General features: G+C 40.3%; 1 protein-coding gene across 2 annotated transcripts; it reads right to left on the bottom strand.

The window, feature by feature from the left end:
- Positions 1-36431: 36431 nt before the first annotated feature.
- Positions 36432-106389, bottom strand: LOC148032396 (transcription factor MYB114-like). 2 transcript variants are annotated; one of them, XM_087684086.1, is made up of 3 exons: positions 106157-106389; positions 105665-105794; positions 36432-36804 (listed from the first exon to the last, which is right to left on the bottom strand). In XM_087684086.1, exons 1-3 carry the CDS (start codon positions 106311-106313, stop codon positions 36552-36554), a joined length of 540 nt encoding a protein of 179 aa, XP_087540212.1. In that variant the 5' UTR covers positions 106314-106389; the 3' UTR covers positions 36432-36551. The 2 variants fall into 2 exon arrangements, with proteins under 2 accessions (XP_087540212.1, XP_087540214.1); XM_087684088.1 differs by lacking the exon at positions 36432-36804 and adding an exon at positions 104101-104447.
- Positions 106390-144179: the final 37790 nt, after the last annotated feature.

Raw genomic sequence — 144179 nt, 5'->3', positions numbered from 1 at the left:
TTATGCACGATGTACATCATGTACTTACATGAACATGCAGTCTCATGTCCGCTTGGATAGCTTGATGACGTAGGATATCATATAACTTTTGGAGACTCTGCATGGAAGATTAATCGTGGCAGGCTTGTGCTTGCAAGAGGTGCCAAGGCTGGTAGCCTCTACCCCTTAGTTGTTTCTGGATCTACAGTTGATCATGCTTTGTCTGTGGGGTCTTTACCACATGTATCTCTTTGGCATGCTTGTTTAGGTCACATGTTCGTCAAGGGAATGAAAATGCATTCTAGTTTGTAGTACTTACTGCCCCTTGACTATTCTCATTTTGATTCTTGTGATCATTGTCTTTATGGCAGGCAGACTAGGTCTATGCACAAGAAGTCTGGTACGCCACGCATGAGTGAGCCCTTGCCTTTGGTTCATTCTAATGTCTGTGGACCCATGCCCTATCAGTTTATGGGTGGTGCGAAGTATTTTGTTACTTTCATAGATGGTTTTTTACGTAAAGTATGGGCTTATCCCATAAAGCAGAAGTCCAATGCATTGGCAATTTTTTAGAGATGGCTTGCTTTGGTAGAAAACCAGTCTAGGAATAGGCTAAAATGCCTAAGGACATATAATGGAGATGAGTATGTCTCATGTTCTTTTGAGCAATTATGTGATGAGAGGGGTATTAAGCATCAATTTACCACCTCCTACACCCCTCCCCAGAATGGTAGGGCTAAGTGGATGAATAAAACATCTAGGAGAGGGTTCACAGTATGCTTCGCCATGCAAGCCTACCTTAGCACTTTTGGGCTAAGGCAGTTACAACTATCGTGTATATCATTAATTGATCGCCATATAGTGCCATTGATTTCCATGTTTTAGAGGAGATATGGATAGGAAAGCCTCCCTCTTATGCACATTTACGTGTCTTTGGATGTGAGGCATTTTGCCATGTGCCCAAGGACAAGCAAAACAAGTTGGATCCTAAGAGTGTTAAATGCATATTCCTTGGCTACAGAGATATAAGAGAGATGGGGTTACCATGTATGGGACCCAAAAGCGCAAAAAGTCATCGACAGCCATGATGTAGTCTTCCATGAAGACAAGATGCATAGCCAGCTTGAGAAGATAGTGGAGATACACATGGTTATATTTTAGGAGGAGTAGCATGGACTCATAGCTAGGGTATTGGACAAAATGTTGGGCTCGCAGTAGAGCTTGCAGTGTAGTGTTCTAGTAGAGATAGATGCCCCCTGATAGATTTCAGCCCTCGATGCATTATGTCTTGGTTACAGATGCAAGAGAGCCTTTCACTTATGATGATGCTATGCACAGGGGTGACAATCACTCCTGGGAGAGGGCTATGTAGTCTGAGATAGAATCCTTGCATAAGAATGAGACTTGGAATTTGGTTTCCTTGCCTAGTGGCAAGAAGGCTCTGCCATGCAAATGGGTGTACAAGTTGAATAATACCCCTAGACACCCCAAGCCGGCTTATAAGGAAAGACTTGTTGCTAAGGGTTTTAAATAGGAGCATGGAGTGGACTTTGATGAAGTTTTTTATCCTGTGGTTAAGATGACCACCTTCCACTTGGTTTTGGCCTTAGTTTGCAGCTTGACTTGGACTTGTATCAGATGGATGTCAAGACAACATTTTTACATGGGGATTTTCATGATGAGATGTACATAGAGCAGCCTAAGGTCTTTGCTGAGCATGGCAGGGAGCACCTAGTGTGCAAGTTGAAGAAAAGTCATTATGCCTTGAAGCAAGCACCTAGGGAATGGTACCATAAGTTCGATGCTTTATACAGTCACAGGGCTACAACCATAGTGCTATGGATCCATGCTTGTACATGAAGAAAGCCCATGATGGATCTTTGCTTATTTTGGTACTCTACGTGGATGACATGGTATTAGTAGGGAAAGCTCATGATGATCTAGATGCTCTTAAGGCTCAACTCAAGAAGAGCTTTGAGATGAAGGATCTGGGACATGCCTCTCACATACTTGGTATGTGCATTAGACGTAATAGACATTGGGGACTTTTCTACTTTTCACAGAGGGAGTACATTCATAAAGTCCTTGAACACTTCCGCATGCAGAACATGAAGCCTAGTGGCTGTCCATTGCCTTCTTATGTGAAGATATCATAGGCAATTGTCTGCAAATAGATGAGCAGAGGGCCGAGATGGCCAAGATTCCCTATGCATCCATATTGGTGGGCAGTCTTATGTATGCCATGATAGCCACTTGTCCAGATATTGCCTTAAGGAAAGTTACTATATGTATATCCTCTACATTATGTGCGTTCAAGGCCTATTTATAAAAATCCTTATCTGTGAATTTTTCTTGAATAAAACATAAACCTTTTCTATTCAATCTATAAATAATCCATTTATATTACACCTTTCTACATATTAAAAATATATAAAAATAATATTTTAAAAATACCTTATTTTGAACCCACGTGATGCACACATATATTCATGAGTAAGTTACTCGAGATATTGCCTTTGTAGTTGGTGTTGTGACATGCTATACGGCTACACCTAGCAAGAAACATTGGGATGCCGTGAAGGGTATCATGAGGTACCTAAAGGGAACTGTAGATATGTACATATGCTACGACAGTCATGATATAGGAGTCATGGGGTACATTGACTCTGATTATGTAGGACATGCAGATAGTAGGAAGTCTACTTTTGGCTATGTGTTTACCTATGCTGCTGGAGGTGTTGTCTCTTGGATGTCTAGGGTGTAGAAGTATACGGTTCTTTTCAACACTGAAGCCAATTATGTTGCAATCATTGAGGCTTGCAAGGAGGCCATATAGCTAGGCCATTTGGTTCATGACCTTGGTATTGATGTTATCCCTACATTGCATTAGGATTTTATGAGTGCCATTCAATCATCCAAGAATCCGGTCTTCCATGCGAAGACGAAACGAATTGAGGTGAGGTATCATTTCCTATGTGGGGTCATTGAGGACAAGTCTGTTAACCTTGTCAAGATCTCGACTGACCAGAACCAAGTAGATTTTCTCACCAAAATCCGCTCTACAGGAGCGCTTTGCCTTCCTCAGGAGATTGATGGGCATGGGATGAGATGACGTCTTTCCTCATCTTGTTGTACATGTGTACATGTTATACTATCTTTTCTTTTTCTTTTTCACTCCTCACTTGGGCAGATTTGCCTTTAAATGGGAGGTTTTTGGGATAAAGGCGCCTCCGCCTAGCCGCATGTGTATTACTACACTGACAGTACCCACACCTGCACACTGCAGGTAGTGGGCGCCCATCACCATCACTTTATTCTTTATTCTTTTAGTGATCGATGAATAAAGGAAAGGTTGGTCACACATTGTGAGTATTGGAGTTCCCACATTGTGACTCTCTCTCTCTCTCTCTCTCTCTCTCTCTCTCTCTCTCTCTCTCTCGCTTTTGCTCTTGCTCTCCTGCCATAGCTCTCCCGTGCAAGCTTCGATCCTTCTCACCTTTCAGCAGGCATCCTTTATGTCTGTGTGTGTGGTGTGTGTGTTTCATTCTTATCTGAATGGCACCTTGAACTCCTCCCCCAATCCAATATACTCCTTTGGTTAATCGTGACTATTCTCGATTGTCTGATTTGGACGTGATTACTAAGGCTGTCCAATCCAATATACTCCTTTGGTTAATTGTGACTATTCTCGATTGTCTGATTTGGATGTGATTACTAAGGCTGTCCTATCCCATTTTGTGGGTCTCTCGTTGCCACTCATTCTTGATGATCCTACCCTATGTGATGAATTCTTAACCTCTTATAGCAAGCAAACTGTTTCTATTTGTGATACCACTATCTTGATGACACCTCGAGCCTTGGGGGGAAGGCTTTGTCTCTTCACTACTATGGGGAGACCTTTCAGTGGTGGCCAACCAACTCTTTTCCAATGTAGACATAAGGAAGTTCTTGCAGAGATAGACTAAGGAATTATTGGATGCTAAACGGTCATCACTACATCGAGTGTTTATGTTTCCATGATCCCTGATCCCTTTTGGAAACAATTGTGTCAGTTCATTTAGGACATGCTTATGCTTGCCAAGACTCCATCTAATTATATGTTCAAGGATTTATTAATTTCTTCCAAAAGAATGGTGCTCAAGGACATCACCATTGATTGGAGTTCTTATCTCCTTGCTAAAATGGATCAACACTTTATGAGGATTACTAGGGGTAATGTGACTAATGTCACTTATGGTTCTTACTTGTATGTTTTTCTGACATACTCTACCCTTGCAAAGGAAATTCCACCATCTCCTGAAAACCCTCTAGTGGTTCCCCCTCCGATTGAAGATTCTAAACCTGTTCCTAAAGATCGTAACTACTCTCCTCCTTTGGTCATTTAGAGAAAGTGCTTAAAGCGTGTGGCTGAAACAATTCTTGCCTCAGTTCCTCTAGTGTCAATCTTTGCTACATCGGGCAGTACACTTCCTGCATTCCTAATATCTATATATTTATTTAGGGCACACAGATATGGTAGTTTGGACATATCAATTTTTTCTATGCATTGCCTAGTGGTAGGAGATGCCATTCATTTCTTGTATAAGGACATTCATAGTTCCATAGAAATATATGTTACAGCTTGTATTCAATAGTTGTTCTCTTCTTTCTATGAGGATCTTCAGCAATCCAAGGAGGAGCTACATAAGGCTAATACCGAGCTTGCCTCCACTAAGGAAACTCGTTTTTATATAATCAAACAAATGGAGTCATAGACTAAATTGCTAGAAGCCCAAAAAGTGAAAATATCCTCTTTGTAGGCTCAATTGACTGAAACAAAGGCTCAAGTAGCTACTATCAATGAGGATAAAGGTCATCTTTTTAAGGAAACCCAAGAACTTAAAGCTTTAATTGTTGCCAAACAGTTGAGTTACAATCAACAAATTGCATAATTGAGCATCAAAATGCCAAAATTGAGGAGTTAAAAGAAAAATTAGCTCAATCACACTCCACTCCTCCATGTCCTAACATACCATCAATTTCTTATTTAGGACTTGGTTGTTCTCCAGTGTAATGCAACCTTGTATCCTTTATTCCAAGCTAAGGTGGAAAGGCTTCAATATATAATGGACCTTTTGTGGTCTTGTTTTGAGCAATTTATGGAATACATCCCGTTAGATCATTCTTTCTTTATGCATTATCAACAACAAAAGCTTTCCTTTTATATGAAGTTGTCAACCATAGATTTGCATCCTCCAAAGGATGGATGCTCGGTCCTTAGATCTTCTAGTAGAGGTTGCCCAAATGGTCTTTGTGGATTCAGTTATATTGACACCATATTGATGTCGTATATGTATCTTAGAGGTGATCTTCTTATTCCAAATGATAAGGATATGTCTTGGTATGTGGGGGATGTTATCTTGCAAGGTGTTTTTTATGTCTGACATTTTGAGCTACAGATGGATGAGATTTTCCGAGCCTATTCCTCCAAAGTGGATACATGTATTGAAGTTATTGTATTGAATCAATAACAATTGAAAGCCCCTGCACATTTACAAAATACTAACCAACCGAGGGAGGATCCTTTAGCTCATGTTTCTAAAAAACCCCCTTTTGACGCCATCTTTTTTGAAGCTTACAATCGTTGATCTATTCTAGGTCCACATCAGTGCCTTCCTTGACTTATAATCAACAAATGGCCATTCTTATTTAACCATACTTCAATTGACTTCCCATGTTATTTGTTAACCCCAACATGAAGAAAGCAAAATGCATAAAAAAAGACGCAGGGCAAAGGTGGAAAAAAGGTAGCCCCGACTGAAGAAAGAAGAGGAGAAAATGCCAAAAGCGCAAGGGAAACCTTAAAAAGTCCAAGGTAAATGAAAAAGGGGAAAGGTGCATTTTAAAATACAAAGGCGCACCCTGAAATCTTGTAAAAGTGTGCCAGGCGGTGGAAAATCCGGAAAGCTAAAACACAAGACAAGGAGAAACGGAAGACAAAGGTGCACAAGAAAAAGCACAAGTCAAAACTTTTGTGAAAGAGTGCAAGTGCATCATGGTTTAATTCAAGGAGCACCAGGCTCTCACCCGTGCAATTTGTAAATATAGACGGGTGGTGGAAAGGAAGCTAGGAAGACAGAAGAACAATGGGAAAAAGGGCCTAGGCTACGACCATGTAAAAAAGGGGAAAAGGTAATGACCGCCCAAAAAGGGATTTAGGGTTTTGTATTTAAAGTTGAAAAGTGAATGAGAAGCTCATTCTTGTGTGTGGCAAAAAGTGGCTCTCCTCTTCTTTTTCTTCTTCTTGTCCTTGCTTGCTTGAGCTTGTGCTTGAGAGAGAGTGTGTGAGAGTGTGAGGGAGTGAGTATGTGAGGGTGAGGGACCGTGGGGTGGAGAAGCTCTCCATCTTCTCCTCTCTTCTTCTCTCCTCTTCTCTTCTCTTCTCTTGCTCGCGGTGATGGAGCTTGGAGCGTGGAGCTTGAGGATGGAGCTTGCTTGAAGCTTGCACTTGGATCGTGGAGCTACCGGAGTGTGCGGGAGAGGAGGTAACTCGAACGGCATGGAGGTAAGCTCACTACACCCGTAGATATGGATGGCACGTCAGCTATGTGAGAGGTAGCCATTAGTGCTCGGCTCGGAACGCTTGAAATAATAAGCGGTCCGTGGGTCTTGGCAGTTGAGCGAAAGCTCCCACATTTTGGTTCCATTGCCAGGACCAACGGATTCAAGCTTGAGCACTTGCGCGCCTCATATCGAGCATCAAAGTAAGAGATTCGTCCCCGAACCGCGGTGCTTGAGATAGGTAGGAAGTGAGGGGGTTGAAGATGGTATTCGATCTCCTTGGCAAGTAGGTTTTTTGGCTTTTTTGAGATTTATGTTGTGAGATGGAGTAGTGTAGGTATTTACTTTGTGAATTGGATGCATTAGAGTAGGAGAAAACAAAGAAAATAAGCATTAGGGTTTACTACTGCAAAACATGGTAAAAATTATGCAAAAATTTGTAAAAAGCTCGCTTGTGATACCTAAGGTCGGCAAGTGAGTGATTGGGGGCATCAACACCATACCGGCAAAGGGGCATAAGAGCCAAGAGGCCAAGGGAGAGCTCATTTGTGACCATTTCAGTGAGAGAGAGAGAGGGAGAGAGGGAGAGAGTCATCGCATGATTCACTCCGATCTTGCCATCGATGAACCAATTGCTCTACTCAGGTATATGAATCCCTTCCCCTATCCCCCTAGATAGAATCTAGAGGTTTATGCTTGCTATGATTGGGTCTCGGCCTGTCCGAGCAGCCGCTTTTGGGCGAGTTCGGCCCGTCCGAGGACTCGGCCCTCGGCCCTCTTCCGCTCGGCCCACTCGGCCCGAAACCCTAATCCACTCTCGACCTAGACCCAATCGGCCCGTTCGAGTCGACCATTCGGACCATTGACCAATTCAACCCTCTGCCATGTGTCAAATTTGGCCCTTGGCCCAAGTGCCTCAACTCGTCCGAGTGACCCTGTCTGAGCCATAGAATTCGGCCCTTGGCCCATGTACCTCGGCCCGTCCGAGTGATCCACTTGGACCCTACAATTTGGACCAGCTGGGCCGAGTGTAAATTGCTATCAACTTCTCAGAAATTTGACCTCACCGAGCTGAAGCTCAGTAGTGCAAGTTGTCAAAAGTCCTTCTGACGGCTTAGAACTCGACTCCGGCACTTGGAATGCATGAAATCGTAGGGAGCAGCCGCTTGGCAGCTTAAAGTAGGCAATATGAGACCCAAAGACCTAGACGCAAAACACTGAGTAGCTAAAATTTGATTGGTAAAAAACAAACGAGGCAACATATTAGAAAAACCCTGAACCTCGAAATTGACCCCAAAGGCTACATAGAGCTAAAGGCACATCACAGACCCATCACCGGACTAAAACTTAGAACATTAGTTCAAAATTTGGCTAAACAATCCTCAAAATTGCGCATGGTGTTTTTCGTAACGGCTCCCCCAAATTAGGCCTTAGTGTAGTAGTGGCTCTACACGAACGTGGATCCTCATTGACAAAAGAGCAACCAAAAGCCCATACCCGAAATGAGAGAAACAAAGACCCTAGAACCTCAATGGGCCAATCTTGCCAACAAGGGAAAGAAGGCCACACTACAAAAACACACACGTGTTGCACTCGGACTACATCTAGTCAAAGCGGAAGGCAACAACCTCAGGCTACAGTAGTGAGAATAACTAGATATGACAGTCCTGACAATAAATGCTCCTTGGATAGCCTTGCACTAACGAGCCAAGACATCAGTAGAGAATCCACATCTAGTCGTGCAGTTGGGGACTCAAGGGCATTTGTCAAAAGGCTTAAATTTACAAGCCAAGACCCGGAAGATGAAGACATAGTACCACCTGCTTATCTTAGGGTCAAACTCACCGCGAAAAGAGAGCATACTATCGATGCTCTGATTGATGAAGGAGCATATTTTAATGTCTTGACCTATGAGGCATGGACCCTACTAGGCCAACCAGAGCTGACACCGACTAATGCAACTCTTAGCCCTTATGGAGGACCTTCACAAGCACTCATAGGGAAGTGTAATATCCTTGCAACAATTGAAACAGAAATCTTGCCTATCCTATTTCATGTGCCTCCAAATAGTGCTAAATATGGTAAGGAAACCCTCCTGGGAAGACCCTTCAAAAGGTCGACCAAATGTGAGGCTGACTATGTAGCACAGAGGATACACCTGCCACTACTGGGTGTGAGGATAGTCACAACCTTCAGTAAGGGCGACCTCATCAAAACTCGAGGGAAAGGCAAGGAAGGTGCTGATGTAACAGTCAAGCCTACCATCGAGAGCAAGGACTTGTTGGAAGAGCTGATACAAATGCAGGTCGAACAGCGAGAACCAGTGAGTGAGGCCACGCTTGAAACAAGAAGGTCAAGTGACAATGCCAAGGAAGGGCTTGGGACTTACAAATATCATAGAAGCCCCCAAAAGAAGCCCAGGCCTTATAGATGAAGGCATTGATGGAAGGTCAACACAACGCCGCGATGGATATCCAAAGCGTTGCTATATGCTCAAGGGTATTACGCAGGTAACCGATGGATGTGGGTACCAAAATCCCCTTCTAAACCATCTATATCAACTGAAGGCACGATCACATCAAAAGCAACGAAGCATAGGAGGAAATCTAAGAGAAACTCTAGGTCTCGAGGCAAGGGACCGGACATGAGTGTTTGAAAGAAAGAGCCTCAGCTTAGCATGCTTACTAAGCAAATGCCATATGTAGGCATTGAGCGTGCACAAAAGCCATTAGTGCCAAAGAGCCTTTGATTCTCCAAGAGGATAACAGGCATCATAGACACAGCATTGCTCATGGCAAGGCTGATCGCTCAACAAAGCAAATGGCACAATTGTCTAATAGCCTCGAGCAAATCATTCAGCCACCAGTGCCAAGTCCACCTAAGAGTCCTAGATCTCCTACATCCTCTTTTTCCAAACGGACACAGGAAGCACAACAGCGGTCGTCAATGGCGGCTGTTCACTCCCAAACTCTATCTCCATCAGAGGCGCAGGACACAACACCACCCTTAGCTCTCAACCTAAGGATATGCCTGTGCAATCCACTGTGGCTAGCTCAACTGATACTCGATCTATGCAAGTGAATGCTCTAAGGGCAACAAAAGACATGGCCACTTCCAATTGCCCTAAGGACTTGACACCGCAATCCGCCAATAGTAGCAAGTCCACTGAACTAGCTGCTAGTACTTCAAATCAGCTATCACAGCAGTCATAGCCCTTGGCCATGAAAATGCCCCTCGCAGAACGTGTCCTTAGTAGTTTACCTGTGGAGGAGGTGTCGCAACCATCTTCATTAACAACTCTAGCACTTCCAAAGCGCCCAAAGCCTAGGTTGGAGGAGTTAAACACATGGGAATTGGCTGAAGAGCTAGAATCTTCCACAAGGGAGACATTTGTACCCTTACAACCTGATGAGGCTAATCAACAAGCCACGGCTATGTCCCATGAGGACACACTAGAGAAAGGAAATGCTAAGGCCCAACCAAGCACAACAATGGTTGACCTAGTCCAGGGTCCTGAGTCATTGAGAGATACACCTTCACTGACCAAGAAAAAGAGGAGAAAATAGTGAAAACAACAACAGTTGCAGGTGGTCGTGGACCCCAAGAACATTGAGACGAAGAGCACTGGAGAGCTGATAAATATATACCGGTCACATCCAAGGAGAACCATGATGCAATAACGAAGCCTCAGGAAAAACATGTAAACCCCAAGAGCGTAAGAAATCCCAACATTGGCCAAACTTGCGCATCTAGGCCTAAGCCCGCAGCTATGCTAAAGCCCAGGCAAACCCCTAGAACCTTGCATGAGATAGCAACCGAGCAAGCCCTCATTGAACATAGAAGTGTCACAGAGTGCTTGACTGAGTTGGATACTAATCTCAAAGTGTTCGCACGTGTCTATGTCCTAGCAGACATGCGCGCATTTCCTAAAGAGCAGCTCAAAGAATACTTGCCATTTCCCTTATCTTGGGAAGAGCAAGAACATCTTGACGAGCACTATAACAGGCTCCTGTATGAATGCATGCACCTCATCTCTGGCGAGGAAGCCGAAGAACTGCGCTTAACTGTCACATTCAATGATGTGCCCAACCAATCAAATCTCTTAGAGATAGAGCAACTAAAGCGACTATCATAGGGCCAAAGTCAATTTGAATAGCGTTGGTGTGAAAACCATGTTGCAATGGCCAAACTAGGAGCCCATATCATGATAGTCTCAGAGGAGCGATTGGCCAAATGGCAGTCTCAAAGAGACCCAACCTATGTGGCACCAACTTCCCTTCGAGTGCTGACTGCCATTCAGGGTACGGACTTGTTGAACCTAGTCAAGAGACCTCGCTGTTTGATAAGGTTCTTACTGAGGAGGAGTTACATGTTGCCAGTAGACTCGGACAAGGTTCCATGCTACTCGATGTTGCAAAATATCTATCGGTATTGAGTAAGCTCCCACGAGTACTAGATGCGTGTGCCACGCTCCAGTACAATCCAGAGTTCTATAATTGGTATTTATCCTCATGAAGCGACATGGATTCATGGATATGTATATGAATAAACAATGACTTTTGTGACTCTGTATAGACACAATCAACATACGCAAGCAATAATAGTCAAGCGCTGGCAGAAGAGTTGGGATCAACAAGCTAAGCTCTTCAGGTCCTCCTCTCACCACACATTTAGAAGTTGTGTGACCATTTCCACCTCTAGGTGGATGGCATGCAACCCTCATCACCACCATAGGAAGCTCTTTCCAATATCTCTGAAGGTAGGGACAGGGTACCATCGCTTCCTATACACCCTTCCCCTTATGGTCTATCCCTCTGGGGATGAGCCCTGGCCCCCTCCCTGACAATCGACCTACGCAACTTAGCATAAGCCAGGATCTGCTAGTGGATGGAGGTCGATTGAACATCATCATGGGGGCCATCCCTCTACAACAAGCACTGCACGTCTCGCCCCTCCCCTTCTTGTCATATGCACTTGATAACCCACACTATAATCCCTCCCATGCGAACGATTTTATTATGTATCAAGGCCTAATCCTTGGTTCGCATCTTGTAGGTCCCCCTACGAGAAAAACATGGAAAGCCTAGGGCAGCTGGCTTGCAAAGATGCCCTTCGCGGATGACGGGAACATGTAGCACATGCCCCTCCACCGGTGCACTACATGTCCACCCTCAAAAGGTATGCAAAGAAACGAGGTCCCAAGAGACACCGCCCCGGACGAAGGCCGAAGAATCCCCAAGCCAGGGGAGTCGAAGCTGAAAGAAGTACATAAGATGTGGCAACACCAGTGGTACAAACCCCCAACGGACGCTCGGGCCAACCTCATAGGAGCCCAACTCACAGGAGCCCCGCACTAGCAAAGCCTTAGTCGCCTAACCACCCGGACTCACCCCACCTTGTGCAAATCGAGTAGCCCCTACGATATGCAAGCAGCTTAACAAGCCACCCTGCCCTAATTTTTTGTCTTTTATGATTTAAGGGGCAGGCTCCCCACTTGTATACACTTCCTTTGCTTATCATTAATATATGCTGCACCTTCAACAAGCACTGAAATAGGCATTGCAATCAGCATCACATCATTTTTAAAAGTTATATCTTGACATGATTGCATTTGTTCGTTGTACTTGACGCATGCGACTTGCATATACTCTGATGAAGTGACAAGTGGATGCAGGATGGCATAGGTCTTCGTGTGAACGTGTTCAACGCCCAAGTCACCGCAAGACCACCAACCGCACAAAGAACCACAACGAAGCCACACTGCCGAATGCGGAAAATCACCCTTGCGAGTGCCCACATCGCACGACCCAAAGCATAGTCATGGGCTAGGCCCTCTTCTTGGGTCGAGACGGTTGTTACCTCAATCATACCAACAATGCAACCACGGCTTCTCTAACAACGGGGCTAGGCCACAATCATCACTATCATGTCCATTTCCTAAGCCCTCGAAGCTTGACATTTCCCATAGCCTCAACAGATTGCAATCATTGTACTCAAGCAAGTCAAAAAAAAAAAAGAGAGAAAAGAAAAGAAAAGAATGAAAAAGAATGAAAAGATAAGCAGCACCCACGATCATAGCACTGCACCTAGAGGTCCTCAAATTAGGTGTGTCCAGTGACCTTGGTCGGCTGGCTCCGCCCCCAGCCCCCTAGCATCCCCCACAATAGATCAGAGCACATCAAGGGCAGGACAAACCTAAGGATCTTGTCTCACCTAAGGTTAGACCTGTTACCCCGACCCATTCACACAATTCCCTCTTGCACTCTGCCTTAATACCATTGCAATCAATTGGAATAAGCACTGCACGAATGGCCATGAACAGTACACTGTCCTCATCGCACAAGCCTAATGTCTACCAGCTACCAATAGTGCAGTATCACTATGTTCTATTTTGTTACGTCGTGCAATCACAATGCATAGAATCTCGCATACACCTCTGCGTGTACTTCTTCCCACCATGGATGGCTTTGCTTCATCCACATGCCTTTAAGGAAAACCAGCCCGCGGTCTTCTATCTACGTAATATTTAAGTATGCATGAGCACTCACATAATATCTGCACTGAAGTATATACACAGTTTGGGTCCTCAAGTGCAGGACAATACTCTCAACTTGCTTAGATTTCGACTTGTCTCCCAAACTAATTGAACTATGTCTTGTGCACGATAAAGAAGACTAGCACTTCCCCTAGGGAGGAATCACCTATGAGAGGTTTTCAATTGCAGGTATAGAAGACTTCAACGAGGGGGTCGTTCGCTCTTTATCAACACTCCACTCTGAATTCCTATTCGTATCACCCTGTAAGCCTGTCGTTATACTCCAGTGTAACCCCCCCAAAGCACAGCCCTACCGCCTACCACCTAACCCACCAACGTGCCCCCAACGACCTTCCTCCTCACCACTACCAACACTCAGCCATGGCAACCACAGATGTCCTTGCCACCCACGTCTTTGGTGCATGCTAAACGCCTGCTACCTACGACGGTGAGTGCCATGGGACTGGCACTCGTCTAGGAGGGGGGTAATGTTAATCCCAACACGAAGAAAGCAAAATGAAATAAAAAAGGTGCAGGGCAAAGGCGGAAAAAAGGTAGCCCCGACTGAAGAAAGAAGAGGAGAAAAGGCCAAAAGCACAAGGGCAACCTTAAAAAGTCTAAGGTAAATGCAAAAGGGAAAAGGTGCATTTTAAAATACAAAGGCGCACACTGAAATCTTGTAAAAGTGTGCCAGGCAGTGGAAAATCCGGAAAGCTAAAACACAAGACAAAGAGAAACGGAAGACAAAGGCGCACAAGAAAAAGCGCAAGTCAAAACTTTTGTAAAAGAGCGCAAGTGCATCATGGTTTAATTCAAGGAGCGCTGGGCTCTCACTCGTGCAATTTGTAAATATAGACGGGTGGCAGAAAGGAAGCTAGGAAGATAGAAGGACAATGGGAAAAATGGCTGGCTATGGCCGGCCATGTAAAAAAGGGGAAAAGGGGATGACCGCCCAAAAAGGGATTTAGGGTTTTGTATATAAAGTTGAAAAGTGAATGAGAAGCTCATTCTTGTGTGTGGCAAAAAGTGGCTCTCCTCTTCTTCTTCTTCTTGTCCTTGCTTGCTTGAGCTTGTGCTTGAGAGAGGGAGTGTGAGAGTGTGAGGGAGTGAGTATGTGAGGGTGAGGGACCGTGGGGTGGAGAAGCTCTCCATCTTCTCCTCTCTTCTTCTCTCCTCTTCTCTTCTCTTCTCTTGCTCGCAGTGATGGAGCTTGGAGCGTGGAGCTTGAGGATGGAGCTTGCTTGAAGCATGCACTTGGATTGTGGAGCTATCGGAGTGTGCAGGAGAGGAGGTAACTTGAACGGCATGGAAGTAAGCTCACTACACCCGTAGATATGGATGGCGCGTCGACTATGTGAGAGGTAGCCATTAGTGCTCGGCTTGGAACGCTTGAAACAATAAGTGGTCCGTGGGTCTTGGCGGTTGAGTGAAAGCTCCCACATTATTTCTCCTCTCATTTTTAAACCACAAGGTGCTTCCAAAATTTCTATCTTTACTCATTGCCCATTCATTATGGATCATGTTTTTCCCCCTGCTCCTCCTTGTCCTCCACCATCTATCACACTCCTTTTCACTTTTCCAACATACTTTTTAACTCTTCTCTTATCCAATTTAGTTAAATTACTTGAGTCTCCATCTTGAACCCTTTCTTCTTTTTATGATTTTGCTTATCCCTCACTTCATCCCTTGATACTTGTTCCTCTTCCTCCATCCACATCTTTTATTCCTAGTCCCCCTCAGCTAGTTATTAGCCACTTTGGTTTTGATTTGTAGATACCTAGACGCAGAGGGTGGTGTTAAACTGATTCATTGATAGGTTCTCAAATTAACTAGCATGTGATTCCAAGGGATTGGTTGACTCCTATACAAGCTTATTAGAATTATGTGCAATTTTCCCAGATCTATCATCAATCTATTGATCCTTCAGTTAGATTAACATCTCATTTTTCTTGATACTTAGCGTACATACATCGTCATTCTCATAATGATCAAAAGCTAGTACTAAAGTTTTGCATTAATGGCAATGTGGATATTGATCCGTGTCCATTGATATCTTGTATTTCCATACTCTTTGTCTTCCCAGTAGATATCTTGTCCTTGTGGAGAGGATCCGTTGTTTGCAATTCTTTTAAAATCCTCCCAAGATATTTATGGATGAATCCCTTTCCATGGATAGATTCCAAAATCATAAGGCCTTTAAAAGAGAACATCTTCATTGATGGTTTCTTTTTTGATGTAATTGGTGGTTAGGCTCTAATGGAATCTCTTTTCATCCTCCCTTATTGGGGTGTCATTCAAAATTCTATGTGCTATGTGTTTGTGTGTGGGTGTGTTTAATTTGTGTCCATTTGGAGATATGGTTCGAGAAATGTGAAAAGGTTTGAAGATGCTGATTTATTGATATGGCTAAAGTTTTGAAAACTTGCGAAGGAATGGAAGAACCTATTATATCCTTTACTAGTTTATTTGATTGTATTTTTAAGCTAAGAATTGGTTCACGCTTCAAGGTTTTTTCCTTTAGTCAAATTTTTTATAGATCCAAGTTATTTTTAGATCTTGATGGGGTCAAGGTTGAATCGTGGATACTAATTGATTGAATTTTGAGATAGAAATGTTAAGCTAATTTTTGAGCTTTGTATTCTTATCTTTTTCCAAGTTGTGAGGACGCTCCCTATTGAGTGTGGGGATATGTTGAGGGTTAAATTGACTTATTTTTTGAGCTAATTTTTGTGTTTTTGTGAGTTGAATGGTTGATTTTTTGATGGACTGATTGATTTTTATTGAGCTTGGAAGTTTTTTGGAGTGTATTAGGATGGCTTGAGTAGGTTTGAGAAGCTCATGTTGGTTTTTGGTTGAGATATGATGTTATGTTAGATTTTGTGATATATCTGTTTGGTTCTGATAGGGTCTGTTTTGCCTCTATTTATTCTGGTTTGTTTTCTTTCTATTTGTGAGGTTGAGATTGTGAATGATAATTTTGAGGAATTAATGAGAGCATGTTAGGGGGTTTTAAATGGTTTTAAGTGGCTTTGATTTGAGATTTATGGTTTTTATGCCTTCTATAGATCTTTTGTATGTGATCTGTAAGCCTATGTTTGCTTCTATATGTGTTATGATGGATGGATGTTCAGCATGGGAATGTTTTGTAATCTTGAAGGCGGAAGAATATAAGCTCAAAATAGCTCAAAGAAGTAGAAGAAGTAGCTAAAGAAGATTGGAAGTGGAGACTAAAGTGATAGTGACACTGATGAGCTCCCAAGGGACACTATAGTGGCTCTAGTGACTCTTCATATGAGACATACCTCTTGGGAGGGGTATCCATGACCAAGAGAGGGCTATTGAGAGTTATTCTTTGTTATTCCAACGTACTATTGAGTGAGAGAATATGTGAGAGAGATAGAGTATGAGAGTATATAATTTTCTATGAGAAACACTATATCTATGAGAGAGATTGAGAGAAAGTCTATGAAGATGATGAAATATAAATACTACGTGATGAATTTCATTCAAAATTGATCATTCCTTTGTGTTATTTTGATTCTTAAGATGGTTTCTATGAAGAATATGTTGAATTCTTGTTGTGATAAATCCATCGGAGGCTCTTTCTATGATGTTGCGTGAAGATTTGTGGTTTTTGGTATCCATTTTCTTCTTGTGGTTGATTAAAGTATGAAGAACATGCTTATTAATGTAACAAGATAGATTTTCTTGTAGTAGTTTCTCTGTTTTCTTGGTGTTCCATATTCTACTAAGATTTACAATATATTTCATGTCAGCTAGCTCATTTGGTACCAAGGTTGACACAGTGGATGAGTTATCTCTTATTGATGAAGGTCTTATACATAGATGTCCTTGAAGAGATCATAAGACATCGTGAAAAGAAGCTTTGCTCCATGTCCATTACTAAGTATCTGATTAAGTGGAGAGGATTATCACTTGAAGAAGCTTCTTAGAGGCATGCATTTATCATGGATGAGTTTCCATATATTTGGGATGCTTAATTGGCTAAAGCATATTCATAGTTGTGGGTCACATTTGTTGTATATAGCATTCAAACACCAATCTGCTATGGACCAAATTTTATTTTGTCTAATTTTTAGTAACTAGAGTTAAAGTACTATTTGAGATCTTTTTTTGAGTATGTGGTATGCCTAGTTTGGACTAGCCCTTAGAAAGTTATGGTAGATTTTGTCTAGTAGAATTTTATATTATAGTAAGCTACCTATTGATTGCAGATAGCTTTCCAAGAAGATTTTATGGCTCAAAATCTTTATTGAAGACATCTAGATTTTTTACATTATAGAGACTCTACCCTAGTCTTCATCTCAACCAAAGGCTTCATTTTTCTCACATACTTTGTATCATTTGTATGGCTCTAAAACATAGTAGTACTCTATCATGTCCATATTTTCAGCCTTTGTATGGCTCTAAAACATAGTAGCACTCTATCATGTCCATATTTTTAGCCTTTGTAATAACTTTTCAATTTTGTTTTTATGGGTAGAAACCTCAAGGGAGGATGGAATGTAAGAAAGTAGGAATATATATATATATATATATTTAACAAGTTTAAGAAATAATGTCATGTCACACATTCATAGGTATTAAGATATAAGAAACTTGTAACTTTTCTATTGTTAATCAACTTGGGGAAGTTACTATATGTATATCCTCTACATCACATGCATTCAAGGCCTATTTATAAATATCCTTATCTATGAATTTTTCTTGAATAAAGCATAACCCTTTTCTATTCAATCTGTAAATAACCCCTTTATATTACACCCTTCTGTATGTAAAAAATGTATAAAAATAATATTTTAAAAATACCTTATTTTGAACTCACATGATGATGCACACATATATTCATGAGTAACTTACCCGAATTAAGCAATAATCAAAACAATCTCTTCATCTCTGCAACTTCTCCAAGCTTTCATGCTTCTCTCACCTCTTTTCTCTCATTCTAGTCTCACTCTCCTCTTTTCTCTCTCATCTACACTCTTCCCTCTCCTCCCTAGTCTTCTCCTTGACCTAAGTCATGGACAAACTTCTTGAGCTACTTCTGCAACATGTCCTTGAAGATAGTGCACATGAGCCTTTGGAAGATTATTGATGCATTAGTCAACCCAAAAAAAGGCATCATAATGCAAGTGAATACCCTCAGTCAATAGTAAAGGTAGTTTTTGGTCTATTGTTTGGGTGGAGTTGTACTGATTATATTCTAAAAACCTATCTAAAAAGGTATAAGCTTTTTTTCTTACTACCCATTTGATCATATGATCAGTGTATGGTAGTGGATAGTGATCTCTCTTGGTTGCAACATTCAATTTATTATAGTTGATGCATACACAAATTTTCCATTTTTCTCGAGTACCACAATGATTGGTGATCCCAAGTTGGTGTGCTTGATTTCATAGATGAATCCCACTTTTAGTAACTTGTCGATCTTCTCCTTGATGTGGTGGGCATATTGAGGACTCATTGGATAAGGTCAATGCTTGACTAGCTTGGCATTATCCTTAAGGGGAATTGTATGGGTGAGGACTTACAATGGGATACTCTTGATGTGGTGTTCATATTGAAGACTCATTGGATAGGGTCAATGCTTGACTAGCTTGGCATTATCCTTAAGGGGAATTGTATGGGTGAGGACTTACAGTGGGATACTCTTGATGTGGTGGGCATATTGAGGACTCATTGGATAGGGTCAATGCTTGACTAGCTTGGCATTATCCTTAAGGGGAATTGTATTGGTGGGCATATTGAGGACTCATTGGATAGGGTCAATGCTTGACTAGCTTGGCATTATCCTTAAGGGGAATTGTATTGGTGGGCATATTGAGGACTCATTGGATAGGGTCAATGCTTGACTAGCTTGGCATTATCCTTAAGGGGAATTGTATGGGTGAGGACTTACAGTGGGATACTCTTAAGATCATCATAGCTCCATGCAAAGACATCTTGGTATTACTTCAACAAGCTGACCAATTGTTTCTTATCCTTTGCATTAGGGTCCTCACAGCAACGTTTACTTCTTTGACCTTTGTCAGTCCCTCAGTGGTTCCCCAAGTGTTGCAATGTTTACTTCTTAGATCTTTATTAGTCCCTCAATGGGTTTGTTAGATATGTCTTTTCACTTTCACTCAACAAGATAACTTCTTGATCACTCTTTTTGAACTTTGTGAATCTTGGTTGGAGGTCTTGTGGTTTCATTTGACTTCAAGTTTCTAACTCGCTATTATGAGTATTGTGTTTTGGCCTCAAATGGACTTGAAGTTTGGTCTTAGACTTGGTAGATAGGGTTGGTTGCGGAATTTATGGGTCAAAGCCATTGCTATCCATGTGAGAGTCAAAACTCAATTGTGTTATTCTTCAAGACTTTAAGTAGGTGTCTTTGATTATGAATACTTCAAGATCTATATTGTGATCATTGAGATGGTACTCCATTCATAGTCTATAACCTTAAGGTATTTGAGTCATTCCAAATTTGAGCATAGTCTTATGTTAATGAGGAAGCCCTCAATGTGAGAGGTTTTGGGGTCTATATAGTTTTTCTCAATGGTGCAGCCATTTGTGTCATAATCGATCAAATCAAAGTAAAAAGTCATTGTCAACTTGAATTGACTAGTTGTCCTCAAAGTCACTTCCTCAGCATATATGCCGTATTCCTTCATCAATGAAGCAAGTAGATTGTTGTAAAAATAAAAAAGGACAGTGCACGTAGGTGGCCCTATTTAACTAACAACTTGTCAAAGATGGTCTAATTGGTGTTTGCACAATTATGAAAACATAACTACCATTGTTTGAAGATATTAGTACCATAAGCTTATCTATTGGGGTAGGATAGCCCTCAAAAGTTATGGCCATTGAGTCAAGGGCATCATAAAGAGTAGAATTGAGGTTGATCTTATGTGAGGATCTAATATGAGAGTTGGAGTATCTCATGCATTATTCTAACTCAAGTGTTCATAGGCAAATCAATATTCGAGCTCTTCTATGAATGAAAGTTCCAAGGTGGGAAGAATGTGAATCCAATTCTACTCATTGTTAGGAGAGGAAATGTATCTAACCAATGGTTGGGAGGTTGGAGGGTCATTCTAATTTCCATGTAAGAGTGTTGATGGTGAGGTTTTTCAAGATTCCATCTTGATGTGAAGTACCTCCTTTCTATTTCCTACGAAGACAAACTGTCACCTTGATGAGACATGCAAAGTGCATCCATGGTTGACTGAGAAATAGACCATAGTCCATGCATTTCATGTGATGACAAAGTTAACCTTGAATTATACTCCAGCAATCTTGACCAACCAATCTCTCAAAAGTCCCATTGGTCTAACTTTAAATCCATTGATGATGGTTAGATTAAAGTGCATTGGTTTAATTAGGATTTTCCCAAGCTTGGAGTAGTACATCTTGGTTAGCTATGCTCACAAAGCTCTAGTATCTCTAATTCCATGGAGAATAATATCTCCAAGGGTCTCCACAAGAAGAATAGCATGCCACTCAACTCCTTCCTAGAATGTGTTAAGTGCTAAGGGTTAGGGGTGCACTGATGAAGCTAGATTATGGAATATAGTACTTAGTAGGGTTAGCTCCTTTGACCTAATATTTTAATCTTTGCCAAATCAATAGCCAACCTTTAAGTAGCGTTTTGTGTGGAATGGTAACTTTAGTGGATGAAAGGGTGACAATAATGGTTAGTTCAAAGGTCTCGTATAGGTATAATGTGGCCTACTTGTATCAAGAACTAGAGAAGTATCTTGTTCTATAGATTGTGATTTAGGTAGGGGCTCGGTTGTAATTTTGTCAAGTTATTAGGGCTTCTCATGACACACCACCATTGGAATTTCAATGTGGATTGGAGCCCCAATTCTAATTAATCACTTTTGATTTTCCCTTCTTGGACTAGGCTTCCCACAAGGTATCTCATCTTCAAGCTATGCTTTCTCCAAACTTGTTAAGTGTATTTGTTGTGCTTAAGGGCATAGCCCTTAGGAATTTATCCTTTGAGAGACCTTTAAGTCAAAGAAAATGACTAAATCTTCTCATCTCTCTCAATAACTTCTCACTATTCCCTCAAGATCTTCATGTTGCCCTTCATTCACTCGGTAGTTGAGTGGATAGTCACACACCTTTCGTGTAGTGTCTTGTAGATCTTGGATCATTCTATTGCAATATTCCTAGAATTCTAATGAGGCTTGTCAAACTCTAGGGGATCTATATAATTTTTGATTACTGTTAGGACTTCTAGTGGCTTCACTAATCTAGGTTGCACTTCTTTAGGAGGCTAGAATTCCGATGTTGAACATACTACTCATGATTTATAGGACCTCTCCTATATCTTCTCTAGGCTTGTCAAACTCAAGGGGATTTGTATAATTTGTGATTGCTACTAGGACTTCCGGTGGCTGCATTGATTGCTACTAGGAAATCTAGTGGCTCCACTGATGTAGGTTGCACTTCTTTAGGATGCTCTAGCTGACACAACCTAACTATTTACAACTCTTGGTTACCATAGCCAATACTTTGTAAATGGTATATTAGGTCTTATCTTGTTGGTTTGGGAGTTAAGATACTAAGCTCTCTGACATCATCTATATTTTCCAATGTAGTGTGGTAACCTGAGCCTTGAGTTTTACTATGTCCTTTATACTAAGAAGTTGCTAGGATGGCCTTTTGGTCGAGTTCTTACTATCAAGAAATCACATACTTATAAATACTTGTATGAGCCTTGAATTGGCTCTCTATAGAGAGATTCCACTAAGACCTTGGCCAGCTTCATAAGTGTTGGACCAAGAATCCTTTCAAAGTGCACCTTTCATCAAGATGATGGATTTTGTTATATTTTCTATGATAGTTTGTTGTAGGCCTGTGCAAGCTACCCTTCTATCCTTAAACTTGCTAGCTTTCTTAAAATCCCCTTACTTGGGAGGGTTTTTTTGGCTCTTTCCTACTCTTACTAAATCATGAATTGTGTTAGTTGAGCTTTAATTTCCTCCTATTTTTTTGCATTTCCTCCACTCTTTACTCCTAGATTTTACTTCTAGATTATATTTTCTTAGTTGCATCCAGAGGTTTGGTATTTGCTAGTTAGACTAGATTATGACCCTTTGGTAGGCCTCTAGGTTTTCATCAAATCTTTCATTGAGTTCTATCTTACCTTAAACAAATTTTTCTTTATCTCTATAGAGCTTTGCACACAATTGTCCTAGGGTTCTCAAGCCACCTCTTACCCTTGGCACTAAGCTACTCTCTTATGTACTTGGCACTAGTATGCTATGTGTTTGTGAGCTCATGGTAGACTTTATAGGCTATTGCTTTTCTTCTTGAGATGTTTTTACCAACTCAATTATCTCGGCTTGCATATTTCCAATGGTTGCCAATTGCCAGAAGCTTGCTAGGTTGACAGGTGGTGGACTCTCAACTACCTTCTCTTTTCCCTTTGCTAGAGCTTCATGCCCCTCTCTTGGTTATCATCTCCTTCATCTATTGTGTAAGAGATTGATCCCTTCTTTGCTATCCTCTTCACAACATTCCTAGATTTCTTTTTTGGGGTCTTTCTATGCTTATATGATTTTATCTTCTAGTTTTTGTAAGTCCTTTTTAAACCTTTTTTGGGTATCTTCTTTGCTATCCTCTTCACAACATTCCTAGATTTCTTTTTTTGGGTCTTTCTATGCTTATATGATTTTAGCTTCTAGTTTTTGTAAGTCCTTTTTAAACCTTTTTTGGGTATGTAGATAGCTACTCTTTGTTCTTTATTCATCCCTTCACTATATATATATATTAGATATGCTCAATGCCCCACCTTTCTAAGGTGCCATGAATGATCCATGGTGCTCAAAGTTATGATAAGAAGCCATGTGTGAGCCTAGATATTGGTTGGGTCATGAGTTGTATATGAGATGAGGTATATGTGATAGATGGCAAAAAGATAACCTTTTTATCTTTAGTATTTGGGTTAGATAGAGTCGTTAAGTGTAGGATACCTAATTTTCCTAGCCCACGATATACAAATTGGCCCTATTTTCAACCCCTAGTCACTTGTCTAGTGACTTGTTGTGTCTATTTATACTCATGTATCCTCATAGTAACTTGAATTATTTTTAACTTTATTTAATTATTTTAACATGATTTGATAAATATTTTTCTAAATTTAATTATATTATTTCTAATTTTTCAATATTTACCTTGAACTATGATAATTTATTACCAAATTTTCCTCATTTATCTTAATTTATTATTACCTTTTTTGAATTATGGAGATTTTTTTCTTAATTTTTTATATATCTCATAAATTTTCTTAATGCTCATGAGTCATTAATATATCATGGATTTATCTTAATTTATTGTAAATTTAACAAAAAATTTCAACTTTTAACAAAAAATTTTGATTTGTTTATATAAAGTGACAAAAAACAAAAAGAAGAGAAGCCTTAAGGGATGCTAAGGATCGGAGGGTGATGTGACACCCTAGTGAATGTAAGGGCTTTGTAGGTATACTATGGCATTACCTACGGATGCAACTATATAGGGAGTAGTAGTGATTCTAAGCCCTACTCGATTTCCACTCTACATGTGATACCTTATACCTAGTGGTGAACCCCCATTTGTGTGGCGTCATGAGAGTCTAGCCTTGGAGTGTGCCTATGTTTTACCATTTCTTTCATTGAATCATACAAGAGTATACCTTGCTCTCACACATATTATGTTACTTGTATGTGTTGTATTGAGTGAGTGATTGAGTGTAGGTGCATTACACTTGGTACCATAGCGACTCTTGCTCAAAGTTTAGGAGTACTCACATGAAAGTAGGATAGAATATCAAATTCTTAAAAATCGTGTCATATCCATGTCTCAACGCCCCACGTCACATCAACTCGGTGTGATACCCCATGGCACGATGACCTTGGTGTGACATACCATTTGAAGGGAAGATGTGAGTTCATTCCATCTAGAGGAGCATGCAGCAGAAGGAAGAAGAGGAGGAATGGAGAAGAAAGGTTGAATAAGAGCAACGATTTAATGAGTGGATGAAACCATTAGAAGAGGAGGAGAAGAGACGAGAACTACAAGAGGAGATAGATAGGTTGGCATATAAATTAGCTTTAGAAAGAAGCAGCTAGGAAGTACCAAGAGGGGGGAGAAGGAAGTTGAAGTAGGAGGCAAGATAGATGAGAAGGAGGAGACAACCATAGTATCCCACAAGAAGCAGGACAAGAGACAAGGCACAAATGATTATGAGGAGAGTGAGAGTTCAGGAGATGACTATGGAAAGTTCAAGATGCCACAACCTACCAAGTACAAGTGAGAGAGAGATGGGTTGATTTTAAAGAAGTGCAAGAGCAGGGTTATATCATCCTCTCATTGGAGGAACTACAATAGGATCTTAAGGACTACTTCATCCCAAAGATGGAAAAATTCAAGGTTAGGGACGAGTGGAGAAACATCAAGAAAGCATAAGGAAAGATATTCTTCAACTCCCAAACATGGACATAGATACCAACTTGCATGGATTCCTATTTGGCATACAAGAGTGGACTAGAAGGGATGTAGAGAGACAAGAATTGAAGAGTCTCTAGCTGAGGCCGTGAGAATGGTCAAGAGACTAGCAGACTTGGAAGGAAGGAGAACTACTCAAGGAAGCTAGACCAGATTCAACACAACTCTCACAACCAACTCTTGGAACATGAGAACCAACCCCCCAATAGGACTTGTCCCTAAAGTTAGAGGTTAGGTGTTAGAAGTAACTCCAACCACATCACAATCTACCATGATGCCAATGGGAGCATTTAGAAGGTGGAGGAAAAATCACTATAGACCAACTCCAAGTACATTTTATGGGTAAGCAAGGTTGAATACATCATGGTGGAGACCGTAAGCTTTAGCCACCATGAGAGTTAGATATGGCAAGTGTGGTGGTCCACACTATTAGAATAGATGTCCAATGGAAGACATATAATCAACAAGTGGATCTAGAGTAACAACCACAAGTGCTTATGGAGGAGATAAGCCACAACCCCACACATTCAAAAAATCCCAATGGGAGTGAGGAGAGCCCAGATCACCCATGAGTAGGAACAATGAGTGCATGTCCGCAATGCATGGTGGCATGAGTAGAAGTAGTGCACCACTTGTACTAAAGGGAAGAGTTAGTGAGGGGGATCAATCAATCATGGTGGATATAGGAGTGACTCACAATTTAATCATGCTAGAGTGTGCAACGAAACATGGATTGAGACTATCCAAGGCACTAGAAGGATTAATAATGACCTTTGCATGCCAAGGAGAAGCAAAGGTGGTGACATAGGGTCTGTAGTGCAAGTGGAAGCAAGAAAATGGAAGGCCAAGCTCAATTTTCTAGTGATACTACCTATGGATGACTTTGAAGCTCAATTTGCAATGTTTGGGAGAGAAGTCAATGAGATGCTACTAGATATAAAAGGAGAAGATGTATAAGTTCCATGTGAAAGAATGCAGCTCTTCAATAGAGCACCAATCAAAGTACAAATGAAGGATAGCAAACTAGGAGCCTCTTTGCCAAGCCACAAAGTCAAGACCTAATTACCCAAAAGCTCCAAAATAATCAACCCAAGCATATGTCATAAGCATCACACCTCACATCATGGCATGTAGTGCCAAGCAAGTGGAGGTGTCAATGAAGCAAGGGAATATGGTATATCTTTGCATTATAAGGCCTATGGAGTAGGAAGCAACACCAAAACTCCAAATTGGCAACAAATAAGTGGAATAAGTGCTCAAAAAATATGTAGATGTGATGCCCTCAGAACTACCTAAAGGATTATCCCCAAAGAGAGATGTGGACTGCAAGATTGAGTTGATCTAAGGGGCCCTACCACTAGTTAAGGCCCCATACCGCTTGAATCACCTTGAGTAGATTGAGTTAAAGAAGTAATTGCATGAGTTGGAAGAGCAGGACTTCATCCAGCCAAGCAAGTCACCATTTGGAGCCCTAGTGCTATTTGTCAAGAAGAAGGATGGAGGACTTAGATTGTGCATAGACTATAGGGCACTCAACCAAATCATCATAAAATATAAATACCCCATGCCCTTAATGGATGATCTATTAGATAGATTACATGGAGCCAAGTATTTTAGCCACATAGATCTTAATAGATTAGGCTACCATTGAATCTACATAGCTGAAGAAGATATCCCAAAGACCACCTTTTACACTATATATGAAAATTTTGAATGGCTAGCCCTAAGATTTGGGCTTGGCAATGGGGTGGGAATATTTTTTGGGTTGATGGATGGAGTATTCATCCTCAAGATAGATGTGTTCATCATATTTTACATATATGATTTGTTAGTCAATAGCAAAATTTTAGAAGAGCACAAAGAACACTTAAAGTTGGTCTTTGAGAAACTGCAGTAGCATAAGCTATATGTCAAGCTAGATAAGTGTGAGTTTACAATAAAGGAGCTAGATCTACTAGGGTTTATCATAGGGGAGGAAGGAATCAAAGTAGATCCAATAAAGGAGCTAGAGCCGCTAGGGTTTATCATAGGGGAAGAAGGAATCAAAGTATATCCAAATAAAGTAGTAGTGAAGAAGTGGCGAGTCCTAAAAATAATTTAGGAAGTTATAGAATTTCTAGGCTTCACTGTATTCTATAGAAGGTTTGTGAAAGGATATAGCATGCCACTATCTCAATTGACCAAAGAAGAAGGAATTTCATGTGGGGGAGTGACCAAGAAGTAGCTTTTATCTTGATGAAGAAACACATGAGCAAGACCCATGTACTTAAAGTGCCAGACTTTACTAGGCCCTTCAAGATCTCACTATGCTCTTCAAGATCTCACCATGCTCTTCAAGTTTCCAATTATGACATTGGGAGAGTGTTGATGCAAGATGGCTATCCAATTGCCTATGAATCCAAAAATTTCACAGAAACAAAAAATAGGTGGAGTACCCACATGAGAAGGAGATGCTAGGAGTAATACACTACCTTAGAAAGTAGAAGCACTATGTGCCAGACAAATACACAATCGTCTTCATGGACAATATATCTCTCAAACTCTTCCACTCACAACCTAAGTTGTCTATCAAACAAGCAAGATGGCTAGACTTACTAGCAAAATTTGACATGGAGATCAAGCTAGGTTCCACAAACAAAATAGGAGATGCATTAGTCAAAAAGCAAACTTGAAAGCAGTGAGCATAGCCAACAACAACTTCTTAGAGTTAGTGAAGGAGGCCTTAGAGCATGATTAAGAGATGCAAAAGTTTATAGAAGAAGTGAAATCTAAGAAAACACGACAGGAATGTATACACTTGAAGAGGAGATCATTTTTATAGGCAAGAGGTTATACATCCCCAATAATGTGGATTTGAAGAGGATAATCTTGCATGAAGTACATAATGGAAAACTTGAGGGTTGGGGATAAGAAAAAACCCTAGGGGCCTTGAGGAGATAGTCCTTTTGGCCAAAACATGAAGAACTTATTGACTATGTGAAAACATGCCCAACCTGCCAACTAGTGAAAGCTCCCTACACAAAGGAAGCTAACTTGCTTTAACCCATGCCAGTACCAAGTCACCCATGAGATTATATAAGCATGGATTTTATTGTGGAACTCCCAAAATCTTATGGCTATACCATCATCTTTGTAGTGGTATACTATTTCTCCAAGCAAGCACACTTCATACCAACCAAGCCACCATTGAATGCCACGGACGTAGTCTGCATTTTCACTCATGTCATTAAGTTACATGGATTACTCTTAGCCATTGTATTAGATCGGAATGGACACTTCATGAGTGACATATACCAACTTAGATTTTCCTCATCCCTCTATCTAGAGAGGGATGGGCAAACAAAATGAGTAAACTTGGGAATCCAAGACTATTTGAGAAGCTATGCTTCAATGGACCAAAACGTTTGGGCCCTATACCTTGATGTACTGGAGTTCCACTACAATAGCTCAATCCACTTAGCAATAGGTTACAACCTCTTTGAGTTAGCCACAAGGAAAGAGGTCATCACCCCTCTGGCCTTAGCCTCTAAGGCTGCCAAAGTATAGGATTATGATGTAGAAGATTTCTCAAGGAAATGGAGAGAGAGAAATGTAATAGCTAAGTAGAGTCTAGAAAATACCAAAATCACCATGACTAGACAAGCCAACAAGAAGTGCAAAGCAATCCTCTTTACGAAGGGCGATATATTCCTTATCACCTCCAAGCATATGTTCTTACCCAAGAAGTTAAAAAGCTTCTTTCCCCCTCGTCCCATGCACAAGAGTGGAGTGGGGTAAAGAAATTTGTGACACTAAGAACAATGCAAAGGGAGGAGCACAAGCAAGTCAGCCACAAGAGACTCAATGACAATGCACTTCGATGAAAGCTAGGCATTCATGCAAACACGCAAAGGCAATGATATGAAAAATTCACGAAAAATTTAATTCCAAAAGATCTAGGCCTCAAATTGACGTGTTACAAAAGCAGGATGATATGGGGAATAGGATGGACAACACAAATGATACATGAAAAAAGGCATTCACATGGAAAAAACATTTATTGAGTGTGAGAAATGTATGTTTGCATGGAAACATGTTCGATTTGTAGAAAATTATTCAAAAATTAATAATTTAGGAATCATTGCCCAAAAGGGAGGGCACTAAAAAGAAAAAGTGTTGAGTTTGAAGGGACAAACAAGACTATAAGGTCAAATTTCAATTTTGGTGAACATAAGGTGCGTTCACACAGAAGAACAACAAAATAAGAAAAAAGGCTAAAGGGGCAAGGAAAGACCCTAGGAATGGGGTAGAACAGGATGGTTGGGTGGGGAAGGGGGCCCAACAGGACATTGATAAGACATCACATGATTTAAAGATCATATAGCAACATGTTCATGAATATATATAGACAAGATGTGCAGGGATGCGTTCCCACACTTAAAACCTTAATGGACTAGTTTGTCTAATTAGCAGGGCCTAGCACTTAACCATGAATTAAACCCTTGTGTCTCCACACTTAAGACACGGCATACATATATAAACACAAGAGGTAGGGTTAGAAACACTTGGCCTATTCAAATGATCAAGGTGGATTGTTGTCAACACATTGGGGATTGGAGTCATCCACAAGAGGTACCACAGCTTGCCACAGCATGCATCTAGCATGGCAAGGACCATGGAATAGCACGTAGGGATGTAGCATAGTTGATGAAGACTTGTTAAGTTATCGATGACAAAGAATTTAGCACTTATCTCAATAATCACTCATGCTAGGATTATAGATTAGTCTCTCATCCCATGGCTTATGTCACTTGAAGAGGAAGAAAAAGAACCCATATCTTACATGTGATTGAGAAATCAACTAGAGAAATGATGCAAAGGGAATATGCTAATGTGCACAATTTATGGTACATCAGTGCATCCCAACCCATATGACATAGGTCTGAGAAGGCACGTGAGGGATCCTTATACTATAGTATACACAGTAGAGTGATGTTTTTGGTGGTGATGGGGCAGAGGCTCGTCCTATGCATACATACAAAAATGAAAATGCACTTGGCAATAGTGTCATAATGTCCCTCAATCCTCACATATCAGAGTTTATCAAAGGAAAAACTAGTCACGCTTGGTCCCCCCTCTATCTCACACTCTGTTGATAGATATAGGAGGGAAACCCATACTCATATCTCCATCCAGTTAGAATGAAACCGCACATCACTTAGGGTTTTTTGATGAAGAGTGGCTACATCTCGTCGATGATATAAAATAGTATTTGTTGATGAAGGGGCGCACCTAGCGAGGTAGCCAACAGATCAAGAACTTGAATTGCATGTAGGAGCGGTCTCGTCTGCTATTGTAGGGGTCAAATGAAACTATTGAAGCACAGGATGCAATACACCAAAGGAGGAAACTTTGAAACTACATCCTGGGGATTCCCACTAAGGAGTCAACTATTCTGGACTGTGGGATGTTGTTACCTTTTCAATAGCTAGCTTCATGTCTAAGGGTGTTTGTCACTTTTTCTTGGAATGAGGCTTATTATGATAGAAAATTTCTTCTTTTTCTCCCATAATAGTTTTCATTATTCTTTTATTTTTAAAAAATATTTTTCTACTCCTGAGGGTGTTTCTATCTTTTTGCAAAGAGGAGGTGGGCATGACAAGGACCGAAGTTCTTTTCTCTCATGACCTTTTTTTTCTCTTTTTTTAAAATTTATTTCAAGTAAATGGCAGAACAACATAGATCAGAACCAACCTCACCATGTTAGTTGGATTGAATAGGAGGGTAACCGAATAGAGGCAAGAGATGGAGATGAGGGGCTAAAAGAATGAGGCCACATTGTTAGAATGAGAATAATGGATATTAGCAACAACATGAGAAGTAGTAAGGAGCGACACCCAAAAGGGAGATGGGTTATCAGTTATGATTATTAGGATCCCCTAGGAGGGTAATACTTCTTCAAGTGGTAACCATTAATCAATAAGGGATCATTAGAGGCGTCAAGAGCTTGCACTTGGATAGAGTTGTTAGTGTTGGTAGCGAGTACCTTGTAGGGGCCCATCCAACATAGTTGGAGCATCTCTAGAAACTTGCCAAAGCATGCATCATAGGCAAGGATTAGGTCACCTTCCTTGAATTCTTTGTGCTTGATGAAGCTATCATGGTAAGCCTTTGGCCAAGTTTGTGTGGCGTCCATACACCTGTAAGGCCATCCACCATATTTCATCCAAACATTTCAAGTGTAGGAGGCAGTGCTGTAGGGACTCAGCATCTCCTCAGCACTGTGTGATAGCCACTCATAAAGAGGGTAGTTCCAATTTAGCAGGGAAGAAAAATTTTGTATTGTATACTAGTTGGAAAGGTGTCTATTCTATAGCAGCCTTATGAGAGGTTTTGTATGCTCAAACGGCCTCTATAAGTTGATCGTCCTAGTTGCAATGATGTGTAGCAATTGTCCTCGTGAGGATAGAACAAATGATGTGGTTGGTAACTTTGACTTGGCCATTGGCTCTAGGGTAGTAGGGTGTGGACTTGTCGTGGCAAATCTTGTAAAGTTTTGTCAGCTCTTCCATGATCTTATTTGAAAAGTGAGTGCCTCTATTTTTTTGACCAGCTCTAAGGGACTACCAAAATAGGTGATGACATTCTCTTACAGGATATGGCCAAGTTATCATCATCTTGTTTGAGAGCTTTGGTTTCACACCGCTTTGTCACATAGTCTATACATCCAAGATGTACCAATTTTTCTTCCTTCTAGTTGGAGGATCAATGGGGCCATGATGTTACCATCATCTTGTTTGAGAGCTTTGGCTTCATATCACTTCATCACATAGTCTGTACATACCAAGATGTACTAGTTCTGCTTCCTTCTGGTTAGAGGATCAATGGAGCCCACAAAATTGATGCCTCACTTCTCAAATGGCTTCAAGGGAAGGAAGGATTGTAGTGGCGTGGCACTAGATTTGACACGCTTTCCCATCCCATTGACAAGCATCACAACGCTTAAAGAAATCATAGGCATCTTTATGGAAAGTTGGCCAATAGTAATCTGTGAGACGAGCAGAGCCTTTTTGATTATCATTTCTCCTGCAAAGTGTCCATCGCATATGGCTCATCATGGCATGCTTTTAGCACAATCCCGATCTCATCTCCCACAACACTTCATCTTTGCCTCTCTTGTACAAAGTGCTGCCTAACAGAGTGTAGAGGACTAATTCCAACATAAGCTTCTTCTTCTCTCTATTAGAGATGCCAAGGAGGTACTATTGTGTGGCCAAGAGGTTGGTGATGTTTGCATACCATGGGGTTATTGTTTTGACAAAAAATAGAGAAGCATTAGGGAGATCTGGATCATCCTACTCCTATTCTTCAGTTTGAGGGATCCACGATAGATGATCCACCAAAACATGGGAGTGATCAGATTTGTAACCACTTCAAAAACAAACTCTTGGAACTAAAGGATCCATCTCATCATTCGACCTTTAGCATTTGCCTTATTCACCAAGAAGGACAACACCTCATGATCCACATAAAAATTGATGTGCATCGACAACAGGTAGTATTGAAACTTCTCCAAGGCAAACACCATCGCTAAGCACTCAAGCTCTATCACTGTATAGTTCCTTTCCTAATCAATGACCTTACGACTTACATAGTAGATAAGTTGATCCAGCTTTGAGGAGCCTTTCTGGCAAGGATTGTATCAAAGTCTTCAACAAATGCATCAATATTATATACATGGAATTCCTTCATCCAATCAAGAGGTTGCAAGATGGGTGGATCAACCAAATACTACTTTAGGGTATTAAAGGCTTCTTTGCAATCAACTGCCCAAATGAACTCTACATCTTCCCTTAGGAACTTATGCATGGGCGATGCCTATGTTGCAAAATGGGTGATGAACCTCCTGTAGTAGCCCACATGGCCACGAAATCCCCTCAATTGGTGTTGTTAGAGATGCAATCTTCTTAATATTGGTAGGGTCTATTGCTATCCCTTGTGCAGAGACAATGTGATCTAGTAGAATGCCTGAACAGACTCCAAAGTTACATTTGTCAGGGTTGAGGGAGATCCCATACTCCTAGCATCGATCAAAAGTACTACTTCAAGTGTCCCCAATACTCACGGATTAGGCTATAAACACAAAAGTCATCTAGGTATACCTCAATAAAATCATGCATGTGATTTTGGAATGCGGCCATCATCACTCTTTGAAAGGTAGCAGGGATGTTATAGAGCCCAAATGGTATCACTCTATAAGCATAGGTTTCCCATTTTATAGTAAGATTGTCTTGGATTGGTCCTATTTTGCTATCTGGACTTGGTTTTACCCGTTGAATCCATCTAGTAGGGAATAGAGCTCATGTTCAACCACTATGTCCAACAATTGGTTTGTGAAAGGAATAGGGAAATGATCCTTCTTTGTCTTGGAATTCAGCTTCTAAAAGTCCACACAAATCTGCAAATTCCCATTCTTCTTAGATACTACAACGATGAGTGAAACCCATTTACTATTGGCCATTGGATAAATGAACTCAACTTTAATAGCTTCAGCAACTCCACTTTCACTAGGGTTGAGTAATTTAGATTCATGCACCTCTATTGTTGCCTTACGGGCTTGGCATCGGGCTTAAGATCGACGTGATAGTGACACACCGTGGGATCAATCCCCTGTAGATCTTTATACAACCATGCAAATATGTCCAAGTTCTCCTTCAGTAGGTCATGCAAGACCAACAACTCCTCTTCTGGGAGATTGCTACCCAGCTTTAGGTGACATTCAGCGCCATCTGCATTCACAAAAGTTAATTTCTTTTCACCTTCCACTTTCTAGATGAATATCCCGTAGATTGCTTTTGGGTATAGATCTAACTCCTTCAAGGGAGTGGCCTCCTTGTCTGATTCTTCGTTGGCAACGACTTCTTTCTTCAATGGGGAGTTGAGTGGCTCTTGGGAGTGGTGAATTGGTATCATGGCTATTTTTTATTTTGTTTGAGAGTTAATTACCTCTTGACTCTAGGACTCATCTTCTAAGGATGCCTCCAAAAACATTACATAACAAAAACCATTTAAGTTTTGTTTGGGCTATAGGACTGGTGCTTCTTGGCAAGGTGCATCATCATCATACTTTCTTGAAAAGGGTCAATTAGGGTGACAAGAGCCATTGCTAAAGAAATGCTTATTTTACTGAATCCATTTCTTATAAATTCTTTGTTTATGATAAGATCCATTTACCAGTCCAAAGGATACTAGAGTCATTCTATTCCACAACATGGGATCTTCAGCTTTGGAAGCTTCTAGGACTTTCTCCTCATTTTCCTATCCTCTTTTGGTTGGATAGTTTCTTTCACGCCACTTTTATTATCTTCATCTTGACTTTCATCACATCATCCTCTTTGTAGGAGAAGAGCATGCTCTCTATTACATCTTCTACTTCTGCTTGTGCTTGTGCTTGTGCTTCCGACTCTGGATCCGTTGTGGCCATGTAACAAGGAGAGCAATACATCCATGCTTCTATCTCACTGTCAGAGGTAATTTCAAAAGTCATTCTTGGTTCTTCAAGGTAGGAAGTATTCACCTATCAACAAGAACTTTGCTTCTTTTGCAAGTTGGTCTATAGTTCCCATTGTGAGGGACTATGTCTCTATTTTCTTAGGAAAGATCACTTTGATAGCCTCTTCATTTGTTGGTGTACCATCTATAAATTCATTGGGGGAGTCTGATAAGACTTCAATAGAGGTGAATGCATTATCTTTTTGTGAGCCATACAACTTTACTACCACCTTGTTGGGTCTTTTGCCTAGGGTCAAGATTCCCTTGAACCAATCCATTCATGCTCTTGCTTCAAAAAGACATGGTCTTCCCAGTAGCAGAGGATATGAGGTCCAATAGAAATTTGGTTTTACCACTAGATATGTGAGTCAATAGTGTCATCTGCAGGAGTTTTCTTTACATATGTGAGAATGCCCAAAGGCTTAATCATGTTGTGGTCTGCTAGTCTAACAAGCCATTATGTAGACTGCATGACTTGTAGGCCTAGATTCTTCATTGTCACATCCATCGTTATGCAAAATTTACTATTAAGTGGTCTATCTGAATAGGAAAGGGTTAGCTTCCATTTGAATGAAGAAGTTTGTTGATCAGAGGCTTCAGTCAAAATTTACGGTCGATTTAGTAATTGCAAGTACTGCAAGATTGCACTCTCCATAGGCAGGGAAACAAAGTATTATGAGTCTTATCAGAGATATTGGTTTTAATAGGATGGATATTCCTTTATAAGCAATTTTGGGTACTTTGGCAAATGCTTTCATGACTTATGATGACCTTAAGATGGCATTGAAGTGATAGATGTGAGTTTGATTGAGAAAGCACTTATCCATCAATTTAAACCTCATAATTCTCAATTGGTTCAGCAAGGTGGTGTAATGCAAGCTCTTATCAATCTTTATGATAACAATGTCTTACAAGGTTGTATATGTAATGTGGAAGATAAAAAATCATTGTTGGGATCACTAATCATGGACAAATTGGACATTCAAGGTGAGCAAGGTGTAATGCATGCTCTTATCAATCTTTATTATAATAATGTATGACAAGAATGTATATGTAATGTGGAAGCTAAAAGAATGTTGTTGGGATTACTAACTATGGACAAACTAGAGGTTCAAGCTGATTTGTGGGTACCAATAAAATATTTTTGCAACTGTGATACTACTCTTTTATAATCTCTTCAAGAGAGACTAATAAGAAAAATGAAGAAGATGAAGACCAACCATATGAAGAAGACCAAGATGAGAAACAAGAGGATCATGTAGAATAAGACAATGCATATGAGGATCATCTAGAAGAGGGAAATGTATATGAAGATCACTTACTAAGTGAGCAATCTTATGAACCATTTGTGGAAGGATATGAATATGCTTAAAATAAAGAATCTAAAGTTCTTAATCATGCTTATGATGGATTAGTTGAGAATACGTATCAGCTCACACTCAATCAGGGTCTACACCAACTAGAAGATGAGCAATATGCATATAATTATGGCTATGAAGACTTTGGTATTGACTATGATGATGGCTATGATGATAATGAAAATGTACATGAGATCCATGAAGGTTATGATCTGATGGATTATGGATATGATTATAGGGATCTTTCTTCCTACCCATTTGACCCGGGTAGTCAAGATTATGAGTTTGATGATAGTTTTCTTAATCTTGATCATTATTATGATGATATACCTTTTCATCAAGGAGGTTATGGGATGGCATTTACAGCCTCATTAGAGTAGCATCAATATTGTGGTTCGAATCTTTATCTTTTAGAGGTTTATTTGGCTGAAAACTAGTCATTTTATCTCGTTCTATTGCAGACAATTTTTGGACAACATACTTTTATGGCTCAATTTAAATTCGGATTTGATTAATAGAGGAGAACCACCTATATGGGCTGAAAGTACACCCAATTAGCTTTCTTTTGACTTATAGTACACTTGATTTGGATATGCCCATCAAAAGATATACTAGTTTTACTATAGCAAGGTCTATAGTAGATAACAAGTTGCCTCTTGTTTGTAGGTGTCTTTTCTTGGAGTTATGGTGGTCACATGCATTTAAAGGGTATTAAAAACATTCCTTCACTCACATGTTATAAGGTAATTTGATGACCTATTTTTTCTTAATGAACTTATAGGTTTCCTTTCAGATTGTAATAACAAAGCTCTATTGGTTGATATAATCTTGTAGATTTATCTAAATTGCATTAAAAATAACATACTTCTTGATTGGTACACTTAACATTTTTTTACATGCATCCCTGGAGGGAAAAGTACACCATGATATTTCAGCATCTTTACATTGGAATGAGAATCATTATATCGTTAGGGAAAGCCTTCGAGTGTGCCTAACTATATTGTGACCATCCATCATACTAAGGTACATTTCATTAAGGTATTTGGCAACATGTCCATAAAGACATATTCTCGAGATCCATACATTGGTGCAACCTAACAAGTCTACACATTTATGTTCACATTGTCACTATTGAAAAGAAAATCATCATTGTTGAAAAATTCACTGAATGTAGTTCTAAGCATTGGGATGTGTGAGTGTGATGCCATAGTTTCTGCTGAAATTGTAGGGGTTTTTTGGTATTTTTGTTGATATTGTCTATGTAGCATCCTTTGTTTTCTCATAGTAGCACCAAACCATAGGTTTTTGATATCATTATCTGTCCTACCTTGCATTTGTGCAGCTATCCTTGCCCATCTGCCAAGTTAGTACATAATTGTTAAGGGAACTCTCTCTCTCTCTCTCTCTCTCTCTCTCTCTCATGCATATTCACCCATGTACCTTAACCCAAAGTAGTACATCAAATGCTCACACTTTCATGTATACAAATATGCACACATACCTTTATTTAGGAAATAATTGGTTAGAACCAAATTCTATTTCTACCCCATAAATTGTAAATAATATTCACTACTTTTCAATACATGCTTTGATAAATTTTGAGTGCCACTGATTGCTCATTTTAGATCATCATAACAGGTCATATATCCAAGAGGGGAGGCTACCAAGAGTTGGGCTTCAAATCTCTAAATGGAGTGAATATCACTCGAATGAATCCTCATATGGATTTAGATACATATGCATGTATGCATTCTACATATGTTATGAACTTATAAACACACACATGCACATGCATTCACACTCTTCAAGAGATGTGTAATATTTGTGTATATCTATCTATATACCTTAAAAAGTATGAATATATGAATGTACCTACATGTTATGCATATGTGTGTGTGTATGTATGTATGTATGTATGTATGTATATATGGAGTATGTATGTGTATGTGTATGTTCATTATGTGTACCTATATGTACCTATGTTCCTACATCTATAAATCTGCATACATACAAGACATATCTATCTATACACAAATACTTTATTTGTATACATATAAACCTATCTATACACAAGCACTTTCTTTGCACCACTATAATACTAAGGGGAACCTTAAAAGTGTGAGAACCCACACATAAAAAGACATATGTGCATGCACATTTTTATAAATGCCTTCTATATAGAACTTTCTAGTGCATGGTTTCTAATTTGGAATAACCTCTAGCCATTTCACAACACATAATGCAGCCATCTTCTCATCCATTGCTACATCCCAATGAGCATGACCAACAGTCTCCTCAAAATATGTGGGCTCAACATCCTCAATCACTTTCACCATATAAGCATAATGGTGAGCTACATAACCTTCAAAACCAAATCTATTAACAGGGTATCTCACCTTGCTAGACCTGTGTACCACTGGATCACTCAATGGAGTCTTTGCATTGACGCATGCTCTCTACACACCTGGAGTCCTCATTGAAGGAATGCCAAGCTCATCATCCAAGCTCTTTGAGCCACTGGAGTCTCCATCAAGAACTACATCAATGCCATCTGACACTTTATTCTTTCATTTGTCTTTACTTGTAGTGCTTCTAGATGCACCTGAAGATGTGGAGATACTCCTTAGTCTCCCAGAACAAGGACTGCCAGATGATATCTCTAGTCCACTAAGAATCTGTGATTGTTGCTTTTCAGCTTGCACACGAGTGTCATGATCATCATCATCTAATGCATCACCACTAGATGCATACCAACTGCTCATTTCATCAAAGATGACATCCTTGCTCACTCTGAACTTACATGTGACAAGGTTATAATAGCGATACTCTTTCTGCTCTAAAGAGTATCCAAGAAAGACACACATTTCAGCCTTTGGATCTAGTTTCTTTCTCAACTAATTTGGCACATGAACATATGCAATACAGCCAAACACTTTCAAGTGTGAGACATCAGGCTTCTTACCTGATAAAACATTCTTCGGGGGTCATACCATGAACTAGAGCTATGGGAGTTCTGTTCATAATCTAAACAGTAGTATGAATAGCCTCGAACAAAAAATGCTTAGGCATATTCTTTTTAGCCATCAAGGCACGTGCAACTTTTGCAATATGCATGTTTTTCCTTTATGCAACCCCATTTTGCTATGGGGTATACCTGCATGTGAACTGTATCTTTATCCCATGAGACCTCATAAAATCACTAAACTCATTCGAGAGGTACTCTCCCTCTCCATTTGACCTCAAGCACTTTACTTTTAAGCGTGTTTCTCTTTCAACTGCAGCCTTGAAAGTTCTAAAGTGCTCAAACGCTTTACTCTTTTCCTTCATAAAATATACCCACAGCTTTCTAGAACAATCATCAATGAATGTGACAAAGCATGAACTGCCTCCAAGAGATACATTTTGTGTAGGCCCCCAAATATCTGTATGCACAACATCAAGGATATTTTTGCTTACATCTCTGTCATGTGAAAAGGGTTGTCTTGCCTGCTTACCAAACTGACATGCTTCGCATATCTTATAAATTTCTGCAATTCTAAATGTAGGCAAATCTGTAACCAACCCTTTGGACTGCATTAATTTCAGCCTTTGTACATTTGTATTTCCAATGCGTTTGTGCCAAATTTCAATATCTGCAACACCTTTTCCTTTAGCATACATAACAACATCCATAGTAGGAATTCCAGCATCCAGAGTAAACATACGTCCAACTCTACTTTTCTTTGCAACCAACATGCACTTGTCATTAAAGTCTTCTACAAAGCAGCCCTTTGCATTAAATCTAACTTGTAGCCCTTGCTCTACCATCTGACCAACTGACACCAAGTTCTTTGTAATAGATGACACATGCAATACATATGAAAGACTCTTTGTCTTACCATCATGCAAGGACAAGGAAACTTTTTCAATGTGTGAAATTGGATGACATGAATCATCACCCGTCTACACATAACCTGCATTTTGCAAATCATGCATCTCTCTAAATTATTCTACATGGCTGGACATTTGATTGGATACACCTGAATCAACATACCAAACATCATCATGTGTTTTCTTTCCTGTAATAGCATTCAATATATGCTGCATAACAAACAAACGTTCATTTTTGTATTCATTCTATCGTGAAGACGATGCATAGTTTCATTGCTACAACTTACCATTGCGAATATAATCTTTCTTAGCATAACATTAGGCTGCAATATGACCTATTTTGCCACAATAGTGACACACAATACCAGAGTTGTTAGAACCTCTGTTTTGCCATCCACCTCTTCCTCTAGAGCTCCCCCTGCCTTTAAAGTTTCCTTTGCCTCTAGAAACGTGCATTTCACCAAACTGTTGATTGAACCTATTTTATTGGTTATTGCCAGCACATCCCATACCACGGCCTCTCAAAGAGGATCTTTCACGTCCCCTTCCTAAACTCGAGTAAAATGCTTAGACCTGTTTACCATTTCTTTTAGAAGAATCACCTTGCATATTGATCTCTTCAGTAATTATGAGAGGGATCGGCTCATCAAAATCTGGAAATGGCTTCCATATATATACTGAAGTAACAAATGATTTCCACACCTTCTTATTGTTAAGGCCACTCGGAGTGGATGAAACCAAATCATCATCATCTGGCATTGCATTAATCGCTGCTAAGGCATCTACAATGCCCCTCACCTTCAAAACATACTCATTGATAGACATTTTTCCTTTCTTCAAGGCATTCAACTCTTGCTTGAGTTGAATCTTTCGTGTCTTTGTATTTACTGAAAACATGCTCTCAAAAATTGTCCAAGCTGCATATGAAGTTTCTGCATTCTTGATATGTCCCAGCATAGTATTATCAATTACTGCAGATAGCTAGTACATCACCTTTTTATCTTTCGCATTCCACTCTTTTCATGCTTTTAACTCATTTGCAATCGGAGGGATACCCAGCTCTGGCTCATTTTCTTCACTTGAAACAAATTCATAAAGGCCCTTTCCAATAAGGAAGTTCGTCACACGGAACTTCCATGAAGGGTAGTTGTTCTTGTCAAGCTTCTCAATAATGGGATTTCCACTGTTCTCTGCCATTATCACGAAACTAATACCAAACAGTAAGCAAATCTTCTGCAACCCTCGACCTGTAGTGCACAGCAATACACCAGACAACCTTTTTTACTGTCTGCTCAACAATACATGTAATCTGCAAGCAGTTTGCAAATAAACCTTGTGTTTATTCGCTGATAAATACCTTTGAACTTACAGATCTGAAATCTGTAACCTGCGCACCTGTATACTGCAGACATAGCTGAAATTGCAGAATACCTCGAACTGTTGTCCGCAACCTTGCAAGTCTAAAACGGGACCTAAAATGACCTCGGATGGCCAAAATAGCAGCGGATTTTCCTGAAGGGCTTACTTGCAGAATACATAGCGCTCTTCGCGCACACCAAATCTCACTGCAATATAAGATTTCTGCTTTGCCCTGTTTCCGGTGTCTCCATAGGCACTATCTAAGAGAGAGAGTAGAAGAATGGGAGAGCTTCTTACCCGTTGCTTGCTTGCTCGAACCTTGCTTCTTCTCCTTCACTTCAGCCTTTGAAATCAGCCTCTTTCAATGGCATGGCTTTGAAACCATGTCAAGAATCCCGTGGTGGGGGGATTTGCTCAAGATGCTGCACCGAACACACACATAATGCACAAGGAGAAGCTCACTCAAGAGAGAATAAGAGAGATGGAGGCCAAAACGTTTTCTTGCTGGTTTCTTCTTCTTCTTCCACACAGTTTACAATGTACACAAAGTATAGATAAGATACAACATAAAGAAAAGTAGCCTACTAAGTCAAACAATGCATAATCGACTACACTAGTCGACTGGCGCTATAACTATATAAGCTGTAAATAGGTGTAACAACCTGAATAAATAAGTAATGAGTCACTGGCCATGTGAGAGTCATAATGACCCCTGACGTGCTAAGTGTAGATGTGTGGACCCATCTAACCAGGCGGTCCATCATCAATGTCCGCATGTGTTGAGCTTGTCATCTCAATAGAAGTGGAAACATTCCAACCGTTCCGACGACCTGAATCAAGATTTTTCTAATGGTCAAGTTCCTGGAAGGTAGCTAGCGTCAAGCCCCTGACGAATCACTTTACGTAGAAACATCAGAGTCGAAGTGGATTTATACTGCGCTTGGTTCAAGGAGAATGGAAAACGAGAGGGATGCGAAGCTCGACCTCTCTGCCCGTAAGGCATAGTCCCATTCCGTTCCCCTAAAACAACATAAATCAAGACTCTAACTCTATCGAATCTAGGTCATTGTTACCTCGCTGTTAATCCTTTGAGAAAAGTTCCTGGCCAACCCGGACTACCCTTCCGTAGGACGGACCCAGAGTCACGTCAACCGCACTTTCCTCAGGTTGCTTTAGTTATCTAATTACCTACTACACTTAGTTTGACAAGCAAAAACAGCTTCCTTAATTAACCAATTAATCACTAGTTCCTTCACGTAACTTAGACACTAACACAGAAAAACAATGTCAAGCAAGTTCCTTTTCAACATTTGATCTTTATTTATCAGTCTTCGAAATACATCAAATAAACCTATCCGAAGGCTATTCCAACAATTCTCAAGGATCGCTATTCCAAGTTCCGTCCGTTGACTAGTATGTGGGCCTCGAGATCCCATCTCGAGTCACGTCAGCCTCTTGTGCAGGATCCGGAGGTAAGGGATTTACGGCCAGAGCCTCCCCTGGCACCCAATCGTCCTCTTGCTCCAAGTAGCACCTATAGAGAGACCTCTCACGGCGGGTTCGATCCATGTACCTGACGCGGCTAACAAACCCCTTGGATAGGGTCAGGCAGACAGTCGAAGGTAACTGATACTCCCTTTCCCTCCAAGCTTTTAACCTGAAGCGTTAGATGTTTTTCTTGAATTAGTTCCTTGAGCAAAGAAGTACAAACAGTACATCTAATTGTACAATCAAGAGCATTCCAGAGATCGTTTGTACGACCAACTGTTAAGGTGTGATTACTTCTCCCCAAATGCTTCTAGTATTCGATCCTGGATCAATCGTGACTTGGCAAGATCCCAAGGGTTTCGTAAGCTGAGTTGCTTGTTTACTCTCTTTCCTTGGGTTAGGGTTTATACCTTGTTGGCCCAAATTGTCAATACCTTAGGTTTTCTTATATTAAGGTCAATAAATCCTGGGCAACCTTGTCACTCTAACTTAGTTGGTCGATTGCTTTCTTGGCAATTTCGTAACTCCCCTAGCTTGGCAGTTAAGTCCAAGGAAGAGTGGTATAGCAGGATGACTACTCATCCTCTAGAAAATTAGACTTGTACTTAGAACTTGCCAACTTGGTCTAAGGAGTAGCAATACTATTTTGTGATTTAGACAGAAGATCATACGACGTTGCAGCTTGTTGCTCGAGATAGGTGTCAATACCTAACTTGTGGGGATTATATTTTTCTTCGTACGGTATTACTTCATCAAGAATACCTTTGATCAAGTTAAGGGCTTGGAAGTCCTCTTGACCCATTCCAAACCCTAACCCTACTAGGTTGATAAACGTTTTGGCCCTAGGGTTCCCTAGATTCCTTGTGGGAGTCTAGCATTTTGGTCATCTGATCCTTAGGGTGAAAACCCTAGATCATTCTTGCACAGCCGATTAGATAGTCCTAACATTTCGAGAATGTGGGTAGGACCTTTAGGATCAGAAATATTAAATCGGTATCCTAAGTGTGATACTAGGCAGAATTTTAACATAGCTTAACCCTACCTAGCACATTGAGGTGACCATCATATGCTAACTAATCATACCTTCATGAATTTCATGTAGGCTACTCATTTACACGCAATTTTTCTAGTTGATCTAATCAACCTATGATTAACGATGATCTTTCCTTTAAAGATGAAAATACTTTCTTCTAAATTTACAAGTACCTTCCCCTAAAAGATGTAAGTAATTGTAATATAGGTGAGATGCATCATTCCATGCGAATATGCAAATTCAAGACCATAGACCTTTTTGCAACTATAGAATCTATAGTGATCTTTTATTTTCCTTGCCTTATGCTATAATGATTGGCATTCAAAGCTAACTCTTATAAACCCTACGTTGATGCAACGAAATCAAAGCTTTAATATTTTTAATGAAAAAGCATTCAAACTTTGATAAAAGAACTCCATGCATGAGCGAATGCCATGCGTCCCATCATTGATTTAATCCTTCCTTTAGCACTTAACCCGACCTAAAATGTAATTATCATCGCATTCAATTTGCAACGTTCATGAATTCTTTCCATGCATTGCGACTATTTGGACATCATTTAATAGGCGTCTATAATTATCTTAAACACGAGTCACAACTAGGAAATTATTACATAAGTGCATTATGGGTTATACGCCCTATCCTTTGCAACAAGGATGCCTTTGCACAATTCCATCTTTTTAGTTATGCATCATATGTTCAGAATTACAACTACCCTTGACCACGGAAGTGCAAGCAATTGCAAATACTCAATATGCACTAAGCTTTGTAAATCGAATGAGTAAATGTATTTAAAACGTCCCTACGAAAATTAAACATGCTTTATGCATCCTTTCCATGCGAAAATATTTCTCGAAACCTTGGCATTAAGAATCGGGGCATTGTCCACTCTTGTACTCAGGGTGGAAGCTCCCGTGTGTGCTCCTCTCGACTTTTGCTTCGGAGCCATTGACGTGGCAGATTTTTGACTCAGCGAACTCTCCTTGCCATTTTTCTGACTTTCAAAACTCCCTACTGCCGCAAATTTACTTCCCTTCTCGCAGGAATTGGGCCTTGCAAACTCGATTTTAAAAACCGGGAAGCATGGGTGAACAGGGCCTATGGAAGCTTCAATAGAAGCTTCCAATAGAAGCTTCCAAGCTCTGAACACAGACAGATGATGTGTGATGGATGATTGGAGAGGAAGATGGACGATGATGATAATGATGATGATGATGATGATGATGATGATGATAATGGTGATGGATGATGGATGCGATGGCAGCGACCAGGCAGCATGGCTGCAGCTGTTGGACGGCGACGGGCAATTCCACAGGCGGCAGTAGCACATGTTCCTCCTCTCCTCTCCCCTTAAGCTTGGGAGGGGGGGTTCATACAGCTTGAAGGGGGGGTGGGGTAGCCTCACAAGTGGCGGGCTACATGCCTCCTCCTCCCCATGCCCCTTCACCACTCAAGCTCATGCATACTCCCTCTCCCCGCCATGCAATAGCTGAAGAGGAGGGAGTTAATTTAAAAAAAAATTACAAAAATTATCCATTTTCTTTCCCATGAAGGGGTGTTCCCACGGTGAACTACGGATTCAAGCCACGGCTTCCTACACGATGCAAGGCTGGTGTTTGTTAATGTGCGAGGGTGGAGCACTTAGCCCAATATTTCTTGGTTGTGGGAGATTACTCGGAGTTGCTTTTGCACGGGATCAAGAGTCGTTAATATTTCATTGTGGAAATATTACAAGACACTTGAAACACATATAGGATCAACTCAATCATTGCAATCTAATAATTAAATATTTACTTTTGAAACATATATTAATCTTGTAAATGTGGTTACCTCCACAAGCTTGACAATCTTCATTTAGATGTTGAAACCCTTGTTTTTCTTAACTCATTATCTTCTTTGAAGTTCAACCAATTTGATGAGTCTTTAGCATTTTGATGGATTGGTATAATGATGTTAGACAAAAATATTAAGCTAGATACTTGCTAGAGATAATAAATAAAAGATCAAAATGCAAGAATATGCGAGACCCTAGATATGACTACAAGAGAATCTTTGAGTAAAACCACAAAATGAAATATAGATAGAATCTCCATGAATGGTTTTAACTAGAGTTATGGAACTATTGGGCCTACAAAAGTCTTGCAATATCTTGGAGAATAATGTAATGTCCTCAATCCTTGGTTTTAAATGCACATGAACTAGGGGCCAAGGAAATAATAATGATACTAAAAGTGCTAAACTTTAAAATCTTACCAAAGTTTTTCGATTGATTTTATTCTCCTTCGACCTGATCTTTATCAACTCGTATCATCACCATACTGACTAAATAAGGTTGTTTTGAACAAGGGCAAGAGAGGAAAATGTCGATCTAAATGATTGGAAAGAGAGATGAACAATCCTCATCATCATCATAGATAAGTCTACTTCTGGTAACCTCATTTGTTTCCCTTGTCATCTTTGCCATGAAATGACACAAAAAAGTTAGTAAACTACATCGTTGGACCAAATTGCATCGCCATCATAAATTCTATTTCTATCATTAGAAAATTGATCACCTCATGTGGGCTTATTGTAGAGGCCTCCTCGTCACAACTTTGATGATAATAATAAGAGAAAGCATGAATGCTAATAGAAAAGAGAGATAGGTTATTTAATACCCTTGGGAAAATTTTATGGGGTTCTTCTTTTTCTTCACAATATTTTGATAATCTAGCCTTTGCAAAACATACTCATGAATATGTGTGTGTGTGTGTGTGTGTGTGTGTGTGTGTGTGTGTGTGTGTGTACACACATAAGCATACTTGTAAATTTTAGTAAGTTTATCTTTCTATGAGGGTTATGAGGATTGGTTATGTTAAGCATATTGGCCTCTTCCCTTGATAAGGAAACTTTATATGAATTTATGTAGTATTGACAAAACGATAGACTGAAAAAAAAGAGTAAGCTAAGAACTAAGCTTGACAATAAAATAAGAATGAATGTATCCCTTGAATATATTCAAGTGCATAGTATTGCAATGATGAGATTGAATGTTATGATAAAATACTATACTCCTTTAAAGAGGACTTCTAATTTTGTTAGCTTGCTTGAGAATGCATGAAAAGATTTGTTTGGAAGTGTTAAAATGTTACATTGTTGGAGCATTGTTGGGTTTGAAAAAGAGTAATTTCTAGCAAAAAAAAAAATTGTTTTCCTTGTTTTTGTTTGAATTTTGAAAATCATGGAAGGGGGAGACTCTATACTTGTTTTGAGGGTTTGTCGAACAAGGGTTTAATGCAAGGTGGATCACCTCCATGATTGCACCATGGAAAAAAGATGATGGTATAACGATTTGGACTTATTGTCATAAACTTTGCTTTGTCCTTTGTTTGGAAATTGCTTTTATATGTGAGTTTCTTATTCATATTTAAAATGATTCTCTTATTTCATGAAGTGTAACTTTTCTTCTTTAGAAAGTTTCTTACCTTGTATAGATTGGAGTAGAATTGAGGAGCATTTGAACGTGCATATGGCTTCATTTCTTTTTATTTGATGGCTACTTCTGTTGATGTTTCTATCCTTCTTTTATGACTTAATACTCATCATGATCAACCACTCTCTTCTCATTATTATTTTGGAATGATTTGTTTCCATTACATTCCATTTTCCATGTCTCAACATGGTCAATGAGTTTCTTGAGACTAGAGCAATGATAATGATTAAGAGTAGTATGAAGTTTTAAATGCAAACCTCCTTGAAACTTCCTAAGGTTTTTAGAGCTACTAATTTTTTTGAAATGTTGGATCATCAAAAGCAGCTCCCAAAACATCTTTGTGTAGATATCAAGTGACTCATTTTTCCTTTGCCAAAGTTGATCCCATTCCATTTTATTTCATTTTTATATCTCTTTCGAAATGAAAAGGAAGGAATTGGCCTACAAAGGACTAGGAAGACTTAATATTTGGGAAAAAAGTCACATTGACTAGGTATAAGATGTAAGAGACTTGTATTTTTTTCATCATTCATCAATAATCAAAAAATTCTCTTCCTCTCACCTTCTCTTGCAGCTTTCATGGCTTCTCTCTCCAATTTTAGTATTTCTCTCTCCTCATTAGTATTTCTCTCTCTTGTTTTCTCTCTCTTTTGCACTCTTCTCTCATCCCCTTCCTGACAATTGCTATCAAAGCCTAGGTATTTGGTCCATTCTAGTCACATTTCAACCATATCTTTTCTATTTTTTAGTCAAATAACCCATGGTCACTCAAGTACAATAGGTACAAATCTTCCAAGGAGCTATGCAATGACCAATGGTTCTCAAAATGATGAAGACAGACCTTTTTGAATATATATATAGGAGATGGTGGCAAAGCTGGAGGCACATTGCTTAAAGTATCAAGTCATCATCAAATTTTACACCATTTTTAAGGTATTTTGTCACTAGGGAGGTCACAAGAGTTACTAAAAGTCTAAGTCATAATTACTTTTGAAAGAGAGTCTTTTCTTTTTCCCTTCAAGCTACCATGGCTCTTGGATCTCTTCTTTCTCACAACTTGCATCTCCAACCTTCAAACTTTGATGTGGAGCATTATACTCAATATCTCAAGCAGGATGAGCACCATTACGATGAGTATTGACTATCATTTGACCTCTAGAAGTAGCCCCAAAATTCTAGGCACATTATACTCAATATCTCAAGCAGGATAAGCACCATTACGATGAGTATTGACTATCATTCGACCTCTAGAAGTAGCCCCAAAATTCTAGGCACATTTCATGTTTATTTGCAATAATCATTTCTATCATCAATAGCAATTCATCTCTGATCTGGAGCTTCATTTGGCATCAAACATGAAGTATCAAGGTATTCTCTTTGGTCTTGAGCCTTCTTTCCAATTCTTTTGGCATCTTCTTCACAAAAACCCTAAATCAAAGTAGGGTAGCCATAGCCACTCTATTAGAGCTCAATTTTCTTGAAGCTTTATCACTATTTTGGCTTGAATACTCTTTTATAGTGCTTCTACTACGAGATTGAAGCAAGATTTCAACCACTGAAGCTCATTCACCATCAAGAAGCCATTATGGATCAATGTTTGGGGTTTTTTTATTTCAAGTTATACTTCTTCATCAAGCAACCCATATTGCTCAAGACTCTTCAATCAAAGTTGTATTGGTCTTCCATAAAAAGATTGGTTTATTGCTTGACATTGGAGCTCTTAGAGCTATTGGAGAATTTGGGGAGATATCTTGGATATATATCACTAAAGATTGATTCTTCTTGGTTCATGAATCTACAAGATTGAACTAAAAAGGTAATCTACTACATCTATCTTTGAAGATCTCTCTAATTCCACTTGTTGTAGCCAACACCCAATTGATATTGAGGGATTACTCTATCCATAGGCTTGAATTCAACACTTAATGAGAGAAATGCCTCTTCAATAATGTTTAGAATCTCATAGAGAAATTCTCACCCTCCTTTCTTTACAATCAAGCTTCCATTTCAAATATTATTCATGGGTTGCATAACCCTAGTCTTATAGTTGGATTCTTTGTTATTCCCAAAAGAAATTGTAAGGGTAAGCTAAATCAAACAATGAGTCACTAAATTGCAAGGGTAAGGCCTATTCCAATCCATCATTTCAATTCAATCCTTGCATATCATCAAAGTTGAAAGCTTTTATTTGAGCAATGTGTACCATCCTTGATTTATTAGTCTAGAATACTCTTGCCCTATTGAAAATCCCTAGCCATGAAAAGGGTTGATGCTAGTTGATATTGTGGAGCAAAAGAGAGGTAACCTCCCTCACTATGGAAGAATCCAAAGGGGTGCAACAATCAGATATAGGGGAAGCTTGTGTAGGGAGCCCTTGCCTGTCGATTTATACCTCACATATGTACAACAAGAGGAGCATTGAAGACAAAAGATAAAATAAAGAAACATGGCATTTTAAAATTAGAGCTAAGATTTTATAGGGCACCATAGTCTTGGAATAACATGTTACATATGGTTATAGGGGAAATATGGCATTTCAAGCCTCTACTAGGTGTTTCCTAGGCCTTGTGGGATATTGCAATGTATTTTTGGATTCATACAAATTGATTATAGATCATACATGGTTTATGTTTGCATATATAGGTTGTACAATGATTGATACATGGTTTATACACTTATATATGGCCTACATGTGGTTTTATTTTTGAAACATGGCTATTATTGGTTGTTGGACTATTTTAAACAACCACTAAAAATACTTTCAAAATATTTTAATCTGATTCTAATGGCACATGTGATAGCTCATCTTAAAGAGCACATCCTTGCCTTTGATTTGAATTAAAAAGTACATTATTTGCATATCAAGATTAAAATATATAGCTGTTTTTGTGACGATGAGTTTGTTTAAATAGCACTAAAAAATGGCAGGAAATAGGGGTAAGAATAAGATGTTCAGCAAAATATCAGAGATTCTATGGGCTGAGTACCCATATGATGAGTATAATGAGGAGTCTTAGGAATAGGGGATAGATAGTGCACTTAATGCCACCTTGTACAATCATGAGATATGACATTATATCAGACATCCTAAATTAGTGTCTAAATTTGATCAAATGGTGAAACAAATTGCTCATTCAAGTGCACAAACCAAAGATACAATCAATGACATGGCTCAATCCACAAAGGAAACTTTGGATAAGCTAATGGCTCAAATCTCACAACTTGTGGTAGTGCAAATGGCTGATAAAGGGAGTGGGCACAAAACTGAACCAAGAAAGTCATTTTAATCTCCAAATTTGAATTCTTGGATAGGTATCATTGGATGCAAAGGGATTTTAAATGATAATTATGAAATTAGTGAACCATCCCATAGAAGCAAGGATCCCATTGTAAGTATCCATGCAACAAATCCTCAAGGAATAAGGGTACATCCTATTGCTACAAGAAGATTTCAAACTACTTATCAAAGGAGTTCCTTAAATAATTCAATCCCAAATGAAAGTTACTTAGACCATTATCCACAAACTTCTAATGGGCAGCAAGCTTTTATTGAAAGAAAGCTCTATGATAAGATAGTGTTGACCAAATAGAGTGGACACTCATACCATCTAATCTAAAGGAATGGGCATCCATGCTTAAGTCCTACTTTAATATTTACCATAGGTGAGATGATCAAACTTTTCATTTTACTACTCTTCACCTAGAGGACTTCATACATAAGTCATTTGATTAAAAAATTCATTTTACTACTCTTCACCTAGAGGACTTCATACATATGTGGTGGAGATATGTGAAGAGGAAAAACTAATATATTCATGGTTGGGAAGACTTTAAGGCTTAGATGGCCTAAGTATTTGTGTCTCTAGTTGAAAAGGAGAAGCATATATCAATTAGACCACAAAATCATGACAATAAGAGAGTATACTAATCAAATTTTGAACCTCATAATGTATATGGGAGACTGTGAGTGATAATGCCAAGTTTCATATATGCATCTACGGTTTGATGCCTCGCTTGTTGAAGTGGATATTATAGCCCACAAACTAGCCACACTCTTCCAAGGAGTAAAATATAGAAATGATTAGGGTCACTTTCAAAAATATAGAAATGATATTTATCATCAGTCATCCTTTCAAAAACCCAAATATACAAATGAACAAGGTCACTTTGGGTGAAACTTTAGAGGTTCTAGCATGTCCTTTGGCAGCCTTAAAGTCCTATATATTTGCCTTTCAATGGAACAGGGCAGGAAGGCAATTTGAAGGCAACACTTAACCCCATTATTGAGAGAAGATAAGGAGATAATAGGCCACGTAACACTTCAACAAGTGGTGGAAATTTTTTTATTCCCATGGACCTCTTTAGAGAGAGGAAAGAAAAAGACCTATGTTTTAAATGCAGGGAAAAATATTCAGTTGAGCTTGCTTCAAAGTGTGCCTAAAGATGCAAAGACAAATAATTAGAATATGATTTCTCTTGAGGATGAGAAATAAGAATTTGAGAATCCAGAATTCAGGATAGCATCCATGAAAAAGTTTTCTCATTTTGGTAGGCATTTAGTACTCAACTTTGTAAATAAATCAGCCATTAATAGGTTGAGTTGTCTTCCCATTAGTTTACAACAGCCCATTAGGGTGGGTATGGGTAGCTAATGAAGAAGAGAAAATCAGCACCTAAACATGGTCACTGTTGAGAAATATGCAATCACACCCATATGTGCCTCTTTGTATGGAACAACTAGGTAGGGGATATGCAGATTAATCTAGGAAGAGTTGTCTTTATCCCATAGGCACAATGGAGGAAAGTGGCACCATCCTACAACTATAAAAGAATGTACTTGATAATCATTTGAATGCAATGCTATTTTATTTTGTACTTTCAGTCTTGTCTCTCTCTACTCAAGATTGTGTTTATGAGTCCAAGCTAATCTATCTTGGAACCTAATTCGCTTGAGTAATAGTCAGTGTGTCTAGTCTTAGTCATCATGTCTCTTGTTATTGACTTTCACACTCCATAGCTAAACCATGCTCAAGGATCTATGTTTCTCAATGTGGTATCAGAACCATGATGAGCTCGGTTTAGCTCAGCTCATTGTTCCTCTAACTCTCCACAACCTTCAACAAATGACTTCATCTCTCACTCCATTTTCACTTTACCTCTCTTGAGTGACTGCCATAGCCACTAGTACCTACCTATGTTGGAGCTCTTGAATCTCTTAATACATGTCATATCTCTACATGATTCCTTCTGGAAACTTCTTCTGTTGCTTCTGAGGAATCTTCTTCACACATCAATTCATGGCTTTAAGCTCTTAACAGTCATGCATATCGTTTTTTCCCATTCACTGTCCAAATTTGTGCCAATAATGGTCATACAGTTGTGCCGCGATGGATTCAGGTTGCAATCAGTCTTGTGACCATAGGGCAATGGAAGATGACTACATAAGCTCTCTCCTCATCCAATCTTTTGTCAAATAATTGCTACGAGCTGCCCTAAGTGAAAAATGAGACCCCTGTTCAAAAACCCTAAAGACAGTGCCATAGCCCATTTTATCCAAGCTCTTTTTTCACTCTATTTTCTCACTCCTCTTAATTAAATCAATCCATTGCCACTCTAATCCATTATACCACTAAAGTTTCAACAAGATTGCCACATCAAACCATCAACGAGAGGAAGATTCAACCATCAAAGTTCAACAATGAGCATAGTATCTTTTGATACTCATTAGTGCTTCTTGGCACTTGTATCTCTTGACACATCCAAGAAACTCATTTGCTGGTCTGATATGAGATTTTTTGCGTTGATTTGTTGTTGCTTGTGCCATCTATTATGGGGAAAGATTCATCATCATGTCGCTTCAAAGGAACGTGCTTCCACACTTGGCAGACCAGGATCAAGTTAATCTTGATGAAGAAGGGCCTTTGATCAATAACTAGTGGCCAAGAGAAGAGACCTAGAGATACTAATCTTGAAGTAGTATAGCAAAAGAGTGATGAAAAATCCCAAGAAATTATCAATATTGAGCTTGATGATAGATGTACCCACCATGTAGACACACATGATACATCTCATGCCACTTGAGAATAGTTGGACACACTGTTTAGTGTCCAATATAAATCTTCAAAATATAGATTGTTGATTGAGTTTTTCTGGTTGGATATAAATGCTAATACATCCCTTGCAACTCACCTTAATTATATGGAAATTCCTACTCAACTTGTAGGGATTAACTTTAAAATGAAGGAATACATGTGCATTGGAGTCTTGCTTAAGACTCTTCCTCCAGAATTTGATAATGTCTCCACCACACTAATTAATATGCCAAATCCAAAGTTGATAGACATTAAAGCATCACTCCTTGAGGAAGAGAAGAAGCTCAAAGATAAAGACGAAGCAAGCACTTCAAAGAAGAACATGTGCTCTATGTGATCAACAAGTACAAAGGGAAGAAATACATTGTTTGTGACTTTTGTAAAAGAACTGGGCACATTGAAAATTTTTGTTATGCCAGGAAAAGATCACAAAAGGCTTACCTTGCAACTGTCAAAGATGAAGAACACCATGAAGAAGAAGAAGAAGAAGAAGAAGAAGAAGAAGAAGAAGAAGAGAAAGATACTCAAGAGTCAAAGGACAAGCCTCATCAATCCTATTCCCTCAAACGGACTTTTTTAGAGCATTGTATGTAATTGACTTATTAATGTTCTTATCATAAGCCTTGTACTCCTCATGTAACCTATGCACTACAGCCTCTACACACTTAGTGAGGCCTTGTGATAGCATCTAGCTTTATATGGTTGGTTCTTCCATGTCTACACTAAGTAAGGTTCTACATAATATGTAATATCCCCATGACCCATTAAACCCCCTCTTAGTAATTAAATTTAATTGAAATTTGTTTAACATCCCCTTATCTGCGTCACCAGCTAGCGGAGGGAGGGGGAGCTGCAGTGACTGTCAACGCTGGTAAAGTACGAGATGACGAGGAGCTAGAGGTGATAACAACAAGGTTGACAGGGATGATGAGGACACTGATGAAGATGATGACGACGAAAACAATGAGAGGTAGGAGGGGCACACGTGTGCCACCTCTAAACCCCCCCTGACGATCTCTTCTCTCCCAAGAGACCGACTGCATGATGGTGGGGGGCAAAATTGGCCGCCTAGGTGGAGGCAAAGGGTGGGAGCACTGTGTCACACCCGCCCCTCCAATAATACCCTTATCTCCCCCCCCCCCCCCCCCCGCTGCCGACCTATAAAGGGGAGAGAGAGAGAGAGAGAATCTCAGAAAGAGAGAAAGAGAGAAAGAGAGGAGAAGGCTTAAAAAGTCCCTTCCCTCCTCTTGGGAAGGGGTCACAAACACTTTCCTTCCCTCGCTTTTTCCACAAGAATTGTCCATACACAAGTGGCATGTAGGAGACTCCTATAAAGGAGAGTACATTGAGAAAAGAGAAGGCTGCATTGCAAGCTCTGAAATGGTTACAAAGCGCAAACTCTCCCAAGTAGCCAGAAAGGCCACAACCGCAGAGGGAGGATCACAAAGACGCCACCGCTAACACGAATGGGCTATCGGGTATAAATACCAACTCATCACTCCAAAATCAAGTACCACTACAACGTCTTAGCCTATGAGTGGATCAGTAGAACGTAATTATCATGGAAGAGAATCATGTTTTTGCATCATATAGTTTGTGTAATTTGAAGGGTAGATGAATAGGTTTGAATCTAATTCACGCCAATCATGATAAGTACAAGTCAATTAACATTTAGGGGTGTCTATAATGCTAAGCTGATTAGTAAGCACAAATTTTGCAAATGCATCCTAGAATATTGATCCATATATGTGCGAGACCTTACAAAGGATTTCATAAACCATTAAAGAGAGCTTGCACTTACATAAAGCGTGACGAATTCTTGCACCTCCAACTTAAAAACATGAGTCACAATTTATGATTTGCATAAATTCATTAAAATTACCTTTTAAGAATCAAATCTCCACATTGTATCATCAACCTAGGGAAGACCTGCATCTATATTTGCCTGGCATCGTGGATAGTTTCGATTACACTACATGATAGAGATTCATATTAAAGGATAGATTTAAGATGCGCATGGAAGTTGTTAAACTTAGTTTGCAAGAGGCAGTTCGGTAAATGAAACCCTATATGATAATAAGACTAGGGTTTAATTGTAAATAAGTCAAATTAATGCTATGATCATAGATTGACTTAGAATCAAGTAGATACACTCATAGATCTCTATCGTAGCAACTAGCAGTGATAAGCCCAATAAAACTCTTAGAGGTATCATTTTAAGCCATGATACAACTCGATGCCAATACAAGAAAATTCAAATGTTGTATCCACAAGAAAGAATGACTATTTACTACGTGACATTCGATGCTCGCAACTACTCTAGGATTGCAAAGGACTTAGTTTACCCTTGGCTGGCAAGAGAAATGAGCAAAAGTTTATGTTATGAAATCTTGAGGGAATGAAAACCTAGGGTAAACTTAGAAACCTTGATAAAGTTCTAAGGAGGAAACCGGCTTTCAATTTACCAATTTGAATCCTAGATTGAATCATCTAAGATCTGTGATCTCAAGACAAGAACCCTGATCTAAAGATTAGCTAATTAGGAAAACTACCATCCAGGAACTATTGGATATAAACCCAATGGCGTAATTGGCCACTCCTATCGCATAGGAATGAGGGTGAAAATGATGATATTCCCTTCCCCCTCAGAAGGCTGTTGTAGTTGATACCAAGGCAAGGAAAATCTAAAACGGTGAACGCTAAGCCTTCAAAAATAGGAACTCCACCTTAGCAGATATTCTAAGTACTCGTCTCCATTATTATTTCTTCTTGTAAATCTAGAACCACTATCTATGAAAGTGTAACATGCCCCGGGGTTTGCCAACTAGGGTCTCTTGAGTCTGCCCCGCAATGGAACTTATCCGGCCGTTCCCACTAGGATCGACCTGAAGTCCGGGTTCCCTGTAATCGGCTCTTCCTAATAGCCTTCTAGCATCTGTCTCGACAGCCGCTCCACTTTGCGTAGATACAATTGAACCAAGGCAGACTCATACTGCACTTAGTTCAAAGAGAATGGGAAAGGAGAGGGATACATCGCTCGATCTCTCTGCCCATAGGGTATAGTCCCATTCCGGTCCCCTAAAATGGTATGAATCAGGGTTCTAACCAACATTGTCTAAGGCCATCGTCCAACTTTTCCTAATATTCCTCGCTAACATTTCCTTTGAGGAAATCTCTCAGCTAACCGAGACCACCTTTCCATAGGATAGACCCATTAATAACATCCACCACGCTTACCTCGGGGGTTGTTTTAGTTATCTAATTACCTACTACATTATGTTTAACACATAAAAGCAACTTCCTTAATTAACCAGTTAATCATAAGTTCCTTTACGTAATTTAGGGCACAGACACGAAGACAAGATAAAACAAGATAAAACACTTCCTTAACTTATCTTTAAATTAATGTTTGTCTCCCGCCTATACAGGAGAATTAAGTGTTCCCTTCTGCCTTCGCAGAAATAATCCTTCTGTCTTCTGGCAATAAAAACTCAAAGGTTTATCCTACCAAGATTCCACCTTGTAACTAGTATCAAGGCCTCGAGATCCCATCTTGAGTCACATAGAGCACTTGTGTAGGGTCCGGAGGCATTGGGATTTACGGCCAGAGCCCCAATTGGCACCCAAGCGTCCTCCTACGCCAAGTAATTTCCACGGGGAGACCTCTCGCGACGAGTTCGGTCCACATTCCCGGTGCGGATTCATAACCCCCTTTATCCTACCAAGATTCCACCTTGTAACTAGTATCAAGGCCTCGAGATCCCATCTTGAGTCACATAGAGCACTTGTGTAGGGTCCGGAGGCATTGGGATTTACGGCCAGAGCCCCAATTGGCACCCAAGCGTCCTCCTACGCCAAGTAATTTCCACGGGGAGACCTCTCGCGACGAGTTCGGTCCACATTCCCGGTGCGGATTCATAACCCCCTTGGTTAGGGTTTGGCAGTTCGTGGGGGGTAGCTAACACCATCCTTCCTTAATTATCCCTTTAGGAAATCAACCACAACTGAAGCAACCAGCTTAACAACATTTACTAGGGAAAAAATCCCTTTTGTTTCCATAGCAATCAATTATCTCAGACCCGACCATGCAATCATCAATCACAAACAACTTGGATTAGTATCCAAACCACATCAAGCAATCACCTTGCTTATGATCCACCTATCCTTAGTAAGATCCTCTCCTCTTACCAATGCTAGTTGACATTCACTTGGGGATACCCTTTTCAAACAACCAAGCATAACTCGGATCAACAATCCATATTTAACAAGATCAACCTTCGTTAAAACCATTTCAACAGTTCCAAGCAACATGCTTAGCATAAATCAACTATCCTAAAGTTCGCTCTTCCCCTTGGGTTACGGCTTCACAAGGTCGATTTAACAAATTCCTTCTAGATCCTTTAAATGATCTAAGTGATTTCACTTTGACCTTTATTAATCATGGCTACCTATTTAGGGTAGAAGATCAACCCATCCCAAGCCCTATAATGGTAAATACATGAAATTCTACCTCTATTTAAGAGTTCAAGATACGTGAGAATAATCTAAATCTTGGTACAACCTAGATATGGGCTATAGTTTTTAGAGGGTTGGTGGTATTCATGTCTCTACTTGCCTTGGATATGTTCCTAGCCCCGTTTGCATCTTCAGCACTTATGCTCCTTGTAAGTCATCTCTTGGGTGCTATCCTTGTGCGTTCTTGGTCTTGCAACCCTTGAGGTCAATCGACTGCTCTTACCTTGGCAGAAGGAAGTGGTACGCGGGTTCACAAGGAATCTAAGGCCAAACAATGTGACATCAAACATGCATAACTCTTCTTCTTCTTTTACCCTCTCTCCAATTTGTTTTTCTTCTATCTCACCCTCTCCATCTCATAGTCTTCTCTTCCTCTCTTTCTCTCTTTCTCTCCCCCTATATCCTCCCCTAATTATCTTCGACTTCTCTCTATTCCTCTTCTTCTTCTTCTTCTTCTCCTCTCTCTTCCTTTTCTTCTCCTCATTTCTCCTTCTCTCTCTCCATTCTTCTCCTTCTTCTTCTCCTTCTCTTCTCCTTCTTCTTCTCCTCTCTCTCCCTCTTCTTCTTCTTCTTCTTCTCTCTCTTTCTCTTCTTCTTCTTCTTCTCCGTCTCTCTCTCCCTCTTCTCCTTCTTCTCCTTCTCTCTCTCCCTCTTCTCCTTCTTTCTCTCCCTTCCTCTTCTCCATTCTCTGTCTATTTCTCCTTCTTCTTCTCCTCTCTCTCCCTCTTCCTCTTCTTCTTCTCCTTCTCCCTCTTCTTCTCCTTCTTCTTCTTCTTCTCTCTCTCCCTCTTCTTCTCCTTCTTCTCTCTCTCCCTCTTCTCCTTCTTCTTCTTCTCCTCTCTCTCCCTCTTCTTCTCCTTCTTCTCCTTCTTCGTGGGAAATAGACCTTGAGAAACACAATTTGTGAAAAATCCAAAAACTGTAGGTGAACTTGGTGTAGGGGAGCTTCAATCTTCTAAGAAGCTTCCTTAGCTTCTTCTCTCCTCTGTCTGTTGATTCGAACAACATCCTTTTTTTATCACAGTGGCAAGGAAGGTGTGAGAAGAAGATGATGATGATGGCGGTGATGATAGCGTGGTAGGGCAGGGTTTCGACCAAAAAGGTGGCATTACAACAGGGCTGTACCGTCGAGAGAGGAGGGGGCAATGTCCACGGGACACGGGAGGGCACTGTTGGGGATGACAGTGGCCACAGGGGAGCGCTGTGTGTACCTTCACGAGGGGGAGGAAAGGTTCCCTTTATAGGAGGGGGAGGAGGAGGGTGGCATGGCTGCCACCCCTCCCACCTCGGGGTTGTATGCCCCTGTCGAGAATCATGTGGTGGAGGGACTTGCTCAAGATGCTGCGCCGAACACACACAGAATGCACAAGGAGAAGCTCACTCAAGAGACAAGAAGAGAGATAGAGACCAAAATGTTTTCTTGTTGGTTTCTTCTTCTTCTTCCACACACTTTACAATGTACACAAAGTATAGATAAGATACAACATAAAGGAAAACAGCCTACTAAGTCAAACAATGCATAACCGACTACACTAGACGACTGGTACTATAACTATGTCAACTGTAAATAGGTGTAATAACCTGAATATAATAAGTAATGAGTCAGTGGACATATGAGTCATAATGACCACTGACGTGCTAAGTGTAGACATGTGGACCCATCTAACCATGCGGTCCATCATTAATGTCTGCATGTGTTAAGCTTGCCATCTCAACACTCCCCCTCAAGCTCAACTGCATCTCTGCAACTTCAAGTAAGCTTCGAAACTTTTGAAGCTTCTTTGTACCCACTGCCTTTGTGAAGATGTCAACTATTTGATCATGTGTACTGACATACACCAAGTCAATCTCACCTGCTAGTACCTTCTCTCTCACAAAGTGGTAGTGTATCTCAATATGTTTTGTCCTGGCATGGAACACAGGGTTCTTAGCCAACTGTATACTGCTCATGTTGTCACAATAAATGACAACTGGATCTTTCACCTACATATCTAAATCAACCAATAACTTTTGCAGCCATACTACCTCACATGTTGCAATAGCAGCACCTCTATACTCAACCTCTATACTCAACAAAGAAACTGTAGATTGCTTTTTGCTGCTCCAAGTAACTATTGCACTACCAAGAGAGAACATGTATCCGCTGGTAGATCTTCTATCAGACATACTACCATCCCAATCTGCATCTGTGTATCCAAGCACCTGTACATCTGTACCTGCCTCATAGAAAAGTCCATAATGTAATGTAGACTTCACATATCTCAATATCCGTCTGACTGCATTCAAATGTGGCTTTCTAGATACTTGCATAAACTGACTCACAAGACCAACAACGTAGCTCAAGTTTGGCCTTGTAATGGTCATGTAGATTGAACTCCCCACTATTCTCCTAAATATAGTAGGGTCTTCTATCTCATCCCCAACATCAGCACTCAACTTTACATTCTGCTCCAACGGGATTGAAAGTGGTTTGCATGTTGTCATACCATACTTGGATAACATATCCAAGCCATACTGTCTTTGGGATAGCCATATACCATCATCACAACTGATCACCTCAATGCCAAGGAAGTACCTTAGCTTACCTAAATCCTTTATCTCAAACTTTTTCTTCAAAAACTTCACTTCAGCAATCCCACTATTACTATCACATGTAATAATCAAGTCATTCACATAGATGACTATGATGACCAAATGCGCATCTCCCTTTCTCACATAAAGTGAGTGATCAACATCAGAAACATAAAAGCCAATATTGACAAGATACTCTCTGATCTTGTCAGACCATGCTCTAGGTGCTTGCTTGAGCCCATAGAGCGCCTTCTTCAACATGCACACATACGTGGGATGCTCTAAATATTCATAACCTGCTGGCTGATCCATATACACTTCTTCCTGTAAATCACCATGCAAGAAGGCATTCTTCACATCCATTTGCTGCAACCTCCAACCTTTGGTTGCTGCCAAAGCAATCACACATCTGACAGCTGCCATCCTAACAACTGGACTGAAGGTTTCTTCATAATCTATGCCATATGTCTGGGCATTGTCTTTTGCAACTAGCCTAGCTTTGTACCTACTAAAAGAACCATCTGCATTGTGCTTAATCTTATAAACCCACTTACATCCAATCGCTTTCTTGCCCTTCGGCAATGATACTAGATCCCAAGTCTTATTGGTCTCTAATGCAGCCATCTCCTCATCCATTGCTGCATCCCGATGAGTATGATCAGCAGCATCCTCAAAACAAGTGGGCTCAACATCCTCAACTAATTTCACCATATAAGCATAATGGTGAGCTGCATAACCTTCAAAACCAAATCTTTTAACACGGTATCTGACCTTGCTAGATCTGCGTACCACCGAATCACTCAATGGAGCCTTTACATTACTATGAGCTCTCTATACACCTGGAGTCCTGACAAAAGGAATACCAAGCTCATCATCCAAGCTGTCTAAGCCACTGGAGTCTCCATCAAGAACTGCATCAATGCCATCTGATACTTTATTATTTCATTTGTCTTTTCTTGTAGTGCTACTAGATGCACCTGAAGATATAGAACTACTCCTTAGTCTTCCAAACTAAGGACTACCAGATGATGTCTCTGGTCCACTAAGAGTCTGTGATTCTTACTTTTCAGCCTGCACATGAGTGTCATGATCATCATCATCATCTAATGCATCACCACTAGATGCATACCAACTACTCATTTTATCAAAGATGACATTTCTGCTCACTTTGAACTTACATGTGACAGGGTTATAACAGCAATACCCTTTCTGCTCTGAAGACTATCCAATAAAGACACAGTTTTCTACCTTTGGATCAATCTTTTTCTGTAGCTCATCTGACACATGAACATATGCAACACAGCCAAATACCTTCAAGTGCGATACATCAGGCTTCTTGCCAGTAAAGTATTCTTCAAGAGTCATCCCATGAACTGCAGCTGTGGGAGTTCTATTCATAATGTAGACAGCAGTATGGATAGCCTCAGACAAAAAATGCTTAGGCATATTCTTTTCAGCTATCAAGGCGCGTGCAACTTTTACAATATGCATATTTTTTCTTTCTACAACCCCATATTGCTGTGGGGTATACCTGCATGTGAACTGTCTCTTTATCCCATGAGACCTCAAAAAATCACTGAACTCATTCGAGAGGTACTCTCCCCCTCCATTTGACCTCAAGAACTTTACTTTCAAGCATGTTTCTCTTTCAACTACACCCTTGAAAGTTCTAATGTGCTCAAATGCTTCACTCTTTTCCTTCATAAAATATACCCACAACTTTCTAGAACAATCATCAATGAATGTGACAAAGTATGAACTACCTCCAAGAGATATATTTTGTGTAGGCCCCCAAATATCTATATGCACAACATCAAGGATATTTATGCTTACATCTCTGTCGTGTGAAAAGGGTTGTCTTGCCTGCTTACCAAACTGACATGCTTCGCATACCTTATGAAATTCTGCAACTCTAAATGTAGGAAAACCTGTAACCAACCCTTTGGACTGCATTAATTTCAGCCTTTGTACATTTGCGTGTCCAATGCGTTTGTGCCAAATTTCAATATCTGCAACAACACCTTTTCCTTTAGCATACATAGCAGCATTCATAGTAGGAATTCCAGCATCTAGAGTAAACGTACGTCCAACTCTACTTCCCTTTGTAACCAACATGCACTTTCATTGAAGTCTTCTACAAAGCAGTCCTTTGCATTAAATCTGACTTGCAATCCTTGCTCTACCATCTAACTGACTGACACCAGGTTCTTTGTAATAGATGGCACATGTAATACATCTAAAAAGTCTTTGTCTTACCATCATGCAGAGACAAGGAAACTTTTCTAATGTGTGAAATTGGGTGGCATGAATCATTATCCGTCTGCATATAACCTGCATTTTGCAAATCCTGCATCTCTCCAAACCATTCTGTATGGCTGGTCATATGATTGGATGCACCTGAATCAACATACCAAACATCATCATGTGTTCTCTTTCCTGTAACAGCATTCAATATATGCTGCATAACAAATAGACGTTCATTTTTTTCTTCATTCTATCATGAAGACAATGCATAGTTTCCTTACTGCAACTTACCACTGCGAATAACATCTTTCTTAGCATAAAATTGGGCTGCAATATGACTTATTTTGCCACAGTAGTGACACACAATATCAGAGTTGTTAGAACCTCTGTTCTGCCATCCACCTCTTCCTCTAAAGCTTCCCCTATCTCTAAAGTTACCACGACCTCTTGAGACCTGCATATTGCTAAATTACTGATTCAATCTGTTTTACTGGTTGTCACTACTACGTCCTGTACCACGGCCTCTTGAAGAGAACCTGCCACGTCCCCTTCCTGAACTGGAGTAGAAAGCTTGGACTTGTTTACCACTTGTTTCAGATGTCTCACTCTACATATTGATCTCTTCAGTGATCATAAGGGAGACCAACTCATCGAAATCTGGAAATGGCTTTCTGACATATACGAAAGTTACAAAATACTTCCAAGCCTTTTCATTATTAAGTCCACCCAAGGTAGATGACACCAAATCATCATCATCGGGCATTGCATCAATCGCTGCCAAGGCATCTGCAATGCTCTTTACCTTTAGTGCATACTCATTGATAGACATATTCCCTTTCTTCAATGTATTCAACTCTTGCTTGAGTTGAATCTTTCGTGCCTTTGTATTTACGGAAAACATACTTTCAAGTATGGTCCAAGCTGCATATGAATTCTTTGCATTTCTAATATGTCCCAGCATTATTATTGTCAATTACTACAAATAGCCAATGCATGACCTTTTTATCTTTTGCATTCCATTCCTTTCGTGCCTTTGTCTCTTCTGCAGTTGGAGGATCACTCATCTCCGGCTCCTTTTCTTCACATGAAACAAACTCTAGAGGCCTTTTTCAATAAGGAAGTTCGTGACACGGAACTTCCATGAAGGGTAGTTGTTCTTGTCGAGCTTCTCAATGATGGGGTTTCCATTGTTCTCTGCCATTATCACAAAATTAATACCAAACAACAAGCAAATCTTCTGCAACCCTCGACTTGTAGTGCACATCAATACACTAGACAGCCTCTTTCACTGTTTGCTCAATAATAATTGCAATCTGCAAAAACCAGTTTGCAGATAGACCTTGTGTTTATTCACTGGTAAACACCTTTGAACTTACAGATCTGAAATCTGTAATCTATGCACCTGTATACGGCAGACACAACTGAAATTGCAGGGTATCTCGAACTCTTGTCCGCAACCTTGCGGCTCTAAAACGGGACCCGAAATGACCTCGGATGGCCAAAATAGCAGTGGAACAACCCTAAAGGGCTATATTGCAAAATACACAGCACTCTTCGTGCACACCAAATCTCATTGCAATCTGAGATTCTTGCTCTGCCCTGCTTCTGGTACCTCCACAGGTAGTGTCCAAGAGAAAGAGTGGAAGAATGGGAGAGCTTCTTACCCGTGGCTTGCTTGCTCGAACCTTGCTTCTTCTCCTTCACTTCAACCTTTGAAATCAGCCTCTCTCAGTGGCGCGGCTCTGATACCATGTCAAGAATCACGTGGTGGGGAGACTTGCTCAAGATGCTGCGTCAAACACACACAGAATGCACAAGGAGAAGCTCACTTAAGAGACAAGAAGAGAGATGGAGGCCAAAACGTTTTCTTGCTGGTTTCTTCTTCTTCCACACACTTTACAATGTACACAAAGTATAGATAAGATACAACATAAAGGAAAGTGACCTACTAAGTCAAACAATGCAAAACCGACTACACTAGATGACTGGCGCTATAACTATGCCAGCTGTAAATAGGTGTAACAACTTGAATATAATAAGTAATGAGTTAGTGGCCATGTGAGAGTCATAATGACCACCGATGTGCTAAGTGTAGATGTGTGGATCCATCTAACTAGGTGGTCCATCATTAATGTCTACATGTGTTAAGCTTGTCATCTCAATAGCCCCCCTAACTATCACTTCACTCCCTCTCTCTCCCCGATGTGCTGTCGGTGGGGAGAGGAAGAGGTGTAAAAAAATTTCAAAAAAATTTAAGAATTTTGAAGAGGGGGTTCTCATGGAGGGGATAGTACGGGGGTCACCCGGGGGGGGACATTACAGAAAGGATTATATGACCCAAAATCACAAAAGAAATTGAAATGATGAATCATGTTAAATTCATGGAGGGCGTGCTAAACCACCCCCAGCTAGTCGCCAACACTATCCTAGGGGGTTGTAAATAACTGTGACAAGAACATGGACCAAACTCGCCATGAGAGGTCTCTCCATGAATTACTTTGAACGTAGGAGGACACTTGGATGCTAGGGGAGACTCGCTATAAATTCTCTACCTCTCGGTCCTACTCAAATGATCTACATGACTCGAGATGGATTCTTGAGACCCTATTACTAGTGCAAGGGTGGAACTTAGAAGAAAATAAGACAACTCCTTATGGATCGCGAGAAACATCCTATCGATGGAACTTGTACCTCAACTGAAATGTTAACACAAATTTTACTTCCAAGAAACTTGTTTGATTTGTTTTTGTATCAGTGCCATAAGTGACACAAACAACCATGTTCCCTAAAAGGCTTAATTAATGAAGCTGATTTTAAATGTCAAACATAAATGTAATACGACCTAATTAGATAGCTAAAGAATGCCTATTGAGGGAAGTGGGTGGGAAAAACCCCCGACATCCTATGGCAGGGTGGTCCCAGAGAACTGGGAGGCTTCTTACAAGGTTCTACTATCGTATGACCTTTAGGTATTGTTAGGTTAGAACCCGATTCACGTTGTTTTAGGGGACTGGAATGGGATTATACCCTACGGGTAGAGAGGTTGAGCGGCACATCCCTCTTGCTTCCCATTCTCTTTGAACCAAGTGCCGTATGGGTCAACTTTAGCTGGGGTATCTCTGCATAAATTAGGATACCCAGGACCCGCTAGAATAGTGTTAGGAGACCTTGACTATGGAGAACCCAAGTTTTAGTCAATCCCAGTGGGTTTTTGGCCGTGAGCATTCTGACAACAAATCCCATAACATTCCATGGGAGTGCTGGGCGGTGTCATTTAGATTCGTCTCTTGATGGACCGCTAAAAACATGCCTAGACAATTGATAGGCAGGCACGTTACAGTTGGTATCAAAGCAAACCAATGAATAAAACAATGAAGTTAGGAATAAATTAGGAAGAGTGGTGATGTTTTCACTAGGAAACATTTTTTTCTTTTACTCACTTGTGGATTATTGGCGCTTCCAAATCTATGAGGCATGGAGTAAGTTCCTCATATTTCATATTATGTTCAGGATGGCTATGAACTCTTCAAGTTATCATAGACGATCCGACATGATGGGGATCCTCGATCGACTCTACAACCCCTCATCGTTGTATGTGGAAGGGCATTGGACTTGGAGCACAGGTTACTGCTACATAGATACCAACTGACTCGCCTATCTTTAAAACAATCTGAAGAGGCTAAAATGATTGGAAGACTTAAAGAATATCAAGTTACTCATCTTCCATGAGGCATGTGTAAACTCGATCCTACCCATCGGATGCTGGCAAGTAGTACAGACTCACTATATCTATGAGGAGGTGGCCAAAGTCTTGCCACCAAACAGAATTAAAGTAATGGGGCAAAATGAACATCATGGCTATCAAAAACGGAGATTTCTAGAACTTCCCACGACTTACCACTTCCTGAGAATCCATTCTCTAAATCCATATTACAAATTTTTCCATGTAGCTGAATCCAATAAGGAATTATTAACATGGCATTGATATATCTCTTGAACTGAAAATCATCCTAGCCAATCTCTATCTATCCCCAAATAATTGTACTTGAGGCTTATTCTTTTTTATGGATAAATAAGAATTTTATGTTTATTTGATTTGTTGCATACTATTGATGAAAAATAATCTACGCATTGAGATAAGTTGTGAAGAGATGTGTAAATGCAATCTTAAAGCAAAGGTTTAAATTGAAAACTAGATACAACCCCAAACGCAGAACTGGAATCTTGTCCCCACACTAAACTTGACAGAGGCACAAGAGAAGAAGTTTTTTCTCAAATAAATCAAACCTTTGGAATTTGATGGGAAAGGAAAGACTATTGAAGCCGATGCTAAAGTATGGATTGAATCCATGGAAGATTACTTAAGTGTAGCAAGAACAACACCTACAAACTAGGCCATGTTTACCACAAGTTCAAGCTCACTGATGAAGCTAGGTTCTGGTGGAAGCAATGGTGTAAAGACCAAGCAATCACGGAAAGCACAATAACTTGGGATAATCTAAAGGAAGTAGTGTAGGAAAGATACATGCCACTTGTATACAAAACTCAAAAGATGAATGAGTTCTTTAAGTTGAAAGAGTTGGGCATGTTGTCTCTAGAGTCGTACTACTCGAAATTTGTCTCTTTGTTAAAATACGCCTCGACAATGAGTATTCCCCAACAAGTCTCGAAGTTCTGTGATGGGTTGAACGCACTAATAAACAATCGGTTGGAATCAATGCGTCCTTGGGATTTACAAGATGTATGGATAAGAGCGAGACCTATTGCCCAAGAAGTCCAGCCAAAGTCTAGGAATAATAGACCATGGTCTCACAAAGACCAGAATCCAGGGATATTGAAAGCTCAATTTAAAAGGGCACAAGGACAGAGTCAAGGCCAAGGGAAGAAGCCAAGGGCAAATGCAATCAATGACTTTGTCCCCACTCAAAGAAGTGACCAAAGCCTATAATGTCTTCACTACAATGAATTTGGGCACTTCAAAAGGGAATGTCCCAAACTTGGCAAAGGTCATCGTTGAGAAAAATTCAGTGGCCAAGCTATGGCTACCCGTTGCCACAGTGGTGCAGCAATGGGAAGGGCAAAAACTTCCAATATCACCACTAAGGCAATCAACGAAGAAGACGACTTGTCCATGGAAGCTGAGATTGAGAGGGCATCCATTCATGCTGCTCTCTATAAAAAGGGGCCGAGTCACCAATTTTTGATGACTCAAATGAAAGGTGAGAAGGATCAAAGCTTGCACACAAGCTATGGCGGGAAAGCAAGAGCAAGAAAGAGAGAGACAAGAAATGGGAACTCCAACAGTCACAATGTGTGACCGAGCCTTCCTTTATTTACTAGTCACTAAAAAATGAATGTAAAGAATAAAGTGACGTGACGGGCGCCCGCCACCTGCAGTGTGCAGTGGCGGGTACTGTCAGTGTAGTAATACACGGGGTGGCACAGCGGAGGCGCCTTTACCCCAACAACCTCCCACTTAAAGGCGAATCTGCCCTAGTGAGAGAGAAAGAAAAGAAAAAGACAGTACAACTGTACATAGGTATAAGGGATGAGGAAAGGCAACATCTCATCCAACACCCATCAATCTCCTGAGGAAGGCAAAGTGCTCAGTAGTGAGGCTTTTCATGAGCAGATTTGCAGGATTCTCGTTAGTGGAGATCTTGACAAGGTCAACAGACTTGTCCTCCATGACACCACGTATGAAGTGATATCTCACCTCAATGTGTTTTGTCTTCGCATGAAAGACCCGATTCTTAGCCAACTGAATGGCACTCATAGAATCCGAATGCAGTGTAGGTATAATATCAATCCCAAGGTCAGCAACTAGATGGCCTAGCCATATGGCCTCCTTGCAAGCCTGAGTGGCTGCAACATACTCGGCCTCAGTGGTAGACAAAGCCGTACACTTCTGAACCCTGGACATCCAAGAGACGGCACCTCCAGCATAGGTGAATACATAGCCAGAAGTGGACTTCCTACTATCTGCATGTCCTGCATAATTGGAGTCAGTGTACCCCACAATCCCTATATCCTGGCTGCCATAGCAAATACACATATCTCTTGTGCCCTTCAGGTACCTCATGATACCCTTCACGGCATCCCAATGTTTCCTACCAGGTGTAGCCATATAGCGTGCCACAACACCAATTGCAAAGGCAATATCTCGACGAGTGGCTATCATGGCATACATCAAACTGCCCACGACTGAAGCATAAGGGATCTGGGCCATCTCAGCCCTCTACTCATCTGTCTGCGGACAATCGGCCTATGATACCTTCACATAAGAAGGCAATGGACAGCCAATAGGCTTTATGTCCTGCATGCGGAATCGCTCGAGGACTTTATGAATATACTCCCTCTGTGAGAAGTAGAGGAGTCCCTGATGCCTGCCGTGTCTAATGCGCATACCAAGTATGTGAGAGGCATGTCTCAAATCCTTCATCTCAAAGCTCTTCTTTAGCTGAGATTTAAGAGCATCTAGCTCATCATGAGCTTTCCCTGCTGTCAGTATATCATCCACATAGAGTACCAAAATAAACAATGAACCATCACGGGCTTTCTTCGTGTAAAGACACGGATCCATAGCACTCCTGCTGTAGCCACGTGACTGCATAAATGCATCAAACTTATGATATCATTCCCTAGGTGACTGCTTCAAGCCATAAAGACTTTTCTTCAATTTGCACACTAGGTGCTCCCTGCCAGGTTCTGCAAAGCCCTTAGACTGCTCCATATAGATCTCATCATGCAAATCTCCATGTAAGAAAGCGGTCTTGACATCCATCTGATATAGATCTAAGTCAAGCTGAGCAACCAAAGCCAAGACCAAGCGCAGGGTGGTCATCTTAACCACAGGAGAAAAGACCTCATCAAAGTCTATAACATACTCCTGCTTAAAACCCTTTGCTACCAATCTAGCCTTGTATGCCGGCTTGGGTGTCCAGGGGTACTTTTCAGCTTGTACACCCACTTGCATGGCAAAGCCTTCTTGCCCTTAGGCAAGGCAACCAAATCCCAAGTCTCATTCTTATGCAAGGAGTCGATCTCAGACTGCATAGCCCTCTCCCAGGAGTGACTGTCATCCCTGCGCATAGCCTCATCATAAGTGAAAGGCTCTCCTGCATCTGTAACCAAAATATAATGCATAGAGGGCTGAAATCTATCAGGTGGGCATCTGTCTCTAGCAGACCGTCTCACTACCGGCTCTGCTGCCTACCCAGCTGCCTGTCCAACACCCTGACCATGAGCATCTGCTGCAGCTGTAGGCTATCCAACTCACTGTGCAGGAGCTCTAGGCTCCTCCTGAAAGATCACTTTGCGGATCTCAACCACTTTCTTAGACTGCCTGTGCATCTTGTCTTCATGGAAGACTACATCATGGCTATGTACTATTTTTCGCGCCTCCGGATCCCATAGGCGATAGCCCATCTCTCCTGAATCACCATAACCAAGAAAGATGCATTTAATGCTCTTTGGATCCAAATTACTCCTCTTATCCTTGGGCACATGGCAGAATGCCTCACATCCAAAGACACGGAGATGCGCATAAGAGAGTGGCTTACCAGCCCAAACTTCCTCTGCAACCTGGAAATCCAATCCACTAGAAGGCGATCGGTTTATGACATGCACTGTTGTACTAACTGCCTCAGCCCAAAAGCTCTGTGGTAGGCCTGCATGGCTAAGCATAGAGCGGACACCCTCCTGAATAGTCCTGTTCATGCGCTCAGCCAAACCATTCTGGGCGGGGGTGTAAGGGGCAGTCAACTGACGCTTAATACCCATGTCATCACAAAACTGCTCAAAAGCACGTGAGATATATTCTCCCCCATTGTCAGTCCTAAGGCTTTTCAGCCTATACCCAGTTTGGTTCTCAACAAGAGCAAGCCAATGCTGAAAGACTGCCAAGACATTGGACTTTTGCTTTATGGGATAAGCCCACACTTTCCTAGAAAAATCATCAATGAAGGTAACAAAGTACTTCGCGCCACCCATAGACATACACTGTATGGGCCCACAAACATCTGAATGCACAGAAGCCAAGGGCTCACTCATGCATGGCCGACACGATTTCTTATGCGTAGACCTATTTTGCTTACCATAAAGACAATGATCACACGAGTCAAAACGTGCATAGTCCCAAGGCAGAAGATACTGCAAACCAGAAAACATTTTCATTCCCTTCAAAGACATATATCCCAAACGGGCATGCTAAAGTGATACATGTGGGATAGAGCCCACTGCCAAAACATGGTCTACAGAAGACCCAGATACAACAAGAGGATAGAGGCTGCCAGCCTTGGCGCCTCTAGCAAGCACAAGTCTGCCTTTGGTAATCTTCCAGGCAGAATTCCCAAAACAAACATGAAACCCTGCATCATCCAACTGTCCTACAGACATAAGACTGCGTGTAAGCGCAGGTACACAACGTACATCCCTGAGCAAAAAGGAACTGCCAGTGGAAAACTGCAACTGAATATCTCGAGAGCCCACAATATCAAGAGACATGTCATCTCCAAGTCTGACTGATCCAGATACAGTACGGTAAGAGTGAAACCACTCACGGTAAGGCGTCACATGGAAGAACGCACCTGAATCCAATAACCAGCACTGTGCATACATACTAGGTGTCTCAGTCAAGTGTGAAGCATCAGAAGAACTAGCTGCAAGTATGAACTCATCACTACCATCAGAATCCTCGGTCTGCATGACATTAATTTCTTCAATCTTGACGCTGGACTTCGCAGGTACTATGCTACGATCAGAGGACTTCTCTTGCACTTTCTCTGCCCTTATCCTTGTGCAACTCATGACACTGTGGTCTGATATGGCCCTTTTTTTCACAATGATGACAAGTGACATTAGCGTTGCGCCGACGCGACTTACTATGAAACTTTCCACGAGATTTAGACCGACCCTTTTGCGAGTCACGGCCACGATTATTACCACGATCATTCTTGTCATTCCTGCCTCTAACTGTTAAAGCATGTGAAACACGAGAAGCATCCAAGTTTTTGCGATTAACCTCTTCCTACAGAAGAGCACTCTCAACATCATTGAGTTTCAGAGTAACACTAGAGGCACATAGGGCAGTGCGGAATACATCCCATGACTCATTCAGAGTCCCAAGCAAGAAAAGAGGAGTTACTTCCTCTCCAAAGGTGATATCCTGCAAATTCAGGTCCTTCAGTATAGCATGGAACTGGCTCAAGTGAGCAGACATAGTCACATTATCCTTCATGCGCAGATCCATAAGCTACTTCAACCAGTACATCTGACTCGCCGGACTTTTCTTATCATAAAGATTCTTGATCTTATTCCATAGATCCCATGCACTCTGTGCTTCCTCAAATACATTATAATGTACATGTTCAGTGAGAGAATACAATCGTGGACTTGCATAGCTCATCAGGTTCAAGCCAGTCGTCATTGTCCATAGTTTCAAGCTGCTCCCCACTCAACCAAAGTGGCTTAATCTGAGATTTTTGCACCGACTTGCCAAATTTGACTCTTCCAATAAGAGTAGTTGGTACCATCCAACTTTGTGATGTTAAATATGGCATTATTAGTCGAAGAGGATGCCATAATGCAGGCTGAAAATGCACAGATAATGTAAAACTACTGGCTGTTTTATTGTAGAAAATACCCAAAATCCACTGAAATGAGCTCCAAATGGCGAGAAAAGTGTGCCAAAAGATGCTGCCCACTTAGTACTAGGTGCGGTACACCAAATTAGAATATTTCAGCATAAAAAATACTACTTAGTCCACAAATAAATGCTTGCTGTAATAAATTTCAGAATTGCAATAATGAGAGCAAACTGTCCCAAAACTGGATCTAATGTCAACTAAACAATGCTAGGTCCAAAGCCGGCATAAAGAGGACAAAGCAAAGCCAAATGACAATGAAAATACATGAGCATAACACTGAGAGATGTCAAATAGCATTTGCCAGTAAGAGGTACACCCCAAACAATCTAGGCAAAATATAGAACCAATTGCCAAAACCTGACACAAATAGGTGTCTGCTCAAAAGAAAGCGGATCCAAAATTGAGACTCAGCTCATAAGCATCCTGTGAATCAAGACATATACTCAATGCAATATCCAATTTTCGGAGTATAATCCCAAAGTCTCAATACATCCATAACTGCTCAATGACATAGACTGCTCCAATAGCATGTAATCCCTGCTCAAGGTCAAGTAAGCATGCAAGATGCTCCCACTAGCACAAAAGGCATACAATCGAGTTAAGGGCTCAAGCAACCCAAGACAAAGTACCAGTGATGACAAGTGACCAAGTCAATGCATCATACGCTTCCCAAGAGCATGACATACATGAAGCAACTGATGTAGCAACCACTAAGCAAGACATAATCCCAATGGCAAGATCTATGTCAAGTAAATACATCCAGTAGCAAGCCAAAGTCAATATCCCTGTGAGTCGAAAGTGCTCAAAACATCCAAATCGGAGCTCCAAAATATCTGTCAAGCATGGACAAACTAAGAGGCATCAACCACGGACCAAAGCATGTAATGCATAGAGCTTATCCGTCAAGTACAGACAATAGGCATAAGCGGCCCAAATGCCAGTCAAGTCGACGAAACTGCCAATGACAAACCAATAACAACGGAGCAAATGCGATGCTCAAAAGCATTCCGAAATCACGATCATGAGTTCGAAGTCGATCCCCAAAGTGTAATACATCATGACATAACCCATAGCATACATCCGGTATCGATAGAGAAGCAATACATGTGACAAATGAGCTTCAGCCCGCTCATGTACAGCAGCTCTAAACAATCCAAAATTGTCAATTTTCAGCCCAAAAACAATGCCAAATCATGGGAAAATCGAATGCATACATTCCCAAGACATGAGGCATCATGTAGACCGCATACGGGCATCAAACAAGGTAATCGGAGTAGAGTATAAGCATCAAATGCCAATGCCAAGTATGGCTGCCCTGTTTCCAGCACTGTATAACAGTAAATAACAGTCCCAAATCAGCCAATATTTCAAGCCAAAATCATGGCATAATCATGTGCATACATTCCCAATGCACTAGCATCATGTAGACTGTATACGGGCATAAAATAGCACAACCGGAATGGAGTATAAGCAAAAAATGCTAATGCCAATGGTGCTACCCTATTTTCAGCCTGTTATGACAATTTATGACAGTCCCAAATCTGAAGAAATCAGCCCCGAATAATCAAGACCAATGCCCAAAGCTTGAATGACATCAAACATGAAGTCTATAGCCCTCTTGATCAAGGTAGAGAGCAAGAAGCAATGGCCAAGTGTGGAGCTGGAGTAGACGAGTGCTAACAGCCTAGAAAAAAATGGTACAATCTGCCCTGTTGGTGCTAAACTTGCTCCTGCTCCACATGGGCTGAAAAGGGGGTAATGGGGGGCTCAAGAAGGGCCTATCAAAGGCCTATGACAAGCCTCTTTGAGCCTTGATAGGTGTAAGGCACAATATGAGGAGAATAAGCTTCAAGGGTTTGAAGCCATGGCTGCCCTTGCTATTTGCAACCTGTAGACTGAAATAAAACCCTAAAAGAATGATCAAATACCTCAGTATCAATGCCTTGAAGGTGCCTCAATGGGCCGGGAAGGTGCTCGGGAAGCCGGGGAGTGACGGGAGCTCGGGGAGATCGGATATGGCTGCCGAGATGGAGATCCAATGCGTGAAGGGAGTCGATGCGAAGGTAGAGAAGCACCGAGTCGAGCTCAAGCAAGAGGAAGCCAAGATCTGATACCAGTTGAAAGGTGAGAAGGATCGAAGCTTGCACACAAGCTATGGCGAGAGAGCAAGAGCAAGAAAGAGAGAGACAAGAAATGGGAACTCCAATAGTCACAATGTGTGACCGGGCCTTCCTTTATTTACTAGTCACTAAAAAATGAATGTAAAGAATAAAGTGACGTGATGGGCGCCCGCCACCTGCAGTGTGCAGTGGCAGGTACTGTCAGTGTAGTAATACACGGGGCGGCACGGCGGAGGCACCTTTACCCCAACATCAAACACCATCGAATTACCAAGGTAAGAGATTCAAAGCCCTGATTGACTGTGGTAGCACTCATTCTTTCATTTCACCAGCTTGTGCAAGAAGATTAAGGATAGCACTATAGCTACACCTACTTTGCTTATCAAACTAGAAAATGAGTGAGAAATCACTTACACTCGACAAACTACTAACGTGAAATTTCTACTAAAAAATGAGCCCACATATGTTAAGTTCAGGATAATGAATCTAGGAGTCCATGAGTGTCTACTCGAGATGGACTGGCTAGTCCCCAATTATACTCACATCCATTATGGGAAGGGTCAAGTCTCCTTTCGTAATCCTAAAGGTGAGTTAGCTACAACTCAAGGAGAAGTAGGTAAACCAAAGATCCAGCTAGCCAAGGTGACATGAATAGCTCATGGAATAAGGAAAGGATTACCCATCTATTTTCTCAAGCTAAACAAGCCAGAACAAGTAGAGGAATCCAATGAAGAACCATTATGTTTAAAAGAGTATGCTGATGTATTTTTGAAAGAATTGATAGAATTACCACTGCCTAGGGAAGTTGACCATGAGATGCTACACCAGTTGTAAAAAGGCCCTACAAGATGTCCATTCCTGAAGCTATTGAGTTAAAAGAACAACTCAAACAACTATTGGACCAAGGGTACATACGCCCCATCAATTCTCCTTGGGGGGGCTCCAGACTTGTTCCAAAAGAATAAGGATGATACACTTCGCCTTTGCATCGATTATAGAGGCTTGAAGCAAGTAACCATCAAGAATAAATATCCTATCCCAAGGATAGACGAGTTACTTGATCGATTCCAGGGAAGGAAAATCTCCTCCAAGATTGTTTTGAGGTCAAGATACTACCAGATCCGCGTCAAGGATGAGGATATTCCTAAGACGGCATTCAATACCATATATGGTCATTTTGAATTCACAGTAATGTCCTTTGGATCTACTAATGCCCCTGCCACATTTAATAGGCTAATGCATGACATTTTTAGACCATATCTTGATGATTTTGTACTTGTCTTCTTTGATGACACCTTGGTTTATTCCAAGGAAGAGAATGATCATGAACCCCAAGTTTGCATCCTCCTTGAAACTATGATGACACATAAGCTCTATGCTAAGAAGAAAAAGTGTGCCTTTCTCAAGAGGAAGATCGAATACCTTGGATTTATTGTGTCAAACGAGGAATCTCTGTAGACCCTACAAAGGTTAAGGATGTCCAAGAGTGGCCTCCACCAACTACTGTCAAAGAAGTGTGTACCTTTCTTGGATTAATAGATTGGTACAGGATCTTCATTAAGGATTACGCCTCAATCATAGCACCCCTCATAAATCTACCAAAAAAGCAGGTTGCCATAGTGTGGACGCCCATCAAACAATCGAGTTTTGATCAACTCAAGATAGCTTAGTGATAGCACCAATTCAAAAACTCCCTAACTTGAGCAAGAAATTCAAAGTTGTCATCACGGATGCTAGCTCACTTGCACTAGGCTATGTACTAATGTAAGAAGGCCATCCTATAGCATATTCTTCAAGAAAGCTGAAAACCCATGAAAGAAATTATGCTACTCACGACCTGGAGCTACTAACAGTTATTCATGCTCTCAAACTTTGGTGACACTATTTTCTTAGTAACAAGTTTTCTTTGGTCATGGACCATAAGAGCCTCAAATGGATCTTCACCTAGACCGACCTCAATATGAGGCAACGTCGTTGGATTGAAGTTCTATAGGAATATGACTTTGAGATCAAATATTGACCTAGTAAAGAGAATGTGGTCATTGATGCCTTAAGTCGCAAGGCATTCCTCAACTCTCTTATTATGGAGGAACCCTCAATGGCAGAATCATTAGCAACTATGGTGTCAATGCCTAGCAACCCTATCCTTGAATTAGCTAAGGAGGAAGCTAGCCATGACCTAGAATATCTGAAAATGATAAAGAAGATTTTGGAAAAGGAACAAATCCTAGACTTAAGGTCAAGTATCAAGAATTTTCTGTCAATGGGGGACTTGTCTATTTTAGAACAAGATTATGCATACCCTTAAGCAAGAAACTCAAACAAAGAATACTCTGGGAAGCACATGAATCCCCTTTTTCGGGCCATCCCGGATATATCAAGACCCTCAACACAGTCAGGAAGAGCTACCATTGGGAAAGGCTTAAGGGAGATTTACTCAAATATGTCACAGAATGTTTGTCTTGCCGGTGCATTTAGGCAAAGCATGCTAAGATTCTTGGGAAGCTACAACCTCTTGACATTCCCCAAATGAAGTGGGAATTTATCAGTATGGACTTTGTTTTGGATTACCTTCAATTCAAGGATGTTATAGTTCAATTATGGTTATAGTAGATATGCTCACCAAGGTTGCAAACCTCATTCCAGTCAAGACAAACTATAAAGATTCAGATATTTCCATATTATTCATCAAGGAGATATTCAAACTCCATGGGTTGCCTAGAAGGATCGTTAGTGACCGCAACTCCCTCTTCACATCTCACTTTTAGAGAGGGATATTTGAGGCCATTGGGACTCAACTCTATTTCAATACTGCCTATCACCCTCAAACTGATGGCCAAACAGAGAAATTCAATCAAATCTTTGAAGATATTCTTAGAGCATATTGCTGCCGCAAACCTAGGAAATGGATCCAATATCTACCATCAATAGAGTTCTCCTATAATGCTTCCTACTAACAAAGCATTCAAATGACACCTTTTCAAGCATTGTATGGGCATGATTATTGTACTCCATTAAATTTTTTAGATCCTACCTTAAGGATAGAAGCTTCCAAGAAAATGCTTGAGGAAATGGACAAGCAGGTCAAGGCCATTAGACAAGACATTAGAGCCACCAAGGATAGGCAGAAAACCTATGCAAATCTAAATAGACAAGAGCGACTCTTTAAAGAAGGAGATATGGTTTCTATTCGTGTACGACCCAAGAAGAGTTCCTTATCATCGGGAGAATTTAAGAAACTAAGTCCAAGGTATTATGGGCCCTACAGAATCCTTAAGTGCCTAGGGCCCAATTCCTACAAACTCTAACTCCCCGAGAATGTAAAGGTTCACAATGTATTTCATGTTAGCCTACTAAAGAAATATGTATCTAATCCTAGCCATGTACTCAATAATCAATAAATTGTAATGCCAAGCCAAGGAGTCCTTGAACTCTAGCCAGATAGAATCTTAGACATTCGGAAAAAGAGATTGAGGAGTAGAACTCTCAGAGAGTACCTCATCCAGTGAAAGGACTATCCAAAAGAAGATGCCACATGGATTGATTAGAGTACTCTCAACCAATAATACCTCCATCTCCTTTCGAGATGAGGACATCTCAATTCCTTAACGAGGGACGGATGTAATATCCCTGTGACCCATAAAAACCCCCCCTTAATAATTAAATTTAATCGAAAAAAATTTAACGCCCCCTATCGACGCCGCTAGAGCTGGTGGATAGAGGGGGAGCTACAGTGATCGTCGATGCTAGTAAAGTACGAGATGACGAGGAGCTGGGGGCGATGGTTGCAGGGTTGACAGCGATGACGAGGACATCGATGAAGATGAGGAGGACAATGAAAACAATGACGGGGAGGAGGGGCACATGTGTGCCACCTCCAAACCCCCTCCCCCCCACTATCTCTTCTCCCCCAAGAGGTTGACGACATGGCGGGGAGGCCAAATTGGCCACCTCGGTGGAGAAAAAGGGAGGGGCCTCGTGTCACACCCCCCATCCCCCAATAATACCCTTCTTCCCCCTATAAACCCCCCCTTCTTAAGCAAGGGGGCCTGTAAAGAAGAGAGAGAGTGAGGGAGAGAGAGAGAGCAAGGGAAAATCTCAAAATAAGAGAGAGAAAGAGAGAGAGGAGAAGGCTCAAGAAGTCCCTTCCCTCCTCCTCTTGGGAAGGGGTCACAAACACCTTTCTTCCCTCACTATTTCCACAAGAAGTGTTCGTACACAAGTGACGTGTAGGAGACTCCTGCAAAAGGGAGTACATTGAGAAAAGAGAAGGCCACATTCCAAGCTCTAAAATGGCTCCGAAGCGCAAACTCTCCCAAGTAGTCGAAAAGGCCGCAACCTCAAAGGGAGGATCGGGCAAAGATGTTGGTAGATGAATTGGATAGTCGGCCTCTAACAACCCCCAAGACAACACCACAGGATAACAAGTGAGAATCTCACCTGAACAAAATCCACGAGACAGCACCACTGAACACATGATCAAAAAAATTTTATCACTCACTCCTCACTCAGAATTCAACTCAACACTTAAGCATCTTAAACCTTCAGGATCAGATTTTACCATTTTTAGAGAGAATCTAATGCTGAAACAATCGTGGCTAGGACTTTGATAACACGAGATTTTAGATTCATACAACTTCTATTTTTTAGGGATGGCAACCCCATGCAACAAACTGTCCCATAAATCGTAGTTGCCTCAATCAATACAAAATCAATTGTAGACCCTCTCTGTTCTTCTTTACTTAGAGAACACATAAATACAAACCAAATACACAAGTAACGAAAGCTTTATACGAAAAATTTTCATGCCAACTCAGTTGCTATAAGAATTTCACTATTGTAGACAATCCCTTACTGTATCAAACAGAGTTTACACAGATATAGCAATGGATAATCATGATGACTTCCATGGAAAATCAAGTTGGTGACGTAGATGCTGTTGAATTCTCATATTTCCTCATAGAGCACATAAATTGCCTCATGGAGCATTACACAAAATAGTTCATAACTTTCTAATCAAATCTCAGATTGCCAAGTTCAAAAAGGAAAATTGTAGCTCTCTTTCCAATCTATAATTCTTCAGAATAACTCAAAGTCAAATTCCTTGATCTGCTACCCTGAAAGAGCTCTGCATAGTCTGCAGTCCTAAATTCCTGCATGCTCTATACAGCAAACACAACTACTCTATTCCAAAAAGGAAAATTGTAGCTTTCTTTCCAATCTATAATTCTTTAGAACAACTCAGAGTCAAATTCCTTGATATATTGCCTTAAAACAGCTCTGCACAGTTTGTAGTCCTAAATTCCTGCATACTCTATATAGCAAACACAACTACTATGTTCCAAAAGCACAAACTTGCAAATGGAAAAACACATTCTTTGACTTCAGATTGTCATTTCACCATACTAGCAGATACATCTCAGCATATCTTGCATTGATGAAGAGTTATGGGAGCTTCGAACTTTATGAACTCTGATCCATTATTTTCTTAGCTTGCAAATCCTTTTAGATTTCCATCAACTTGAATCCATGCATTCAAGATTTTCCCATAACACATATTCCTAGTCATATACCCAATTTCAGATGTAGAGATCCTTTACTTCCATTCTTCTTTGTTGACAGGAAGCCTCACACAATAACTAACATACATCACTCTCAACATGATGAAGAATAGCCCTCTATTGTCTTTCATTCATATCCATACATCAAACTTATCTGTGAACTCTTTGCCCCATGCAGCAGTAAACGCAAACAAAACAAAAAGAAGACTCTTATTACCACCATATGAAAACTGATAACTCGCATCAGCCCATTGACTTCACTAGCCCTATCATCCTGCTCCTTGGCTCCAATAGTTTCAGTCTCCAGACCTCTTTCTTCAGATTTCTCCCTTCTCTTTAGGCTACAAGATTCTTCTCTCTCTCTCTCTCTCTCTCTCTCTCTCTCTCTCTCTCTCTCTCTCTCTCTCTCTCTCTCTCTCTCTCTCTCTCTCTCTCGTTGATTCTCTCGTGTCAAAACCCCCTCCCTTCTCTTTTTTCAAAAAACTCCTCGCATTTTTGCTTTTTTCCTTATTTTACTAAGCTGCCCTTTGCTTCTCCTTAGTTGCTAAATGGTAAACATATCCCTTGCCATGTAAAATTTCACTCAAGGACTCAAAATCGAAAGTGAGAACACATTTTCTTCTCTTCCTGCATGAGGCATGTCTCAAAACTGAAATATCATAACCACGTGTCAAACATGCATGGTACCACTTGGGGTTTCCATTTATCAACCCAACTCCCGCTACGGGTAAGTGTTAGAAAGATAAAAAAATTATATTTTCATGTATTATCCCACTTGACGCCACGCAGCATCATGTCCCCAATCGCTCATTTTTACTCTCCATTATTAGCCACCCCCTAGTTTGGAACACAAAGTGTTAACAAACCTTTATTAAAAGCTTTGAAAACATTTGACAAAGAAATTTTTATTTTCCTGAAAATTTGCCTCATAGAGCACTGCACAGAACAACTCATAAATTTCTTAAATATCTCGGGTTGCCAAGCTCCAAAAAGGAAAATTGTAGCTCTCTTTTCAATCTATAATTCTTGAGAACAAATCAAAGCCAAATTCTTTGATTTGCTAGCCTGAAACAGCTCTACACAATATGCAGTCCTAAATTCTTGCGTGCAGTCCACTTCAAACAGCAACCTTCCAGAGACCATAACTTTCACATTCTTGCTCGGATTGATAAAGACCTTTAATAGGTGTCAAAGCGCACTTTGAATATGCTTTCCATCATTTACAACCATCTAATCAACACCAGATTTTAGAAAACTGAATCTCCCTCAAATAGTAAACTAAAAGCAACCTATTTTATGTATAGTATGTACATTACCTATATCTCTTTTATTTATAAGATTTTGTAGATATATTTCTTTAGAAGAAACCCATTGATTCTACTGTTATGAACAGTCCCATATAAATCTTGTAGCAAAGTAAGTGCCATTTTTAAACTTCTGCTTGATGAGGAAAGGTCCTTCCTATCTAACTCAAAACTTGGTTTGAAAAGTGGAGTCCAATATGTCCTAATAACCAGCATTCCCTTTGCAAGATTCTTCTTCCTCAGCTACGTATTAAACCAATCCCTTCTCTTCACAATCTATTTTTCATAACAATTCATTGCTTGTTGCCTATCCAATTTTAGGGTACGCAAGTCCAGTCCTCTGTCAATTCCCAATTTTGTTTGATCTAACGAATGTTTTCTTACAAACTCCATCATAGGGAACATGAAATTTATAGGTAATAAAGCATCTTGACCATATACTAACTGAAGAGGGGTGAATCATGTACTTGTCTTCTACGTTGTTCTACAAGCCCACAAAGCTTGATGAAGATAATTGTCCCAATCTTTAGGATGATCTTCCACTAGATTAAAGAGAATCTTCTATAACATTCCATTGAATGCTTCCACTAGTCCATTGCATTGAGGGTAATAAGAAGTAGCAAATCTATGTTTCAAGTCTAGTTTCCATGTTAATTCTCTCAATAGCTTATTTCTGAAACCAGGACCTTGATCTATCACTATTTCTAGTGGTATCCCAAATCTGCAACATATGTCCTCCATGAGGAATTGAGTTACATCCTCTTTCTTGCAATTCCTTGTAGCCTTAGCTTCAGGTCATTTAGTCATATAATCAATTGCAGTAATGATGTAAGACTTTCCTATTTTTGTACCAGGTAAAGGTCCAATAAAATCCAAACTCCACTTTTCAAAGATCCATAGGCAACAATGGCTTTAGCAAGTTCTAGAATTAGTGCCCTTTTTGCATATGACTGGCAAGCATGACAACTTTTACACCAATGAGCAACATCAACACTTAGACTAGGACAAGTAAGTCCTGCTAGCATAATTTTCCTTTTGGTAAGCTCAAAACCAAAATGACCACCACGTGGTTCCTCATGACAAAAAGATAAACAAGTAAAAATCTCAAAACTATGTAGCACCCTTCTTAGTACATTATCAATCCCCTCATGTACAACTGATCATTTACGAGCACATATGCCCTGGCCTTTCTAATAATAGAATACCTTTTGTATTTATCAACCAATGACTTTAACTCCCCAATTTTTAGAATCTCTTCGATCAGGTGAAGGCTTTTCCTACCCTCATATCTAGGATTATCCACCCTCATGGTAGCAACATACTACGAACGAGCATTTTCATCCAATTCATGAGCCCTAAAATTGTTCTCCTTGCCAATATGCCAAATTTCAAAAAATTTCAGCTACCTCATGAGGCCTTTTATCTTAAATACCCAATTCTTCAAATATCTTTATTGGCTTTCCAAACATTTTGAACATGTCTGACTTCTAACATAGCATCTCCTTTTGCAACTATTTTCATGTATCCTAGCTGAATACACTGTTTTAGGCCAATATGTAAACTCACATATTCAGCTTCATTGTTACTTTTTAACTCTTTACTTTCTTGATTTCCAGAAAAGACTTCTTGATTTTTAGCATCCATAATGACAAAACCAATCCTCCTTTTTTCAGCACTCTTTTGTAACTGCCATCAAAAAGCAAGGTAGTATCTTTATTCTTCATCTCCTCATGAATTTGTAGATATGGAATTAGTTTCTGTCTTATAACGGTTGCACGTTTAACAGGTTCTTTATAAGTCAAGATATCAGCTAAGCTAGCTCTTACAGTATCATCCTTCAAACATATAAATTCAAATTCTTGCAAAGCCAACAGCCACTTGGTAACTCTTGGAGCATTTTCAACATATCACAAAACCTATGGAAGCAACTAGAAACTAGTAAGTACTACAAATGGTTTTTGAATCAAGTATTATTTCCATATTTTAGCTGCATATACCAGTCCCGTATACAAACAATTCTTCTTCCATCCAAGATTTTTTAGTCGCTCCAATAGATCTGCTTATATAAAACACCAACCTTATATAAGGCATCCCCTTTCTCTTCTGCATTTAAATGGCTCCCACTGCATTTTTCCCAACACCAATACTAATGAAGAAAGGTTCATCCCAACTTGGAGGCATAATAATTGGCAAAGTGCTTAACTTTTCTTTAATATGCAAGAATGCATCCTCTTTAACTTGCCTCCAAACTAAAGGGTCCCTTTGAGTTGCTTTCTGTAAAGGATATACATATTCAGGTAGCATATGGAATGACCTTGATAGATACCTCATCTTTGGAACAAAGACCATCAGTTCTTTTACAGTTTTTGGAGAATCCATAAGAAGTAAAGCCTCAACTTTACTAGGCTCAGGTGAAATGCCATTAGCAGACACTTCATGACCCAAGAGTATCGCTCTAGTTCCTACTATTTTACATTTATCAAGGTTCAACTAGCCACCATCCTCATTAAGTTTGCAAAAAACTTCATCAAGTTTTTTAGAGTGTAATGCCCTTGAGTTGTACACACAAAAGTCGTCCATAAACACCCGCAAAGATTTCCCAATGAAAGGGGCAAATACCTAACTAACCCATCTTGAAAAGCTAGTGTATACATTCATCAAACCAAAAGGTATCACTTTATAACAGAAGCATGCCCATGGGGTAATGAACATTGTTTTCTTCTTATCTTCTTTCACTATTCTAATTTGGAAATATCCAGAGTATCCATCGCACACATTGTAAAATTCATGACCAGCCACTTGATCCAAGATCTCATCCTGAAACGGAAGAGGATAGTAGTCCCTCCTAGTAGCTGCATTAAGAGGCTTGAAATCAACACATACTCTCCATTTTTCATTCTTCTTTGGTTTGATTACAATAGGAGACACCCACTCTACATCATCAATAGGATAGATGAATTTTTCATCAAGAAACTTTTAAATTTCAGCTTTAAGTACATTTTCCTGAAATGTACCAAGTCTCCTAAGTTTTTGAGCCACTGGTTTATACCATTCTTTCAATTTGATATGGTGTATAATGTTGTTAGTACCCATCAGTTGGTGATATTCTGTAGCAAACGGTTTTGGGTATTTCTGAAAAATGGCTGAATATTCATCTCTTTCATCATTAGTCAAGTAATTTCCTAGCATATTTATAAGCTTAGACAGTTCAACATTCATTTCAGGTTGTTGATCACATGTTTCTTACATGAAGTTTATACTTCCTGTAGCAATATTTACAACTTTTATCAAATTTTTTGAACCCTGGATTGACAACCCAAAGAGGTCCACATCCCTAGAGAGTAGGCTAGCTTCCCATTCTCTATCTTCCTCATCAAGGCTGGAATTTTCTGAATCACTACTTTCATCACCTCCAACATTAGTTTCATGTCCATTTTGAATGACAGACCCTGTTTTCATGTCAAAGATCACCCTCTTATGAACTGGCTTCTCTAGATAAAGTTTCAATTGACCTCTATACTAGTCTTGTCTTGATCTCATACCAATCAACCACGGTGGTCCCAAAATGAGAGGATATACCCCAAGTATTTTAAGCATAACATGGAAATCCAAACATGCTCTGTGACCTCCAATGTTGATTTCCAAGTTCTCAATGACTTCCAAGCATTTCACTTTTGAGCTATTTGCCATTTTAACCTTAAACAGTGACTTCCTTGTCATTGTAAGATGCATTTGCAATATTACTTCTTCAGTGATTACACAAACTTGCGCACCACCATCAACATAAACTTGATCAATTTTCCTTCCGTGTATCCATGCGTCCATGACAAGTATAATGTCTTTCACATCTGATAGGTATACCACTCCAACATGCCCAATTTGGGTTTTTTCTTTCCTGATGCTAACCAAACCATGCCATTGCCTCCTCGTAGATGAGTTCATCTGTAGTAGTTGACCATATGTAACATCAGCCTTTTTACCTTTTAAATCTTCAAGCAGGTTGTAAGGAACTTGATGGACTCCCAAAGCAAAGTCCCCATTTGAATCTGTCTTCGTTGTCTAGCTTCAGCAGTGTTGGTTTCTAGATCATCTACAACCTGTTTTCCTTTTTCATCCTTGTTGCCCTTTGAGTTTCAGTTTCAGTATCCCTCTCTCTAACTCTCTTATTAGCTAAAACATCTGCATTTTCCCCATCATCAGACATATTGGTTTCGATCAAATTCATACCTGATGTGCCTTCATTAGGTCTTCTTTCCAATTGTTGCCTAGTTTGTTCAAGTGGCCTTTGTTCCTGTTGAGGTCTAGCATCTTGCCTAGCATTCTCTTGTGGCATGGGATACATCTTCTCTCTTGTTTTTCTTGGATAAGGAAAATCAGTAGGAATATGACCTCTCTCCCTACAATTAAAGTATTCAAAGTTTTCCCGTCTATTTCTTGGAGGTCCTCTAAATATAGGTTGTATTTGAGATTGCCTTGCCTCCAATAGGCTTATATTCAAATTCAAATTTGCCAATTTTTCATGTAGTTTATTAATCACATCATCATCTAGTTTCCTATGGCCTTGCTAAGTCCCGTTCTCCACTCTTTCAAATGCCCCATGAAGATTCAGAGCTTGCTGTCATGCATTTCCTGCAACATTGTCAACTTGATTAGGCCATAAAAATGCATGCACAACAATACCTCTTGATTGATCCGACCTCAATTGTATTTTCATTTGCTTTTCTTTGGCTATTTTGACTACATCTTCATATGTATCAGGGTCTTTGATCGGAATCTTTTATCTAATTTCAAGTTTAAGCAATGAAACAAACTTGTCCTTTTTCAAAAACATCATGGGAGGTTGCTCCATACTCTTTGCAATTTCTATCCATTTTGCTTCAAATCTCACAACAAATTTAGACACTTCCTCATTTTCCCCTTGAAACATCCTTTTCAAAGATTTCCATAAGTTCTCAGGAGTTTGCTTAACTGCAAACCTTGGAAGGAACTCATTTTTTACTTCATTCCAATTTGCCCTTGTCTCTTCATTCAGTAAGTTCCGCCATAATCTTATGGAACCTTCAAGTAGCATGCTGATCATTCAAAGCTTATCTACATTAGTATCCCTTTGATCTTGGTAAGCCATCCACTCCAATCTCTTGATAAATTGATTAGCGTCCTCATTTTCCATAACAAAGAAGGGTTCATATCCAAAAGCTGCCATGGTTGAGTTTGTGTATAGGTTGGTTTCCAAACCTTACACTTCCCAATTGATAAGATCAGCAAGAGATCTTCAACATGGGAGATCCTCAGTGGGGGCACCAATCTATGGTAGGTGAATTGGGTAGTCGGCCTCTAACAACCCCCAAGACAACACCACAGGATAAAGACCAAGGATCTCACCTCAACAAAACCTACAAGATAGTACCATTGAACACATGATCAAAAATTTTTTATCACTCACTCCTCACTGAGATTTCAACTCAACACTTAAGCATCTTAAACCTTCAGGATCAGATTTTACCATTTTTAGAGAGAATCTGGCGCTGAAACAACCATGTCTGGGACTTTGACAATGCGAGCTTTTAGATTCACACAGCTCCTATTTTTTAGGGATGCCAACCCCACGCAACAAACTGCCCCACAAAGCATGGTTGCCTCAAGTAATACAAAATCAATTGTAGACCCTCTCTGTTCTTCTTTTCTTAGAGCACACATAAATACAAACCAAATACATAGGTAATGAAAGCTTTATACGACAAATTTTCATGCCAACTCAGCTACTGCTATAAGCATTTCACTGTTATAGACAATCCCTTACTACATCAAATAGAATTTATATAGATAAAGCAATGGGTGATCATGATGACTTTCATGGAAAATCAAGTTGGTGACGTAGATGCTACTAAATTCTCATATTTTCTCGTGGAGCACAGAAATTGCCTCATGGAGCTTTACATAGAGCAGTTCATAACATTTTAACCACATTTTGGATCACCAAGGTTCAAAAAAAAAATTTGTAGCTCTCTTTCCAATCTATAATTCTTTAGAACAAGTCAGAGTCAAATTCCTTGATCTACTGCCCTGAAACAACTCTACACAGTTTGTAGTCCTAAATTTTTGCATGCTCTATACACCAATCACAACTACCATGTTCCAAAAGCACAAACTTGTAAATAGAAAAAAACATTCTTTGACTTTAGATTGTCATTTCAGCATACCAAGAGATACATCTCAGCATATCTTGCATTGATGAAGAGTTGTGGGAGCTTCAAACTTTATGAACTCGGATCTATTATTTTCTTGGCTTACAAATCCTTTCAAATTTCCACTAACTCGAACCCATGTGTTCAACAACATTTTTCCATAACACATATTTTAGGCCATATACCCAGTTTCAAATGTAGAGATCCTTTACTTCCATTCTTCTTTGCTGACGGGAAGCCTCACACAACAACTAACAAACATCACTCTCAACATGATGAAGAACAACCCTCTGTTATCTTTCACTCATATCCGTACATCAGAACTTATCTACCAACTCTTTGCCCCATTCAACAGTAGAAAAAAACAAGACAAAAAGAAGACTTTTATACCATCATTTGAAAACTGAGAACTTGCATCAATCCATTTACTTTAGCAACCCTGTCATCTTGCTCCTCGGCTCCAATAACTTTAGCGTCACGATTTCTTTCTTTAGATTTCTCCCTTCTCTTCAACATGTAAAATTCCTCCCTCCCTCCCTCCCTCCCTCCCTCCCTCCCTCCCTCTCTCTCTCTCTCTCTCTCTCTCTCTCTCTCTCTTTGATTCTCTCTTATGTCGAACCCCTCTCTCTTCTCCTCTTTTTTCAAAAAAATCCTCACGTTTTTTCTTTTTTCCTTATTTTACTAAGCTGCCCTTTGCTTCTCCTTAGTTGCTAGATGGCAAACATGCCCCTTGCCTCATACAATTTCACTCCGGGACTCAAATTAAAAGTGAACACATTTTCTTCTCTTCTTGCATGAGGCGTATGCCTCAAAACTGAAATATCACAAGCATGTGTCGAACATGCATGATACCACTTGGGATTTTCATTTATCAACCCGTCTCTCGCTATGGGTAAGTGTTAGAAAGATTAAAAAATTATATTTTCATGTGTTACCCCACTTGACTTCATGCAACATCATGTCTTCAGTTTCTCATTTTCACTCACCAATGCCACCGCTAACACAAATGGGCTATCTGGTATAAATACCAACTCGTCACTCCAAAATTAGGTACCACTACGACGTCTTGGCCTATGAGTGGATCAGTAGAACGTAATTATCATGGAAGAGAATCATGTTTTTGCATCATATAGTTTGTGTAATTTGAAGGGTAGATGCATAGGTTTGAATCTAATTCATGACGATCACGATAACTACAAGTCAATTAACATTTAGGGGTATCTGCAATGCTAAGCTGATTAATAAGCACAAATTTTGCAAATGCATCCTGGAATATTGATTCGTATACGTGCGAGATCCTTCAAAGGATTACATAAACCATTAAAGAGAGTTAGCTTGCACTTACATAAAGCGTGATGAAATCCTATATCTCGCACTTAAAAAGATGAGTCACGATTTATGATTTGCATAAATTCATTGAAATGAACTTTCAAGAATAAAAGCTCCCCATTGTATCATCAACTCAGGGAAGACTTGCATTTAGATTTGTGTGGCATCATGGATAGTTTTGATTGCACTACATGACAGAGATTCATCTTAAAGGATAGATTTAAGATGCACATGGAAGTTGTTAAACTTAGTTGCAAGAGGCAGTTCGGTAAATGAAACCTATACGATAAGTAAGACTAGGGTTTAATTGTAAATAAGTCAAATTAATGCTACGATCATGGATTGACTTAGAATCAAGTAGATATGCTTATAGGTCTCTGTCCTAGCAACTAACAGTGATAAGCCCAATAACACTCTTATATGTATCATTTTAAGCCATGATACAACTTGATGTCAATACCAAAAAACTCGAATGTCATATCCACAAGAAAGAACGACTATTTGCTGCGTGACATTCAATGCTCGCAACTACTCTAGGATTGCAAAGGACCTAGCTTACTCTTGGCTGGTGGAAGGAATGAGTAAAAGTTTCTGCTATGAAATCTTGAGAAAGTGAAACCCTAGGTAAAACTTAGAAACCCCGATAAAGTTCTAAGGAGGAAAACGACTTTCGATTGACCAATTTGAATCCTAGATTGAATCATCTAAAATATGTAATCTCAAGACAAGAACTCCGGTCTAAAGGTTAGCTAATTAGGGAAACTACTATCCAAGAACTATTGGATATAAACCCAATGGTGTAATTGGCTACTCTTATCGCATAGGAACAAGGGTCGGAACGAGGATATTCCCTTCCCCCTCAAAAGGCCATTACAATTGACACCAAGGCAAGGAAAATCCAAAAGGGTAAATGCTAAGCATTCAAAAATAGGAACTCCACCTTAGAAAATGTTATGAGCACTCACCTCCATTATTGTTTGTGCTTGTAAATCTAGAATCACTTTCTTTGAAAGGATTGTATGACCCAAGGCCACAAAAAATTTTGAAATAATAAATCAAGTTAAATTCATGGAGGGAGCGCCAAACCACCCCCAGTTGGCCACCAACCCTATCCAGGGGGGTTCTAAATAACCATGACGGGAACATAAACCAAACTCGCTACGAGAGGTCTCTCCATGGATTAGTTTGAATGTATTAAGACACTTGGATGCCAAGGGGGCTCTGGCTATAAATTCCCTACCTCCGGGTCCTACTCAAACGATCTAAAAGACTCGAGATGGTTTCTTGAGGCCCTGTTACTAGTGCAAGGGTAAAAATTGGAAGAAAATAAGACGTGTCCTTATGGATCACGGGAAACGTTCTATGGACGGAACTTGTACCTCAACTGAAATGTTAACACAAAGTTTACTTCTAAGAAACTTGTCTGATTTGTTTTCGTGTGAGTGCCATAATTTACACGAATGAACCATGTTTCCTAAAAGACTTAATTAAAGAAGCAAATTTTAAATATCACACATAAATGTGATAATATCTAATTAGATAACTAAAGAATTCCTATTGAGGAAAGCAGGTAGGCGGAACCCCCAATGAGTCCGTCCTATGGCAGGGTGGTCCCAGAGAACTTGAAGGCTTCTCACAAGGTTCTACCGTCGTACGACCTTTAGGTATTGTTAGGTTAGAATCCAATTCACGCTGTTTTAGGGGATCGGAATGAGATTATATCCTACGGGTAGAGAGATTGAGCGGCACATCCCTCTCACTTCCCATTCTCTTTGAACCAAGTGTAGGATGGATCAACTTTAGCTTGGGTATCTCTACGTAAAGTAGGATGCCCAAGACCTGCCTCTTGAATACTATTAGGAGACCTTGACCACGAGGGACCCAAGTTTCAAGTCGATCCTAGTGGGTTCGACTGCAAATGTTCTGTTGCGAGATAGACTCAAGAAACCCTAGGCGACAAACCCCATAACATTCCATAGGAGTGCCAGGCGGCATCATTCAGATTCATGATGGACTGCTAAAAATGTGCCAGGACATGCACGTTACATAATAGTCTCTATATATTGAGTGCTTTTCACGGTTGCGATTAAGTAGGAGTATTTAGAAATATGCGATCACATCCATATGTACATCTTGAAAGGTGAGAAGGATCGAAGCTTGCACGCGAGCTATGGTGGGAGAGCAAGAGCAAGAAAAGAGAGAGACAAGAAATGGGAACTCCAACAGTCACAATGTGTGACCGGGCCTTCCTTTATTCAAACTGTCACTAAAAGAATAAAGAATAAAGTGACGTGACGGGCGCTCGCCACCTGCAGTGTGCAGTGGCGGGTACTGTCAGTATAGTAATACATGGGGCGGCACGGCAGAGGCGCCTTTACCCCCAACAACCTCCCACTTAAAGGCGAATCTTCCCTAGTGAGAGAGAAAAGAAAAAAGAAAAGACAGTACAAATGTACATAGGTACAAGGGATGAGGAAAGGCGACATCTCATCCAATGCCCATCAACCTCCTGAGGAAGGCAAAGCGCTCAGTAGTGAGGCTCTTCGTGAGTAGATCTGCAGGATTCTCGTCAGTGGAGATCCTGACAAGGTCAACAGACTTGTCCTCCACGACACCACATATGAAGTGATACCTCACCTCAATGTGTTTCGTCTTCGCATGGAAGACCGAATTCTTAGCCAACTCAATGGCACTCATAGAATCCGAATGTAGTGTAGGTGTAGCATCAATCCCGAGGTTAGCAACTAGACGGCCTAACCATATGGCCTCCTTGCAAGCCTCAGTGGCTGCAACATACTCAGCCTCAGTGGTAGACAAAGCCATACACTTCTGAACCCTGGACATCCAAGAGATAGCCCCTCCAGCATAGGTGAATACATAGCCAGAAGTGGACTTCCTACTATCTGCATGTCTTGCATAATCGGAGTCAGTGTACCCCACGACCCCTGTATCCTGGCTGCCATAGCAAATACACATATCTGATGTGCCCTTCAGGTACCTCATGATACCCTTCACGGCATCCCAATGTCTGCTGCCAAGTGTAGCCATATAGCGTGCCACAACACCAACTGCATGCGCAATATCTGGACGAGTGGCTATTATGGCATGCATCAAACTGCCCACGGCTGAAGCATAAGGGATCTTGGCCATCTCGGTGTCAAGATTGTGGGAGAGAAGGAAGGAGTCTCACTTGTAGCTTTCTTGCTTGCACAATGGGGGAATACACACAAGGGTGGAGGCTAAAAACAGTTTTCCTCTTCTTAGTTGTGTAAGCCAAAAGAACTCTAGTACAAAGAAATAGAAGAACCCTATGTATGGGTCTCAAACCAAACTCAACTAACTAAGGTGGCATACTAACTGAGCCATGAACTAGAGTAGATAAGGATAGCTATCATGTAGCTATTATTCATCAGCGGTGTACCAACCGCGTCTGCAACTGACAAGTCGGTGACATAAGTACTCAACGGTCACCCTGGCGTATCACGAGTGGAGCTCGATATCTCAACACTCCCCCTCGAGCTCAATCCCAATTCCCGCATACCAAGCAGGTCTCTGAACTTGCGCAGCTTCTCTGCGCCCAATGCCTTCGTGAATATGTCAGCTACCTGATCCTCTGTGCTGACATAAACTAGATCAATAAGACCTAGTAAAACCCTCTCTCGCACATAGTGATAATGCACCTCAATGTGCTTTGTTCTAGCATGATAGACTGGGTTATTTGCCAAGTGTATACTACTCATGTTGTCACAATAAATGACAACTGGCCCATCTGTAGACTGATGCATATCATAAAGTAGCTTATGCAACCAAGCTACCTCACATGCAGCCATTGCTGCACCCCTGTACTCCGCCTCTGTGCTCCACAAGGCAACTGTAGGCTGTTTCTTGCTGCTCCAAGTGACTGCAGCACTCCCGAAAGAGAACACATATCCACTGGTAGATCGTCTATCAGAAATGCTACCAGCCCAATCAGCATCAGTGTATCCATGCAACTGTACCTGAACCCCAGTCTCATAAAATAGTCCATACTGCAATGTGGACTTCACATACCTGAGTATGCGTCTAGCCGCATCCAAATGCGGTTTCCTTGGAGCCTGCATAAACTGACTTACCAATCCAACAACATAGCTCAAATCTGGCCTGGTAATAGTCATATAAATCAAACTTCCTACTATGCGTCTGTACATAGTAGAGTCTTCTAGAAGCTCACCTGCATCTGTGCTCAGCTTCACATTCTGCTCCAAAGGAACTGAAATAGGCTTACAGCCTGTCATCCCATATTTGGACAGCATGTCCAATCCATACTGCCTCTGCAAGAGCTGTATCCCACTTGGTGATCTAATCACCTCAATGCCCAAGAAATAACGCAGCTCTCCCAAATCCTTCATCTCAAACTTCTGCTTCAATAGCATTTTCACATGAAGGATATATTCATCACTGTCACCTGTCATAATCAAATCATCAACATAAATGACAAGTAGCATAATACCTTTCTCTGTTTTTCTCACATAAAGTGAGAAATCTGCCTTGGAAATCTGAAAGCCAATAGTGACAAGATACTGTCCTATCTTGTCAGACCATGCTCTAGGTGCTTGCTTCAAGCCATACAAGGCTTTCTTCAACCTGCAAACAAACTCAGGATGAACATCATGCACATAACCTGGTGGCTGCTCCATATAGACCTCTTCTTGCAAATCACCATGCAAGAAGGCATTCTTTACATCCATCTGATGTAAAGACCATCCCTTTGATGCAGCCATAGCAATAACTACTCTTACGGTTGCCATCCTTGCAACCGGACTGAATGTTTCTTCATAGTCAATGCCATATGTTTGTGCATACCCCTTGACTACTAATCTTGCCTTGTATCTATTCACAGAACCATCTGCATTGTGCTTCACCTTATAAACCCACTTACAACCAATTGCATTTTTACCTTTAGGCAAAGGTACCAACTCCCATGTAGCATTTGCTTCCAAGGCATCCATTTCTTCATCCATGGCTTTCTCCCATTTTTCTTTTCCCATGGCTTGCTCAAAAGATGTGGGTTCTGGTTCCTGTATCACTTTGACCATATATGCATAGTGAATGGCTGTAAATCCATCATATTTCAGCCTATCCACAAGATACCTAGCTCTCGTAGACCTGCGCAAAGTAGGTTCACTCCCAGGTGCTCTCAAAACATCCCTGGTCTTCCTTACTCCAGGTGTAACAATAGAAGGGATACCCAACTCATCATCAATGCTCTGTTCTGAGCCACTGGATTCACCATCCACATAAGAGTGACCTGCATTCACATCAAACATGGGCTGATCAACCTTCTCTTTTCCTTTTCGTGATACCTGCATACCACTATCTGCATTGCTTTGAGAAGATTCTCCTGATCTCAATCTGCCTGTCCATGGCGAAGAATGTGAACCATTGCTAGAGGACGCTCCAGGTCCACTAATATTTTGACTGCTGCTGTGAATTCTGTGCAGCATTACCATTTTGTGCATCTACATCATCAATCACATTTACTGGTTTATACCAGCTACTCATCTCATAAAAAACATCTCTGCTCACTGTAAACTTACGAGTAGAAGGGTTATAGCATCTATACCCTTTTTGCTGTAGAGAGTAACCAATAAAGATGCACTTCTCAGCTTTTGGATCCAACTTGGATCTCAGCTCATCTAGCACATGTACATAGGCAATGCAACCAAAAATTTTCAAATGAGAAATATCTGGTTTCCTACCAGTATACCTCTCCTCTGGAGTCATTCCATGTATTGCTGCAGTGGGAGTCCTATTCATTATGTAGACTGCTGTAGCAACTGCTTCAGCCCAATAAAAATCTGGCAAGTCTTTTTCATTGAGCATGGCACGAGATACCTCTCCAATATGCCTGTTTTTCCTTTCTGCAATTCCATTTTGTTGTGAGGTATAACTGCATGAATATTGCTGCTTTATGCCATGCTCCTGCAAGAACTTTGCAAACTCATTTGAGAGGTACTCTCCCCCTCCATCTGACCTTAGGCATTTTATTTGCAGACCTGTTTCTTTTTCAGCCATAGCTTTAAGGGTTTTGAAATGCCCAAAAACTTCACTTTTCTTTTTCATAAAATACACCCAAACTTTTCTGCTATAGTCATCAATAAAAGTGACAAAATAATGACAGCCTCCAAGAGATGCAGCTTTAGTAGTCCACACATCAGAGTGGATTAATTCCAATGGCTTCTCACTCTCTTGAACATGTCTAGAAAATGGTTTCCTTGCCTGTTTTCCAAATTGACAGGCTTCACATACCTTATGTATTTCTGCAACCTTGAATTTTGGCAATCCTGCAACAATATTTTGGGCCTGCATTGATTTAAGTCGCTGTACATTAACATGACCAATGCGTTTATGCCAGATATCAATATCTGCAACTACACCGGTCCCATGTGCAAACATTGCTGCACTCAATTCAGACATGTCTGCATCCAATGTAAACATTCTGCCCTTCTTCTTTCCTTTTGCTATCAAGCGACCTTTATTTTTCATATCCTCAACAAAGCATCCATGAGGATTAAATCTGACCTGCAAGCCCTGCTCAACCATTTGACCAACAGAAACCAGATTCTTGGTGATATTCGGAACATGAAATACATCGGAGAGGTATTTCTTTTTCCCATCCTGCATAGACAAAGGTATTTTTCCAATCTGCACAATAGGATGTGCAGTATCATCACCAGTCTCCACAAATCCTGGTTTTTCCATTTTCCTTGCATCCTCCATCCATTCTGCATGACCTGTCATGTGGTTTGACGCACCTGAGTCAACATACCATACATCGTTGCTTTCTTCTGCACTTGTCACAGAATTGTTCATGTGCTGCACCATAAACAGATGCTCATTTCTGTCATCACCCTGTCTACTAGAAGATGCATAATTTCCTTGTTGCAGTTTTTCATTCATGATGTCATTCTGCTTTTTGTAGCAGTCTTTAGCCATATGACCCATTTTACCACAATAGTAGCATTCAACATTACTGTTTGCATTTTGACCTCTTTGCCATCCACCACGACCTCTTTGGCTCCCCCTGCCTCTAGAGTTACCACGTCCTCCTCCATAGGACTGGTTTTCTTGAGTTTGCTGCATATTCTGATTTCTACCACGGCCTCCAAATCGGCCTCCTCTACCTCTGCCTCTACCTCTTCCAGCGTTTGAGTAGAAGACAGCTTCTTTTGAAGTTCCTCCTGAAGAAGATGCACCACCATTTCTTTGCTCCTCAGAAATTAGAAGAGCAATCAACTCCTCAAAGTCAGGAAATCTTTCACGAACGGAAATGGATGTTCGAAACTGTGCATAATCCTTTCCTAGACCATTCAAGGTCACGGAAACTAAATCATCATCTTCCACTGGCGACCCAATGGAAGCAAGTGCATCTGCAATCTTCTTCACCTTCATGTGGTAGTCATTGATGCTCATATTTTCTCTTTGCACATTATGCAACTCTTGCTTGAGCTGCATTTTCCTGGCTTGCGTATTTGTGCTATATATTTTTGACAAAGTATCCCATGCCTCCTTTGGCGTACTTGCATCCTGAATATGCACAATCATAGAGTCTGAAATACTAATAGATAGCCAGTACATAACTTTCTTGGCTCTCTCATGCCATGCTTTGAATGCCTCCATCTGCTGTTGATTGGGAACATCAGGAAGAACTGGTTCTTCTTCATTTCCTGCAACAAACTCCCAATATCCTTTTCCCATAAGGAAATTCGTCATTCTAAACTTCCATGCTTGGAAGTTGTTCTTGTCAAGCTTTTCAGTGACAATCTGTGAGAGAGAATCAGATGCCATTACAGAATACTGCAAAAAGTTCTGTCACTGCAAAGAACACAGCTTCAGCCTCACAAGGGCAAATCTGCAAAACTGGCGAAAGTGATATTTGACCACACAGTCACTTCCTAGTGACGATTTTGCATAAACAGGAACCAAGGATGATTCTGTAACTCCCAATGTCTCTGCACATAAGCATACGATGCAATTTCTACAGTAACTTTTCACCGACCTGTAGAACAATGGCTGCACAGCATAAAATTGGGCTTTTTTCTGAGTGCGTGCAGAAAACTTCCGCCTCCAAAACAGGCCCCAAAATGGCCTCAAATCAACAAAACAGGGTCTCTTGCTTCAGCACGAAGAGCGTCTCAACCTGAGACAATGCACTCCTGCAATTTCCGGCTGTGCTACCTGCAGAGATCTGCTCCCAAAACAGAAAATGAAAGCAACACTACTCCTCTTACCAGAACACCGCGAGCTTGGCTTGCTTTCTTGAGCTCCTTACCACGAACAAGGCTCTGATACCATGTCAAGATTGTGGGAGAGAAGGAAGGAGTCTCACTTGTAGCTTTCTTGCTTGCACAATGGGGGAATACACACAAGGGTGGAGGCTGAAAACAGTTTTCCTCTTCTTAATTGTGTAAGCCAAAAGAACTCTAGTACAAAGAAATAGAAGAACCCTATGTATGGGTCTCAAACCAAACTCAACTAACTAAGGTGGCATACTAACTGAGCCACGAACTAGAGTAGATAAGGATAGCTATCATGTAGCTATTATTCATCGGCGGTGTACCAACCGCGTCTGCAACTGACAAGTCGGTGACATAAGTACTCAACGGTCACCCTGGCGTATCACGAGTGGAGCTCGATATCTCAACACTCGGCCCTCTGCTCATCTGTCTACGGACATTCGGCCTGTGATACCTTCACATAAGAAGGTAATGGACAGCCAATAGGCTTTACGTCCTGCATGCGGAAGCGCTCAAGGACTTTATGAATGTACTCCTGCTGTGAGAGATACAAAAGCCCCTGATGCCTATCGCGCTTAATGCGCATCCCAAGTATATATGAGGCCTGTCCCAAATCCTTCATCTCAAAGCTCTTCTTCAGCTGAGATTTAAGAGCATCTAGCTCATCATGAGCTTTCCCTACTATCAGCATATCATCAACATAGAGTACCAAGATAAGCAAACTGCCATCACGGACTTTCTTCGTGTAAAGACACGGATCCATAGCACTCGTGCTATAGCCCTGTGACTGCATAAAGGCATCAAACTTATGATACCATTCCCTAGGTGCCTGCTTCAAGCCATACAAGCTCTTCTTCAACTTGCACACTAGGTGCTCCCTGCTAGGTTCTGCAAAGCCCTTAGGCTGATCCATATAGATCTCATCATGCAAGTCCCCATGTAGAAAAGCCGTCTTGACATCCATCTGATATAGATCTAAGTCAAGCTGTGCAACCAAAGCCAAGACTAAGCGCAGGGTGGTCATCTTAACCACATGAGAGAATACCTCATCAAAGTCCACACCATGTTCCTGCTTAAAACCCTTTGCTACCAATCTAGCCTTGTATGCCGGCTTGGGGTGTCCAGGGATACTTTTCAGCTTGTACACCCACTTGCATGGTAAAGCCTTCTTGCCCTTAGGTAAGCCAACCGAATCCCAAGTCTCATTCTTATGCAAGGAGTCGATCTCAGACTGCATAGCCCTCTCCCAGGAGTGACTGTCACCCTTGCGCATAGCCTCATCATAAGTGAAAGGCTCTCCTGCATCTGTAACCAAAACATAATACATAGAGGGCTGAAATCTGTCAGGTGGATGTCTCTCTAGCAGACCGTCTCACCGTAGGCTCTGCTGCCTGTCTAACACCCTGGCCCTGTGGAGGAACTGCTGCAGGCTGTACTACTGGCTGTGCTGGAGCTCTAGGCTCCTCCTGAAAGATCACTCTGCGGATCTCAACCACCTTCTCAGGCTGCCTGTGCATCTTGTCTTCATGGAAGACGACATCATGGCTGCGTACTATTTTCCGCGCTTGCAGATCCCATAGGCGATAGCCCATCTCTCCTGACTCACCATAGCCAAGGAATATGCATTTAATGCTCTTTGGATCCAATTTACTCATCTTGTCCTTGGGCACATGGTAGAATGCCTCACATCCAAAGACACGGAGATGCGCATAAGAGGGTGGCTTACCAGCCCAAACTTCCTCTGCAACCTGGAAATCCAATCCACTAGAAGGCGATCGGTTTATGACATGCACTGCCGTACTAACTGCCTCAGCCCAAAAACTCTGGGGTAGGCCTGCATGGCTAAGCATAGAGCGCACACGCTCCTGAATAGTCCTGTTCATGCGCTCAGTCAAACCATTCTGGGGTGGGGTGTAAGGGGCGGTCAACTGACGCTTAATACCCCTGTCATCACAAAATTGCTCAAAAGCACGTGAGACATATTCTCCCCCATTGTCAGTCCTAAGGCATTTCAGCCTATACCCAGTCTGGTTCTCAACAAGAGCAAGCCATATCTGAAAAACTGCCAAGACATCGGACTTCTGCTTTATGGAATAAGCCCACACTTTCCTAGAAAAATCATCAATGAAGGTAACGAAGTACTTCGCGCCACCCATAGACATGCAAGGCATAGGCCCATAAACATCGGAATGCACCAATGCCAAGGGCTCACTTATACATGGCCTACCCGATTTCTTATACGTAGACCTATTCTGCTTACCATAAAGACAATGATCACACGAGTCAAAACATGCATAATCCAAAGGCGAAAGATACTGCAAACCAGATAACATTTTCATTCCCTTTAAAGACATATGCCCCAAACAGGCATGCGAAAGTGATACATGTGGGATAGAGCCCACTGTCAAAACACGGTCTACAAAAGACCCAGATACAACAAGAGGATAGAGGCTGCCAGCCTTGGCGCCTCTAGCAAGCACAAGTCTGCCTTTAGTGATCTTTCAGGCAGAATCTCCAAAACAGACATGAAACTCTACATCATCCAACTGTCCTGCAGACATAAGACTGCGCGTAAGCGTAGGTACATGACCTATATCCCTTAGCAAAAAGGAACTGCCAGTGGAAATCTGCAACTGAATATCTCCACAGCCCACAATATCAAGAGACCTGTCATCTCCAAGTCTGACTGATCCAGATACAGGACGGTAAGAGTGAAACCACTCACAGTAAGGCGTCACATGGAAGGACGCACCTGAATCCAATAACCAGCGCTGTGCATACATACTAGGTGTCTCAGTCAAGTGTGAAGCATCAGAAGAACTAGCTACAAGTATAAACTCATCACCACCATCGGACTCCTCAGTCTGCGTGACATTAATTTCCTCAATCTTGACGCTGGATTTCGTAGGTACTATGCTGCGATCAGAGAACTTCTCCTGCACTTTATCTTTCCCCTTATCCTTGCGCTTCTCATTGCGCAACTCATGACACTGTGGTATAATATGGCCCTTTTTCCCACAATGATGACAAGTGACATTTGCATTGCGCCCACGCGACTTACTACGCGACTTGCCACCACGAGATTTAGACCGACCCTTCTGCGAGTCACGGCCTCGCCATTACCACGGTCATACCTGTCATTCCTGCCTCTAACTGTCAAAGCATGACTATCACGAGAGATATCCAAGTTTTTGCGATTCACATTTTCCTGAAGAAGAGCACTCTCAATATCTGCCAATTTTAGAGTAGCACTAGAGGCACATAGGGCAGTGCGGAATACATCCCATGACTCATTCAAAGTCCCAAGCAAGAAAAGAGGAGTTACTTCCTCTCCAAAGGTGATATCCTGTGAAGTCAGGTTCTTCAGTATAGCATGGAACTGGCTTAAGTGAGCAGACATAGTCGCATTATCCTTCATGCACAGATCCATAAGCTGCTTCAACCAGTACATCTGACTTGTCGGACATTTCTTATCATAAAGATTTTTTATCTTATTCCATAGATCCCATGCACTCTGTGCTTCCTCAAATACATTATAATGTACATGTTCAGTGAGAGACAATACAATCGTGGACTTACATAGCTCATCAAGTTCAAGCTAGTCGTCATTGTCCATAGTTTCAGGCTGCTCCCCACTCAACCAAAGTGGCTTAATCTGAGATTTCTGCACCAAGACTTGTCAAATTTGACTCTTCCAGTAAGAGTAGTTGGTACCATCCAACTTTGTAATGTTAAAGATGGTACTATCATGCGAAGATGACGCCATTATGCAGGCTAGAAATGCCCAAACAGTCTAAAAACTACTTGCTATTTTATTGCAGAAACTGTCCAAAAATGACTAAAACGGGGTCCAAAGAGCGAGCAAAGTGTGCCAAAAGTTGCTGCCCACTTAGTACTAGGTGCAGTACACCAAATCAGGATATTTCAGTATGAAAAGTACACCTCAGTCCACCAATAATTGCTTGCTGTAATAAATTACAGGTATGCAGTCTAAAGAGCAAACTGTCCCAAAATAGGATCCAATGTCAAGCAAAAAATGCTAGGTCCAAAGCTGGTATGAAACGGACATAAGAAAGGCCAATGACAGTGAAAAGAACATGAGCTCAACACCGAAGCATGTCAAAATAACATCTGCTAGTAAAAGGCACACCCCCAGACACTCTAGGCAAAGTGTTCCTGTAACTACCAAAACCTGACACAAATAGGTGTCTGCTCAAAGAGAGATCCAAATATGAGACTTAGCTCATAATCATCCTGTGAACCAAGAGTACATCAATGCATATCCATAAAGTTCAGAGTATGATCCCAAAGTCTCAATGCGTATGTAGCTGCTCAAGACATAAACTGCTCCAAATACATGTAAGTGCTCCAATAGCATGCAACTGTCAAAGGTCAAGCAAGCATGTAAAATGCTCCCACTGGCACAAAAGGCGTACAAAGCAAGCTCAGAAGCTCAAATAACCCAAGAGAAAGCACCAGTGATAAGTGACCCTATCAATGCATCAAGCGCATCCAAGAGAGCATGACATACATGAAGCACCGGTCGTATTAACCATGAAGCAATACATAAGCCCAAAGAAGCTCTCGGTCAACTCAATGACATCCAAATAGCAACCAAGATCAGTGATCAAGTAAGCTGGGAATGCTCAAATACATCCAAATCCAAGCTCCAAATGTCAGTATGGCATACACGAACCAAATAGCATATGTCACGAACCAAAGCATGTAATGCAAAAGCCTAACTGTCAAGCAGAGACATGAGGCATAGGCGGTCCACGAGCATGCCAAGTCGGTGCAAATGCCAGTAAAGACGGAGCTAATGCGAAGCTCAAAAGCATCCCATAATCTCATACATATGCTCCAAGCCATCCCCAAATGTCAGAGACATCATGCCAAGGCTCAAAGCATACATCCGATATCGGTAGGTAAGTGCCAAAGCCTGTAAAGTACCTTCAGCCCTCTGTTATTCCAGCATGTATTTACTATTCTAAACAGTAGATTTTAGCCCCGAATTCAAGCCAAAATCATGGTCAAACCAAATGCATACATCCCCAATACATCCGGGTAGGAAGTAGACCGCATACGGGCATCAAATAAGGTAACCGGAGTAGAGTATAAGCATCAAATGCCAATGCCAAGTGTGGCTGCCCTGTTTTCAGCACTGTATAACAGTAAATAACAGTCCCAAATCAACCAATATTTCAAGCCAAAATCATGACATAATCATATGCATACATTCCCAAGGCACTAGGCATCATGTAGACCGCATACGAACATCAAATAGCACAACCGGAATGGAGTATAAGCAACAAATGCTAATGCCAATGGTGCTACCCTATTTTCAGCATGCTATGACAGTTTATGACAGTTCCAAATCTGAAGAAATCAGCCCTGAATGATCAAGACCAATGCCCAAAGCTTGAATGACATCAAACATGAAGTCTATAGCCCTCTTGATCAAGGTAGAGAGCAAGAAGCAATGGCCAAGTGTGGAGCTGAAGTAGATGAGTGCTCACAGCTTGGAAAAAAATGATGCAATCTGCCCTGTTGGTGCTGAACTTGCTGCTGCTCCACATGGGCTGAAAAGGGGGTAATGGGGGGCTCAAGAAGGGCCTATCAAAGGCCTATGACAAGCCTCTTTGAGCCTTGATAGATGTAAGGCACAATATGAGGGGAATAAGCTTCAAGAGTTTGAAGCCATGGCTGCCCTTGTTGTTTGCAACCTATAAACTGAAATAAAACCCTGAAAGAATGATCAAATACCTCAGTATCAATGCCTTGAAGGTGCCTCAATAGGTTGGGAAGGTGCTCGGGAAGCCGGGGAGTGACAGGAGCTTGGGGAGATTGGATATGGCTGCCGAGATGGAGACCCAATGCGTAAAGTGAGTCGATGCGAAGGTCGGGAAGCATTAAGTCGAGCTCGAACAAGAGAATGCCAAGCTCTGATACCACTTGAAAGGTGAGAAGGATCGAAGCTTGCACGCGAGCTATAGCAGGAGAGCAAGAGCAAGAAAAGAGAGACAAGAAATGGGAACTCCAACAGTCACAATGTGTGACCGAGCCTTCCTTTATTCAAACTGTCACTAAAAGAATAAAGAATAAAGTGACGTGACGGGCGCTCGCCACCTGCAGTGTGCAGTGGCGGGTACTGTCAGTGTAGTAATACACGGGGCGGCACGGCGGAGGCGCCTTTACCCCCAACACATCTTTGTATAGAACAGCTAGGCAAGGAACATGTAGGTCAATTTAGGAAGAGTTGCCTTTATCCCATAGGCACATTGGAGGAAAGTGGCACCATCCTACAACTATAAAAGAATGTACTTGACAATCATTTGAATGCAATGCTATTGCAGTACTTTGTACTTTCAACCTTGTCTCTCTCTACTCAAGATTGTGTTTATGAGTCCAAGCTAATCTATCTTGAAATCTGATTCACTTGAGTAATAGTCAATGTGTCTAGTCTCAATCATCATGTCTCTTGTCACTGACTTTCACCCTCCATAGCTAAACCATGCTTAAGGATCTGTGTTTCTCAATAGTCACAATTTTCCATACATTTGGTTGAAAACTATGATACATAGATGAACCTCATTGCTTTGGAAATGGGCCCCATACATGTGGTGTTAGTGTGTGATGTTGATAACATTGGGTGAGATACTATGGATTTCTCACAGTTTTATATGGAGTTTGTTTAGTGAGGGAGAGCTCATCTATTTGTAGGAAATCCACAACAAATCTGGTTTTCAACTTATCACTACAAAACAACTCAAGAAGGAATTTGAAAAGTGCTTTAAAATATTTATAGTACACCTAATAAAGAGGTATAAGATGAATCCAGTGAATGAATTAGTAATTCTGCATTGAAGGCTCTTATTAAGCAGTCCAAAGACTTATTCTAAATGCCTATAACTTTATCTCTTAAGAGAGCAGTTTATTACCCCATAGATTTAGGCTCAAAACTAATAAATAAGCCACCATACAAGTTGTCTAAGTGTGAGTGTGAGAAAGTTCCCAAGTAAATCAAGGAGCCATTAGAGATAGGATCCATTGAACCTAGCTCACCCTACACCTCATTGGTCTTGTCGGTCAAGAAGAAAGATAGTTATGTTAAGATATGCATTGATTATAGGAACCTCAATAAGATCACAATAAAGAATAAGTATCCCATCTTTCAATTATATAATTTATTGGATGAGCTAAGGAGAGCAAAGTATTTTACAAAGATAAACTTAAGGTCACACTACCACCAAATTTACATGAGAAAAAGTGATGAGATCAAAACAACATTAAAGAATAAATGAGACTCTTCTCATTTTTTTGTGATGTCATTTCAGTTGACTAACATCCAAATTTCCATTAAGAGCCTTATGAATAAGATATTGTAGTCATTTCTCTTCAAATTTATCTTGGTATTCTTAATGATATCCTTTTTGCAAGCAAATCATTGACAACTGATTTTTATATAAGATGAGAGTAGAAAGAGGAAAATTCAATCTTTCTTAATCTTGATAAATACCCATATATTGATATGGCTTTCTTCTTGTTTTTCAAATGGAAAAAAAGCTTAAAAAGGATACAGTGTAATGATTTTATAGGTTTGTTGCCCTATAAAACAACAATGAAAGAAGAGAAAGTGTGGTGGTGTTTGATAATGGAGGAGTGGAGGATGATGAGGGAGATGGATAGAACCAACTTAAGGATATATTTAGCTCTATTACACAATAGTTAACATTCAAGAAGATAATATAGAGTGTAAAAAAATAAGGTCTCTCTATAGGAGAGAGAGGAGAGCTAGTGCAAAAAGAAAAAGTGAAGCAGCACAAGGTGGATGTCCAATAGCGTGTCATGATGTGTGCCAACCGGTGAGACACTTGGAAGCTTGGGTAACAAGTATCTTGATATTTGTCTCTTCTCTATAGCGTTACTTTTAAGGCTAAAAACAGTCAAGAATAGAAAAAATCAAATTTAGTAAGCATTATCAAAATACAACTTACTGTTTTAAAATATCATTTCTATTCTTTAAAACTAGCACTTTTAGACCAATCCACGGCTCATAAAATTTAAAAACCTTCTAAAATTTTGAAAACTCCTAAATTTTATGGATCTTTCCCTCCCCCCCTCCAAATATAGGTGTCATCTAAAAGCTTTTTACTAGTAAATTATAAAAACAGTGTGAAAATCTTTGTACAAGTGTTTTTATAACACAATATTAGTGAGTTTGAAAATCTCCCAATTCTCATTTTTTGAATATTAAAAAGATGACACTCGAATAACATGCCCATAAGTTTTTCAAAACCATATGATGCAATCTATCATTAGAAAGCACTTGAAAAATAGAATCTATTGAGCTATAAAGCTCTCAATTTGGAGTTATAGTGTTTAAGTTATGACCAATCCAAATATTTGACTAAGTGTCCCAAGCTTATAAAAAATTCTTATATTACAACATATATTTATTTTAAACTTGTAATCTATACGTACACATTATATAAACATTTCATGAATCATGATCATGCCATCTTGTTGATTGTAATTGTCTATTGTTGTGGATCTAGCTCACACTTCAGAGTATTAATAATTTCTATGCGTTAGCTTGGTCCTAATATGCTTGAGTTCTGATTGCAAGTAGCTAGTCAAATACATGAAAGTCTATCTCTTTTCCTCTCTCTCTCTCTCTCTCTCTCTCTCTCTCTCTCTCTCGCACGCGCATGATGCTGCCAATTCAGCCTGAATTTGACGGGCGACACAACTCTACTAATTGTACTAAGGACAGATAAAATCTAATTGTACTAAGGACACATAAACATGAATCTTACTTAATATAGGAGTTGACAGCTTTCATCATGACAGTAGTATACGTCCTTTCGACGTATCGTTTCTAGTGATAAAATCTAATTGTGCTAAGGACAGATAAACATGAATCTGACTTGATATAGGAGTTGACAGCTTTCATCATGCCAGTACAGTATACGTCCTTTCGACGTATCGTTTCTAGTGATCTGAGCGCATGTCCGACACAGACAGATACCAACGTTTTTCATGTCGAGCAACTTGCAAGCTTTGGTAAGTTTAACTTGCAGACATTGCGAGGACATTATTTACCCCACACACACGTCTCTCTCTCTCTCTCTCTCTCTCTCTCGTCTATACCTGTTTCCATACATCTGATGGAGGCGACAGACGAGTAACATCTCGTCATGGGAGAACTTGCCGCGCTTGATGCCCGGCTGAAGATGGTTCACCCAACGCCGCCTGCAGCTCTTACCACAGCGCTGCAACCCTAATCAATATATTAAGATTAGTTATAGCAGCCCATTACAATGAACCAGATACCACATACTAATCTAATTTATATACAAGCGAGATCACAGAAACAAACAGAGAACTGATCACTATCAGAATATTAAATTGGACCACCCTGGAACAAATGCGAATCAACGAGAAAACTGAGCATACTTTAAATTAATGTACTAAAAGATAGCTGGCAAATTGGCAGCTGCAGTTAGATATGAATACTAGTGATCAAGCAAATCAAGATACAAGTATTAGAGCAAGTGCAGTTGAGGATCGACATGAGGATGTAATTTATCAGAGTCGTTCAGAATCATTATATATGTGTGTATGCGAGCATGAATATCTTACCAGCTTTACGAGCGATAGCAGACCAAGAGCAGTATCTGTGGCCAGCGCTGCTGGGCAGCTCTTGCTCCACGGCTTTTCGCAGCCTCTCGTCCTCATCAGGCGACCACAGCCCCCGGACATACAACACTGATGATCCCACCAAATTATCCTCTGCCATAGTTATGATTGTGATTATGAGGTTAGTATAGATACTCTAAAGAAGAGCAAAACCAAAGCCTGATAATCTTGCAGCAGTCATCAGATCTCCAAAGTGAGAAATTATATATCAGCATCTTAAGATATAATAACCAATCATGACACGTATTATTCCTCCCCTAAATATTGATAATGTAATCCAATAATGGTATTTTCCTTGAGTCTTGACTTACTTAGTTTTCCAAAAGTTTTTACATAGACTTACATTACAAGTACGCTAGCCATCAAATCTAGAATTTGAAGGGCAACCTAATCTTCCTAAAAGTTGATACCTTCATGAAGATGTTGAAACTACTCTAAATCTTCCTATTATTAAAATGTGCTCATTAGGAAAGTGAATAAGTCTACCTCTACAAGGATAAACTCTATAAATTCAACCCTTGCTCTAGACGTAGGGATAAACTCCATGATATAGTCACTTTTAGAGTAATCGTACATCCATTTTTTAGCTAAATGGCATACAATATCCTTAGTGTTTCAAATGCTTTATGCTACCATACTTTTTACATATAAAAACAAGTTGAGCTGAATGGATACAATATCTTTAGTATTCTAAATGAATTATGCTACGGCCATACTTTCTACATACAAAATAAGGTTGTTTTTACATTAACCTTCTTCACTAGGTTTCTTTAAAATTAGCCACTTACCCACTACAATAGAAAGGCCCTATAGACGCGCATTGTACATGTGAAATAGCGGGCGCGTTTATCAGCGCGTCTATTCGCACTAGTATATAGAACGCATCTATATACCCACGTTTTTAAATGCGCTTATAAATGCAAAAATAAACACACATATTTTTCATTTCTCATAAAGTTCCTAAATATGGCCAAACATCTTAACAGCTAGTATTTTTGTGAATACATTACCAACTTTACTTCTTTCTAAGTATTACAAATATACATCCAATCATTCAAAGCTAATTATATATGCTACAATGAATGATCAATCTCATCTTCAATGAGATCGGCCCTTGCTAGACTATCTACCTCTAGGTCTATGTTACCAATAGGCAATGAAATAAATAAGTCTATCCCACTGTTAGATGTATTGCTATGCTCAATTTCTTTATCATCATCTGCAACCATATTGTTATTCTCTTCTGTGCTTCCTTGAACATCCTCGCGGGGATCATCTTGCACTGCATCATGTATATCATCGATCATGGCATCATCATGTGCATCATCATTGATTGTTGGATTGTCATCAACTATCTCTATGTTGGTAGCATTGCCATATATTGGTTTTGAACGATTAGATATGGGGATGACGTGCCACCATCGATTATTGTTTACCATTGGGTGATACACAACCTACATTTAAAAAATAAAAAGTAAGCAACTTAGATATTTATTGTATTTTGAGAATGTATCAAGAAGTAATATATATGAAAATAAATAGCTTCTAATATACCAGCTCGCATTGTTGAGGTAGTACGAATGTGTCATTCTTGCCTTGGTGAAATTTTGTAGAGTCAATCACTACAAAACCACTTAGATGACGTCTAATTGTGCAATGCTCACCTATTGATACTACTTCTTTAAACCACTTCACATCTAGTACATATATAAAAAATCGCCTAAAGTCAAGCTTCAAAATATCCTGGATCAAGCCACAATAACCTTCCATGGTGCCATTGGTATTCTGGAAGTTTGCAAGGATACCACAATCCTCGGTATTTCTCTTATCATCTATACATTGAGTTCGAAATGTTTGCCTTCACACCAAATAGCATTGAACAGTGTGCACTAGTAGTACATTGTTGAGATCATATTAATGATTTAGTTAAAGATAAAACATGTGAAATTATTATATCATATATAACTAAAGATAATTTAATTATAAGTATGTCTCACCTTTGATAAGCAACCTCGTGCGTATTCCCACTCCTCTTGAGATATATCCATCACCTCCTCTTTTTCCATCTTCTCCATTTCTTCATGTAGCCAATCTATATCAATATGACGTGGAAACGCACTTAAATGTTCTCGATATGGGACATTATGTCCATGTCTAGTACGAAATGCTTGCCTTTCACTTACTCTTCTTGCCCTTGCTTCTTTATATAGTGTCACCCATTTGCTCATTAATTTGCTATTAAGCACACAAAATACATTTAACTTACGAAGTTCCTCTTTCATTAGTATTTTGGTCCTTCCTTTTTCTTGAGGTATTATAGAGGTTATCATCAAATCTTCATCATCTTTCCATAGTTGTGGTAAAGAGGGGTCCACTTTAGTAAGATATTCAAAGATTTGTACAAGGGATGATTGTACTAACCAACGCTCAGCCATGCTTCCCTCGGGCCGTGCATTTTGCCTTACAAAATCTTTTAGGGTTTTCATAAAGCGCTCTAGGAAAAACATCCACCTTGCATGAACTACCCCATAAATTGCGATCTCATCAATTAGATGTATGAGTAAGTGTACTTGAGTAGTCAAAATGGAGCGAGAAAAAGTTTCCTCCACCAAACAAACCACCTCAATGGACAGTCCTCCAGCCTCTTGCAACGTATTTGGATCGATTTATTTCAAACTCACAAATCTACCAACATGCAATTGAGAATGATGATTAGTTTTGTCCATAAATTCAAGCGGGTTTACTACGTGATGTACGTAATATGTAAACTAAAAAATAAGTATTAAGTATACATACCTCGCGAGCAGCTCATCGATCTTGTAAATGATATCATGCACATCTTTCGAAACACAATGGGATATGCTAGTAGGAAGGATGAACTATATGTAAATATTCATACATTGTTAATTAGTCTACATAGTTACTCCACTAATTAATATATTTATGGCTATGAAAATCATTATCTGAATTATTTTGTGTCAATCGTGAGGCTTCAAACCGGATAGTTGCTCCACACCTCTTTTCTTTTTCTTTATGAAGGCTCCCTTGAGGCATCTCGTATATCTTGTGGGAGTCCGAAAGGTACATATCTGCTGCTTCACCATCTTTTTTTTAGTCTTCGACAACATCCAAGTTGCACGCAGTAACTCGATCTTTCCTCTGGGTCCGATGCATGGCCAAGCTCATCTCATACATCCAATGCTACGTAAATCCTCTCTTACATTGACAGAATCACAAGCCCCGATTAAGTGATCCCATAATGTAGAGGCAACATTCTTGAATATATGCATGGGGTCCAACAGGTGATTGATCTTGAGTTCAATCTAATATGGGAGACAAAAAAATATAGAGAATCTAAGACACAAATAATATATTATTTCTCATTCTCATAATGGAGTGTACTTTAAAGACAAACAAAATAAGTAAACTAGTTACCGACTCATGCCGAGTGGAGGATGATCATTGGCGTGTGTCCAAGTGTCCTTCCAATCTTGAATGGTTAGAGATTGTGGAGTTCTTCCATTAGTGGGGGTGCATATTTTGGATAGTCAATAGGAAGAAAATGATGATGATTGTCATAGATAACCTTCTTCAAGTGTGTCGGTCTAGAAGAAACCAGAGAGGGACCGCAAATTGCACATGCATGATATCTTAATGTAGTTAAACCTATAAAAACAAATGGATTAATGATGATAGATTATGCAACTATTTGAATAATCTCCATAGCCTGGAAAGTCATGTATAGTCCACAACAACATGCCCTTTAAAGTGAAATCTCTAAAGGACAATGATGCACTCACATCTTGCACCTCAATATCTCTCCATAGCATTTCTAGCTTCTCGATCAAAGGCTCTAAGTAAATGTCCATGTTTTTTACTTTGTGTTTTTCAAGAATCAAAAGGGACAACATTACGTGTCCTTTTTTTATTACCATGGATGGAGGGATATTATAGTTCACCAATACTACTGGCCATACACTATATGAGGTACTTTTGATGCCAAATGGATTTATTCCATCTAATCCTAGACCAAATCTCAAATTTCTGGGCTCTTCTTTGAAAGTAGGCCACAAATTGTCTACGTGTTTCTGAGCTGGTGTGTCTGAAGGAATTTTCTACTTTCCATCACTTGAATGGTGACTAGCATACCATGACATGAGTCTCGCAATAGATTCACACTTAAACATAAGTTAAATACATGGAATAATAGGAAAATATCGCAAAACCTTACGAGGCACATCCATTGATTTTATCTCCTAGTTGTATCTTGGTTCACCACAAATAGGACACTGTCGTGCAGATGCATGATCCCCACGAAACAAGATGCAATCATTGACACATGCATGGATTTTAATGTAATCGAGACCTCCAAGAGATGTCAAGAAATGTCTTGCTTGCTTAATTCTAGTTGGTAATTTGTTTCCATTTGGAAGAATTTGTGACAATAACCTACATATATTGTGCAAACAGAGTTAACAAACCGCGAATATTATCTAGAAGCATTTATGAATTAATATCAAATGATACATACTTCAATAATACATTCAAGCTAGCATTACTCCATTTCAGTATCTCGAGAGATGCACATAGAACGGAGTAGGTACAACCTTCGTACAATAGAGTTTTTGACGCTATGTATAGTGGGTCATCTGTCTCTCTAGTGGTGCCCTCCCCGCGAACCTCATGAGAAAATAAATCGTGCACCATGTTGTCCAAAATCTCTTCCTCCAAAACTTGATGGGGCATTTGAAGAGGGCTACTATTGTCGTCATCAGTCTCTACTCTTCTTGAGGACTCTGGCTCCTCGCGTCGATGCTTCGCAGCCTCTTGACGCCCTCGAGGAACCATTTGAGGATATGGTACGCATCTTGCTCAATAAAAAAAAGGAGGTTTTGTTTGATGGTGAAGACGTAACATAGACCAATAATATTTATGTAAATAAAGCAGTAAAAATTATTGGGTCTTTTTCTTGATCCCACTCTCCGTACATGCTCATGTGTGACATTGTGATTCGATGTGCTCGAAAAAAAATCCTCGACAATGATTACATATACATTTTATTTTCTGTTGTAGCCAAGTATCTCGATTGTGAAGATGCAATGTCTCATATTCACTGGAGGATGTACTATTTATTGACTCAGCATGTCCCATACTAGTAGAAGATGATGACATAATTACACATGAATCATAAGGACATATATGATTTCATTTCGTATATATGTCATATTCCCTAAATGCATTGATACTTACAACATGGAGGCAAACATTTTGATATTGAAAGACTAGGAAAGTCATGTTGATCCAAAAACAACCAAAAGCTAGCATTTAATCAGTTTAATTGTAATTGCGCGTCTATCAACGCGTGTAATATGTCTTATCTGCGCATATACACACGCAATTACATGCGCTTACAGACACGCCATGCAAATATAAATTTTTTTTAAAAAAAGTTATGGCTTTCTTTTCAAACCAGTGCTTTCCTATATTTTTTGCATGTTTTCTGTAGTTCAAGCTCGACATCACTAATCATGTCTATCTATCACTTCATGAAGACAATGAGGAAAGGAAATAAGAGTAAAAAGAGGACAGGAGGAAGGAAGAGCCAAAGAGTAAAGAACAAGAGCCAAACGGCAAGAAAGAGAAGAAGAATCAAGCAACTTACTAAGGGAAGGGAGAAGGAGGACAAGGAGCTTGCAACCTAGCCGCCACCCAACCATCGGAACAAGCAAAGAAGGTGAGTTCTTCTTCTCTCTCTATATCTTGTTTGCTTTCTCTTTGTCTGTTTGTCTCTCTCTCTCTCTCTCTCCCTCTCTCTCTCTCTCTCTCTTTACATGCTTTAGACTATCATCTATGGAGGTTTTTTGCGTTTTTTTATAACAGTTTGCAAAATATGGTCCGACTTTGCACATCTATCAGCGCGTCTAGATGATAGTGGTGACGCATGTATAGACGCAGGAATAGACACACTGACAAATGCAAATATAGACGCACGTATAAACACATCGTATAATATGTTTTATCTACACAGGGTAGTAATGGATTTTTGCTTGTGTAGATGTGGAATCCTGGATTTTCCAGCACTGATCCTGAGTTGGAACGCATGAACAACACCTTAGCGGAGTTTCCTAGAGGTGTTAGTAGTTTTTTTTGAGGTTTTTCGAACAAGGAGCAATTCATGGGGGAGATAACTAGTTATCTTGGTCACCCTCCCACTGTAGAGGAGGTTTTTAGTGTCATGTCTAGGACACCTATCACATCTTTGCCTAGCACTGCCGCACAAATACCAAACCTTGGTACACCTCTACTAATAGGTACTCCACGCACTATGCATACACACAGATCAGTTGATGCACAGGGATCAGCTGAAGTACATGGATCGGCCAAAGCACGTGCATTTGCAGGAGCACGTGCATCGAATGAGGTAGATGGTAGTGCCCGTCGAGGGAGGAGAGGGAGTTGTGCGGGAGGACGAGGAGGTCGAGGACTTTGTGGGGGTTGCCTAGGAGGTGGCTCTCAATCATCCTCACCGAGAAATGAGAGAGGTGAGATTCCACAAATGTACTACTCTGTCACAGATATTGGTGGTATCTTGCATAACCCTGAGGGGAGGGAAGTGATAGCTTACTTGAGGAGTGTCGTGCATGCCACATACAAAGATTGTATGATTCCCTTCAAGCACCAAAAAATGGTTTGTGGCAAGAGGTGCTGCGGGCGCAGTACATAGAAGGTACCCTAATCCTGAGAATTTATAATTCCCAGATGATTGGGGACGGTCAAAGGTGAGAGATGCACTTCATAACAAGAGGTCTCACCTTATGACGCATGCCAAGGAGTCACTGCAGAGACAAGAGCAGGGGCGCCCTGGATATGGCCAACCACCCAATTGCCACCACAAGGAGTGGAAAGAGGCCAAGAAGAGAATAACAGAGAAAATGACAAGTCATCAGCATGCAGAGGCGCGATGTATCCAGATGGCAACCATGGGATCGTCACATTATGGATTGGGTGGCAAGGAGTCATGGGAGGCTGAGTTTGTAAGTATTATTTGATTTCTTTTTTTAATTAAATTTTGTAATTTGTTTCAATTCATTATGTAGTGTGTTTTAATACGTTGTATGTTAAAATTGTTTTGTAGTATCATATCGTTGGTAGGATGCCTACTTCTAGATAGATAGGCTACCATCGAGGTCATAACCGAGCGTCCACTTGGCAGCATTTCTACGAGGAGGGACTTATCACGGAAGAGCAATATAATCGTTCCATGAGGATTCCATTACCAGAAGAGGCATGTTTTATTTTTTACATGAAAAGTATAGGTAACTCTAATTTATTTATTTAAATGGTATTTATATACCTTAATCCTTTGTGTAGGCGAACCCTGATACAGTTGAGGATAGCGAAGAGGAGACTAGCAGTAGCGGTGGTGGCACCGGCACCGCCACCGCCAGCGGTGGTGGTAGCGACAATGACGTCTCTTCTGAGGAGATGTAGAGGAGCCCCATGCATGCATGCCTCCCCTTGGCTTGTAGTTTTCATTTTTTATATGTATTACTTTCAGCTAGTGCTTGCGACCATGACCATGCTTGAGGTCATAAGCACTAGAACTTGTCATGTAAAAATGTTTCATCTATATATATGAAATTTTGTATTCTACATACATTGTTTTTTTTTTAGTACAAAAATCTTCGAAATATGTACAAATATTTCAACATAGTACGCTCATGTTTCAGCATAGTACGCTCATGTTTCAGCATAGTACGCTCATCATGTGTTATTATCAATATATAGACTTTGGCTCTCCATATTCTTTTGCTTTCAGTATAATAATCTTTCTCTATTTTCCCTAAGCATACAATTTGATATTGATGGGGGGAAAAAAACCAGAGAGCATGTGGCATACTCTCTGTTTTTTTTTTCATACCTCTGTTTTGCATGTTTATCCGCGCGTCTAAATTGCAGGAAAAATGCGCGTCTATTATTGTCAAAAAATTGCAGAGTACACGCCTTTGTAGATGCACAGTTACACACGTGTATAGACGTAGAATATGAATATATCTACTTTTTTATAAATATGATTATATATTTACGGACCGCGTCAATAAGGGCGTCGATATGTGTGTGTAGGTTTCACTATAAGCGCGCTTGTAGATGCGAAATTTTAGACGTGGCAGTAGACACGGTAATAAACGCGCTCGACATTTTTTAACACAATTCAAATATTGTGTCTACAAGCACGTCTATGGAGCCTTTTTATTGTAATGCCATTGAAGAGTTATGAAACAACTTCTGTATTGATGAGAATCTAAACTAGATCTTCCCTTTAGGCTATGGGTATTTATTTCTTCATTATCTAGAATCGGCCTTCCAACCAAGAGCTTGGTTGAGAATAAGCAACGTGCACCCTATCCTACACTCTAGGATGGATTTACTAACAAGTGGCTCCCTCTAAGCTCCTCCTATCACAATAATATACCCCATGTTGATGATCTACTAGATAAATTAAAGGGAGCTTTAATTTTTAGTAAAATTGATTTAAAGTCAGGATACCATTGAATTAGAATAATGGACACAGTTGATATTGTTAAAACTTCTTTTCACACACATTTTGGACACTATGAGTTTGTTGTTACGTATTTTGGTTTAATGAATGCACTTGTCATCTTTCTTAGGCTTATGAATATAATTTTTATTTATTGTCATCATTTCCTCATTGTGTTTTTTAATGACATTTTGGTTTTTAGTAAAATAGAAGGTGAATATAAAGAACATTTAAAAATAGTTTAAAATCTAATCAGCTATATGCTAACCCTGCTAAAAGCATATTCTTTCAAGATCAAATTGAATGTTAAGGTCATATTGTTTCTACCCAAGGCATGAATGTGATCCAAAGAACGTTTGCACTATAAATAAATGGCATGTACTTAGAAATATCATGAAGTTCATTCTTTTTTGGCTTAGTTGGTTTCTGTAGGAATTTGTATGTACTTTTTCTTTGATTACTCTATCTCTAACACATTTACTAGATAAAAATGTTGCTTTCCATTTGGGGATGGCCAACAAAAATCTTTTGCTTCTTTAAAATATTTTTGGACTCATGTTCCTATCTTGCAATTACTTGATTCTAACCAACCTCTCTTTTTTGTTATCACTAATATTAGTGGATCAAGAATATATTAATTAACCTTCTTCAACAAACATGTTGTTTATGTGTCACTTCAACAATGGGAGCAAATATGGTGTTGTACTAATGGACTGGTCATGAAGTTCTACTAAAGGTAGTACTTTGCCATATGTTGCTCAGTTTTTAGTCATTAGGAGAAATATGGACTCTCTTTTTTTCCCCTTAAGGAGTTTCTCTCACCTCTCTCTCTCTAAAAAGAGATTTCAAAATAATATTAGAATAAGAGATTTTCTACAATCAAGCAAATCTCATATTTGTATTTTCAATAGATTTTACCTATTAGTTTATTCTCAAACTATAGGATAAGGTCACATTTTCTCAAAATCCTCATAACTAAAAAAATACAATTCTATTTTCTCTAAAAACGGAGCCAATCATTAATATATGACTTTTTAATGCCCTCATGATTTTTCAACATGAAAATATATTAGAAACATTCTCATTCTTTTTTCTTAAAAGGGCGGAAGTTAAAAAATGATATAAAATGATGTACGCATCATATTTTAAGATTATTTTTTACCCAAAAGACACCTTTTTGACTCAAGAGTTTCCTTGTAAATTTTTATCATTTTTGGACAAGTATATGCCTATTTCTGGGCATTTTTTCATTCCCTCTCAAAGCTCTAGTTTTGTCAAAAATTTTGTGTACTCTTCTCCTTCCCTTCAGAATATGGTTTCTTGCATACAAATTCTTCTGAAGCAACACTTAGTACTATCTACAACACTCTCTACCCTGCTACAAGCAATCTCAAGAGTGGTTTTGATAGCATTTGCTGAAATCAAATAATCTCTATCTACAACACTCTCTACCCTACTACAAGAAATCTCCCTCTTTAGTACTATGCTATAAGATATATTCCTCTTCAACACTCTATACTACTACAAATAATCAAGTGATAATAAAAGTATCTTTATTTTTTAAATCTCTGTGATGTTATTGTTTAATCCTTAAGTGTCAATTCATAGAGAGAGAGAGAGGGGGAGAGAGAGAGAAAGAGAGAAGGGGCGAGAAGAGAGAGAATTGTGTGGGATGAACTAAGAAAATAAGTTATAGAGTGATAGAGGGTATATTAGGGTAGAATATAAGATGATGTTATGTTCTCCACTAGCCAAGCCTTTGTATAAATTTTTATATATATCTTTGATCGATTCTTCTTGAGAGAGAGAGAGAGAGAGAGAGAGAGAGAGAGAGAGAGAGAGAGAGAGAGAGAGAGAGAGAGAGAGAGAGAGAGAATATTTTGAATAGAACAGAAGATAAGATTGGATGTTGATTAGACGTAGATTAAAATCTAAGATTACAGACAGATTAGGGGTTGATTAGGGTCTATCATGACTGAAATCAAGAAAAAGAGACAAGATTCAATTGGGTAAAAAAGAACACAGATATAGTGAACCAAAGGGGTGTGGTTGTGTGATTTGAATGTTAATCCAAGTTAAAATTTACATATATTTTTCTTTACAAGTTGATGCAGGTGCAGGACGTACCAAGAGAAAGAGAGATATTCACTTTCAATTGGAGGATGAATATGCACCAATGTTCAAAAGAACTGTAGAAAGGAATGATGCAATAAGATATATGATGCAACAATAAAGAAATGTAAGAAGAAAAAACGTGGACCTTTGGATTGATGGATGCATTTATCCACCCGATCCAATCACTCAAAGGCCACCAGAATTTGAAGGACTTAAATCATTTGTAAAGTTCATTTGTGAAGGCAATGAAGGATTGTATGGATACACATGCAAACTTGTCACACAAGGATTAGCAGAGGTTCATTAAGCCTTGATAAATATGTAAACAAGATTACAAGGGAATATGCAGTCTTTGATGGAAAATGATAGATTATTGGCTGAGAAGGATAGGGAGAAGCAGAGCGTACAACAAGCAATGTCTATCATTGAAGATGCTATGTAGGCTACACATGTGAAAAATACGGAGTTACAGTCTAAAGTTATGGACTTGGAGAAGAAAAAACCAAACATAAAGAGGAAGCTCACAAAAAATTTGGAGATTGGGCCCACTTTAAAAACCAAAGAAGCACGTCGGCACATCTGATTGGTTAAACCAATTCACCAACTAACCAAAGGAAGTGGACAATATCATAGATGGATATATGCTCAATCTACTACAATGAGAAATATGTTCCCTCATGCAGAGAATGATACTATTGCCAAAGTCCTAAGCAAGGATATGGTAAAAAATGCATTGGAAAATCGTAAATCTAGGGACATTGTAGATGGTGTCGCAAGTGAAAATCTTAGGGATGTGAGCAACTTGTTTACTATTGCATATGCTCAGGGATTATGTGACAAGGTGGGAATGAGTTCTGAGCCATATAGTATGCTCTATCAACAATTGGATAGGCTCGAAAACAACTAAATGAGAAAGTTTTAGAACTAATTGGTGAGCCAACGCATCTGAAAAATACACACATATTGAAGTATGGTTCCAAAGAAGTTGCATAGGTATTGAATGCATCCAATAACTTTGTATTGGATATATATAGGGTTCAGATTGCTATGGTCAAGTTCTACAATATGTCTATGGAAGAATGTAGAGGCAAATTTTGTCCTCAAACTTGATAAGAGTGACATTATTAAGGTGCAAAAACTTGAACGTGTAAGTGTAACACTTATGAATCGAGCATTGGATTACAACATCGATGAAAACCATCCTTTATACTTCACTGTACAGTCAGAGAATGAAATATGGTGGCTTACAGTATTTGAAGTACCAAAGAAGGACCATGAAGTACTTAAAGTTTTTTTAAACCTCACTAATGTACCCAGTGTTATTCAACATCAAAATAATGGAGCAATTTTACACATTGAGGGGTTTGGGGACTATCAAGTTGAATGGCATCTTGCAGGTGATTTAAAAACATTAAAGTGTATGTTTGGTTTATCAAATACAGCAAATGTAAAATTTCCATGCATATATTGCATGCAAACTAGGAAGAAAGGGAAAGATGGAAAGAAAGAATGGGTTGCCAAGGTAGGACAACAAGGTGCTCCAACATGTGATCGAAAAGTCATGAGAAATGGCATGCTAGTTCCATTAATGGATCCAAATTGGCACCCTATTTTGGAAATACTACTAACAAGGGTTCACTTTTGCACATTGCATTGTTTGGTTAGAATAATTGAGAAGCTAGTATATGAATATATATGCTTTTCATACAAGATGTAGCCTATGTTAGAATTTGATGCTACATGCAAGAAGGTAGAACAAGTTCTCTCTGAAGTTAGATTTCACAAGGGCCAAGTAGAAATAAAAAAGGAAGATAAAAAATCAGGAAAGAGTGGAAATATCCCTTGTAAACCATGCTTTGGCATAACCAAGGCTAGGAAGTTTATATCTCCACCTCAAGATGAGAAAGGCAATATACTTGTAAAACAACGAAAGAAGTATGAACCATGGAAAAAGTTGCACCTTGCTGTTCCGAATTGGAGCAATGGGGGACCAATGAGGATTGCAAAGGCAGAAGTGTGGATACATCTAGATAGATTAGCAGCTCTCTTACAAAAGTTGAGGTTTAGGGATGGTGATTCCAATACATTTAAAGAGACAGTTGCTAAATTTCATAAGTCCATGGTGGAGGCATGGACTGAAAACAGTATAACACACTACATGGTCAGTATTTTCACCATTGCAAAAAAATATCATAATTTCAAATTAGTTTGTGTTTCTAATCTCTCTTCTTATGCAACATATACTTAAAGCACATGGTTCATACTTTGCAAATCAAGGAGTTTTGGCAATATGGTAAACTCAAGGCATGGAACTATGTCATTGGCAAGCTCACAGTGCTTTTCAAAAGGCAACTGATCATGGAGGTGGCATCAATGATTCCAACTCTATAGGCAATTATTACAATGGTGGTATAGGAGATTAGAGATATGATATGAGGAAAAAGAAAAGAAGTCCAAAACCTCTCAAGCAGAATTTATAAGTAGGGCAATATATGAAGTGAGAAAAGCAAGATATGAACATAGCACAGCTAGACAATGCTACACAGAATGGTTGGTGACCCAAAAGAGAGATGGCAAAAAATGGAGACCTAGATAAAGATAATGCTATTGATGCATTTAGAGTCCACAAGAGAGCATAGGTACCCAGGATATGACACATCAATACTCCTATCTTTAACATGATATGTCTTGTAAATTTTATTTAAAGTTTTGAAGGTTTATCACTATGTTTTTCAAACAAAGAGGGCATGAGGGGGATGGTAAGAGAGAGAGAGACGCAGGGATGGGGTGGAGAAATGAAATGAAATGAAAATTTCAAAGTCATTTACACTACAATAAGTTTAAAAGTTTCATACTTAAGTCAAGTATCTCCTTTCATTTTTTTCCATTACTCTTCACTCTACCCTCCACCTTTCTATCCTTCATCATCACAACCATGGCACGTTCCAAGCTTCCTATCAAGAAGGCACCTACAAGAGCAAGAGCTCACCACTCCTCCAAATCTAGTGAGTGTACTGTGAAAAGGTCCCTTGGTGGTCAACAACAGTGGCCCTACTATAGCTAATAATGATGGTGCTACTATGTCCAACAATGGTAGCCCTAGTGTGGTCAATAATGATGGTTCGCCATTTCCCAGAAATGGTGGTCCATATGCTCCAGTTGCTCCACCTCCCACTACTACTCCAGCTCGTAGTACACATCCTCCAACACATAAGAAGCGAACATGGAGACCAGGCACAGTTGTGCTACATGAGATAGGGAAATTCTAGAAGAGTACCGACTTGATTATTCCTAAGGCACCATTCTGTATGTTAGTGTGAAAAATACTACAAGATCTACACTTACGGCATCATCACAAGTTCTTTTCAAGGAACCAAGCAATGAATGTGGTGCAATGGTCAAGCCAAGCCTTGCTTGCTCTCCAAGAAGCAGCTGAAAGTTACTTGATTGATCTAATGGGTGATTGTCAAATTTTAGCCATTCATGCTAACATATCACTATTAAGCCCATAGATATGGTTCTTGTTTGCAGGATCCGCAACAACAAGGATGCATTTAATCTTAATGTGAACAATATGATTTGAGAAGATACCTTGTAATTGGATCTATGTTTTTAGCTTAGATTCGGTTGTAGAGTGTAAGGAGCTTAGTTTTGGTTGATATTTTCAATAGACCTTCAAGTATTTGATAGTAGTAGTCTACAAAATGGAGCTAAATTTTGCCTAGCTCTAGTTGTACTTGGTGCAATGCACTATCTACCACGTATTTCAAGGTTTCATAATGCCAAATCTGATATTTGATATTCTTCTAAGTTTCTAATTTTGAAAGTAGTTTTGTTGAGGATAAATTCAATGCACAATCACGTACACATCAGTGATCAGTTGTACATGGACTAGTGCACTATATCTTTACTATATTTAGCGGTTTAGCAACACTATATCCGATATGCGATATTCCATTTGACCCATGACTTATTTTTTGTGAATTTTTAAGTTTTCAATATTTCACGTAGTTTTGTAGACAATACATTTAATATGTAGTTGTGCACACTCAGTGTGGTGGTGAGTTTTTCTGTTATCAGTGAAGTATAATCCAGTTAATACATTTTCAAAAAATGATTGAACCGTCAATTTTATAAATCAAAATATGGTGGAACTTCACCCACATGCCGGGCATCATAAAAACTCATGGATATTAGAAGTCTCTAGGATGCCTGTCTGGAGGCTTGCATCTGGGGCCTTAATTTAGGCTTTTGATGAGGCCAAATTTTTTTTGGGTAGTTGATGTATCCTAAAGGAGTTCACATGTAAAATTTCACATCAATCGGATCAATGGTCATATTTTTCCAAAGCTTGAATACATTAATTTAGGTTTAAGGGTTTTTTGAAATTTTAGCTATAAGTTTAAAGTTTCAGCTCATTTTACACATTTTACTTTTAAGTTTTGAGTTTTCTCTCCTTGAAGACATGGCACGCACCAAGCAAGCGGCCCGGAGACACCCCCTAGAAAGCCATCCACGCCAGTATCGCAAGCATCAATGAAAGCCATCCACAATGGCTCTTCGTAAAATCTGCCATTACCAAAAAACCACGCACCTCTTGATACCAAAGGCTCCATTCTAGAAGTTAGTACATGAGATTATGGATGGCATACTCATTAAGAACAGCAGGAGGCACTTCCCAAATGAATCACGCTTACAACAACCCGATCTCTGGACTACCCAAGCTCTCCTTGCACTACAGGAAGCTGTCGAAGCTTAGCTCATCGACTTGTTTGGAAACTCAGTCTATGCATCAGTATATGCAAGGAGAGTCACCGTCACCGATAGGGATTTGTGAATAGTGAGGTACTTCTAGTGATGAAAAGATAGTCCTTGCAGAGATCAACAACGATAGGGGTATACTATCAAAACATATACAGAATGTAGCTTCCAAAGAGATTTTGTAAAACCCTAGTTATAATGGATCCCATGTAAAATTTTATAAATATGAATAGAAAATTTTTGGCACGTCTTACTTTTGTTTATTCACTTGTTATTTGTTTTATTTGTCTTTGACTTATTGTTACATGCGTTCGAACAAATACATGTTGCGCATGAACTCGATAAAGCACTCCATATTAAATTTAGGGTACGGATTGTGTTGCATAAAAATTCCATAAATAGACGTAACATTCAAGTAAAAAATAATAATAAACGACACGTATGACAAACTACATTGCACGTAAATCCAACAAATATTGTTTTTCATTGCTTTAAGAGAAGATTACAAATTACATTATATTGGTGATGAGATATCATTTGGCACTAAGTACATCTACTCTCTCCTAGGCTTCTTTGAGCTACACTCCCCATAGTCAGAGCTATTATTGATCATAGGCAGCAACACATTTGCCCTAGTAGTTCTTGCCCAATGACATTGGGGTCTTCAACACTAGCAACCATGCCACAAGCCACCATGGAAAAAAGTGGCCCAGACCTAGTAGAGGAGCTTTGAACATCAAAGCAACACTACTTTCTCCAAGCTAAAGTTCATTGGGATAGTCTTGAAGGGCCCAGCCTTCGTTAGTGCCCTCAACTTCAAGAAGTTCTCAGCAAAATCCGGATAGCATGTCTTATGGAATACAATAATGTCACTCACAAGCTGGCCAATATACTCCTTCAATGCCAAGTCCTGCACCCTTCCTTGGCTACCAGATCGACTACCTTGTCTAGATGAAAATTCATCTATATAGGCAATGTCCTGCATCACACAAGTTCAATGTCAGACTCACTATGCATGGAGTGTGCTAAAGATATATACATTGGATTCGCACAAAAATTTACCAGTAGGGCCTCTAGGGCATCGGGAGTATGCACAAAAAAAATTTCTGGGATCGGGCTCCCATAGTAGAGCCTCCATCCAAGCTACTCTCTGGAGGCCATGATTGCAGATTTAGGCCCCTAGATGCGAGCCTCTCGCCAAGGCTCCTCTGGGGGCCCAATCCAGGTAAAATTTTTTATGCATACTCTCGATGCCCTAGAGGTCCTACTAGTAAATTTTTGCGTGAATTTGATAACATTACCCTCTCTACATCATCTATCTGTTGCTATAATGGAGCATCCAAGTCTGCTCCGACACTAGGCCACCCTCATCACTCTCTTGGGAAGGTACTACGTAGTCATGTCGAGGTCCAAAAGTGCTTTCTTGCAACCACTCAAACTCCTCATCTAAGATCTCATACTGTGGTGCTGCATTCTCAATATGCTCTTGGATACTCAATCGACACTCGTGCCATCATATGAAGCAACCTCATTAACATGTACTAGCACATCTTGTATATCAAAATCTATAAAATCATCAAGTGCAACACGCACCATGATACAATATAGTTCTTCTTCTCTTAGATCCAAAATTTCTAGTACATCCTGCAAAAGTAAATATTCCACCCCCTTGATGATGATAGCATGGAGAGAAGCGAGGGGTGGCTCATCTCTTATCGGTGTCTCAACAGGGCAAAGAGGTGGGTGCACAATGGCTAAGCTTTGTGCTACCTCTACTCTCAAATCGAGTGTGATCTCCTTAGGCTCCCTCTCAAAATACTCTAGTTGTGGCCGAGAGGGTGTGTTGATGTCTTCCTCATTGTCCTCTTGAACCTCAATGCACAAAACATATATGGCAAATGTTGCATCGCGCTCGATGAGATCCATCGTGGCATGGTCCTGGGATGAGGTGGGCACTGCTCTGGCACAAGGGCTCAATTTATTACCTTTGTATTGCTTGATCCAGCACGTAAACTATATAATCAATCTATGGGACCCATCTAAGAGAAAAGTCTGGAATAGAGCAGGTGAGAGGGTTTGCCACACTAAAAAACAATGTCAATATACTAGAGCTAGGGTCTACAGTGGAAAGCAAGCTCTCTAGACTCAAGGTCATGCAAAACCTAGGGTATATTTGGTCTCCTATGTGTGCATAGTGTGTGGAGCTAATTCATGTGACAAAGGCGGGAGTGGTAGCAATGGCACACAAAGAGAGAAGGAAGGAGAGCACAAGTGTAGGAAAGTAGAAAATGAAAGTGAAAATGAGTTTGGAGTTATAGCTTTTATGTATCTAGGATTTTTAAAAAATATTCTTTTTTAACCCTAAAGTTTCAAATGAAAACTCTTACCTTAGTTTCTTTATTTCAATACTTTAAAGTAACCGTTAAAATTACTCATACAAACAAATGCTTCGTTCTACATTATTATATCCTTGAATATACTTTGATTGCTGAGTATATTCAAGTCCAACTACAAAAAATAGAGAAAATTCTTAAGAAAAGAAATCTAGAAGACCTTCAAAATCCTTTGGATCCAATTTAAGAAATAAGTAGAAGAGATGAGCTATAATATATCATTATGCAAAGACAATTTGGCATAGATTATAGAACTCCAACCTACAATTTAATTATGATTTTTACCACTATGATTGACTCATTATTGTATGTATTATCGCACACTTGGATCACACTAAACTAAGATTATCTAAATTGAAAGTACTCAGAAGTTTAAAAAAAGTTTATATTCATTATTTTTAAAGAAAAATTTACAAGGATTCCACTATCTCAAGGATATGTGGAGAAGCATATTGTTGACATGTCATGGATTGCTCACTATGAATCCTGGCTTTTCTATTATCTAACTTGAGATAGAAGTTGTAGAGGGGCTCATTGGACATTAATTGGATTTCTTGTCTGGCTTAGAAAAGAAATGGGCCAATGGCTCTTTGCGCTAACCACAAAAGGATTATGACCATTCCACAAGATAACCACATCTATAAGAGCTACATGTGTCTCATCTCGGGTATCTTGATCCAAGCTGATCCACTCCCCTCGCAAAAGTCGCCATCTTCTATATCGAAAGTGAATGCACAAAGTTTGTCTAGCAATGAAATACTTGTAATAAAAGAAAAAATAATGGTAAGTAAATGCGAGTAACACAACAATTCATCTAAGCAAGATCTATATCAATTAAATCAAGGCATTCAAAGTAGTAAAAAAATATTTACCTAAATGTGAGATCAGATTGGTTGAACCTGCACTCAATCGTCTCATCAAAATGTGTTCTTTTGACTTGCCAAGACGGCTCACCCAATAGCTGACTCATCCATTCCTTGGATGGATACTTGCATGTTGAGATTTAGCAATCATACTCACTAACAGCCTCTTTGTATGGAACTTCAGGGCCAAGGACATGCAGGCTTACCTATCCCATATGCACAGTGGTGCCTACTACAGTTTCCTACTTTGCTATAAAGCATTGTACTTGCTTCCTTTTCTTAATGCAATGATAGTACTCTTTTCTTATCAGTAAAGTGTCAGTGTCATTGTCCACATACACAAGATTGTTTTTATGAGTCCAAGTCTCAATCTTGGAACCTAATTCACTTGTGTAACAAACAGTGTCTTCGTCTTCTCCATCATGAGTTTACTCTTCTCCTTTCATCGACCATAACTAACTGCCATGTCCTAGATCCAGCTCATTCTGACATGGTATCAAAGCTCAGTCGGGCATGGCATAGCTCATTTCACTCCTCTCGCAGCTCCTCTTCACTCAGGTCAGCTCAAGTCTAGCTCAGTCCCAGCTAATGAGCTCATTTCTTAACTCTATCTCTACTTGACATGTGGCAGCCATAGCCAAACTTGCACCCTGCCTCCTTGGAGCTTCTTGATCTCCCTCCACAGTCAATATCTCAACACAATTTCTTCTGGAGATACATTCCTTGGCTTAGGGCGCTGCCTCTTGTCACTTCAAACTTCAACATTGCTCATTGTGTACTCCAACATTGTGTGAATACAAGCTCGTTGTCCAGACTGTGCCATCTGTTGTTCGTACATCGAATGCCACCTGCACACGTCACGATGATGACAAAGATCGTAGGGCTTTGATAGGCCTTGGAAAGAGCTACATTTTCATAGAAAATTTTTTGGAAGTGATCAACCATAGCTCCTGCAATCTACAAAAAACCAAGCCCCTGCTTGAAACCCTAAACTGTCAGCCATAGCCAGTTTCATCAAAGCTCAAAAATCTCATCATTTTCTCTCTCCTGCCACCTGGAGCAACCCACTGCCACTGTGATCTACTGTCCTAGCACCAAATCAAGGAGGGGAAGGACCTGAGAAGATTGAAGAAGGATCAACGACCCCGAGCAAGGAAGATTCAAGCTCAACATCAAGTCTCTACATAGTGTGTTTTCACGCTACCATTACTTGTGTCTCTTGACACATTGTAATCTGCTCCTTCACTTGTAACATCTGAGAATCTTGGAGCTGATTTGCTGCTGCTCGAGCCATCCAACATGGAAAAAGACTCTCCAAATGCTCGGTTTAAGGGAGTCGGGTTTCACACTTGGCAAACTCGCATCAAGCTCATCCTAATGAAGAAGGGAATCTGGGCCATCACCAATGGAAAAGAAAAGAAACCTCGAGATGCGGACCTTGCATTTACTTGGCAGAAGAATGATGACAAGGCACCAACCATCATTAAGCTGGAATTGGATGACAGCTACATCCATCATGTGGATGCCTGTGACACGTCCCATGACACTTGGGACAAATTGGATACCTTATTTAGTGCATAGTGAAAGTCATCTAAGTATGGTCTATTGATTGAAATTTTTCAACTTGATATGAAGCTTCATACATCCCTGGCATCCCATCTAAACTACATGGAAAGCCTGCTTACTCAACTTGCAGGAATAAAGCTAAAAATGGATGAAGATGTTTGTATTGGTGTCTTGTTAAAAAGTCTGCCTCCTGCCTATGATAATGTATCAACCACTCTAACCAATATGCCTGATCCTCAACTTGTTGATATTAAAGCCTCTCTGCTAGAGGAAGAAAAAAAACTTAAAAGCAAAGAAGAGCCTAGCACTTCAAAGGATGAACAAATGTTATATGTAAACAACAGATACAAAGGTAAAAAGGAACCGCTCTTCTGTGACTTCTACAAAAGGACCGGACATATTGAGAAGTTTTGTCATGCTAGGAAGAGGTCCCAAAAGGCCTATCTTGCAGTTGTGAAAGAAAAAGAAGACCGTGGACCAAAAGATGAAGATGAAGATGAAGATGAAGACCACCAAAATCAGAAGGATAAGCCTCATCATTCCTTCTAATCTCATTACTCTGATAGACTGTTTTAAAAGCCTTGTATTTCCTAGCCCTAATGCTTCTTGCCATAAGCTTTGTAAACTCCTCATGTAACTTGGCACTACAGTCCCTATACACTTTGTGAGGCCCCTGTTACAGCCTCTGGATGTCCATCATGTTTTGGTGCCCACACTTAGCCTTTTCTGCGACAGCCTCTGGTGTCTACCATGTTTCTGGTGTGCCCACACTTTGCAGGTGGTTCTCATTACAACCTCTACACACTTTGTGCCTTTCTAGTTGTGATTGAGGAGGGGTGTTGAGATTTAGCAATCACACTCACTAACAGCCTCTTTGTATGGAACTTCAGGGCCAAGGACATGCAGGCTTACCTATCCCATATGCATAGTGGTGCCTTCTGCAATTTCCTACTTTCCTATAAAGCATTGTACTTGCTTCCTTTTCTTAATGCAATGATAGTACTCTTTTCTTATTAGTAAAGTGTCAGTGTCATTGTCCACATACACAAGATTGTGTTTATGAGTTCAAGTCTCAATCTTGGAACCTAATTCACTTGTGTAACAAACAGTGTCTTTGTCTCCTCCATCATGAGTTTACTCTTCTTCTTTCATCCACCATAACTAACTGCCATATCCTAGATCTGGCTCATTCCGACATTGCATTGATAAGTAATCTTTGTTTTCTTCAGAACATCACATGAACCAAACAAATGTGCAAACAATAAGAATGGAATAAACCAACTAAGATGCACATCTTTGGAGCATGGGGTGGGTTTCATAGCAATATTGATGTCAGATTTTATCTTGGACTTACATGCTCTTGACAACTCCAAGCTACCAATCAATCATTCACACCTTGATAGTGGCGACAATGGGACATGCTGCAATCTCTGCCTTTCTACTATATACAATGACTTATTAAAAAATGTATTTTGAGTTGCAAGTTGATTTGCAAAGCTATTATCATAGATCAAAGAACCTATGTCTTTATGCCAAACATTGTCTTGCCACTCAAACATTCCACATTCTGCCATTCATGCAAAGTTGATGGATATAGAGTTGTCAGTAAAACAAGATTGAATTAGAACACTGCAAAGATTTTTAAAAACAACTCTGATGCAAAAGAATACAAAATAATAAAATTTAAAATTTTATTATTTTGTTTATAATTTGCAATGTAGTTCTTGTCGTCTAAGAGATTTGTTTGTGTGTATAAACATATTGAATCAACACTTGTGTCATTGTACTTATTCCATTAAACACTTTTCTGAACTCTAAAATTCTAAATTTCCAATGTTTGCTAGGGTTTGCAATATCCTTACGCTTGACCTTGAAACTTCCTCGAGTACTTGGGTGTATCAAAATCCAATCCAACTTATAGTACTTATCACAAATCCAATTACCATCACTATCTTTCCTATTGAAGATCTCCACTCCAAGTATGTTACTAATATTTTTCCTCTGTCAAGACATCAATGATAACCAAATAGAAAAGTTACCTATCAGCATGTGTATAATTTGCAAATGTTCTCTCCAAATGAAATGTAATTTAAATGGAGCAATTTAAAAAAAACATTGTACTTGCAATTCTTTTCACAAAGAAGCCCAGAGATGTTGAACAAAAAGTTGACTTATAACAAGACCATTGTTCCTTCACTGACAAATTCCTAGAGTACAAAAACAAAAGAATTATCAAAGCATACATATAACTTACATAGGCTTTGTCCAAATGAGTTGAAACTTAACCATGGAGCAACAAAAAAATGTGCAATATACATGTGGATGTCTTTGCAAAGAAGCCCAAAGATGTTGAAGAAGTTGAGTTTTTAAAAAATATTATTCTCCACCCTCGAAGTCTCTTGGAGTAAAAAAACAAAGGAAAGCTCAATATGCATATAGCTTACATACATTTTGTCCAAACGAGATAAAATTTAACTATGGAGTAGTAAAAAAACAAAACAACATACATGTAACTTTGTTTACAAAGAAACCGTAAGATGTTGAAGAAGAAGTTGAATGTTCAAAAGATCATTGTTATTGATTATAAGAGACTCCTAGAGTACCAAAACAAAAGAAGTTACATGTCAGAGAATGCACATAACTTGCACAGGGTTTGTCCAAAGGAGATAAAACTTAACCATAGAACATCCATGGAAGAGAACAATATACCTGTAAAATTTTGTGAAGAAAATCTTAGGGCTTTGGTAGAACAAGCTCTGATCTCATAAAACATGTGAAACTCACTCTGTGTATGTGTAGAGGAAATGAAATTTCACAAGGTTATAGATAAGGCAAGCAACAATGAGGCTGTAAAATTTCATCAAGAAGAAGAAGTGGGGAAAGAGATATAATAAATTTGAGTTCCGCCTAAGAAAGAGGGGAAAACTGAAAAGGGAAGAAATGAAAAGTCAAACATAAAAAACTAAGAAAATGAAAATTCAAGTCACAAACTTCCTGGAAGTGTCAACATTGTATTCCCCACATTTTCCCTTATTTTATTATTGAGAGAAGATTTGGACCAAGATATGGATAGAAGATTCATGTTACATGAATTTGGAATCCTAGCTCTCTCATTGGCTAGGCCTATATTTTTTTATTCACTCCTTAAGGGGAAAAAAAGAGAGTCCCCATTTGTCCTAATGATGTGCTCAAAGTGCCTACTAGAAAAAAGGGGTTCCCCTAATGAAGCAATCTACACTATGCAGGTTGTTGACTGAATATCCTCATTAAGTTGACTTTTACCTTGGACTCAGACATTATGCTCTCTAATGACCTTCAACCTGATAAATGCATGTCAAGGACACCAATAATATATTGTAGATTGTCATATCTCAATACTTTGACCAAGCCAAAGATGCCCTTGATGTATTTCTCATGTGGCTCCATGAAGTGTCTTTTCAACGTCAAAAATAAAGTTGGAGAGCCTTGTGGAGGGGGTGAAATTTACCACTCTACAACATGGCACACATCAAGATATCCCTAGAATTTTATCTTTGGCTCTTCTCAACTAAGGGAAGATCCATTACACAACCAAGTACGAGGGTAACTAGACTTGGTTCGACATCATTAAGTTTTGGATTTCTTCCTGAAAGGTGAGAAGGATCGAAGCTTGCACGCGAGCTATGGCGGGAGAGCAAGAGCAAGAAAGAGAGAGACAAGAAATGGGAACTCCAACGGTCACAATGTGTGACCGGGCCTTCCTTTATTCAAACTGTCACTAAAAGAATAAAGAATAAAGTGACGTGACGGGCGCCCGCCACCTGCAGTGTGCAGTGGCGGGTACTGTCAGTGTAGTAATACACGGGGCGGCACGGCGGAGGTGCCTTTACCCCCAACAACCTCCCACTTAAAGCCGAATCTACCTTAGTGAGAGAGAAAAGAAAAAGAAAAGACAGTACAAATGTACATAGGTACAAGGGATGAGGAAAGGTGACATCTCATCCAACGCCCATCAACCTCCTGAGGAAGGCAAAGCGCTCAGTAGTGAGGCTCTTCGTGAGCAAATCTACAGGATTCTCGTCAGTGGAGATCTTGACAAGGTCAAAAGACCTGTCCTCCACGACACCACGTATGAAGTGATACCTCACCTCAATGTGTTTCGTCTTCGCATGGAAGACCGGATTCTTAGCCAACTGAATGGCACTCATAGAATCCGAATGCAGTGTAGGTGTAGCATCAATCCCAAGGTAGCAACTAGACGGCCTAACCATATGGCCTCCTTGCAAGCCTCAGTGGCTGCAACATACTCGGCCTCAGTGGTAGACAAAGCCGTACACTTCTGAACCCTGGACATCCAAGAGACAGCCCCTCCAGCATAGGTGAATACATAGCCAGAAGTGGACTTCCTACTATCTGCATGTCCTGCATAATCGGAGTCAGTGTACCCCACGACCCCTGTATCCTGGCTGCCATAGCAAATACACATATCTGCTGTGCCCTTCAGGTACCTCATGATACCCTTCACGGCATCCCAATGTCTGCTGCCAGGTGTAGCCATATAGCGTGCCACAACACCAACTGCATGTGCAATATCTGGACGAGTGGCTATCATGGCATACATCAAACTGCCCACCGCTGATGCATAAGGGATCTTGGCCATCTCGGCCCTCTGCTCATCTGTCTGCGGACAATCGGCCTGTGATACCTTCACATAAGAAGGTAATGGACAGCCAATAGGCTTTACGTCCTGCATGCGGAAGCGCTCAAGGACTTTATGAATGTACTCCCGCTGTGAGAGATACAAAAGTCCCTGATGCCTATCGCGCTTAATGCGCATCCCAAGTATATGTGAGGCCTGTCCCAAATCCTTCATCTCAAAGCTCTTCTTTAGCTGAGATTTAAGAGCATCTAGCTCATCATGAGCTTTCCCTACTATCAGCATATCATCAACATAGAGTACCAAGATAAGCAAACTGCCATCACGGGCTTTCTTCGTGTAAAGACACAGATCCATAGCACTCCTGCTGTAGCCCTGTGACTGCATAAAGGCATCAAACTTATGATACCATTCCCTAGGTGCCTGCTTCAAGCCATACAAGCTCTTCTTCAACTTGCACACTAGGTGCTCCCTGCCAGGTTCTGCAAAGCCCTTAGGCTGATCCATATAGATCTCATCATGCAAGTCCCCATGTAGAAAAGCCATCTTGACATCCATCTGATATAGATCTAAGTCAAGCTGTGCAACCAAAGCCAAGACTAAGCGCAGGGTGGTCATCTTAACCACAGGAGAGAAGACCTCATCAAAGTCCACACCATGTTCCTGCTTAAAACCCTTTGCTACCAATCTAGCCTTGTATGCCGGCTTGGGGTGTCCAGGGGTACTTTTCAGCTTGTACACCCACTTGCATGGCAAAGCCTTCTTGCCCTTAGGCAAGGCAACCAAATCCCAAGTCTCATTCTTATGCAGGGAGTCTATCTCAGACTGCATAGCCCTCTCCCAGGAGTGACTGTCACCCCTGCGCATAGCCTCATCATAAGTGAAAGGCTCTCCTGCATCTGTAACCAAAACATAATGCATAGAGGGCTGAAATCTGTCAGGTGGACGTCTATCTCTAGCAGACCGTCTCACCGCAGGCTCTGCTGCCTGTCTAACTATTTGTCCAACATCCTGGCCCTGTGGAGGAACTGCTACAGGCTGTACTAGTGGCTGTGCTGGAGCTTTAGGCTCCTCCTGAAAGATCACTCTGCGGATCTCAACCACCTTCTCAGGCTGCCTGTGCATCTTGTCTTCATGGAATCATCATGGCTGCGTACTATTTTCCGCGCCTGCGGATCCCATAGGCCATAGCCCATCTCTCCTGACTCACCATAGCCAAGGAATATGCATTTAATGCTCTTTGGATCCAATTTACTCCTCTTGTCCTTGGGCACATGGCAGAATGCCTCACATCCAAAGACACGGAGATGCGCATAAGAGGGTGGCTTACCAGCCCAAACTTCCTCTGCAACCTGGAAATCCAATCCACTGGAAGGCGATCGGTTTATGACATGCACTAACGTACTAACTGCCTCAGCCCAAAAACTCGGGGGTAGGCCTGCATGGCTAAGCATAGAGCGCACACGCTCCTGAATAGTCCTGTTCATGCGCTCAGCCAAACCATTCTGGGGTGGGGTGTAAGGGGCGGTCAACTGACGCTTAATACCCCTGTCATCACAAAACTGCTCAAAAGCATGCGAGACATATTCTCCCCCATTATCTGTCCTAAGGCATTTCAGCCTATACCCAGTCTGGTTCTCAACAAGAGCAAGCCATCTCTGAAAAACTGCCAAGACATCGAACTTCTGCTTTATGGGATAAGCCCACACTTTCCTAGAAAAATCATCAATGAAGGTAACGAAGTACTTTGCGCCACCCATAGACATGCAAGGCATAGGCCCACAAACATCGGAATGCACCAATGCCAAGGGCTCACTCATGCGTGGCCTACCCGATTTCTTATGCGTAGACCTATTCTGCTTACCATAAAGACAATGATCACACGAGTCAAAACATGCATAATCCAAAGGCGGAAGATACTGCAAACCAGATAACATTTTCATTCCTTTCAAAGACATATGCCCCAAACGGGCATGACAAAGTGATACATGTGGGATAGAGCCCACTGCCAAAACATGGTCTACAGAAGACCCAGATACAACAAGAGGATAGAGGCTGCCAGCCTTGGCGCCTCTAGCAAGCACAAGTCTGCCTTTGGTAATCTTCCAGGTAGAATCCCCAAAACAGACATGAAATCCTGCATCATCCAACTGTCCTGCAGACATAAGACTACGCGTAAGCGCAGGTACATGACGTACATCCCTGAGCAAAAAGGAACTGCCAGTGGAAAACTGCAACTGAATATCTCCACAGCCCACAATATCAAGAGACCTGTCATCTCCAAGTCTGACTGATCCAGACACAGTACGGTAAGAGTGAAACCACTCACGGTAAGGCGTCACATGGAAGGACGCACCTGAATCCAATAACCAGCACTGTGCATACATACTAGGTGTCTCAGTCAAGTGTGAAGCATCAGAAGAACTAGCTGCAAGTATAAACTCATCACCACCATCGGCCTCTTCAGTCTGCGTGACATTAATTTCCTCAATCTTGACGTTGGACTTCGCAGGTACTATGCTGCGATCAGAGGACTTCTCCTGCACTTTATCTTTCCCCTTATCCTTGCGCTTCTCATTGCGCAACTCATGACACTGTGGTCTAATATGGCCCTTTTTCCCACAATGATGACAAGTGACATTTGCATTGCGTCCACGCGACTTACTACGCGACTTGCCACCACGAGATTTAGACCGACCCTTCTGCGAGTCACGGCCTCGGCCATTACCACGGTCATACCTGTCATTCCTGCCTCTAACTGTCAAAGCATGACTACCACGAGAGGCATCCAAGTTTTTGCGATTCACCTCTTCCTGAAGAAGAGCACTCTCAACATCTGCCAATTTTAGAGTAGCACTAGAGGCACAAAGAGCAGTACGGAATACATCCCATGACTCATTCAGAGTTCCAAGCAAGAAAAGAGGAGTTACTTCCTCTCCAAAGGTGATATCCTGCGAAGTCAGGTTCTTCAGTATAGCATGGAACTGGCTCAAGTGAGCAGACATAGTCGCATTATCCTTCATGCGCAGATCCATAAGCTGCTTCAACCAGTACATCTGACTCGCCGGACTTTTCTTATCATAAAGATTCTTGATCTTATTCCATAGATCCCATGCACTCTGTGCTTCCTCAAATACATTATAATGTACCTGTTCAGTGAGAGACAATACAATCGTGGACTTGCATAGCTCATCAAGTTCAAGCCAGTCGTCATTGTCCATAGTTTCAGGCTGCTCCCCACTCAACCGAAGTGGCTTAATCTGAGATTTCTGCACCAAAACCTACCATATTTGACTCTTCCAGTAAGAGTAGTTGGTACCATCCAACTTTGTAATGTTAAAGATGGCACTATCATGCGAAGATGACGCCATTATGCAGGCTGGAAATGCCCAAACAGTCCAAAACTGCTTGTTGTTTTACTGTAGAAACTGCCCAAAAATGACCAAAACGGGGTCCAAAGGGCGAGCAAAGTGTGCCAAAAGTGGCTGCCCACTTAGTACTAGGTGCGGTACACCAAATCAGGATATTTCAGCATGAAAAGTACACCTCAGTCCACCAATAACTGCTTGCTGTAATAAATTGCAGGTATGCAGTCTAGAGAGCAAACTGTCCCAAAATAGGATCCAATGTCAAGCAAACAATGCTAGGTCCAAAGCCGGCATGAAATGGACATAAGCAAGGCCAATGACAGTGAAAAGAACATGAGCTCAACACCAAGCATGTCAAAATAACATCTGCCAGTGAAAGGCACACCACCAGACACTTTAGGCAAAGTGTTCCTGTAACTGCCAAAACCTGACACAAATAGGTATGTGCTCAAAGAGAAAGATCCAAATATGAGACTCAGCTCATAAGCATCCTGTGAACCAAGAGTGCATCAATGCATATCCATAAAGATCGGAGTATGATCCCAAAGTCTCAATGTGTATGTAGCTGCTCAAGACATAAACTGCTCCAAATACATGTAAGTGCTCCAATAGCATGCAACTGTCAAAGGTCAAGAAAGCATGTAAAATGCTCCCACTGGCACAAAAGGCGTACAAAGCGAGCTCAGAAGCTCAAACAACCCAAGAGAAAGCACCAGTGATAAGTGACCATGTCAATGCATCAAGCGCATCCGAGAGAGCATGACATACATGAAGCACCGGTCGTATTAACCATGAAGCAATACATAAGCCCAAATAAGCTCTCGGTCAACTCAATGACATCCAAATAGCAACCAAGATCAGTGATCAAGTAAGCCGGGAATGCTCAAATACATCCAAATCCAAGCTCCAAATGTCGGTATCGCATACACGAACCAAATAGCATATGTCACGAACCAAAGCATGTAATGCAAAAGCCTAACTGTCAAGCAGAGACATGAGGCATAGGCGGTCCACGAGCATGCCGAGTCGGTCCAAATGCCAGTGAAGACGGAGCTAATGCGAAGCTCAAAAGCATCCCATAATCTCATACATATGCTCCAAGTCGTCCCCAAATGTCAGAGATATCATGCCAAAGCTCAAAGCATACATCCGGTATCGGTAGGTAAGTGCCAAAGCATGTAAAGTACCTTCAGCCCACTGTTATTCCAGCATGTATTTACTGTTCTAAACAGTAGATTTCAGCCCCGAATTCAAGCCAAAATCATGGTCAAACCAAATGCATACATCCCCAATACATCCGGGTAGGAAGTAGACCACATACGGGCATCAAACAAGGTAACCGGAGTAGAGTATAAGCATCAAATGCCAAAGCCAAGTGTGGCTGCCCTGTTTCCAGCACTGTATAATAGTAAATAACAGTCCCAAATCAGCAAATATTTCAAGCCAAAATCATGGCATAATCATGTGCATACATTCCCAAGGCATTAGGCATCATGTAGACCGCATACGGGCATCAAATAGCACAACCGGAATGGAGTATAAGCAACAAATGCTAATGCCAATGGTGCTGCCCTGTTTTCAGCCTGTTATGACAGTTTATGACAGTCCCAAATCTGAAGAAATCAGCCCCGAAAGATCAAGACCAATACCCAAAGCTTGAATGACATCAAACATGAAGTCTATAGCCCTCTTGATCAAGGTAGAGAGCAAGAAGCAATGGCCAAGTGTGGAGCTGAAGTAGATGAGTGCTCACAGCCTGGAAAAAATGATGCAATCTGCCCTGTTGGTGCTGAACTTGCTGTTGCTCCACATGGGCTGAAAAGGGGGTAATGGGGGGCTCAATGATGGCCCAAGGTAGGCACATACCAAGCCATGAAGGCCCAATGCAAAGGGGAGGGAAGATATGAGCTATGGAGCTCAAGAAGAGTGGCTGCCCTTTGTTCCTGCCCTGTTTCAATCTGAGAATACACTCAAATGCCTGCAAATGCTAAAGCAATACCTCAAGGGCAAGGCCCTGATGAAGCTCAAGAAGGCCAGGATGGAGCTCGGGAAGCCGGGGAGAGTCGGGAGCTCAAGAGGTCGGCTATGGCTGCCGGGATGGAGACCCAATGCGTGAAGCGAGTCAATGCGAAGGTCAGGAAGCACCGAGTCGAGCTCGAGCAAGAGAATGCCAAGCTCTGATACCAGTTGAAAGGTGAGAAGGATCGAAGCTTGCACGCGAGCTATGGCGGGAGAGCAAGAGCAAGAAAGAGAGAGACAAGAAATGGGAACTCCAACGGTCACAATGTGTGACCGGGCCTTCCTTTATTCAAACTGTCACTAAAAGAATAAAGAATAAAGTGACATGACGGGCGCCCGCCACCTGCAGTGTGTAGTGGCGGGTACTGTCAGTGTAGTAATACACGGTGCGGCACGGCGGAGGCGCCTTTACCCCCAACACTTCCAACAAGTGATTTGTGGAATAAAGGTCTCAATTGGTTTAAGTGAATGTGGTATTCTATAGCATAACCTTGATGAAGCTTTGGAACTATAAAAATATGCATGTAATAGCTTAGTTTTGGAATCTTATGTGCATGTAGTATTTCTAGACATAGGGGAGATGCATTACTCAACCAAGTATGAGGGAAATGCTAGTAGGTCTCCTTGACAAAACTACAAAGGGTTGAAACTAATTTGTAAGTTCTAATATCTCAATATCATAGACCAATACAAAGATACTATCAAGGTACTACTCATGAGGCTCCACAAAGAGTCTTGGGGAAGCTAAAAGTAAACTTGGAGGGCATTGGGGGAGGGGTGAAATGAAGCCAGATGGTGTATCAAACAATAGCAATACTATAATGTTGCATTGTTCTCTTGACACATCATGGAGGTTACATTTCACCCCTTCCCTATGGCCCTCCAATTTGGCATTTAAGCTCTTCTCATGGCTCCCCAAGGCCCTCATGGAAAAAAAATTTCCCGCCCCCAAACAAGGCCCTCCAAATTGGTGAAAAATCCTAATTAGAGCCACCTTTAGCTTGATAAGCCAACCATGTAATGACATAGCTCCACATAACCATGATCTTGCAAAAAAATGGCATCGATGTTAGATACTACTTTTATCAAAATTGTAAAGAAATGATTGAAACCACCATGCAAAGGTCAATGACTTGCAAATATATATATATATTACTTTGGGGGCATTTACAAAATTTAAGTTTAAATGAGCATATACAAAAGTAGGGATTTTAGTCCCATTCACCTCTAATCCTCCTAGCTAACTAGATATCTCTATGCATGATTGTTGCATGCTTTGCATGGATTTCATAAATATATTTATCTTCAAAACAATTGATCAAGTAAGCTTTCATTGCCATTCAAATGGCCTCAAGGGTTGTGAATTACGTATGCTTGTTATCTCCATAACTCAAGAGGTCCTTCTTTACTATTCGAGCAAAAAGATGCTTGTAAAATTTGCACCTTTGTGCTCTTTTCATAGTTTTTACGGAACTCACTTCCTATATGTTCAAACCAGCACCTTAGTGGCATTAGGTGTGGTTGAACCAAGAGAAAAAGCATGAGTATTTTGTGTGAGTTGGGCAATTTGAATTATGGATTATAATTAAATAACATTATTGAAGAACATTCTAATCTCTTTTAATGATTTCAAATTACAATTTCTCCTCACTACAACAAAATGGAAGTAGAGATGCACAGGGGTGACATGCAAAAGCCAAGGCATTTAATTATGTAATAATATTTGCATTTATCCTTGTGATGACACAAAGCAGCCTTTTCACACATTTATAATGGTTTTAAATGCATGTAAATATTTCAAATATTAAACACACTTAAGTGTATTTTTAGATGCCCAAATTTTTATCATGTCCGCACTAGCATTACAATTTGTAACTATAGCTCCAGCATTCATGAATTTTTGTGCACATTTTTAACATGTTAAAATGAGTGCTTATTGATTTGTTTAATCCTAGATTAATAATGCATTTATAAGCAAGAATATATGTGTATTCATCAACTGTTTATATAACTATATGTATAAATATTTCTCAATTAAGGGGTTTTACATGTGTGTTTATCCTCACATTTGATGGCAAAAAAAAAAAGTAAATTGAAACATACATCTAATAAAAATAAAACCAAACGCTACAAGATACAGGCCTCATACCGACGTTCAAAGTGACAAAAATGTTCATAAAGAAAAATTCCCTCATTGTTGCTAAATGTGTCAGTATCAGTGTCGCTATATGCATTGTTATTTGCATCATATTTTTTTTGGATTTTGCGACGCAAATACTAATGCATATAGCGACAATTTGTGATGCCAATAATGATGCATGAAGTAAATTTGCGATGCTAATAGTGATGGCTACAGAGAAAAAAAAATTGTGGCATGGTAGCAAGCTGCCTTGCCACATATAGCACCATGTGCTATGTTTATATTCTACAAATGAATTACATGTTAGGTTTGCAATGGTCCTCAAGATAAGTGCAAAAATTACAAGATTGATACATAGAATGGGTACAAGATCGTTGATGAAAACTCATGGAATTATGGCAAGATACAAAGGATGATAACAACATAGTACATAGAAGATACCTACATAAATCATAGGACCAAAAAAAGAGAGGATGTGCACTCCATGAATCCAAGTGCGAGCTATAGATCCTCGCCATCCAAAAGCTTGTCTTGATGCAAAGGAGCATCGAACAAACTCTGCAAAATAAACTACGCATCAGTCCACCGTACATAATGTATTTTTTAAAAAAATAGTAACTACGGGCAAAAAAAAGATGATTGACTTACTGGGCCACCGCATGCATACAACCTATCGATCAATGCAGTGAGACCGTGTCTCTCTGCATATCGAGTCTCCAAGCCATTGGGATCGCAGTTTGTAATGGAGTGCTACAAAGAAAATTAATTACAACTATTAGAAACACAATTGTTAGTTCAAGTTATATTGCAAATAAGAAAGCGAGAAGAACAAAAGAAAAACTTACAAAGTCCACCATATAAGTCCTATGGCCGCCACTTCCCAGATGATGCATGACCCTTGCCTCCAATCGTGCCCTTGCTGCCTCCCACTACTGTCGCCAACATCCTTGAGAATCTATAGCCTCCTCCCTGAGTCTCCGCTAGTCATATGCATCTAGCCACTCGAGCTTTGACGTATCACTCTTGAGTGCCTTGTGTGCGTCCGATCATTTATGTGACATGTACATGCGTATGCACTCCATCATCCACCCAGTGAAAAACCTCTCTGCCACAGTAGGTATTGAAAACTCCTCATGCAAGGATGCTACTATATAGTCCTTGCTCCCCTCATGTATGTTCTTCCAATGGAGGTTGTGCTAAAGAAATTGTTGGCATAACTCTCTTATACAAGACATTACCCTCCTCTTCTCATTCATGATCATAGCTCCTATCATGTCATCTACGAGGTATCCATACCCCTCTAGGTATGTCTAAGATGTGTCCCCTCCCACCTATGACCATGCTCCTGAGCATAACCAGGAGACCCCTATATATCTTATGTACCCACGAGGGTAGTATCTCTTGGAGTAACACCCATAGGGGTGCCACCTACGGATGGCTAAGCAAAAGGACAGAAGTCACTAGAGTAGGTCCCCACATGTGTGACAAATCCTACAGGTGACACGCATCCACCAAAACAACAAGATATAGAAACTACATTGGTGTCTCCACAACACCCACCTGAGCCACCCTCTCTCAAACTTGTATGAGAGCAAGAAGTAGCACCCGTATCTCAAGAAAATAGTGAGCTCAGAGCATCCACAGCACCCCCTAGAACCACTCCCTCTGTCTGGGCCGAGTCTGGAGCGTCGACCTCATCTACTAGAAACTGAAGCATCAAAGCATGTTGAAGTGAATCTAACGGAATGGCCTGATGGTGTCCAAGATAGATCCTGGTCCACCATATCTCTGAATTGGGCCATTGAATCTAGAGCCATACGTGTGAATATCTCCTATAACTTCTCATCGCTCATCCCTCAACTCATCCTGCTCTCCAAATATCATCAAAGGTAACCCGCACATACAAAAAATGATGTTAGAATAATCAATATAAAGATTCAAGTAAAGCATGATAATATAACTCTCAAAAAAATTGATAATACTTAAAATGCATATTCTAGAGTATCCTTATAAGTGATTCATCAACAAATTGAGTAGGCGGATGCTACAAATATGACATAGCCTATGGTCCCATGTCAATCTCCTAGCACAACTCCGTCTACACTGGAAGGTCGATAGATAGGTCACCACAAAAGGAGGAGTCCACTTCATTCTCAAAGAATTCCTGGCCTCTTATCTTTCTGTCATCATTACCTGCATCTGCCTCATGTACATGCTCTAAGCCATAATCAACCTCCAGCCCTTCCAATATTAACCCCTCCACCTGCATACTCTCCTCATCTATGCTGGAAACATTGCTTTCATCATACACTCTTGCACTCCGAGGAGCTTAAGGCACAACATACCACTATCGAGGTTATCGGGGGTTTAGATAAGAATTTACATGTTCAAAATCACATATAAGAGAGATTCAACATTTGTGACTATTATGTGTCATGAAAAAATTTTCACTTCATCTACAAGATGCACCAGGAGGTGGGTTTGTATCGTGAGCATGCTGTTGGAAAGGTACTTCTCAAAGACACAGTGTAATGTGTCCACCTATTATCATCAGGACACGTCTTAGTAGTCCATCGAAAAATATGTCTAGAAAGTTCCGCCCGGCACTCCCATGGAATGTTACGGGGTTTGCGATCTAGGACTTTCCGCGTCTGCCAAGTAGCGAAAGTATTCTGGCCGTTCTGACTTAGAACCGACCTAAATCAGGGTTTTTCTCTAATGGTCATTTCATAAACAGCAACTAGCGTCGAACCCCAAGCGAACTACTTTATGTAGAAACACCAGGGTTGAATCAGATTCATGCTGCACTTGGTTCAAGGAGAATGGAAAATGAGAGGGATGCAAGGATCGACCTCTTTGCCATAAGGCATAGTCCCATTCCGTTCCCCTAAAACAACATAAATCGGGATTATTATAACTTAGACTCTAGGTCATCGCCCTTGTTGTTCGTGTCCTTCTTTGAAAACAATCTTCTTGCTGTCCATCATGATTGAGAAAAGTTCCCAGCCAATCGGGACCACCCATCCGTAGGACGGACCCATGGCCACATCCACTGCACTTTGCTCAGGTTGTTTTAGTTATTTAATTACCTACCACATTCAGTTGAACATGCATCAATCAGCTTCCTTAATTAGTCCATTAGGCATCGGTTCCTTCACATAATCATAGCACTTGACATAGAAAAACATTGTCAAACAAGTTCCTTTTCAACAGCTTATCATATTATTTTTGAAATATATTTATAAAGTCCAGTCCGTAGGCTTATCCATAATTCGCCCGAAGGCTATCCAGCAATCCACAGGGATTACTAATCCAAGATTCCACCCATATACTAGTATGCGGGCCTTGAGATCCAATCCGGAGACACGTTGGCCTCTTGTGCAGGGCCCAGAAGGCAAGGGATTTACGGCCAGAGCCCCCTCTGGCACCCAAGCATCCTCCTGCTCCAAGTAGAGCTCAACGGAGAGACCTCTCGCAGTGGGTTCAGTCCACCTTCTGGACGCGGTTAACAACCCCTTGGTTAGGGTCAGGCAGGCAGTCGAGGGTAACTAAAGCTGCCTCTCCCTTCAGGCCTTCAACCTGAAGCATTAGATATCCATTTATCCTTTAATTCTTTGAGCAAACAAAGCAAAACAATGCTCTTAAAACTATTACAAGCACAATCATTTCCATTGGTCGTTATTTGGCCAACTGTTGAGTGAATCCTTCTTTCCAAATGCATCCAGCACTCGATCTAGGATCAATTGCGACTTGGCAAGATCCCTAAGGGTTTGTTATTAACCCTTATATCCTTGGGTTAGGGCCATACCCTATTAACCCAACTTAATCAAAACTTTAAGTTCTATTAGCAGTAAATATGTTATTCCAATTTATTGATTGGTCTTTTGCTTCCAAGAAAATATCTAATCCCCGTATCTTGGTCACTTTACCCAAGAAAGCTACTATATCAGGATGATTATTTATCCTCTTGCAAGATAAACTTGCGTAAGAATCTGCCAATCTCATTCCGAGGAATTGGCCATTCCCTTGTGATCAAATCACAAGGTCATGCGACTCTACAACTTGTTGCACGAGTGTCGCATCTAATCCATGGGACTATTTTACCTATCGAATGGTGTCCTCTAATCATGAAATCGTGATTAGATACGAAATAGGGTTAGGGTGTCTTTATAACAATCCGTTCCTAATTGCACTAGGCCGATATTGTCAGTCCTAAGGTTCCAAATTCAAACCGAGTTTCATCTTTTTAGTGAGCGATCCTTAGGGTAGAAACCCTAGATTGTCTCTCACAAGTACGTCCTATTGTCCCTAGATTCTGTGAAAGAGGGCAAGTCTTTAGAGTATAAGTATTTCAACTTGACAATAAGAGCGATTAGGTCATGTCCTCAACGTGCTAAATCCTAGTTAGCTCTTTGGGATATGTTGCATTGAATTAACGAGTCCTTCGTGGTTTTTAAGTGTTTAGGATTAAACCAATTTACTTGTCTATTCTTGAAGATATTTACGAAACCATTTTCGTAACCACATGATTCGTTGCCTATGTATTGAGTTGATTTTACAAACCCTAACTTTTCTGACTAAGATCAAAGCATAAGTTAAGTTATGGCATAATTCCTAGTGATCCTTCTATAACATGCAATCAAGTTTCATGCTACTAAGCTTTAGGGTTTTATGTTTGAACCATGTAGCATTTTCTAACAATTACGCAATTGAAATGATATTTATACCAATTGACTAGAGTTATGCAGCTCAAGAACCATTTCATGCCTTGCAAATTTCCTATGGATTATTAGTAACTTTCTATAACGAATTATTACGAAGAAGTGATGTCTAATAATGCGACCTGCGATTTATACTCCCATACCTAATCGAAGTGCACAATAATAATTTTGACTTTATAAAGATCATCTTTAATTGATCTAAATTCCTTACTTGTAATGCATATAACAAATTGCTAAGAATGCATAGACGTCTTATGTCCTTTCATTCGTTCCATTGGAAAAATACAAATGACCAATTCCTTGAGCGTAAGCTATTTCCTTTCAAATTATCCAAAGTATTTCAATCAAAAAAGTGCATCCTTATTTCATAAACGATCCATGCACAATCGAAATATTATGAGGTTAATCAAATTTAGGAAAAAAAACCTGGACTTGAGGTGAAATGTCCACATGGATGTTAGGAGATGATCCTCTGCGCCTTGTGCCTTCTTAGGAGCCATCGCGAATTCGACCTTTCTGCCTTGGACGCATATTTATGATCTTGGCCGTCTCCTTCACACGCGAAACTCCCTTTGTGATTCGGCTTTCTTGATGATCTTCACCGTTTTTTGGAATTGAATTTTAGAAGTCTTTATAGGTTTTCTCTCAAATTCTGAGAATGCAAGGTGAAAGGATGCTTCAGGCCCTGGTTTGTAAAACCCGCATGTAGGGGTAAAGGGAAAAAGGGTCCATGGAAAGGGGGTTTAAACCCCGGGCCAATGGAATGACAAAAAAAAAAGGGGAAAAAGAGGTTTATTTCTTGGGGTAAAATGGGCTTTTAAAGCCACTTGAGAGGGCAATAAGAA

This window comes from Lygodium microphyllum, chromosome 8, assembly GCF_053477565.2.
Source record: "Lygodium microphyllum isolate KBCC chromosome 8, Lygodium_microphyllum_v1.1.10, whole genome shotgun sequence".
Classification (NCBI taxonomy): Eukaryota; Viridiplantae; Streptophyta; class Polypodiopsida; order Schizaeales; family Lygodiaceae; genus Lygodium; species Lygodium microphyllum.
This window is presented reverse-complemented; position numbering and strand designations above follow the sequence as displayed.

What these genes read in the sequence shown, in the direction of transcription:
- LOC148032396 (XM_087684086.1), bottom strand. Translation starts at nt 106,313, where the DNA reads ATGGCAGAGGATAATTTGGTGGGATCATCAGTGTTGTATGTCCGGGGG. An exon ending in TGCTATCGCTCGTAAAGCTG is followed by an intron (nt 105,795 to 106,156) that starts GTAAGATATTCA and finishes TATATTGATTAG; the next exon opens with GGTTGCAGCGCTGTGGTAAG. An exon ending in CATCAGATGTATGGAAACAG is followed by an intron (nt 36,805 to 105,664) that starts GTATAGACGAGA and finishes CTAACTTGGCAG; the next exon opens with ATGGGCAAGGATAGCTGCAC.